This window comes from Macrotis lagotis, chromosome 7 (genome assembly GCF_037893015.1).
Source record: "Macrotis lagotis isolate mMagLag1 chromosome 7, bilby.v1.9.chrom.fasta, whole genome shotgun sequence".
NCBI classification, from domain to species: Eukaryota; Metazoa; Chordata; class Mammalia; order Peramelemorphia; family Peramelidae; genus Macrotis; species Macrotis lagotis.
In genome coordinates this window covers 120,935,962-121,037,064 of record NC_133664.1, presented here as the reverse complement: position 1 = coordinate 121,037,064, position 101,103 = coordinate 120,935,962, and the positions used below count along the sequence as shown (strand labels likewise).

Here is a 101,103-nt window from a genome sequence, read left to right as displayed (position 1 = left end):
GGCTTGCCCGAGGCCACACAGGGAATTATTAGGTGTCTGAGACCGGATTTGAACCCAGGTACTCCTGACTCCAAGGCTGGTGCTTTATCCGCTACGCCACCTAGCTGCCCCGTGCTGTTACTTTTCAAGCATTTCAAAGCATTTCAAAACTTTTAAGATTCTCTATTCCTTCAACTTGAAAATGGAATTTCTTTTTTTTTTAATGGCTGTAAATACATGTGCTTATTAAGGTGAGCCTCCGGCTACCTCTTCTGCTTTGTGTTTCTTTCCTAGCACACCAGTGACTGGCCTTCTATCCTGAGGTCAGTGTTTCTAGCCTTGTCAGGAATCTCATGAGTTTCAGAGGCTGGGATCTCCTGGATCCACAAGCTAGTAGGTGATCTCAGCAACATCTTGGAGGAGGAAAATGATCCCAGCACATCCTCCAGGATGAGCAAAAAGCCATGCCCCAGCCTGCCCGGAGATTTAGCTCTTGAGTCAGTGAAAATTCAAGGTGAACGTGGCTATTCAGCAATCCTACAAAATGGTTCATGTTTTAATACTTTGAGTATCATCCTCCTGGGAGAATATAATAAGAGTAATGGATTATTGTATCTTTCTTTAAATATTTGTCAATATGCTCTTATGAGTCTTCAGCGTTTCAAGTATATCTTTTGTGGTAGAAATAAATAACTGGGGGCGGCTAGGTGGCGCAGTGTATAGAGCACGGGCCTTGGAGTCAGGAGCACCTGAGTTCAAATCCGGCCTCAGACACTTAATAATTACTTAGCTGTGTGGCCTCGGGCAAGCCACTTCACCCCGTTTGCCTTGCAAAAAAAAAACTTAAAAAAAAGAAGTGTCCTAAAGTGGATCTACTTTGTATTGTAGAATTTGAAAATTAGGACTTCAGTGGCCATAAAGTGCAACCCATAAATGAAGGAATCTCCACTATAATGTACCCCCAAAGAGGGGGACCACCCCACCAGCAGCAGTTTTTTAGGCAGTTCTCATTGTCAGGGAGATTTTCCTGACATTTCCTCTCCGCACTTTCCATGCGCGGCTCCCCGGGCCCCATCCAGACTTCTTTTCTCCAGGCTGCAGAGGCTCAGCTCCTTCCAGAGAGGAAGCACGGGGGAGGGGTCTGAAAGTTAATTAGCGGCCTGACCTCGGGCTTGCTGTCTCGGAACTCCAGTTCGCTCAGCCGTAGAGGGAGGACTAGATGCTCCCTCCAGGCCTCCTGGGCAGTAGGGTGTAGGTGAGGCCGGACACCTGGGCGCTGGGGTGGTGCTTCCTCCTAAAGGTCACTTCCCGCTGGGATGGGGGAGGGAAATAGAGTTTAGGAAAGCCGAGGACCACACAGGTGTGGCCTAGGGTCCGAGGCCCCGAGGGAGCGGGGCCACCTGGCCCGGGGCCGGGCAAGTCAAAAAATCTGAATGAGCCCCAAGCTCCGCCCCGAGCGCCTGGGCAGCCAATGGCGCCCGGGGGCGGGGCCGCCGCCGGGCCGCCTCAGCCAATGGCGCCCGGGGGCGGGGCTGCTGCGGGGGGGGGCGGACCCCCGGGCGCGCTGCCGCCCCGCTAGCCCCCGGCAGAGCAGCCGCGGGGAGCTCCATGGAGGACCCCAACGGCGTCGGGCCCGGGGCTGGCAGCCCGCCCGGGAGCGGCGGCAACGGCGGCAACGGCAAGGGCAAGCAGGCGTCGCCCAAGGGCCGGGAAGTGTTCAAGAACCAGCGGAGGGAGTCCGAGGTGGGCGTCCGGGCGGGCGGGGGAGGGGGCGCCCCCAGACCCCTCCTTGGACAGAGGGGAACCACGGCGCAGGCCCGGCCAGACGGGGCGTCTGAAGACCCCCAGGCCCCCCGAGCCCGCATTCTCGTCTCCCAAGGGCCCTGCTGCGGGGCCGCCCCGGCTGGGCCCGGAATTCAGGCCGGGGTCGTGTGAGCTCGGGCAGATGCCCCTCCCGCTGCCCCCTCCTCTAGAGACCCCCCCAGGAAAGCCTTCAGCGGCCGAGGGCCGCGCCAGCCGCACGCCCCAAATACCTGCAGAGGTGACTCGGTGTCCTGGGGGGCCCGGGGAAGTCGGGCTCGCCGCTGCCTCAGCCCCCCAGTCTGGGCTGGGCAGCCTTCTTCCCTCGGGGCTAAGCGGCCCCATCTTGCCCAGGATGGATGGGGTCCTCCTCCATCTGACCCGTTGGGAAAGTCTATGCAACACCTCCTTTGCCTGGGCTCCTCCCGAGCAGGTGGTGAAGCCAGGGATGAGGGATAGCCGCCTCTTTGCGGTCGGGGGAGAAAGAGGACGGACGCGAGGACAGAGAGGGGGTGCCACGGTCCTGCTGGTAGCCACCTCCTAGGAGAGCTTCGGGTTAGAGGCCAGGAAGCCGGGTCCCCCCGGATCTCTAGGAAGAGGCAGTGGCCCCGGGCGCCTTGGACCATCCAGTCCGGTTTCTGCAGGATCCCTGCCTCCTACCTGCAGAGTGCCTGGGGCTGCATCTTCATTTTCTTTTTTCCATTTCTGCTCTCCCTGCTCTGAAACTCATCTCAAAATTCATTTCCTGCCGACAGGCTGTCCTAAGAAATTAGCTCTTCCTTACCTTCTCTGCAAGCTGGAGAAACTGCCTTTCCTTACCACTGTGTCCCCCATCACCAGGGTGACTTCAGCTCTCTCCTTGCTTTTCCCTGGGGGGGGGGGGAGGAAGGCTTCTCTTTGGGTCCTGGAGCCACTCCCTTGGAAGATTGCTCCAGGGAGAAGAAGGTTAACCTAATATCTATCTTTTTGACTGCTGAGTACAATGGAACTAGCAGGCTCTCATTAACCCCCCTCCCCAATTATCAGCACCTCTGTTTGGGTTTGGACCCTACAGAATATGTGCCTTTAAACCAAGTGCCATCTGACCCCCCACTGTGTCCTCCTTAAGGACAGAGACTTTTCTTTTTCATACCCCTACTTAGTGGGTGCTTAATAAGTGATTATGGGATGTAGTTCAGTCTACCTCACTGTATGCAAAGGAATGTAATTTGACCACCTCTCATACCCTTACCCTCAGTGATGTGATGAAACATTGCTTGTGCAGGGATATAATTTGACTATTTCTTTCCTCCCTACCTAATGGAACAATGAACTTGAGAGCTTGAAGGACCTTTGAGGATCTGGTCACAGGGAATAGACACATGGATGGTTTGACATCTTCATGGCTGGAAGGAGCATCTATACTGAGAAGAAAATGTTGGAATGTAGGACTTAGTCACTTTATAAAAATGCTTCTCTTTCTGATCAGCTTCACTACAGGCTCCTTTTAATCAAGGACTGTTAGAACTAGAAGAAAGTATTCAATACAATCTTATCATTTTACAGATCAGGTCACTAAGGCCCAGAGAGGAGAATGACTTGCCCAAGGTCTCACCCTGAGTTTTTGGCAGAATCAAAGCTTTCTGACTCCCCAAGTTTCTTTGGAAACTTTTCTTTTAAACAAAGGTAGATTAGTTCACCTAGGCTGCCTTTGCAAAAGCAAATAGGAGTCCAGGGGATAGAATACTGAACCTGGAGTCAGGAAGCTGAGTTCAAATTCAGCCTCAGACACTACCTCTGTGAGCCTTCGTAAGTCACTCATTTGCCCCAGCTTCCTCAGTTGTAAAATGAGGATAACTATAGTACCTTTTTTTTCAGTTCTGAGGATAAAAAGGTTATTTGTAAAATACAAATAAAACAAATGGGTGGGGGATCAGAAGGTACTGCTGCTTCTGGCAGAGGTTAATAAGACTGAGCTAGTCCCAGTGTTTGAGACATATTGTTTGGTACATCCATTCATTGTTTGTCTGGTTCTTCTGTTTTCTGTCTTCAGAAAAGTGATATCATGACTTAAAAGTGAAATGGAGTTAAGTGAGGGAGGGCTGTGTAAAGTCACCAGCCTTACTCTCTCCTCTGGGGCAAGATCAAGGTCAGGACAATGGGATTTGGGAGACCTTGGCCTTTTTAAATTAAGGTCTTTGACTTAGGCAACACCTATTCTTTGAATAAGACTATAAGAAAAGAGGCAAAAAACAAACAACAACCAAATTCTATCTGGGAGGGTAACCCTTTAGGTTTCTGACCAAAACAGAAACAAATGGTATTCATGTAGTTGGGACTTGATAAAAGCCTTTTTCCCCTCCCTCCCCACTTCAATTATCCTTTTCATGTATTAGGCAAGTTGCAGAGGAGATGCTGATCAGAATTTTTAGAGGGAGTTCCTCATCTCAGAGATCTCTTTATCAATGAAATTGGGAGTTCAGTGATTTTAAAAATTCCTATTTATTTATTTATTTTAGATTTTTCAAGGCAATGGGGTTAAGTGGCTTGCCCAAGGCCACACGGCTAGGTAATTATTAAGTGTCTGAGGTCACATTTGAACCCAGGTACTCCTGACTCCAAGGCCAGTGCTCTATTCGCTGCGCCACCTAGCCGCCCCTAAATTCCTATTTATTTTTCTACAGATCCACTCTTTCTTTTCTAGTTTTGCTTGTAAATTGGAACATGATTTCTCATATTAGCTCTTCTTTCTGCATCTATTTTCCTTTGCCATCAATATCCCTTTTTGTACAACCAGTCTTTCAGACTAGCTGCAGACTTTTTCTCTCAGATTTTGAGGCTACTTAATGAGATTGAGTGAATGTCTGAGCAGGCTCCTTTCTGGTATGGTTCTCTCTGACTTTACTCTGGTCTTGTCCTGCTACGAGGTGGAAGCTAGAGAGATAGGAAAGGGATCAAGGGAGAAGGAACCCAAATAACCTTTGTTACAACTAAGGCTTCTTTATTTTAGGGCTCCGTGGACTGTCCCAACTTGGAGTTTGAGTATGGAGATGCTGATGAACATGGCGCCGAGTTGGCAGGTACAGGTCCAGTGGCTTTGGTGGGGAGGGGAAAGTAAGTTCTAAGGTTCATATTCACCTTCCCCCCACTGGGAAGTCCTCTTTGTCCAGTCCTCTCTGAGCTCAGTAAATGTGATATTTGTCACTGAAAGAAAAACTCTCTTCTCTCCCTTTCCTCTTGATTTGTGAACTGCTCTTTCTCCTACTCTTATTGGTTCTTCCCTCCCTCAAAGGCCACATAGCTAGGTAATTATTAAGTGTCTGAGGTCGGATTTGAACTCAGGTCTATCCACTGTGCCACTTAGCTGCCCCCTTAGCAAGCCTTTTTAAAGCACTTACTTTGTGCAGGCACTGGGGTACAAAGACAAAAAAAAGGATTTTTTTTTCCCTCAAAGAGCTTACATGGGGACAGGGGAAGAAAAGTAAATATAAATGACATTCAAAGTAAGTATCAAATAATTTCTTAGAAAAAGCACTCACAACTAGGGTTGAGAAGATTAGAAAGGGGTACAGAGCTGAGTCTTGAAGGAAGCCTGGGGCATGGCCTTTGGACAGGCACTGACTGCCAAGGGGAAGAGCAGTGGCCTCTATAGGGGAGAGTAGTTCACTTGGCTGGGCTTCTCGTACAGGTCTCTTTTACCTATGTTTAATTTCTTTTTCCCGTTTTCTTTTTTTCTTTCCCCTTCTTTTGTTCCTTCATCTCCTTTGCCCTTTTCCTTTCTTTCCCTCTCTCCCCTTCCTTTCCCTCTCACTCTTTTCTTTCCTCTCTCTTTTCTTCCTCCTTTTTTCCTCCTTTCTTTCTTCTCTCTTTCTCCCTCCTCTCTCTCCTTCCTTCCTGTCTTTCCCTCCTCTTTCCTTTCCTCCTCATTTTCTACCTTCTCTCTTCTTCTTTCCTTCCTTCTCCCTCACCTTCCCTTTCCCTCTCTCACCTTTTCTTCCTCTTCTTCATCTCTGCACCTCCATACTCATATTAATGTCTCTGAAGTTTCTGGGATTGTAGACAGTATCCAGACATCATTTCTCCTGTATTGTCTGTTTCCCTGAAATCCTTTTTACCCCAAATCATATGCTATGATATTTTAAGAAAATAAGCCCTGCAGTGGAATTCCTGCAATATTCAGCCAAAGTGGCCTGGATTGTCAAAGATAGTGGCCTCTGCTTGTACAATCCCACCCCGACATGCCACACCCCCATCCTGGGATATTCCTAAAACTGTAGCTGAGCAAATCCCACTCATCTGTCAGAGCTGGGCTGGTTCTCTCTGTTATTTGTCTCTTAGCTCAGACTGAGTGCATTCCCTTCAGTATTTAAAGACCTCAATGTTCAGTGAGGTACGAATGCCAGTTATTAATAAGCAGCTCCCTTCGTGCTTGGGAAAAATATGAGGCGAAAATTAAATTTTCTGTCACATGGAAGTGATACTTTGAGGCACGTTTATCTCAAAAGAGACATCTTTTTAGAGAAGTTCTTAGGGGAAAAAAGGCAGAGGAAGATGTCTTGAATGACAGGGAGAAAGAGAACAAAGTCAGCTCCCTTCTCCCACCCCCATCCCCACCCCCAGTCCTATCTGAGGGGCTTCCTTTTCATTTCCTTCCTTCATTTCATTTATTTCCTAGGTACTCTTTTGTCTTTGTGACTAGGTAGGTGTTGCCTCTGTCTGACAGCTAGATCCTTTTGGTTACCTTAGTCTGGGCCCTGATTATCTCAAAGTGAATATAAATAGCAATTGTTTCTGTTTTGGTCAGAATTCTTGAAAATCTTCCCCTCTCAGTTTGAGTTTCTTTGTTTTTGACTATATCTAGCACCTGGGTACTGAACTCAGATGACCCTGGAAGAAAAAGTGCGATGGTGACTTTGTACAGCCCTCCCTCATTTAAATCCAATTCACTTGCATGTTGTCACCTTCCTGATGTCATGGTCCTCTTCAAGAAGGAAGGACTGTCAGCAACAATGAGGCAAACTGAACAGAGAAAGAGAGTCCTGAAGACTGGGTTTAAACTTGGTTTCTGCCAGTTATTAGTTGTGTGACCTGAATTTTCTTTCTTTTTTGAGATAGTCAAGGTTAACTGACTTGCCCAGAGTCAACACAGATTGTATAAACTTGAATTTTATTATCTCTAAAAAGAGGGCATTGGATTATTGGATTGAGATGATTTCTAGTCCCTCTAGCTATAAGTCTTCTTAAAGGGGCAAGGTTTGTAACTGAGTGAGAGGGAAAGAAAGAATATGAGTGTCCTTTGCCATTCAGAACTCTCAAACCTGTAGTCCAGTGCCCTGACTGCCAGACTCAAGTTGAATTTCTTTGATTGATGCAGTAAGTAGAATGCTGGCTAGATTTCCTGGCCTTTTCCTCATGAATTCATCTAGGAACCTAGCTGATTAAAAGTTGAGGTGGTCAAGAAACCTGGATCCACAAGTCTTGAGTATTCTGTTTTTGGTATCTCTAAGTCCCTTCCTGATCTCTAGGGTATCTTCCTTCCTGGATTTCATTTGGTGCTGATGATATGGAATTAACTTTGTTGTTGTTCATTGTGTCCAATTCTATATGACCCCATGGGCAAAAGATTTTCTTTTGTCCGATTTTCTTGGCCGAGATATTGGAGTGTTTTGCTATTTTCTTCTCCAATTCATTTATAGATAATATTTTGAGGCAGATAAGGGTTGAGTCCAGGGTCACACAACTAGTAAGTGTTTGAGGCAACATTTGAACTCAGATCTTCCTGGCTCCAAGCCCAGTGCTCTACCATACAACCTAGCTGCCCTAAGAATTACTATTTTTTGGCAAAAGTAATAATTATTATTATTTAGATGCAAATATTAAGTAATTTTTTTTTAGTTTTTGCAAGGCAAATGAGGTTAAGTGGCTTGCCCAAGGCCACACAACTAGGTAATTATTAAGTGACTGAGGCCGGATTTGAACCCAGGTACTCCTGACTCCAGGGCCAGTTTTCTATCCACTTCACCACCTAGCTGCCTCAACATTTAAGTAATTTTTAGAGAAATAATTTAAATCACAATAGTGGCATATAATTGCCTATTTGATCCTAACAATCACTCTGTGAAGTAAATGCTGTTATGACTCCTGTTTTATAAAGATAGCTTAATGGAGCCTTAAATGACTTGCCTAGGGTCACACACCTGTTAGGCAATCCACTGTGCCTCAAAGCAGGGTGGGCCCCCTCCTTGGAGAACTATCTGCCATTACCCAGATAAAGTGCTCAAGGAAGTGGCAATAGTGTGATTTTCTGGATGTCAAAGGTACATGTTGCCTTTTTTCTTTCCCTCTGGCCACTTTGCTGCCTCAGCTAGGTTGACTTACCTGCCTCAGAAGTGGTTGAGAGGGGACCAGAGTTCCCTCACAGAAAAGTCCCCAAAAGGACATCAGTCTCTCCCTGTTAGAACTTCCATGTCTCTGCTCTCTCTCCCTCTCGTGTCTCTTTGTGACTCAGTTTCAACATTTTTCAACATCTATTTTGTTCTCTTTGTTCTTTTTAATTTTTAAAAATATTTTGAAATCCTCTTCTTGCTGGCCAATACTTTTATTTCTTTCTCTAGAGGGGTGTGTGTGTGTGTGTGTGTGTGTTTCTCAGAGAGTACTAAACAGCAACTATGGTCTCAGCTCCGGAATTTTAGAAGGGGATATGGGCTTGAGAATCTGTAGAGATGGGACTGACTTCATTCAAAATGAACAAGACAAGAGACTTAAGCCCTAAGAGAGTGGAATAAGGGGGGAAGCCTTGTGGGAAAAGGATCAGGAGCCAAGAGACCTGGATTCTAATCTTAGTTCTGCCATAGCAAGCTGAGTGATTTTAGGTCATTTTCTTTTCTTCTCTGGCCTCAGTTTCCTCATCTGAAAGGTGAGGGGATTGAGTTCAGTGATCTCCGAGGTCCTTCCCAACTCTAACACTGAAACTTGGCTGTTCTGTTTCCTCTTCTTTCTGTAACCCAAATTGAGTTGCCCTATCTATGGCAGTAGCCAGCTGGATGGAGGAGTGCAGATTTGACTGTCTAATCGCCTGGGGACCTGGGTAGTTATTTTGAACTTTCTCCTCAGAAGGGGAGGAAGCTGGACCTGGGCAGGGCTGGGCACAGAATGTGTTGGAAGTCCTAGCTCTCTTACCACTAAACTATCGGTGACTATCTGTCCCCTATGTGCCTCATCACAGAGCTCTACAGCTACACTGAGAACCCAGAATTCACTATCAACCGGCACTGCTTTGAAGAGGATTTCAGGACACAAGGTGCCCACATGCAGATAGACCCTTTCCTCCTAAAAGCAAGGGAGCAGCAGTTCTTTGACCTCAAGTACCGAACACCTTTCCTTCGATGGTACCCCAGCATAATCTAACAAGTGGCCAGAGATAAAGACAACCCTAGCTTCCTCAATCCCAGGAATTCCCCAATGGTTGAACTGTCCGGGAGAGGATGTGGGCCAGAAATTAGAAATACTTGGGTTGGGTACCTGGGCTGTTATTATTATATATAAAAACTGAAACCTGATTACTCCTGAAGAAATGAGGAAATGGGCTCCCCAGAGTTGGAGAGTCCCCTACCTGGGGGCTCTTAGTCTCCTTCTCTCCCACCTCTTCAGGGTTTGTCTCCTGTATTCAGACAACTGACTGCTGTAAAACTCTTTTAACTACCCAAATTATAAAAATGATTGACACTTCTTTGGCACTAACCACCCTTGGACCATTGATTCCCAGATCCTCTTCATTTCTCGCTAAAAAGAGTAAGGTTTGAGAGTTAGAGGAAGCCCTAGAGAGAAGGTGGGGAGAGGCCCAGTAGCCATTCTGTTAGGATATGCAAGCATAGGCCAATATTGGCTCACAGTGGGCATAAGATCTCCTTTTTCCCCAGTACAAGGCAGAGGCTGGCTGGAGCTGGAGGAAGCCTCACAGAAAACCTATATAATGCATCTCTTGGACCGGTTGGAGATGATTAACAGGGAACAACGGCTGAAAGTAGCCCGAGCTATCCTCTATCTGGCCCAGGGTAAGTGTCTGCAGATATTACATAGTCCCCTGCATACACAAGGACTTCCATTCACCCATTGGTGAGATGTAGCTGTTTACTGGATTTACTGGAGAAATTGGGGTAATGGTGTCTGGGTAGAACTTTCCTGCTGCTATCTCTCTAGGCAATTTAGGATTTACTTAGTTCTTCCATTTACCTGGTAGGGAAAGGAACTGTAGTCTGCCTTCCACTCCAACCAGTCAAAAGTCAAACTCTAATCAAACCCCTATGGGGAAACATGGACAGCATAAGGTTTGGTCCAGTAGGAGACAGGTAAACCCACAAAAGGAAAAACAAGGAAAGTTCAAGTTAATACAATTTGATTGAGCAAAATGTTGACAGGAATCTGAGTCCTTGGATTTGAGTGAAGTTAATCTTGGAAGAAATAACTTTTAAGCCAAGCTTTGGTTACCCATAAAAGTAAACTATGTGGTACTTTTGTGAAGACTTTATAGGAGAATATGAGCATGAGTTGCATTAGATGAGAAGGCATGAATAGGTTGCAATCTGCACTATTAGTTGGGAGTGTTCGTTTCTTATGAGGTCATGAATCCATTTAACTACTTGGAGGGGAGATGAATTTTCCTGGCAGGGAATGCAAGCTAGGAAGGAGCAAGGAACTGAAGGGAGAAAGACTTAGATTGGCTTGGCCAACTCCTTTCTTCTTCCTTCTTCATCCCTCCAGTACATTGGAAATCCCTCAGGGACAAGAGCCAGAAACTAGGGAAGGGATAGTCTCTAGCATTTCTAGTTAATTTTCCATCCTACTCTTCCTTCTTTTAGGCACCTTTGGTGAATGTGACACAGAGGCTGATGTCCTACACTGGTCCCGATATAACAGTTTTCTGCTCTACCAAATGGGAACTTTCACTGCCTTCCTGGAGCTACTGCACATGGAGACTGAGTGAGAGATCTTTGGGAAAGCTGTTCTTGGGCCCAGGCTCCCCTGCTCTGGCTACAGGAGCAGGGCAGTACCCAATGCACACCCTCCTGCTCTCTAAAACATATACCAGCTGATCTCCCTGGATTCCATTCTACCCTTAACCATGGCAGACTTAACCTACAGCAGATCCACGGGGTCTGTGCATAGACTTCAGGGGTGGAGTATGTCCGTAGACTTGGAAGGGGAAAAAAATTACATCTTTTTTTTCACTAACATAAGGTTTTCTTTGTAACTTCTATTTAATTTTTTGTATTTAAAATTATTATTCTGAGGAGATTTCACCATACATTGATACATTGGTATCACCAAAATTCAAGGGAGTCGGTGACACAAAAAAGGTTCAGATCCCCTGATCAAGGACCAATACTGTGCTGGTCACCCTGGGAGACATAAGATGGGTAGAGCCACAATCCATATTCTCTTCTGTTAATGAGATCAAATGAGATGATGTATGTAAAGGACCCTGAAACCTTAAAGTGCAAGAAAAAGAGGAATTATTATTGTGATGATTATTACTTTATCTTTCCTTTCAGCTATGAGTTTCCTTACTCAGAACTAACCTTCTCATCTTCATGTGTGTGTGTGTGTGTATGTGTATGTTTGTGAAAGAGAAAAAAGAGAAGGGAGGGAGGGAGGGAGGGAGGGAGAGAGAGAGAGAGAGAGAGAGAATATGAATCCCAGACATGACCAGTGAATAGACCTCTCTCCTTTCTCCCCGTGGCAGCAACAGCCATGCCTGTAGCACTGCCCTTCGGAAACCAGCCATCTCCCTTGCAGACAGCACAGAACTCAGGTGAACAGGGATTCTGGGTGTCTAGTACTCAGGGCCGCCCCTGCAGTTCCATAGTAGAGCTTGGGAGCTAAATAGAAGAGGGTTGCCTTTTCGGTTCTAGTCTCATTGCAAGTCTATTAAGCTCTTGGTTCATCAGAGAACTCAACAGAAAAGGTGGACATTCTAGGGCCTAGTGGTAACTCAGATGGATGTGATGCACAGAGAGTGAGACCTTAGGCTGGGCAAAAGGAAGAATCAGCACAGTGGCTTCACTCTCCTACTATTTTTCACATTCACTCCCCTTCCTCCCTCCTTCCCTCTGACTGTGGGGTGGAATCATCACTCCTTAATTGAGGGTTCAGCACCCCACCCTTAAGTACCAAAGAAAGTCCCCCAAACTATACCCTTGGGACATGTAGTCTTAGCTCCTTTGTGGTCATCCAGTTGGCATTTCATTCCCCCAAATCACTAGATCAAGAGCCCCAAGGTCACTGTCCTCCATCCTGTCTCCTTTCCACCCCATAGGGTATTGCTCAGTGTCATGTACCTGATGGTGGAAAATATTCGCCTGGAACGGGAGACAGACCCTAGTGGTTGGAGGGCAGCCCGGGAAACCTTCCGAACAGAGCTGAGTGAGGAGGAGTATGACTTTGGGGATTGGGAAGTGGGAGACGGCATTGACCTTGGCTTATGGTGGGGAGAAGCACATAGCTATGCTAAGGTCACAAACCTCTCTGAGGTTAGTGACTCCTCTTGCTGTGGCATACTATTTGTGCATATACCTGGCTGTCTATAGAGAGTATTAAATTTGGTGTTCCAACTTTGGCTCTGTGTCAATACCTGTGCGACCTTGGACTGTCCCCTAACCTTGCTGGGCCTCAATTTCCTTAAAATGAGATGAGTTATACTAGGTGACCTCAGAGGTTCCTTCTAATTTTAAATTTATCTTCCTATAAACCTATTTATTCCTTGATCTTGACCAAGTTGCTTACCCTTTCTGTGCCTTGATTTCCTCAACTGTAAAGTAGTAATAATAACTCTAGTCCCTCCATACCCAATAAGATTAATAATGGGGAAGGTTTACAATCTGTGAAATCTTTGAAACAGTGGAGCACAAAAGAGGTGATTCTGTGAAATTTCATTAAGAATTTTTAAAGGGAAAAGTATGAGCTTTTCATTGTTTTGATTGCTAGCTGTATTCTTTCCTTGGTGAATAACACTCTTGAATCTTAACCATTTCTGCCCTAAATAATTACATCCATGCATTTCACTTAAGTTGTTTTTTGTGGTGTGTGTGTGTGTGTGTGTGTGTGTGTGAGAGAGAGAGAGAGAGAGAGAGAGAGAGAGAGAGAGAGAGAGACTGAGACCGAGACTGACAGACCGCAAAGAGGTAGGGTAGGGTTTCAAGGGTTTCCCCAAAGGCCAGGCTTCTCAATAACCTCTTCTCCCCAGGTTTCCCAGTGCACAGTGAGGAGCCATTTGTTCTTCTGCTTTTCTCCATGATCACTAAATTCTGCAGTGGTCTCGCCCCTCACTTCCCCATGAAGAAAGTCCTGCTTCTGCTCTGGAAGGTAGTCTTGGTGAGTCAGCCAGCCCACCCTATCTCTTCCTGCCTCATCTACAGGAGGGATGGAGCAGTCGGTTCTATCCACTCTCTGACTCCTCGTGCCTTTCCTCTAGGCTCCCTACATTGGATTGGGGGGGTTGAAGGGTGGACCTGAGTCAAAGGAGAGAGCTGACACAGGATAAGCAGAAGCCAAAAGGTTAGAGAGATCTCATAACTTACAGCAGTTTAGAGAATTTAGTCCAAGCTCCTCATTTTTGAAATGAAGAAACTGAGCATCACAGAGGTTTCCCCACAGAAATAGAGCCAGTTAGTGGCAGCCTTGGGGTGATTTCCTGAGTCATTTTCCAGTCCAGGGTTCTTTCTGCTACTCAACAGTTTTTTCTTAGCTATGAAGTAGAGGAAGAGATAGCTTCATGGGTTGTGGTCTGGGGAATCTTTTTCTTGTGGATCACGGGGAGGTGGACAGAGGAACGAAGAAAGGGAAGGTTTGGAAATGAATGTAATGTGATGGTTTTTAAAAATTGGACTGACTCATTATGTGATCTTGAAATAACCACTAAACTTCTATGAACATCCAGTATATTTTTTTAAGGATTAAAAACAACTTTAATTATACACATATGGTCACAATTTTGTCTTAAAAAGCTTGTTGGGAAATGTAAATGTACATTATCTTCATGTTATAATATGTTGTCCAATGTCCAAAGTAAAAAAGGGTATTTTACATATCTGTTCTTATTGGGGAGACTATTAAAAATTTTTTGAATTTTTAAAATTAAATGAATTCTTTTTTAATTAACCAAAATTCATCTTCTTTTCCTTTCATCCTCTCCCCCATTTGAGAAAAGAAAAAAAACTCCTTATAACAAACATGCATAGTTAAGCAAAACAAATTGTTTCATTGACTTAGGAATTCTCCATACAAGTGAAAGCATATGTCCAGTCTCCCTCTAGTGGAAAGAGCAATAGACTTGGAGTCTGGGAAGGTTTAGGTTCAAATCTTGCCTCTGATATTTAATAACTTTATGACTTCAGTTTCCTTATCAGCAAACTAGGGATAATAATAATGGGATAAAATAGGGATAATATTGTCATTCCCAATTTACAGATGATAAAACCAAAGTACTGTGAGATTGTTAGTGTGGAACAGAGGCAAGATTACATACTAAAGTTTTCCTGATTTCAGGATCAGGTCTGGATCCACTATACCATGGATGTAATAGATACGGGAAAGGGATGGAAAAGAATGTAAGGTTCCTGTTCTCACAATCATAAGTCAACATCAATGTATAATACAATATAAATAATATGCTATAGTTAGCATGACAGTGAAAAAAATATTGAGTCACCAAAGACAGCATTTGAATCCCACCTCTGCCACTTTTTAACTGTCTGATCATGGTAAGATCTAATCTCTGAACCTATGTTTTCTCATCTATAAAATGGGGAAGATAATAGCTTGTTCATCAGGTACAACTATTTCTGACCCCATCTGGGGTTTTCTCAGCATAGATACTAGAGTGGTTTGCCATTTCCTCTTCCAGCTTATTTTATAGATGAGGAAACAGGAAAACAGGGTAAAGTGACTTGCCCAGGGTCACACAGCTATTAAGTGTCTGAGGGCCAGATTTGAACTCAAGGAGATGTCTTCCTGACTGCAGACCCAGTGCTCTATCCACTGTGCCACCTCAAGAAATAGCCCCTACTTCAAAAGATTATGTTATTAGAACAGGAATAATGTGCCTTTAGGGCCTACTTCACAGAACTCTTGTGATAATCAAATTAGATAATGTTGAAAAGCAAACCTTAAAGCACTATATAAATGTCAGTTGTTAGTATTATTATTATTAATTCAACTTGACTATTCTCATTTCTAACTCTACCTTACCATATTATTTACCTTCTTGACCTGACTACGTGGTGGGGCAGATTTACCAATGGCTACTCCTATCAGCAAGGGAGACCCAGTCTCCATAATCCCACTGAGAACTCTTCTGACTTGGTTTAGGAGACCTGAATTCTGATCCTTGAAGGGGGAGAACCAGGTTTTTATCAGATTATTTTTTTAGTGACACCCTAGAAATTTCCAATTTGGCCTTTGTGTGTGTCCTTCCCCCTAAGCTATTAGCTCTGAGACAGTAAAAACAGTGGTTTATTATCCCTCTCTCACTTAGCTGGGTGGTCTTGGGCATAGTTTTTCCATGTACAAAATGAGATCATGATTTTTGGATCACATGTTTTACGGGGTTATTTTTAGGATGGGGCAGTGGGGTGGCACAGTGGAGAGAGCCCTGGGCCTGGAATCAAGAAGACTCATCTTTCTGAGTTCAAATTCAGCCTTGGACACTTAATAGCTGTGTCATCTTGGGCAAGTCACTAACAGGGTTATGGTTTATCTCCATTTCTTTATCTATAAAATAACTTGGAAGAGGAAATGTCAAACAACTCCAGTATTTCTGTAAAGAAAACCTCAGATGGGATCATGAAGGACTTGACTGAAAGTGACTAAACAGTAAAAATTGTTAGGATAAAATTAATATATGTAAAATGCTATAGTAAAAATAATTAAAACTAATATTTCTATGATGCTTTTAGTTTTACAAAGCATTTTTCTCACATCAATTTGAAAGAAAGTAGCACAAGTATTTTTAATCCTATTTTATAAATAAGGAAACTGAGGCTCAGGGTATCTCAGCTAGGTGGCTCAAGGAGTTTAAGGGACTTGTCCAAGGCGTAATAATCATATAAATATTAGTTATTAATTTGAATGTAATTAATTACCATGTAAGTTTAGTTGACCTCATTGCCAGTATTTTAATAAAACATTTATAAATATAATTTTTAAAGCTATTATTTTTTTAATTTTATTTAAGTGACCTGCCTAAGGTCACACAGCTAGGCAATTATTAATTGTCAGGTCCTCCTGACTCCAGGGCTGGTGCTCTATCCATTGTGCCACCTAGCTGCAGCTAAAGCTATTATTAATTAGTATTTTAAATCCCAAGTTCCTTAGAACCAAGATTAATACCCTGGTAATAAGCCCCTTTCTCCTCTTTTCTAGTCCTAATGTTTCTAATGTCCTAATGTTTCTCTCTCTCTCTCTCTCTCTAGTTTACCTTGGGTGGTTTTGAGATTCTGCAGGCCTTGAAGATACAGAAGAGAGCAGAATTTGGCCTGCCCCCACTGGCAGAAGACAGCATCCAGGTGGTCCGAAGTATGAGGGCTGCCTCACCCCCCTCCTATACCCTGGACCTGGGGGAGTCACAGATGGCACCACAGTCCTCCAAACAAAGAGGTCGCCGAGGGCGGAAGGTAAGTGACTGCTCTTCTGAGTGATGCTGTCATTGCACAGGTGAACAAAAACCAAAACTGGAAATGCCCCTGAAGTGAGATCCTAGTCTTCAGCAGAGAAGGGGGAGAGGATAGCATGATCATCCCTGCCCTAACCTGGCCTCCTTTATGGAGGTCCCAGGGATTGGGGCCATCTTCTCAGAGGAGGTCTCAGTGTTCTATTCTCCCCCCTCCCCCAGGAATGTCCAACCTTCCTTGGGCACTTGTTGTTTGGCCCTCAGAAGTCCTGAACTTCCTTGGGCCTCAGAGAGGATAGATAGGGCTTTGCAAAGCAAACCAGGAAAGAGAATTTTTTAAGGACCTCTATCCCCAGGTCCTGGAACTTCTGGAGTGGTTCCTCCCATTCTCCTCTGCTTTCCTGGGCCCCCTTTGCTTTGTACATTTATTTCTCCAGGGATCTACCCTAGACCCCAAGGTCAAGGTACATTTGACCAAGAGTGAACAAAGTTCCAACATTTATCATTAAAATAACAGAAGGTCCCAAAGGGGTGTTTGTGTGTGTTGTAGGGCGAATGGATGCTCCAAGACAGTGTTCTTTTGGGGACTCTAGACTGTCCATAGCAGGCACTGTCCTTTATGACTGAAGATGATTCCCTTCTTTATCCCACAGTTGTTCCTCTTCCTTGCTTGGAGGGTTCCCCCCCCCCACATGGTGCAGAAGGGTTTTAGAGAGAGTCACCTGCTCTTTCACATCCTTACAAGTAGGAGTATAGATTGAGTAGCCCAAGGTTAAGGGGATATAAGGATTGTGGAACGCTAAACCAGATTGAAACCAACTCAGCTAGCTGGCTGGAATGGATACTAATTTGAATCTTCAGATTAGGAAGGAACATCTTGTTTCTTCACATGCTTTGTCTCCCTTCCTTGAATCCCTCAAAAAAAAAAAAGCCAGGCAGCGCAGTGCATTGTAGAAGCTAAATCAAAATGACTTTTAGACCCTCCACTGTCATGAGGTGAGCAGAAGGGGGCTCCTGTCTATGCCATTTGTCCCTTTTCTGCTAGTGTGACCAATTGGGAGTTTTCTGTACCAGGACTGAGCCAAGGAGATAGGGAATTGGCCTTCTTGGGGTAAAAAAAAAGGTGGTTTGGAAGAACTGATATGGATCCAGAACTTTTCCCCACCCCCCATCCTGCTTCCTACAGCAGCAGGGGCTTAAGGGAGGGGAATAACTGTGGGATAACGGCTGTTCTTTCTGACATCCATTTATCTCTACCTTGGCCCAGCAGCTCCTCACAAAGCAGGACAGCCTGGACATCTACAATGAACGTGATCTCTTCAAGAATGAGGAGCCTCCCCCGGAGGAGGAGGAAGAGGCAGGAGAAGGGGAGAACACCCTGGATGGGGAGTTTGACTTGCTGGAGCGGGGACCCCTCGTCCCACCTCTACCCTCCCAGACTCCCACCACAGAGCGTGTGACTTTCCCCAAGGGTTTACCATGGGCTCCCAAAGTCAGGTATGTTTGACCAGGGATGGGGAGGGGCGGGAAGGGAATAAACATTTTATATAATGTCTATGGGCCAGTCACTCTGCTACACATTTTACAAATATTATTTTATTTAATTCTTACAACAACTCTTAAATCATAGGGACTATTATTATCTCCATTTTACTATTGAGGAAACTAGAGTAGACAAAAATTAAGTGACTCATCCAGAGTCACACAACTAGGAAGTGTCTGAGGTCAGAAAAGAGCTCAGATCTACCTAACTAGGTCCAATCCTCTATCTTCCCCGCCAGAAATGGGAAAAGTTTCCACAGCAGAATAATAGATGGCATATGCAAGATGTATTTTCTTTGCAGGGAATGTTCTAAGACAAAGTGAACTTGATAGGAGATAGGAATTTTGGGTTCTAAGATTTCTGGGAAACTATTGTCTGCCTCTTTTTCTCTTCTCTCCTCCCACTCTCCCCACATTTCAGGGCCTGAGGATTTAATGTGTCTCATGATTTGCTTTTCTATGTTTCTTACATATAATAAGTCCTGCTTATTGGCTGAATGTATGACTTTTCCAGAAGGACTCCCTTGAACCTCAGAGTTTAAGTATGTTTGGTCAGAAATGGGAAAAATTCCAACAAAGCAAGTTCATTGGGGACCCAGAAATTCTGGGTTCATAGTCTTCTGGGTCACTTAGCTGCCCCTTTTTCTCTTCTTCCTTCTTCTCTTCCCTCCCCCCAGGACCTAGGCATGTAGGCCCCTTGAAGACTTCCTTTTGCAATCTGCTTCCTTTTCCCCCTAATGTACCTGTATATAGTAAGTTAATCAATGCTCTGTGACTGGTTGACTGACTTTTCTATCCTCTCCCTGCCCCTCAGACAGAAGGATATTGAACACTTCTTGGAGATTAGCAGGAACAAATTCATCGGCTTCACCCTGGGGCAGTAAGTGACTTTGTAGTCTAGAGGTGGGAGGGCAGGGGGAGGGGGACAGTGGGATATGTGAGACTGGGATATAAGGAACAGAAGAAATCACAAAGTGCTGCCTTACAGTCATGGACTTCTAGGAAGACAGAATTGGAAGAGCCCTGTCCAATGCTTCTCATTTTACAAGGAGAGAAGCTAAGACCCAGGGTAGTTTGGGTGCCTGTCTGAGGTCAGTCAGCCAGTCAGCAGCAGAGTTAGAATCCAGCGGCAGAGTCTTGAATCCAGGCATTCACATCTCTGATCCTTTGTATTGTCCTGAGAAAAGACTGGACTTGGAGACCTTCTATCCCTTAGCATAAGAGTATAACAGGGAGTTCCTTTCATAGTAATATATTGGGGTGAACTTCTGTCTACTTGATCAGACTCAGGAAACTTTCTCCGACTAGTTTTGAGTCCAGACAAATGCTGCAGCCTCTCTAGAGGGGCCTTCCTGTTCCCTTCTTCAAGCTGCATCGTCCCAGAATCATAATAATTGAAATCCATATAGCCTTTTTAAAAGGAATTTTTATTATTATCTTTTGGTAACATCATCTAGATTCCCCATTGTATCCCTTCCTTTCCTACCCCTAAAGAACCATCACTTATAAAAAAAAAATTTTTTAAAAAGGAAAAAAAAGGTAATAAAACTTCAGCAAAACAGAAATTCCAACATATGGAAAGAACTATGTTGTTATATATAATTTTATAATATATAATCTAATGTTATTTATAACTTTCCATGCTAATGGACCTTCAGATCTGCAAGAGTGAGAGAAGGGGTATGGACATAGCTTCCTAAGACTTGCAAAGTCCATGACAATGCTAGGAGGGTTCCAATGTAATTACCCCATTTTACAGAAGAGAAAAACCAATGCAGTGCAAGAAGCTTAAACTAAGAGCCTACTATGAGTCTGGCATCATGTGAGATCAAAATGAAATTGTCCCTCCTCTCAGGGAACTTGCATTCTTTTGGAAGCTTTAGAAGAGATCTGGGCCTGAAGTCAGAAAGATCTTGTTCAAATCCAACCCCAGATACTTACAACCCAGATCAGTAAAATGAGAATAATAACAGCACCCACCTTGTAGAGACTTTGTGAAGATCAAATGAGAGAACATTTATTATTTAGTACAAGACCTGGCTCAGAGTCAGTGCTAAATAAATATTATGATTACTAGCCCACCATTACACAACTACTAAAATGTCAGAGCTGGGACTTAGACCCCATTCTTCTGATTCCAAATCCACTGCTTCTACCCACTGTGACTCTTCTTATGATCCCTAGTGCTGCCAGATTCCACCTGGTAAAGACAGATTTTCTATCTTGTACCATTGTAATTATCAAAGATGGGTTCTCCTATTGGACTGGGGGTCCTTCTTGCTTCTGAGGTTCCCAGTCAAAGAATATAATGGACCTGACTCATAGGGATCTTTTTCAAATGGGAATGATGATGATGTAGAGATGTTTCCAGCCAGATCCTAAATGTGTCTTCTTCCCATCCCTGAAACATCTCTCAAATTGACCCATCTCTTCAATGGCCTTTATTCTCTTTGATCCACAAGGTGGTCTAGGGGGAGTTGTCTGAGATGGTGAGGGAAGGAAGGAAGGGCATGAGCTCATGGGAAGGGAATTGGGCAGGAATCTGGATTTTTCTTTGTGATTCTGGGTGAGACCTTTAATTTGGATATTTTGGGCATTTTTACCTCTTGTAGGGACACAGATACCTTGGTGGGATTGCCAAGGCCCATCCATGAAAGTGTGAAGACCTTGAAGCAGGTAACCAAGAAGAATCTACCAGGGTGGGGAAGTTCACTTTTTCATCAGGGATGTCCCAAAATTCTCTGAACCACTCGTCCAAGAAGATGAGATCAAGGATCTCTCTGGGATCTACTAACATTGTCCTTTTGAGAACAATCCAATATGATGAAATTTTTCCTTTTTTCCCTCTTTTTTCTCCTTTCCCCTTCCTTAATTTCTTCTCTTTTGCTTCCCTTCTTTCTATCTCTACCTCTTTAAATCAATTCATTTTATTAAATGATAGCACATTGACTTTTTGACTTAAAGTCAGGAAGACCTTGGTTCCCAGATAATTACTATCTGGACAGCCTTGAGCGAGTTACTTATGAAGCATTAGTTTCCTCATCTGTAGAATGGTTTGGATTTGAAGACTTTTGACAGGTCCTTTCCAATTCTAAATCTCTGATTGTATCAATCCATGTAAGATCAGGATGCAGTTAAGCCATTGCTTGTGATCACACATAGATAAAAATCTTGACCCTGTGTCAGTCCTGGTTGTAAATAATGTATTAATAGTGTCCAAACCTTCTACCATGAAAGTAGGCCTCTCAAGCCCATGGCTCTAAGACAAATGGACATGTATTACTTTTCCTGTTTTGACTTAGTAATGTCTAATTGTGTTCTGGAGCACACTCCAGATAGTGGGTATAACTTTGCTCTCCACCATCTTGGCAAACCATTTTTGTCTCCCTCCCCATGTGATAATTTCTCCCTGTCTCTCCAGCACAAGTACATCTCCATCTCTGATGTTCAGATCAAGAATGAGGAGGAACTGGAGAAGTGTCCCATGTCTCTGGTGAGACAAGAAGCCTGGTGGTTGTGGGGAAGACAGACGGAAGACACAGATGGGGTTTTGGAATTCTGTACAGGCCCAATGCTATCAAGGAAGAACAACCAGAATGTGGGGGAAAAGAAGACACCCAGATTTGTCCTCATTCTTCAAAAGCCCTGTTTGCCAAGACCCTGGTGGCACTTTCATTGTCCTCAGGACAGAGAAAAAAACCTAGTCCCAAGTGCCATGTCCAAAGGACCTAGGAGTCCTCCTTCAAGGGAAGGGAAATGTGTAAAATTGGTCACACTGTGGCCTCTCCCTCCCGTCTCCCCTCTATTTCCCATTCCTCATCCTATAAAAGGGAAAGCTTCATACAAAGCAGCAAGGATTTGTTATCAAGAGCAAAAATGTTGGGGTAGTTGCAGACTCTTTGTCTTTGCACTGTCTCATGAACTTAGCTTTGTCTCTTCCTCTCTTTTCTCTTTCACACATTGCCATTTTCTTCTCCATTTCTTCCTTTTCCTTCAGTCAGGTTCTTCTCTTCTGTTCCCCTGCCTCCCCTCCCTTCAGCTCTGACAATGTCAGAGAGCTGGAGGGGGGGGGGGGGGGTTCTGTCCTTGCTGTGTATGTAATGGCCTTGCCTGGGGCTCTTACCTGAGCTCAGTTATATCCAGCTCAGGGCCCATCCCTCTCTGTGTCTAATGAAGGGGCCTTGGCAGACTGACTCTTTGATCCCTGGCTCTAATCCTCCTGGGCTTCAGCATAGGGTTGCTGCATTGTTCTCCCCACCTGGAAAATGGTGAGAAGGATTCTGGGCCACCCCCCAAGGGGATGAGAGGAATAGAGCCAAGCAATTGCTGTTAAGAATCCTAGCAATTCTCTTCATTTTACAGATTTAAAAATGGGGCACAGAGAACTTAAGTAGCCTGCGGTCACCCAGCTGAGATCTGAACACACACATTTCTTATTTCAGTGCTCTTTTGGCTCTAACCCACCCTGGCTCTCCTAAATTAGCTAGAAAGAAGCCCTGGTAACTAGAAGGTGAGAGTCTAGACAGATTGACTAATCTTTCTGCTTCCGGTCACAGGGAGAAGAGGAGGTGCAGGAGACCCCATGTGAAATCCTTTACCAGGCCATGCTGTATAACCTCCCACAGTACATGGTAGGATAAATAATGTCCCCCTCACCCAAGTCCTGGCTTCCTTCCTCTATTCTGGGCTGACTTTTCATTGAGGATCTTCCAGGGTGACACCACTGAGCTCAGAAGACTTATCTGAACAGCTGCCTTATAGACTGGAATCGTTATTCTAGTGCTTTGTCAAGAGGGGAAAGGATAAATCCTTGAGGCCCTTTGGGAGGAAGAGAACCCAGGCAGCTCGGACCCTTTCTACTGTTGTAGATTCCTAGAATCCCAAACTATCTGAACTGCTAGGGACCTTAGGCATCATTTAGTTCAACTTTTTCATTTTACAGGTGAGGAAACAGAGGTTCAAGAAGGCTTTGTCCCAGACCTCATGGCTAGTTGGAGGCTTAGTCGGCACAACCGCGGCTCAGTTTTTCTGAGAAGTCTTTCCAAATTTATCTAATGGAGTGCTTCCACGTGCCCAGAAGCTAGTGGGCCCTCTGAACCCAGGACTCTGTCAGGGTGATCAGCTGCTTAGAATTCAGAGGAAGAAAGAGGATAGTTGGAAACAGGGCTTTGTGGCTATTTTCTTCACCCATCTGATTCTGATATTTTCCCTGTCTCCCTCAAATCTCCTTTCCTCCATCTTGGCAAGAACATCCTTAAAATTCAAGAATATGAATCTTGGAAGCAGCAACATGGCTCAGTGGTGGATCTTGGAAACAGGAAGACCTGAGTTTAAATCATTTCCAAGACATTGCCTTAGCCATGAGACCCTCAGCAAGTCACTGGACCCCTGTCTGCCTCAGTTTCCTCACTTGTAAAACAGGAATAATACTAGAACCTATTCAAAGATTGTTTAGAGGATCAAATGAAATGACATGTATAAAGGGTTCTGTAGATGCTACCTGTTATTATCAATTATCCCAGTTTCAAATATAGTCATTGTCTTAGGCAGGTCTATTCTGTTTGGCACTCTCCCCCCTTCCAGAGATGTTTAGTTCTTCAAAACATCTATAAAGTGCTTAACCAATATATTGTCTGGCAGACAGTAAATACTTCCCAAATTCTCATTCCCTTCTTTCCTTTCCTCTGAAGACAGAAGAGGAATGAAAATATTAACCACTGACGATTCTGTTGCCCTGCCAAGGATTCTCACCTTAATCCTCTAGTCTAGAAACTGATGTTTAGAGAAATCAAATGATTCACCTACATTCACATAGTTACTAAGGGTTAGGACAAAGATTTTTGGACTGAGATACCCTGCCTCCTTGTCCTGTGTGCTCTCTCCCCTCTACCATGAGAATTCCTATGCTATTGAACTGAAAACTGCTCATTGTCTCTGCTTGAGGAGATGGAGAGGCCTTGAGTCTTCCAGCTCTGCATCTCTGGGGGTGGGGAATGGGGAACTTTGTTTTCTCCATTCACAGATTGCTCTGCTGAAGATTCTCTTGGCTGCAGCCCCAACTTCCAAGGCCAAGACAGATTCAATCAACATCCTGGCAGACGTCTTGCCCGAGGAGATGCCGTGAGTGTTCCCCTTGAGATCAGCATTTTTGGGTACAAGCTTTTTTTTTTCCCCAATCTAACAAATATGTGTTAGACCTACTATGTACAAGTAAGAAACAGTGGTTATGAGGGGAATGACCTTGGAGTCGGGAAGCCCTGAGTTCATGACCTGCCTCTGATACACTGGCCTCCTGATCTCTGAGCAAGTCATTTTTACCTCCTTGGGTCTAGGCAATTTACTAAGACTATAACTTATTCATGAGTTTGCTAATCTGCTTAAATGAAGGGAGTTCCTCACATTAACTTTGCTGGGGAAGGAAGGAAAGGAAGGAGGGTAATGTCATCAAAGATCAATAAGATACTGTGACTCCTTTCCAGAAACTAGTTGAAGAGATGAAAGGTACCCAAAATAACAGAATTTCAGAGGTAGAAGGACCTCTGAAATAATTTCCTTTAACCTGTAACTAAAAAAAAGATTTCTACTATTACTTATCTAAGGGGCAACTAGGTGGCACAGTAGGAAGGACCTGAGTTCAAATTTGACCTCAGACATTTACTAGCTGTGTGACCCTGGGCAAGTTATTTAACCTATTTGCTTCAGTTTCCTTTATTGTAAAATGATCTGAAGAAGGAAATGGCAAACCACTCCAGCATGTTTGTCAAGAAAATCCTAAATGGGTCCACTAAGAGACATGGAAAAACTAAACAGCAATATTACTTATGTGACAAGTCATCCAGCCTTTGCTTAAAGATCTCAAGTGAAGGAGAAACCACTCTCCTCACACAGCACATTCTACTTTTAGGAAGCTTTAATTGGCAGGAAGATATATATCTGCCTCCTTACAGCTTCCATCATTTGCCCCTGCTTTTACCAAATGGAATGAGTGTGATTCCTTTATTACATGATAGATGGTTAGGTAGACCCTTGAAGACGGCCTCACTGGTTTCCAAGTCCTCTCTTTTCTAGGCTAAGTAACCCTTATTCCTACAGTTGATCTTCATATGATGTGAACTCAAGGCCCCTCACTATCCAGGTTTCTATCCTCTGGACATTCTAGGTTCTCAGTGTCCCTCCCAAAATATTAGGCCTACGATAGATTGTAAAACGCCTGATGTAGTCTGATGAGGGCAGAGTACAGAGGGACAATCACTTCCTTTCCTTTGCTCTGTCTTTTATTTTTTTTAGATTTTTGCAAATAGGGTTAAGTGGTTTGTCCAAGGCCACACAGCTAGGTAATTATTAAGTGTCTGAGGCCGGATTTGAACCCAGGTACTCCTGACTCCAGGGCCAGTGCTTTATCCACTATGCCACCTAGCTGCCCCTAAATGAGACTTTCTTGAGGTTTTCTTTGTCTCTCTTCATTCCCCCTCACTCCTCCACTAAAATAATTTACTTAGTCATATCCCTTCCCTTTCTCTTTCCCCCCTCCTTTCTATTTCCATTGCCACCCTCCTACTATAGATCCCTATTACCACCTGGACCATTACAACAGCATCTTCCATTCTGTACTCTTCCTCTCCAACCCTTGCTTAATTCAACTGCTAGAAGAATTTTCTTTACGTATAGCTCTTTATGTATAGCTCTTTCATCTTGTGTTCCTCAGATCAAAAAGCTCCCATGGTTCCCTCTGACCTAGGATTCAAGGCTCCCCAGAACCTAGTGCTGCCCAACATTTTCAATTTTATCATATATCATTCCCCACCAAAATTATACATTCCATCTAAACTAGACCACTCTTCCTTCCCCTGGCTCCTTATCTTTGTTCTTAATCCTACTGCTTAGAATCTCCTTCCCCTTCTTTTCCTATTAAATTCCTACTTATCCTTTTAGGATCCTAGTCAGTTTTGCCAGGAAACCTTGCCAACTCCCAGTCCCCTTCTGTGATAATGGACTTGGTCTCCCAGATCTCACCTATTGCTTTGTTCAACATTACAGTGATTTCCCAAGCTATGCCCTCTGCCATTGCTCCCTTCTAAGAAAGGAAAACACATAAGCAAGACTAACAAGAAAACCATATCTGTATAGTACTCCACACTTGGAGTTGATTTCCTTCCTCTAGATAGAGAGGATCGAAGTCTGTTTTATCATCAGCTGATAAACATCTATTAAGATAATTTTAGTTCTGAGATTAAGAGCAGCAAAAATCAAAGTTATCTTTATTTGTATTTTGTCCCCTTGCAAGGCTATATATAAGGTCCATTAGTGCAGGGATGGTTTTGGCTAAATCTTTCCTTACACCATGAATTTTCTTAACATTTTTTGATAGTTGCAGTTCAATATGTATTTTGTTTTATGCTTTTAGAAATAATATTCTGAGAAGAGGTTCATAGGTTTAACCAGAATGCTAAAAGTCTATAGCACAGAAAAAATTAAGAACTACTACCTTAGATACTATCTGGTCCTTTCAAAAAAACCCAACTGGGGTGGCTAGAGCACTGCCCTTGGAGTCAGGAGTACCTGAGTTCAAATCCGGCCTCAGACACTTAATAATTGCCTAGCTGTGTGGCCTTGGGCAAGCCACTTAACCCCATTGCCTTGAAAAATCTAAAAAAAACCAAATGCAACAACTTTTTTCTGTGTGTGTGCATAATAGTCATCAACAGACACAAATATTTCAAAATAAAACAGAAGAGAGGATTGAATAAGAAGTTGGAACTTATGTTACATAAAGTTTTAGGTTTTTTAAAGATGTGTGTGTACATATGTGTAAGAGTTCCTCTTTTAGAACACCATGTACCTAAAGTTTAACAAAGTGGTAAGAAAATTGTTCTAGTTGTATCTCTTTCTGAACTACTTTTGTTTTTTTCTCTGCTTTAAAAAGTTTTATTAATGTTCTTTTTTCTTACTGTCATCACGTCTACTAAACCCTCTTCTCCCCCTCACACAAATTTACATAGTCCTGCAAAACAATTCAACACATTGGCCATAACTGAGAACACATAACTTGTTCGTTTTCTCTCTCTCTCTCTGTTTCTATTTCTATCTTTGTCTCTCTTTGTCCTCTCTCTGGCTCTGTCTGTTGCTCTGGCTCACTTTCTCTCTCTCTCTGTCTCTCTGTCTCTGTCTCTCTGTCTCTCCTCTCTCTCTCTCTCTCTCTGTCTGTCTCTGTCTCTCTGTCTCTGTCTCTGTCTCTCTCTGTCTCTCTCTCTCTCTCTCTCTCTCTCTCTCTCTCTCTCTTCATTTTTGGAAGGGCATACTCCAACTTCTCACTTCTGAAATCAGGATTGGCCATGATTTGGCCAGAGGATTGAGGTCTTTCAGCTCATCTGGCCTTGTGATGCCATCCCTAGTACATGACGTGACTGCTTAGCTGGCTTCTGGTCCCTAATCCCAGGCTTGGGGGTTGGCCTGCCTTCCCAAGATGCTGCCCTTTCCCTTATGCTACCCTGTGCTTGGATAGTACTGAAGTACATATTACATATCCTGACAGGCCCTCTTTCTAGGGATAGGAGATAGATTGAGCAGCTCTGGGTTACATCTACCACTCCTATCATCATCACTACCATCCTCTGTGAAGAGCTCTGTGTCCAGGCTCTGGATCAGCAGACACACAGGAATACCTTCCCTTCAGGCTCCCATATAATTCATCTAGGATTGACAGCCTGGCATGGCCCTGAAGGAAATGTAAAGGCCACTACACCCAAACTGCCTCACCTCTCTCAGAAACTTACCTGGCCTTTTGCTCACAGTCATAGCTGAGTGAATTCAACCAAGTGTCAGCTGGCTTGACCCACCCTACCCAAATATCCTCTTCCCTGATCCAGGTAGATTTAGGGTTAGAAGGGACCTTAGTATATGAAAAAAATGAAGAACCAGATACTTAATGACTGGAAATGAAGGGACTTCAGAAGAGATCCTCATTGCAGATAAGGAAATTGAGGCCCAGGGAGGTTCAATGAGTTGCCAAAAGTCTTATAGTATGAGACAGAACTGAAACCAGAACCCAGGCTTTCGGACCTACAATGCCACATTCCACTGTATCATATTGCTAGAATCCATCCCTGCCCCACTGTTTTCCTTTGTCCCCAAACCCATTTTTTTTTAGGTTTTTTGCAAGGCAAATGGGGTTAAGTGGCTTGCCCAAGGCCACACAGCTAGGTAATTATTAAGTGTCTGAGACCGGATTTGAACCCAGGTACTCCTGACTCCAGGGTCGGTGCTTTATCCACTGCACCACCTAGCCGCGCCCCCAAACCCATTCTTAACACTACCCAGGGGAGAAAGACTAAAACAATGATCTGAGCTACCTTATATCCTCCCAAAGGTAACCTGGGCCCTCAGTACCCAGGTCATTCTCAGGGGAAGAGGCACAGTGAACCCACAGTGAACCTTGTTTGCCATGAGAGCAGGGACTTAGAGTCTTGTTTTACATATATTTGCACATTAAAGGGAAGCTGGACATTCACTCTGGCTCCTTCCTTGGTCCAGGACATGGTGTATCCCACAATTTCCTTAAATAGCCTGGGATGGTGGTGACAGAAGAATGTTTTATTGCCCAGGGATTGAATTGTAACCTTTCACTAGACTTAGGAGTCAGGATACCTGGCTTCAAATCCTGGTTTCAACACTTAGTAGCAACAGATGGATGAGAAATTATAATTATCTTACCTCTGGACCAAAGCCCCCCCCTTAAATGAGAATAACAAAAATCACCTTGCTTATGCCTAAAGGACCCTTATAAGGAAAACCCTTGCAAATCTAAAAGCATTATTTTAATGTGAATTAATATATTTTATTATTCTATAGCATGAGTTGGCTTTTCCTGAGTGTCATGACTTCCTTGATTTAAATTCTTGAGTCCTCAAAACTCACCAGCTGTGTCCCACTGCTGCATGGGGGAGCTGTCCTTCTAATAATCACTTGTGGTTCTATAGTACTTTATAGTTTACAAAGTTCTTTCCACAGTCACCCTGTGAGTTACAGACAGTACAAGTGGTGTTGTCCCCATTTTACAGATAAAAAAACTGAGGTTCACAGAGGTTGTCTGTTGTGCCCAAGATCATACAGTTAGTAATTGACGGAACCAGAACTGGAACCCCAGTTGAGGCTCCAAGTCCAAGATGCTTCCTCCTCTTCCCTTTTCTTCTCTTCCATTCCAGGATCACTGTGCTTCAGAGCATGAAGCTGGGCATCGATGTGAACAGACACAAAGAGATCATCGTGAAGAGCATCTCTGCCGTACTGCTCCTGTTGCTGAAGCACTTTAAACTCAACCACATCTACCAGGTGAGCAGCCGAGAACCTCCAGCCCTACCCTGGAAGAGCCTGTAGCCACTTTAAAAAAAAACAAACAAACAAGGTTGTGTTAAAGAGAAATTAAGGCTTAAAGTTTTGAGCAGGATCAGTTTTTTGGTATGATGAGCCAACATCAATAAATTAGATCCAAGAATCCTTGGTAGTCAAGGATACCAGTTGACAGAGCAACTCTTTTATAGCATTTATCAATGACTATAGAGATGCCTTTCACTCCTGATGTGGTTGGTTCTGCTCATATCATTTCCTCACCAGGTAGACCAACAATCCATGACTAACATTCTCTGTAAATTCTCATGGTTGCCAAACACTACCAGATTAACTCTTCTTCCCCTCCTCCCCCAGGGGAAGCAAAGTCTTACAGATTAGAATTTTCTGGTTGAACTTTAGCCCATAACAATAGGGAGGTTAAAAACTCTTACATATTTTACTAGCAGGGTATATGTAATCAAGTCTGAATTTGATTTACAAACACTGATTCTGATTAGATATAATTCTCAATTATTAATCGTGGAATATTCATTTTTAAATTCTATAATAGGCAACTGATGTTAGAAGTGTATGGGAACTCAAATTCACATGATAAGGGGGCAACCAGAACACAGTGCAGTGATCATAATAAATCGACTATGCTTTATTAAAATAATACAAAGTAAAGTAGGATATCAATTTACAATTTCATAGGCCTCTTCCCCTCAGAGGTCATTTTCATAAAGACATGAGTTGCTTTCCTTCCTTTCCTTTCCCAGGATATGCATTCCTTTCATCAGTCAATTAACAAATCAAAGAACATTTATTAAGTGCTTAGGTACTAAGGATTACAAACAAAAACCAAAAACAATTCATATCTTTTAGGGGAGGAAATAGCAGTACCTAAATCTGTTCATACAAGATTAACAGAGTTAAGAAAGGTAACCTTGGGGTGTCTAGGTGGGCACTGCCACTTAACCTCATTTGCCTTGCAAAAAAAAAAAAGGTAGCCTTAAAGGAAAAGGCAATAGCAACAAAGGAGAGGACTCCTGGAAGGCAGTGTATTTGGGCTAGGCTTAAAAGAAACCAGGAATAATGTGAGGTTAAGAGAAGGAGCATTCCATGCACAGGGAAAACAAGTGACATGTGAGGAGTGGTCCATGGGTCAGTATAGCTGGATTGTAAATATTTGTGGAGGGGGATGTTAAAAACCTGAAGAAACTAGGAGGTAAAGGAGCTGCAGATTCTATAAAAATGTGTCTTTGGGGTCAGTGAGGTAGTGCAATGAATAGAGCACCAGCCCTGGAGGCAGGAGGTCCTGTGTTCAAATCCAGCCTCGGACCCTTACTAATTACCTAGCTGTGTGACCATGGGCAAGTCACTTAACCCCATTGCCTTCCAAAAAAAAAAAGAAAAGGAAAGAAAAAAAATGTGTGTTTGGTCCTAGAAGTAATAGGGAATCATAAAAGTTTCTTCAGCTGGGGCAGGGTTAGTGTGTGAAATGTAGTCAAATCTGTGCTTTAGGAATAACATTTTGAGAAATCCTGGGTTATCTGAGTCTTCAGGTTTTGGCCAGCAGAGTAATAATAATGATCTTGGTGGCTGACATTTATATTGTACTTTCAAGATTTACAAAAGCAATTAACATATATTAGCTTACATTTGAGCTTGATAATAACCTTTGAGGTAGATCTATCTTCACCTAACTGTAGAGCAACCTGAGGCTCAAAGAGAGAATTAATGATTTTTCCAACGTCTTCTGCTGAAGTAAATGTCTGAGGCAGGATTCAAACCTAGATCCTTCTGATTTTGAGTCCAGTTTTCTATTTGCCAGGTTAGTCTGCTTCTCATGATAGCGGAAGGAGGTGGTTGTGACTTTTGAGGGAAAGTAAACAAAGGATGTTTGTGTGTTTATGTATAAGAGGTTTTGAAGTGTAAAGGAATCCCAAAATGAGGTCATGAAAAGTCATACATGACTGAAATGACTGACAATTTTAGTTTCCTTGCTTTGTTACCCTGAATGAATGGGAAAAAAAAGGAAGAAATAAGGATTTGTTAAACTGACTATTTCCCAGATACGGAGCTAAGCACTTTTTACAGATAACTCATCGATCCTTACAACCTCCTTGAAGGGTAGTTTTTAATTTCCATTTTAGAGTTGAAGAAAGTGAGGCAGAGGTCAAGTGACTTGCCCAGTGTCATATAGTTAGGAAGTGTCCAAAGTCACATTGAACTCTGCTCTTCCTGACTCCAGGCCCAGTGCTCTGTCCATTGATCTGCCAGCTGCTTCTCAAACAAACTCTCCTGAGCCTTAGCTTTCTTATCTATGAAATAGGGATAATAATATTTGCAAGACCTACCTCCTGGGGTAGTTAAGAAAAAAGCACCCTCTAGGCAGCCAGGCAGTTAACAAACTATATGGTAAGTGCCTTCTCTTTGGGGTCAGTGAGGTAGTGCAATGAATAGAGCACCAGCCCTGGAGGCAGGAGGTCCTGTGTTCAAATCCAGCCTCAGACCCTTACTAATTACCTAGCTGTGTGACCATGGGCAAGTCACTTAACCCCATTGCCTTCCAAAAAAAAAAAAAGAAAAGGAAAGAAAAAAAAATGTGTGTTTGGTCCTAGAAGTAATAGGGAATCATAAAAGTTTCTTCAGCTGGGGCAGGGTTAGTGTGTGAAATGTAGTCAAATCTGAGGAGACAAAGAAAGGCAAATAAAACCTCTGCTCTCAAGAAGTTCAGAGTCCAGTGGGGTAGAAGATACAATACATAAACAAACTTGAGATCATGGACAGGGCAAATGGAAGCTAATCCACAGGCTTATACGGGAACAGAAGGGGCATTTTGACTGAGATCTAAAGGAAAGTGGGGAAACATTAAATGGAGATGAGGCAGGAGAGCATTGCCAGCATCAGGGACAGAGAAAGCACTTGGGGGGGGGTGGTCTGTGTAAGGAATAGCAAAGGGGCCAGCATTTTTGGATAGAAGAGTATGTGGAGAAATGTAAGGGTAAGAAAGGGAGGAGGAGGGAGGAGCCAGGTTAGGATGGGCCTTAAAAGTCAAATAGGATTTTACGATTGCTCCTGGAGGAGGTAATGATGTTTGTTGAATTGGAGGGAGTTGGGTGGGGTGATATTACTAGAAACCTTATATGTTATATCTATGTGAACTAAAATTATTATATGGTTGGAAGTATGAATGAATTGGTAACTGGACAGGGCGTCTCTTTGTATCTTGACAAATTTAGGGTGGATGGCAGCTCCTTCTTTCTGAACTTAGTGATAAAAGTCTCCATAGAAGAGATATAAGGAGAAACAACTGTTAATAGAATTTTAACTGAGCTAGTCTCCAACATGGGCATAAGAGAGGGTCAGAGGCAGAGTAAAGTAATCAAGAAGCAATTAAGATTGCAAGGAATAGATTGGCAAATCAGGATTTCTCTATCCTTGGAGTTCCACTTTGCTGTAGTGGAAGCAAAAATATATACAGGATGATAAGGAGGGAAGGAAGGGGAAAGTAAAACAATCAATTTTGGGACCTGAGTGATTTTTCCTAGATATATCCACCAGTGTGAAACAATGAAATAACCACAATCACAATAAATTTTAGGAGTTGTAGCCATCCACATAGGACAATACAAGTTCCTTGAATCCTATAGGAATGACCAGGTTGATTATTTACTCTTGGGGGTGCTTATTATTTTGCTTGGGTAAAGACCAGGTTACACTGGTTCACTTCACTTAACACAGGAAAGCACGGGTCAGGAAAAGAAGGCAGACTGGTCAGGATTCAATGGATTTATTTCTCCAGAGTCTGCTTGTGAAAAGGAAGCACTGAGAAATCCAAATTATTAGTATATTCATTATGCATATGTCAATCAATATGAAAATCATAATTTTTTTTCACACAACACAGTTATGTCCTTCCCATATACATAACTCAGCAGAACAGAAGATAAAAGACCTAAACCACTGTGGTCACCACCCTCCCTTTGGTGGTGACTATAAAGAGGGGAGAAATTGATGGTAGCAAGAGTCACAGACACCCATTCTCATCCTAAGCTTAAGTTGCATCTTCTGCCGTCCAAGGCCAGGGAGCTGATGGTCCTGCTGTACTCTGTCTTCATTGGTCCGCATCTAGATGATCAGGTCTGGGTACCACATTTTTGGAAAGAAATTGGCCAGCTGGAGAGCATCCAGAGGATGGTGAGGGAATGGGAGGACATGTCTGACAAGGCTCAAAGGAAGGAATTGGGGTTTAGCCTGGAAGAGAGGGGAGAGGGGACTTGGGGAAGAGGAGAGGGAGAAAGAAACCTGATAAATTTTAAAAGGGCTATCATATGAAAAAAGAATTGGAGGCAGCTAAGTGGCACAGTGGAGAGACTGATCCACCTGAATTCAAATCTACTCTCAGTCATTTACTAGCTGTGTGACCCTTGTCAAGTCACTTAACCCTGATTGCCTCCAAAATAAACACAGGAAAGAATGAATTAAACTTGTTTCTGCTTTAGAATGGAGTGCAAAATTAGGAGGTCTGGGTATAAGCTTCAGAGAATCAGATTTTGGCTTGATATAAGGAAGAAAGAAAAATGAGAAATGTCCAAAAGTGGGAATGGACTACTTCAGGAGATAATGGGTTTCCCTTTGCTGGGAGATTTCAGGCTGAGACTGATGGTCATTTATTAGACATTCATGGGTTAGAATTCATTTTCAGGTATTAATATGGCCCTTGAGGTTCTTCTCTAGAAGTGTCTTTGATTCTCACTCCTGCTCTTTGTCAGGAGGCATGAGTAAGGGGCCTGCCAATGACAACTTTTTAAAAAAAAATTCAGAGAAGGCTTGGAACTTTTAACAATTGGGATTAAATGACTTATAGAAATGTTATGTATTTTGGAGGACAGGTGATTACTAAAGTGTTTTCTAATTTGGGAACCTGAAGTAGAACTGTATTCTAATCTTGACTCTGTCAGTAGCTAACTGTACAACTTTGGACCCCTCCCTCTGGTCTTCAGTTTCCTCATCTGTAGATAAAATTAGTTGGACTTGATGTTTAAGGTCCCTTTCAGCTTTAAAAGTCCACAAAGTCCCATGCTCCCAAGGAATACTACAATATCATTTCCTGTTTGTCTTTTAATCCCCAATATTTATCAGAACAGTTCCTGTTCTATATCAATTGTTTTGTAAATATTTGTTGAGGACAGCTGCACCTCTGTGATTATCTGCCATGGCTACCACTGCCCTCAGCTGATGCTCCTCTTGGGCACTGAGTCGATCTGATTTCTGAAGAATGAAATGAATCCCTGGCACCTTCACTATTCCTGGCTCCCTCCTGAGTTCATGAGCACACATAGCTCATTCTGTCAGGTTAAAGTTGTGCTTTTGGACATCCTGGTTGCTGGTAATTGAGCAGCAACCCCTGCCTAGGGTACCCCCTTTCATTTCTCTTGCACTTATAGGGGCCTGAGTGCACCTGTCTTGGCTAAATCTGGTATAGGGCCATTGTGAGCCCTTTAATGATAGTTAAGATAGCTCTTCCTAAGAGGATACCTTAGCTACTTTTGGATTAATAAAAAAAAAAACCCACACATCACTTCATAATTATCTGGGTTTTAAAAAAAATTTACAAGCATCTCACTGTAAGATATGTCTATCTATTTAAGTCACATTTCACTTTGTATGGAGTCCACTTACTACATAGTTGCTGTGTAGTAGGGATTGAAGAACAATAACCTATTTCACAGATTGGAAAACTAATGCCTAGAGAGGAGAACAATTCCAGAAGTGAGGAAAAAGTTGAGTTGCCTCAGATGTTGCAACCATGAAGGGAAGATTCTGAGTTAGAAGTTCTGGGTTTGAGTATTGTCACTTGCTAGCTGTGTGACCCTGGGCAATCAGTTTATTTTTTTAAACTTTATTTTCCTCATCACTAATGTAGGAATAGTAATATCTGCAGTACTTACTGTTGGGAGGAAAGCACTTTGTGAATTACAGAATGCCAAGGAAATGGGAAATGGAAATTTGGTGCCTTAAATGTCATCAGAAAATAGAAAGGATTCTTGTATTCCCTCATTATTCCTATGCGTGCTTTCTCCCAATCCTTATCCTACCTACCCAGTAGCCAGAGTCATACATAACTCCCTTTGGTTCTTTTGATTTAGTTTGAATATGTGGCTCAACACCTGGTGTTTGCCAATTGTATTCCCCTGATCCTGAAATTCTTCAATCAAAATATCTTATCCTACATTACAGCTAAAAACAGGTAACTGAATGAATGAATGAATGAATGGAAAAAGCATTTAAGTTTATTGTTGTTCTTAATAATTTAGAATGTTTAATTTGTGAGATTAAAAATTGTAGTTAAAAATCATACCATCATAGATTATAAATTCTTAATTTGCAATGTTTTTAATAAATATAATTGATTTTAATAATTAATATTTCTTATTAAGCCTCTTATGTTCATAGCCCTCTACTAAGTGATAGAGATAAAAATAAAATAACAGTTTCTCCTCTAGGAAGCTTCCCTTCTAAAATGGGGAGACAACATATATAGGGTAATGCTGGTTCTTTAGTGTCATGAGGTTTGTTACCTGTGTTATGGACAAGGTAGTGCATAACTCAAGAAAAATTAGGATGAAGGCGGAGCTTATGTTTTGGAAATTGAATGAAATTGTCTCTCTGCCTCTCATTTCCTGGAGACCTGCCTTTTCTCTAGACTCTCAGTTGGGGGGGGCGCTACTGATTCACCTAACTAGCTGTCACCTTTGAAAATTGATCAATAGAAGTTTAGATGTTAATCTTTCCCAGGTACATTTGTGTTTTAATGGATCACATTGAGAGACCAAGAGCCTTCAAAATCTAAAGAAATGAAACTCTAATGATGAATTTTAAGAATCCTAATAGGCACCTAGGAAGCATTTATTTTGGAGGGGAGTGATAAGAATGGCCCTAGAAAAGGAACCAGATGTCAAGAAGGCATAGAACCAGAAGTCAAATTAAAAAGGTAGTGCCTTGATGAATAGGGATGGAAGAAACTGGGTTTATGGATGGATAGTGGGAGTGTTGGGTGAAAAGTAGAGAATAGCATTCCAGTTCTCTTAGCTTTGATTCCAGTAGTGAATGGGTACATACTGTTAGGGATTCTTTCATCCCCAAAGTCAGAAGTTTTTGTAAAAATATAACCCTATGCATCCTCTCCTTTCTGATGTAAAGGAAGACAATATGATCTAATCATAAGATCTTCTTTTGAATACTGACTCCATCAAATACTATTTTGACCTTGAACAAATGGCTTCCTTATTCTAAGCCTTGTTTCCTCATCTAGGAAAAGAGAGAACTGGTTGAAATTATATCCAAGATAGAAATTCTAGAACCTGTGAGTCATTCCAGTGCCCCAGCTAGAGCCCTGAATCCCTGGAGCAAGAGAAGCCTAGGAATTCTTTTTTTGGTCTTCCTCTTACCATTCTCCCCCCCCCCCCCATCTCTGTGACCAAAGCAGGCCCTTCGGGTTAAAAGACAAAAGCAGCTGCTCTTCAAACACTATGATCCAAGTGCTTAGTTATGACCAAAACCTGCTTGCTTCTCCCTTGTGAGTCATGGGAACTGTGAATGAACATCGATGGGTTTTGAGGAGGTGTTTTTTAAAACAAAGAAATTATTTTAGAACAAAAAGAATGGTTGGGCCCTGATTACAAGAAAAATGTATGACTGCTAAGAGACTGTAGAGGAGGAGGAGGACCTAGCTAGATGTCTACCTCTTTTCTGTTCAGAATACCTAAAATTTCACCATTACCACAAAGGCTTTTCATTTTCTAAGAGTCTCCTAGAAAGTACTTTTTTTGCCTTAGGGAAAGAACATTGACCCAAATCAAGATCTAGGTTCAATCAATTACTAGTTCTGTGACTTCAAGCAAGCCATAAAATCATAGAATTCTAGGGCATAAAAGGAGCTTAATAGTTATACACACTGAGTATAATAGCATCAAGAGCAGAAGAGGTCCCTCAAGAGCATCTTATTTTTCAGAGTAAGAAACTAATGCCCAAAGTCACATGATATATTACTGTCATACTTGGATCCCCTGACTTTTGGCATTATGTACTTTCTACTTCAAGAGTGATGGAAGAAGAGACCCTGGAGTCAGGAGGACCTGAATTCAAATCCAACCTAAGACACTTCATAGCCTAGCTGTTGATCTCGGGCTAGACACTTAACCCCATTGCTTTGTAAAAACCAGGAAAAAAAGGAAGATGGAAGAAGGGCACAATTTTCCACCAGAGCAATGATTCTCAAACTTTTTGAACTCTGGACCCCTTTATATTCTTTTTTTTGTTTTGTTTTGGTTTTTTTTTTTAGGCTTTTGCAAGGCAAACGGGGTTAAGTGGCTTGCCCAAGGCCACACAGCTAGGTCATTATTAAGTGTCTGAGACCGGATTTGAACCCAGGTACTCCTGACTCCAAGGCTTGTGCTGTATCCACTGCGCCACCTAGCCGCCCCTCCCTTTACATTCTTAAAAGACTTTTTGTTTAGGGGGGTGGCTAGGTGGCACAGTGGATACAGCACCGGCCCTGGAGTCAGGAGTACCTGGGTTCAAATCCGGTCTCAGACACTTAATAATGACCTAGCTGTGTGGCCTTGGGCAAGCCACTTAGCCCCGTTTGCCTTGCGAAAGCCTAAAAACAAAAAGACTTTTGTTTAGATGGGTTCTACTGTATTAGAAATTAAAACATTTTAGCATTATGAAAACAGTTTTGACTTCTCAGAGTCTCAAAAATTTAAGTGCCCAGACTACATGAGATGAAGATAATACCTACTGAAAAGGGTTATTGGAAGTATTAAATTATATAATGGATGGGAAAGTGATTTTGTTGGCAGTAAAATACTTTATGTAAAGTAGTAATATTAAAGCAGAAATTTTACCCCTAGGAGATTAAACCTTTATCAAAAGTTAGCAACTTGTTGGGGGAAGGACAAGTGTTTAGACAACTTTCTAAATGGGATCAGCTCACTGAGATTAAGGCCCTTTGGAAAAAGGGACATTGATAGGGTCAGTTTGGGGAGAGGGGAGGTGAAGAAAACAGAAATTTGGAATACTGAAAGGAAAAGGCAGTTCTGAGAAAGAAGCTATGAGCAGGGAACCCTGAAGAGTTGTGAATGAGGAGAAATATAGAGAAGATCTGGGCAGGTTGGTCCTAGTTCAGTTTTAAGCTTTAAACCTTTCTTGGTTCAAGGGAGGCTGATAATTGGCACCACCAGTTTAAGTGAATTGAATTGAATTGCCTCTTACATAAGGGTTTTTGCCTCTTCAAGAAAGAGACTAGTATGAGGAACTCAGACTCTAGGACTCCCCTGTTCTAGCCCCTGCTTTTCCAAGACCCCCTGTCCATTTCCAAATGTACTCAATTAAATCAGTGTTTTCAAATATACTTTTGGAAATTTTTGGCCTTTCCCCCATTAGATGTTCTCTGAATTCCTGAAATATTTCTATGTTATTGCCCTATTTTAGGCTAGAGGGGTTGTATTTTTGGAGTGATGATCAAATTAGATAAGATAAAGTGCTTTTTAAGTGTTTTAGGCTATGAAAACCCTAAAGTTCTTTGCTGCTCTTATGATGATGATTATTGAGATATGGGATTGTATTCATCTGGGAAGACTCCTAGAGGAAGTGAGTTTGTCCTATTGATTCTGTTTGTGACCTCACCAACAACTCATTGGTATGAGTTAATTCTCTCTCTCTCTCTCTCTCTCTCTCTCTCTCTCTCCCTCCCCCCTTCTCTCCCCCCTCTCCCTCTCATTTGGAACATATTATTGAGGTGGTTTGTCACTCTACAGGAAGGGGGGAATAGCTGTGTGGGTTTGTGCTGTGACTTTTTTCTTGGTAATTGATTTGATCAGAATTCTTTTTCCTTTTTTCCCAATAATTTTTTTAAAAATATTTGTTTTTTTTAATTTTTGAGTTCAAAAAAGTATGCTTCAATTTGCATACAGACTTTCCTCTTTCTGTGGAGGTAGATAGAAGTTTTTCATCATAAATCCTTTGGAATTGGATTGGATCATTGAATGACTGAAAATGGCTAAATTATACATAGCTGGTCATCATATAAAATAGCTGGTGATGTGTACAATGTTCACTTGGTTTAAATCATTTCACTTTGCATCAGTTCATGTAAGTCTTCCCAGATTTTTCTGAAAGTCTCCTCTCTGTTACTTCTTATTGTGTTGTGACATTTTTAGAACTCTAAAATCTCTAAGGTGAGATGTATGACCTCCCCAATGTAGAAAGGTTTTATCTGTAGTGGATTTTTTGGAAGACCTTAAACAGCATGTCTTTGAGTTCTTAGTAGCATTACAAGGTACCTTTTGTCTTCCTCAAATTTGCCATAACTTCTTGGAGGTTACATGTTAAAGATAGCTCCCTTGGAACCTCAGATTCTGTCTGGAAGTAGACCCTTGACCGCCTTTTAACCCATGCCAAGTCTCCCTTGTTAGAACACATCCAAAGAGACAGACTCATGTTTTTGAATAGGACTTTTGAAATTTTTCTTTAAGATTCACCATTTTTCTGAATATTCCACACCTCCCTACAATTTCTGTTTTGTAGGAAGTAATATTCTCCATTATCCCAGACAGAGAAACATGACTTTTAAGCTTGGAACTTTTCTAATCATGTCATTTCTCCAGGTGTCCCATTTAGGAAAGACATTGATAGGTTAGGGAGAATCCAAGAAGCTAAGCAGGATATTAGAGGGTCTTGAGACCGTGCCATAGGAATATCGGTTGAAGGATCTTGAGATGTTTAACTTGGAAAGAAGACTTGGGAGATATGATTGTTGTTTTTGAGTTGTTTCAGTTGTGTTTGATTCTGTGACCTCATTTGGGGTTTTTCTGGTAAAAATACTGCAGTGGTTTGTCATCTCCTTCTCTAGCTCATTTTACAGATGAGGAAATTGGGGCAAAAAGGATTAAGTGACTTGTCCAATCACATAGTTAAGAAGTTTCTGAGGCTGGATTCGAATTCAGGAAGAGACATGACAACTGCCTTCAGATATTGGAAAGCATCATGCCTCAGAGGGCAAATTGATAGGGCTAATGAAAGGAAGATGCAGAAAGGCAAATTTCTGCTTGTAGAGAAAAACTGCTGTGCATGCGCATGCACACCTTCTGTGTGTGTGTGTGTGTGTGTGTGTGTGTGTGTGTGTTTGATTGAAAAGTGGAATGGGCTGCCTTGGAAAGTCATTAAACATCAGACATTAAAGGTCTGATGATAAAATGAAAGACATTTTAAAGGAGATTTTTGTTCAGGTACAAGTTTCATTAGTTGACCTGATGTCTTTTCCAACTTTGAACTATTTCCTGCTACAAAGGTAATCCATTTTATTTGTGATTGACGCCAGTTGTGGGAAAGTTTCTTTTTATGTGGTATCTAAAATCTTCCTCCCAGTAACTTCTACTCTTTTTTTAATTATATTTTATTTATTTTGAATTTTATAATTTTTCCCCTAATCTTACTGCCTTCCCCCCACCCCTCATGGAAGGCAATTTGCCAGTCTTTACATTGTTTCCATGGTATACATTGATCCAAATTGAATGTGATGAGAGAGAAATCATATCCTTAAGGAAGAAACAAAGTACAGGAGATAGCAAGGTCAGACAATAAGATAAGTTTTTTTTTCTATATTAAAGGTTATAATCCTTGGTCTTTGTTCAAACTCCACAGTTCTTTCTCTGGATATAGATAGCATCTCCATTGCAGACAGCCCCAAATTGTCCCTGATTGTTGCACTGATGGAATGAGCTTGTCCATCAAGGTTGACCATCACCCCTATGTTGCTGTTAGGGTGTACAGTGTTTCTCTGGTTCTGCTCATCTCACTCAGCATCAGTTCATGCAAATCCCTCCAGGCTTCCCTGAAATCCCGTCCCTCCTGGTTTCTAATAGAGCAATAGTGTTCCATCACCTACACATACCATAGTTTGCTAAGCTATGCCCCAACTGAAGGACATTTACTTGATTTCCAATTCTTTGCCACCACAAACAGGGCTGCTAAACTTCTACTCATAGTTCTAGTTCTACTATATTAGATCAAATAACAATAATCTCTCTTCCACAGCACAGATATCTTAAGAGTATCTAAAATGTTTATTATGTCTTTCTTAGGTCTTTAATTCTTCAGGTCCATTATCCCTAGATCATTCTACAGATCCTCTTTTGGCATGATTTTGAGTCCCCTGACCTCCCTGGTCACTCTTCCCTGGCTGTGCTCCAAATTGTTTCTTTCAAGATGTAGGAGAGGGGTGGCTAGGTGGCACAGTGGATAAAGCACCAGCTCTGGAGTCAGGAGTGCCTGGGTTCAAATCCGGCCTCAGACACTTATTAATAATTCCCTAGCTGTGTGGCCTTGGGCAAGCCACTTAACCGCATTGCCTAGCAAAAAAAAAAAAAAGATATAGGAGAACCTAGAACTAGCTGCTGTGTAATAACACATGAGGTACAACCAACCAGGACTGAATACTCCAGGACTCATATTTCCTTTGTTCTAGATGCTATAATATTGCTACCACAAAACCATTCTTTTTTTTTACTTTTTTTTTTTAACATTCATTCTTTTGGCTCATTTGATCTTAGGCTACATCAGCAACCATGTTTATAGTCTGCCTGAGGATGGTGAGATGGCTCACTGTTGCTTTCTATTGAGTTATCGTTGTAGGTTTCCTGGAAAATTATTCCTTTGGGGAAAGCCTGCAGACTTAAGGAATAGCCACCAGGAAAGGATGGGAGGAGGGTATGACTGCAAAAGTACACATTTCACATCTGTGATATCATTTTCTCCATACAAGGTAGATAGAGAGCTTGTCTTGGAAATCAGCAAGACCTGGGTTTCAAGGTCCATCTCTGGCATATACTAATTGTATGACCTTGGGGAAGTCACTTAACCAATCACTTAACAACTAATTCTTTAAGACTCTACATTTCAGGGGCGGCTAGGTGACGCAGTGGATAAAGCACCAGCCCTGGAGTCAGGAGTACCTGGGTTCAAATCCGGTCTCAGACACTTAATAATTACCTAGCTGTGTGGCCTTGGGCAAGCCACTTAACCCCATTTGCCTGGCAAAAAAAAAAGAAAAAAAAACAAGACTACATTTCAGTGAAGTTGCTGTTCTTCATTAATACAAAATGTTTCCTACACTAAGTCTCAGATCCAAACCAAAAAAAAATTAGGATTTAGAGCTGTGAAGGTCCCATCCTTCATTAAGTAATGATGCTGAGGCTCAGAAACAATGGAGGTGGCTTTCCCAAGCTGTCACAGGTGTAGCAAAGTAACAATTTGAATTCAACTTCTCTTGGTTTTGTTTCCTACACCAATTAAATTCAGACTCATCCAAAAAAATAAGTTAAAGAGTTGTGAAGACCCCATACCTTCATTAAGTGAAGTTGGCAAGACTCAGAAAGAATGGAGGTGACCTTCCCAAGCTGTCATAGGTGTAGCCAAGTGAGAATTTGAACCTAGATTCTCTGATTTTTTTAATTCATTCTTCTTGCAGTCAGGTCATTTGATGCCACTGTACACATGAAGAAGCAGAAGCTTGGGGTAGTTGAAGCTGATTCTTGGAGCTCCTCAGATGCAAACATTTAAATCTAAGGACAGGCACATGCTCTGAGTTTTCAGTCTTTAGCTATTTCAGTTTCTGACTCATGCAGGCTGTACTGTGTTCTCCCCCGCTGGCCTTCATCAACTCAATCTTCTACCCGTTTAGGAGACAAATCCTGCTACTTGAACTGCCAGATTGGCCCTGGTTATAAGAAGCCAATTCCTCCTGTATCCTCTTGTCTCCTCTCAAAGCTTTTGCTTCAAAGATGGTACAGAAAGAATCTCTTGGCTTCCTCGGAGTCACACTCAGAAGCTGCTGGCTTTGTAAAGAAATGCTCTTAAGAGATCCAGGAAAGTATTTATCCTCCCTTAGCCTGCCACTCTTAGATAGGTTATCTGGTTGCAGCCTACCTCTCCAGGCTTCCTGCAACTCTCCTTCACAGAGTATATGTTACAGCTAAACCAACTGATGTTCTCCAGACTTAGCATCATCCCCCACCTTCATGTCTTGGTACATACTGTCTCCTATTCCTGGAATGAATTCTATTCTTCCTTCCATCTCTTAGAATCCCATGTTCTATCTCCTATGGAAAGCCTTTCTTGACCATCTTAATTATTTGCTGTTCTTTCCCTCTTGCTTCAAGTTATTGATATACATATATATATATATATATATATATGTTTGTATGTATCTGTTTAGAAGTTGTGTCCTCCCATTAGAATGTAAGCTTGATGGCAAGATCTGTTTTTTGTTGTCATATTCTCAGTGCTTTGAACATAGTAGGTTCTCAATAACTACTTAGTGGATTGGATTATTTGGCTTTGGGAAGTATCACTATGAATCTAACAGCTTAAAATAAAAAACAAAACAAACCTATTATTCTTCAGTAGTTTTTAGTTCTATTCACCAACCAGGAAAGCCTGGTCCTGGAAGTAGTCCTTGGGTCAAATGGCCATGGCTACTGCTGGGCTCTGCCTGTACAATGGGAAGTGTAGAAGGCAATGGGATCCTGGGACCTTTTGACTCTTCTGCTGGTATGCCTCCTTAATGCTGGTCCTCTTCATCTCTTCTAGCATCTCAGTCCTGGATTATCCTTCCTGTGTCATCCATGATTTGCCAGATCTTACTGCTGAAAGCCTGGTAAGGAAAAATAAGCCTTAAAACAGACGTGTTTGGAGAAGGTGGCATTTGTTCTCCATTCCTTCTGTGTCTTAATGATTGCTCAGTTTTGAAGGTAAAGGTACACTGGAAGAAGTTTGTAGAACATGACATTGAGCCAATATTTTTATACAGTGCTTTAAGATTTGTAAAACACTCTACAAATTTAACTTCCTTTGTTCTCTTCAGCCGTTCCATAATGTGGTATAATTATTGTGTTGTGTACTTCAACTCTTCATGACCCCCATTTGGGATTTTCTTAGTAAAGATACAAGTGTGATTTACTATGGGATTTTCTTAGTAAAGACACAAGTGTGATTTACTATTTCCTTTTCCAACACATTTTACAGATGAGGAACTGAAGTCTACAGGGTTAAATGATTTGCTTAGGGACACAATAACTAGTAAATGTCTCAGGTGTATTTGAATTCATGAAGTTGAGTCTTCTATGCCCAGTTCTCCATCCATTGTACCATCTAGGTGCCCTTGGGTATCATTATTATCCACCCCCCTTTTACAGATGAGAAAACCAAGGTTGCATGGTGAAGAGAACCAGATCACACAGCCAGTAAGTTTCTGAAGTCCAAGTCTTTTCTGACTACAAATCTAATTTTGTGCTCACTAAGAGAAAAGCAGTATAAATGGCTAATGATGCAGGGAAACTGATTTTGGTGAATGGTGGGAAGCATTAGAGCTGAATATAACCTTTGATAGAAAGATAAATGAGAAGGGGGAAGGATCAATGAATAAATACTGTACAATAAATAGAAGGCTATTATGGTATAATGGAGAAAGACAATGTGGAATCAAAAGGCTAGTATCATAATGCCCAGTTTATGATCTCATGCCAGTTTACCCTTCTATAAACTGGGAGAGTATAATAACTTTGGTACATTTCCCTCCCTCCTTTTCAGGTCTATGAGAAATAAATACATATGAAAGGCTATATGAAAATATGTAAATATAATATATATAAAGAATAAGAAGGTACTATATAAATATATCAATTACAAGAGTATGGTTTTTATCATCATAATTATTATTAAACTTTTTGATTACTTCCAAAGATCTTAACACTTGTGGGTACTTTTTTTTTTTGCAAGGCAAATGGGGTTAAGTGGCTTGCCCAGGGCCACACAGCTAGGTAATTATTAAGTGTCTGAGGCCAGATTTCAACTCAGGTACTCCTGACTCCAGGGCCAGTGCTCTATCTACTGCACCACCTACCCGCCCCTAGGTGGATACTCTTTAAAAAAATTTTTATAACATTTTTATTTAATGTTTTGAGTTCCAAGTTCTATCTCTCCCTCTCCTTCCCCTCCCTTAGATGGTAAGAAATGATATAGATTATACATGTGCAGTTGTAGTCATTTTGTACAGGAATACTTGAATAAAAGAAAAAATGAAAGTGAAAAACAATATGTTCAGTCTATATTCTGTCAATATCAGTGCATCATCATTAGTCCTTTGAGATTGTGTTGAATCATTGTATTGCTGAGAATAGCTAAGTCATTCACAGTTTGTTGAACGATATTGCTGTTGCTGTGTACAGTGTTCTGGTTCTGTTCATTTCACCATGTATCAGTTCATGTAGATCTTTCCAGGTTTTTCTGAAATCATTCTTCTCATCATTTCTTTTTTTTTAATTTCTTTTATTTATTTTCCCCTAGTTACATATAAAAACAATTTTTAGCATTCATTTTTAAAACTTGGAGTTCCAAATTCTCTCCCTTACTCCCTCTCCAGATTATCATTTCTTGTAGTTCAATAATAACCCATTACAATCATATATATCAACTTATTTATCCATTTCCCAATTGAGAGAAATTCCTTTGATTTATAAGTCTTAGCCACCACAAAAAGAACTGCATAATATTTTTGTACAAATAAGTCCTTTTCCCTTCTTTGTTATGTCTTTGGGATATAGTCTTAGCAGTGGTATTGCTAGACCAAACAATATTACCATTTTATAACCCCTTTTGGGCATAATTCCACATTGTTCTCCAGATTGGTTGGATCAATTTTCCCATATCCCCTCCAACAGTCAACATTTTTCTTTTTTTACCAAATTAGCCACTCTGATAGATGTGAGGTGTTAATTCAGAATTGTTTTAATTTTCATTTCTCTGATCAATAGTGATTTAGAGCATTTTTTCATATGTTATAAATCGATTTGATTTCTTTGTCTGAAAAGTGCATTTTCATATCCTTTGACCATTTAGCAATTTGGGAATGACATGCATTTTATTTTTATTTTTATTTTTTATAAATTTCACTCAGGGTGTCTAGGTGGTGCAGTGTATACAGCACCGGCCCTGGAGTCAGGAGGACCTGAGTTCAAATTCAGCCTCAGACACTTAATAATTACCTAGCTGTGTGGCCTTGGGCAAGTCACTTAACCCCATTGCCTTGCAAAAAAAAGATAGTTATAAATTTCACTCAGTTCTCTATATATATTTAAGAAGTGAGGCCTTTATCCGATATGTTTGTTGCAAAAATATTTTCCCAGGTTTCTGCTTTACTTATAATTTTGGATGCATTGGTCTTATTTTTGCTAAAAATTTTTAATTTTATATAATCAAACTTATTTATTTTATACTTTCTAATGCTCTCTATCTCCTTTATTCCTAAATTCTTCCATTGCACATCTGATATGCTCTCTTAATTTCTCATGGCATCACCATTCAGATATACATCATGTACCTATTTTGACCTTATCTTTTCATATGGTTGCAATGTTGGTCTATATCTGGTTTCTTCCATACTGTTTTCCAATTTTCTCAGCAGTTTTTGTTCTAAAACTTTGGATCTTTGGGTTTATCATATACTAGATTACTGTGGTAATTTGCAATAATGTAATTTGTACCTAATCTATTCCATTGATCTATTTCTTAGAATAGTACCATATTGTTTTGATAATTACTGCTTTATGATATAGTTGGAGATCTGATAGGGTTAGAACTGGTGGGTTCTTCTGCCAATCAACACCATCACCCCTTATGCCTTAGGAGATGGTCTAATGAGCCAAAAGTTTGTCACTTGGTGACTAACCCTTTAGTGACAAATCTCTGCACTTGGAATGAATAAATACCAAAGAGAAGCATGAGTAAGGGTGAATCATGGAGCTGAATTTGGGCCCACATTTTGGCTGAAAAGTAGGATAACTTTTCCTGACTCTTTACTGTTAAGCTGTTATTATATGGTCTTCCTGGAGGGCATGTGTAAGCCTTTTTCCTTTTAATGTTTAGTGTAAATGATGTGTGATCTATAGAAAATATTTTGCCCTAAACCTCCTGAAGAAACATTAACTAAAACTATTGAGGAAGTATCGTAGGAAGTTATTATTCAGACAAATGAACTTGGAGTCCCTAACTTCACTAAAATCCAAAATCATATTTTAGACCTACTTTGCACCTAGATACTAGGAATACAAACATTCTTCCTGGGGTGTGTGGGAACTCAAATTTTAATAGGTAATTCAATTCACTATATTCTGTACTAGGTGTGAGTGGAATCTCCTCCCCAGGAGTACCTTTCATACAGAAAATTCTTTTTTCCTCTCTCTCTCTCTCTTTTCACATTTGTGTGTACATGCATACATACATGTAGCATGTAGACATACATAAACACAGATACATATACAACATGTATAGTACAGAGAGCTATTTAGATTCTTTCTAGAGCTGTGATTTTATTGAGTTGGATACTTCTCAGATCATAATCCATCCATGACTACTTCTTTCCAATTAGAATATAAGCTCCAATATTAGACTTTTGTTTTTTTCTTTGTACCTCCGACAGTGTCTGACTCCTAATAGATCCTCAATAAATACTTGATTGGTTGGTTGATTCTTGTCTCGTCTAGTTCTCCCCATGTCTTCCTACTTCTCTATACATCTTGTAACTGGAAATATGTTGCAGCCCACTTCTGTCTACCATGTGCCAAAAAAAAGAACCTTAATTAGTTCAGAAGAACTTTCTCTTAATGTAAATAAATATAGAACATAGAAATAATAATTTACAACTACCTTGGAACATTGACCAGATTTTGTCATCTCCTCCCTCCCACTCTATTCTGCCATACTAGTGCAATAGCCTATATAGCATCCTATCCCTGAAGTAGGGAAGATTTGTATTCCTGGAATCCAAATGAGCTTTACCATAGAAACAAGGCGGCACATGGCATATGAGGAACATTTAAGTTGACATTATTAAGACAATGCTTTATAATACATTATAGCTTAAATAAGCCTGTGTGAGCTAGCCTGGAACCTAACCACTATTCCTAACATTATTCTTATGGACATATCTCTTATGTGCCAAATGACCAACTTGTTGTTTGTCCTTCATTTGACTTGTGCATGCCTTGGATTTCAGGAAGGCAGAGTTGTGCAAAGTTGTCAGCCTCACTCTCTTTTCCTGAGTCATTGATGTCCAGTGTCAAGACAAAGGCCAAGATGACTTGTGATGGACCACAGCTCAACCAAACTCTAAAGTACTCCCCAGCACCTTCTTCAGCTGCCTTCATGGCTATTGCAATGAATGGTTCTCATCCCATTCCTCCAGAGAAAGTCTTTCCTTGCTGGGGGCAGACATGCCCCCATTCACTGTCAGCTTTGAGGACAATCTCTTACCCTCAACCTAGCTTAGCTAGATGTACTGAGAGTGGGGACCATGGATGTGGCAGCTACTCATGCTACAGCTTCTTGGAGCCACTGGTGAGAGTTGGGTGAATCTGATGTTTACCATAGGTGGATGAGCACCCCAAAACGGCTCAGTCAGTCCTAGCACCAGAAGTCCTAGTCCTCCTAAACATCTTACACACTGACTTACAAATAAGCTTTAGAACATGGACCAATTGGTAAACTGGGGGCAGAATCTAGTTCTTTCAGATCTCCATCGATATAAGTCCCCAAGAGACAAATTTAGAATAAACTGAATCTAGAAGGTGGTTGTACTTTCTATGGCTTTGAGGGAACTGAAGGTTAAAGTGTTGATGCTAGATTGGGTTTTGAGCCCAAGTAAGTGGGATTCCCAAATCCTCCTATGATGCAACAGTGTCACCTGGTGGTCACACTTGGTGACTGCAGCTTTTTATTTCCCATTCTAACCAGGAACTGGACAATAAGAAAAGTCACAAACTTAAAGGTTACCTGCTTATCGGTGACCTTTCAAGCTAGCAAATTATTGGGATATTGTGATGATTCTTAGGTTCTTAATGTAATACTTTTTTAAAATTTGATTGATGATTGCTGCCATCTTGAGACTAGAGAACATCAAAGAGAATGACTTAAAATAACAACAAAATCACAAGAAGGAATGAAGCAAACAATTCATTTATTAAACACCTGCTATTTGCCAGGCAATGAGCTAAGTGCTTTAAAAAAAAACTTAATTTTTCACCTAGAGGGTAGTATTATCATTAGCCCCATCTTTACAGTTGAGGAAAATGAGACAGACCAAGGTGAACTGACTTGCCCGAGATTACATAGTTAGTAGATTTCTGAGGTTAGATTTGAATTTGAGGCTGTATACTCTAGTTAGTTACCCTATCCTGTTACTGTGCCAAGGTCAATAAATGGCATGTTGATTTTAACTAACATATAGGTGTGAATGGTAGAATGTCAGATCTGGAGTTAGGAAGACTTTGAGTTCAAATCCAGCTGTGTGTGTGGCCCTGGGCAAGTTATTTGTTTGCCTTAAGTCCTCATCTACAAAATGAGTTATAGAAGGAAATGGCAAATCATCTGTAGGAAACACCAAATGGATTCACAGAGAAAAATGACTAAACAACAAAAGTTTGAATCAACTTACAATTTATCAGAAACTTGCTTCACTAGAAGTTGATCTACTCTAATTCTCATTTTAAATTTTTTAAATTTTTTTTTAGGTTTTTGCAAGGCAAATGGGATTAAGTGGCTTGCCCAAGGCCACACAGCTAGATAATTATTAAGTGTCTGAGACCAGATTTGAACCCAGGTACTCCTGACTCCAGGGCTGGTGCTTTAGCCACTGCGCCACCTAACCACCCCTCATTTTAAAATTTAATATAGGTCATGGATAGCTCCCATTTTTATCATAGTTTTTCTTTTATTTAAACTCAAGAAGACCCTATTCTTAACCTTAGTGTAATTCAAAGACAGTAGAGGGGGTAACAGAATGGAGGTGGATTCTTTTTGCAGAAAAAGATAAAGTCATAAAATGTGGGAGCTGGAAGGAGTCTTGGAAACCCCCTTCTCCTACCACTAACTAGTATATAATTTTGGTCAGGTTATTTGAATTTTGGGGGCCTGAATTTCTTAATTTTTAAATTAAAGCTTAGACTTGATCATCTTGAAGAATCCTTTCAGATGTACCATCCTGTGGATTTAAGATAAGTTAAATCAACATCAAGGTATATCATCATTTGCTTAACAAACAATACAGGTTATCTGGCACAATGGAAGATTTTACTAAATAATCTGCTTGGATTGTTTGAAATTAATTAAATTTATCATGTGGCATTCATTTCTCTAACATATCAGACATGTAGTTATTTGAGCCCTGCACAGCTAGAAGAACCCCATCTTTAGAGTAGGGAACTTCACTCTGATGAAACTCTTGGGTCACACTCTCTTGACAAGAAGGACCTCGTTATATTTGGGTGACTTCGTTGGTTTGTTGCCTTCACTTAGATGGCCTGAGAACATTAGTATTTGACATTCTCCAAATTGTAGTAATCAACCCCTCTTAGATGTTTCACAAAGCTCAAAAAAGGAACAATCTTATTTACAAGTTAATGGAAACAGACTGAACTTGCTTCCAAATCCATAGAAAATTTCCCCTTGTGCTTAGGCCTCACTCCAGTCATGTTTTACTACTCCTTAGCCATCTTCATACCAGTAGCCTTCTTTTCCCAGCTTTTCTGTTCTGAAACTATAATCAAATGAACTTCATATTTATTCCAGGAAAGGATGTATCAATCTACTCCATATGGTTCCTCTCGACAACTTTCCAACTGCCTAAGTTAAATGACTTATGCAAGATCACCCAGGCAATAAGTGTCAGAGACGAGATTTAAGCCCTGTTTCTCTATCTCCAGAGTTCTTACCCAGGCACTTCCTTATTTTCTTTATTCCAATACTGCTTTCTTAATTCCATCTGCTACACCAAATTGCCTCTCAAGCCTAGAAATCCAAATTGAGAAACAAAATGATTCCTGCCCCAAAGAACTTACATTCTCTTGGAGATAATTTGTCTCCAGAAATCTTTTGTTATAATTTTGTTATAATTATTTGTTATAAGATCTTCTTCAGCCTTCTTCCCTTAACCCGTTAATATAACAAATAAATCAGATTAACTGCTAAATATATCCATTCACATTCATTTAACAAACAAGTTTAACAGATCATTGTGGTGGGTCCTGGGGATTGTACAAAATTTAGATGAAATATAGTTCCTAACTTCACAATCTAATAGGGGAAGAGAAAGAGCATAATTCTGCTACTCAGTATTAAAAGAAAGACATGCTACAATGTTAGAAAATGCTAGAAACCAATTGCTAGCTATGGTCTAAGGAAGTAAGATACTGGTGATAGTAGAGGTAAATGAACAGAAGAGTTGGGCTTTTAAAGAATGTCTAGGAATTCATTAGATAAAGAATGGATAGTAGAGTCGGTATAGATAACAGTATTTGCAAAGACATGGGGGGGAGCACAAATTGTCTCTTGGGGAAAGGAAATAGTCTATTTTTGCTGAACCTTGTAGAGAAGAAGGTAATATTAAAAAAACTGAAAAGGTAGGGTGGTACCAGATAATGGAGAATCTTGAATGCCAAGCAGATCTTTATTTGGCAAGCAGAATGGGACCAGGTAAGGTGGCATAACTAGTCAATACATAGGAACATGAGAGTGGAGATGGGAAGACCTATTAGCAGATAAGTAATATCTAAGTGGGTGGTAAGAGAATGTGTGTTATTCCTGAATCCACATGAGGAAAATATATTTAATGTGTGTCAATTGGGTTCCATATTGCTGAGGCCGAGGATGATGGGGACTAAGAAATGCTACTTGATTTGGTCATTACAAGGTCACTGGTGACTTTGAGAACAGTGTGGAGTGTGGAGACTAAAGCCAGATTGCAGAGGTTTAAAAGCTAGGGGGTCAATTAATAAATATTTATTAAACAACTGCCTTGTCCCAGGCACTATTAATTGCTAGAAATACAAAAAAGAAACAAAAGATAGTTCATACCCTTAAATAGCTTACAATTTAATAAAGGAAACAATTGCAGGCAAATACATATAAAGTATGTTATGTAAAGGATGACTAAGAAATAACAGAAGGAAGAGACTGTAATTAAGAGGAACTGAAGAAGTCTTCCTCTAGAAGGTAGGATTTTGATTGAGACTTTAAGTCAGAAAGGTCAGTAGTTAGAGCAGAGGAAGAGAAGTTTCCCAGCTTTTGCAGAGAGCCAGAGGGAATGTTCTGAGTTGAGAGATGGAGAGTATTGTTCATGGAACAACCAGGAAACCAGTATCACTACATCAAAGCGTATGAATTAGGAATAAGATATTAGAAAACTGGAAAAGTAGGAAGGAGTCAAGTTATGAAGGGCTTCGAATGCCAGACCATTTTGTATTTGATCCTGGAAGCAAGATGGAGCCACTGGAATCTATTTAGTGGGGGTGGTTGGATCTGAGCTTTAGGAAAATGATTTTAGTGAATGAATAGGGGATGGTTTGGGGCTGGGGAAGAATTATGGCAATATGACAGAATGATGATTTTACATAATGAAAAGAATGCTAAATTTTAGTCTGAGGTTAGTGAAAAATAAGAGTGTAATTTTTTTCCCCCTCCAAGTTCATGGACCCCCTTAAGCAGCCCAGGTTTTAAAAAAACAAAATAGTGAGGAAGGTTTAGATAATTATTTCAAGAAGTGGAGGTGGTGGGGCGGTTAGATGGGGTAGCGGATAAAGCACTGGCCTTGGAGTCAGGAGTACCTGGGTTCAAATCTGGTCTCAGACACTTAATAATTACCTAGTTGTGTGGCCTTGGGCAAGCCATTTAACCCTGTTTGCCTTGCAAAAACCTAAAAAAAAAAAGTGGAGGGGAGAGATGAAATAGTAACTGGATAAATTAGAAACCTTCCTAGTATTGGGGATACAAGAAAGAGATTAATGATATATTTGGGAAAGAGAACCACTGATGAACAAGATCCTGGAGGGAGATGGGAAGGAATGGAAATAGGGATTAGTTTTAGAAGTGTGGTCAGAGGAAAGAAGGCCTGTGAATAACACTAGAGTTTTGAGGAACAGAGGAAAGGACACAATATGTTGGGGGGGGGGCATCCAACCTTAGTGAGACTCTGGTCTTGGTAGGAGAGAGAGAGGGGAATAAGAAAACCTGAGATCTTTAGACTTTAGTTTTCCCCTCAAAGACTGGGGAGCTACATGGCACAGTGGATAGAGTGCCAGACTTGAAGTCAGGAAGACTCATCTTTTTTTTTTTTTTAGGGGGTTTTTTTTTTTTAGTTTTTTTGCAAGGCAAATGCCCAAGGCCACACAGCTAGGTAATTATGAAGTATCTGAGGCCAGATTTGAACCCAGGTACTCCTGACTCCAGGGCCGGTGCTCTATCCACTGCGCCACCTAGCCGCCCAAGACTCATCTTCCTGAGTTCAAATCTGGAGATATTTACTAGCTGTGTGACCATGGGGAAGTCATTTAACCCTGTTGACCTCAGTATCCTCATCTGTAAAATGAGTTGGAGAAGGAAATGGCAAATCACTGCAGTATCATTGCCAAGAAAACCCCAAAAAGGGTCACAAAAGTTGGACATGGCTGAAATGACTGAACAAGTTTAAAGTTAGTAATTAACACAACATAGTTTTTTTTTCCCCAACCCATTTGTTTATTTTAACTAAGAAGTCTTAAGAATATATTTACTGAACTGTATACCCTACAACCATTCCAATTGTCTAACCAAAACAAATTCCGCCTTCTTCCCTTAATCAGTTTCTAAGTATTTACTATGCAGCTACTGAGGATATGAAGACCCTCCCCCCCCAAATAGACCTTACCTTCATGGAATTTAATAATTTAAATTACACTTATGAGCAAATACAAAATATACAACAAATACATAGAAGATAATTTTGGAGTGGGTGGTAGGGGGACCAGCAGCTAGTGAACTGGTGGGGGTTAAGGAAAAGCCATTGCTTAAAAAAATGACCCTTTGAAGGATGGGAGCTGAGAGATAGATATAAGAAGGGACTGCATTCCAACTGGGGCTCAGCCTGGGTAAAGATGTGGAAGTGAGTAAAGAAGGTTGAGTATGGGGATTAGCAAGTAGATCAGTTTGGTTAGAAGTTAAAATACATGGAGGGGAAAGAATGGCATAAGCTTAGAGGATTAGGCTGAAACCAGAAGAGTTTTAAATGCTAGATAGGAATTTGTATTTGAGCTTTTTGAGGGGAATATCATGCTTTAGGAATGTCATTTCCATAGCTGTGTGGAGGATGGATTAGAGATGAGGAAGAGTTGAAGCAGAGAAAGCAATTAGGAAACTATCCTAAGTCCAAGTAAGAGGCAGTGAGGGCTTGAACTAGGGCAGTGGCCATGTGAGCAAGAGTGGAATAGTAGACACAGCGCTGGGTCTGGAGTTAGGAAGACCCAAGAAGACCAAGAAGCTTACTAGTTGTGTGACTCTGGACAAGTCACTTAACCTCTGTTGGTCTCAATTCCCTCATCTATCAAATGGGGATAATAAACCCTACTTAATAAGATTGCTATGAGGGTCCGATAACTATAAAGCACCTAGCACATACTAAGCATTATATAAATGTTAGCTGTTGATAATGTGAAAAGGGAAATGACAATATTTAGCAATCAATTGAAAGGAAAGAGAAAGGGAGAGAGTAGAGTCAGAATTCACTCCCAAGTTGGGAACCTGAGTGATTGGAATGACAGCAATAGGGAAATAAGGAAAAGACATAGTGTTTTTTGGGGGGTGAATCTGTTGGATTCTGTTTTGACTGTAGTGAATTTGGAATGCCTCTGGGACATCTAGTTGAAAATGTTTAGTAGTCACTGTTGGTCATCTAGGTCACTCTCCAAGATAATGGTTGTAGACCCAACAATTGGCTTCCATGAGCTTATACTGAGCCCTCCAATATGGTCCTCCTACAGCAGCAGTGACAAGGAGGAGGTTTGGATAGTAGCCTTCCTCATGATGACCCTTGAAAGATAGGAGGCAGTGATTGATGGATTTATTTTCTAGAAGCCAGGGCATATTTACAATAACTTGAAAGTATTCTTTTTTTAAAAAATAATGAACTTTTTAAACCTCTGGAGTCATCAGGATGGTGTCAAACTCAAAAAGGAACAGATTCCCTACCAGCTGCCTATTGACTGAGAAAATCATAAATTACTATAATCTTTGTTTAAAATTTATTTTGTTAAACATTTCACAATTGGATTTTAATTGTAAGTTTTGCTGAGCTTAGAGCCCTCAGGCCACAATTTTGACACCTCTGATTTAGACAGCCTCTAAAACAGTTGGAAACCTCTAAATCTTTGATTCTTAGAATTCATAAAAGAAATTTTCCCTGAAAAGGAGTTTAATGTTTTTTCTGCAAAGCTCTGGAAAGGGAGGCTTCAAAGGACATGTTGTTCTGGGCTGGATCCTGCTCCCAGGACTCCAGTTTGGCCAATGATTGTCAGATTGACATTTCAGAGCTGATATTTCTTTTTTTTTCTTTTTTTTTACAAGGCAAATGGGGTTAAGTGGCTTGCCCAAGGCCACACAGCTAGGTATTTATTAAGTGTCTGAGACTGGATTTGAACCAAGGTACTCCTGACTCCAGGGCCGGTGCTCTATCCACTGCGCCACCTAGCCGCAACCCCCGCCCCCAAGAGCTGATATTTCTATAGGCCATGTGATACACATCGAAAATGTCCCTGCAGAGACTCAATCACCTAAACATATATTATTCATTGGTACTCTGACTCTTCTATCAAAAGAGAGAGACAGACAGAAGGAGAGATAAGGTGATCTGCATAAAAGAGGGGAAATTGATTTTTTTAGACAGTCTGAAAAAGTTCTTGAGAATTAAAGGAGGCATGAGAGAAGACATTAGTCTTTGCCCTGTACCAGAAAAATGCCTCCTGGGACTTTCTATGGCAAGAAAAAAAGACAAAACACACTGGAGTCTCAGCTCTCCAGGAAAAGGCTATTCACAGGCTTACATTATTTAGAGTCCTAGGCAGTTTACTGTGAAGCATGATGAAGAGAGTTGATCTATGATCAATCTCCAGAACAAACATTTTGGGAAGTAAGTATAGAGTACTTTATGTCTGATAAGACCATCATCAGGAGGAGAAAATTTGGGACACCGTTTCTGAGGTCTCCTGAGGCCAAGCTATGAGTAGAGCCAGTCTTTCTTCTCTCAAGCATTCATTGTTAGACTAACTGGAAAAGGATGGAATGAATTATAGATTACAGAACATTAGAACTGGAAAGGGACCTTGTAGGTCATGTCACCTGACCCCTTCATTTTACAAAAGAACTTGAGGTTCAACTAGTGTGTGACAGAACTGAGAGCAGACTCTAAGACTCCTAATTCCTGGTCTGTCAGAGTTCAACTACAGTGGCAAAGAACTGGGTTTAGAATCAAAAGACCTGAGTGTATCTCATTTCTTCCAGTTTCTGAGAGCTATGTGACCTCAGGCAAATTACTTAATGTCTCTGTACCTCATTTTTCTCCTCTGTAAAATAGGAATAATACTTGTCTTATCAACTTCATGGGACAGTGAAGAAAGGACTTTGTAAACCCTAAAGAGGCATAGAAATATAAATTTTATTCTTCATTATTAACAACAAATGTATTAATAAGGAATATTGTTATTTCAATTTTGCATTCTAACCATCTACCATATTGCTTCCACATAAGAGGTGTTTGATACAATTTTTTAAAATATTTTATTTATTTTTCCAACTACATGCTATGGTAGTTTTTACCTAGCACTTTTTTTTTTGGCAAGGTTTTGAGTTTTACATTTTTCTCCCACCCTACCTTCCCTTTCCCCTCTCCCAGTATGAAATCATTCTGATATAGGTTCTACATTTATAACCATTAATACTTATTTGTTAAATTAAGTTTATTATTATTATAGGTGTTGAATTATAAGGGAAGTATGAGTTTTCTCTTTTTTTTAAACTTTATTGATAACTTTTGCTTTTTATTCCAGTCATTTCCAGATATTCCTATACCTCTACTTTCTCTTATAACAACACCACCAAAAAAGTCAATAACAAAATCAACCTATAAGTGATCACAGTAAAGAGAGTATGATTGACTTTATTTTTTTTTAAGGCAAATGGGGTTAAGTGGCTTGCCCAAGGCCACACAGCTAGGTAATTATTAAGTGTCTGAGACCAGATTTGAACCCAGGTACTCCTGACTCCAAGGCCAGTGCTTTATCCACTATGCCACCTAGCCGTCCCTATGATCGATTTTAAACCTTTAATCCCTAGCTCTCTACTGAGAATAGGGAAGTTTCATAATCTCTTTTTTGAAATCAAGATCAGCTAATATGATTAATCTGAGTTTAGTTGCCTTTAAGTGTGGTTTTTATTTCCATTGTTATGGTCATTAGGATTATTTTTCTTCTAGTTCTGCTTTTATAAATATTACCATGTTTCTCTGAATTCCTCATACTCATCATTTTTTTCCAGTCCAATAATATTCCACACCATGATGCTCTTTTTTTTATTTTAGTTTTTGCAAGGCAATGGGTATAAGTGACTTGTCCAAGGTCATGTCTGAGGCCAGATTTGAACTCAGGTACTCCTGACTCCAGGACCAGTGCTCTATACACTGTAATTCTCCTGATTCACAATTTATTCATTCACTCATTTGTGCTCAACTTGTTATATAAATTCCCTAATTTGTTTCCATTAGATTAAGGTTCTGGAGGAAGAATTTTTTTTAATACTTGATATGAACTAGACACTATGCAAAGCACTTGCATTTGATCCTCACCACAACCCTGTGAGGTAGGTGCTAATATATTATCATTTCCATTTTACAATTGAGAAAGTTGAGCCAGAGGTTAAGTGATTTGCCCAGGGTTATACAGCTAGTGAGTTTGAGGTTGGATTAGAACTCAGGTCTTTCTGAATCCAGACTCATGTGCTACTACAAAAAGTATTGCTTTGTAAATTCTGGTGCCTATGATAACTTTGGCTTCCTTAGACTATGTGCCCAATAGTTAGTTCTCTGGGTCAAAGACTTAAATATTCTAGTGACTTTCCTAGGAGGACGCTCCTAATGGCTATAGCATTGATTGAGATCATGAAATGTGTTGAGGGATAATACCTTTGATGACTTGTACTGGCCTTTTAAAAAAGAAACAGGTAAAATGCTTTCTCCTCAGATTAAAAAAAAGTAATACAATTCAATAATAAAAGCAGAAATAGTGCTTCGCTTTTAGGAAGTCCTTACATGGTTGATAATCTCCTTTAACTTCTGTCTAACGTCTGTATAGTCATCGAATGAATTAACATTTATAAAGTACTTTTTTTTTTGGCAAGGAAGTGGAGTTAAGCAACTTGCCCAAGGCCACACAACTAGGCTGGATTTGAACTCAGGTACTCCTGACTCCAGGGCCAGTGCTCTATCCACTGCTCCACCTAGCCACCCCTGCATTTTTATAAAGTACTTCACAAATCTTAAGACAAATGCCCATTATTTCTTCTTATTATTATTATTACAACCTGACTTATATGGGGCAGCTAGTGCCAGACTGGTCTTTGGCAAGGAATGGAAATTCCCATGGAAAGGAATCCAAATCTGCTCTCAGAAGCACAAAGATTGACCCTGGTTCAATTTAAAGCCAGCTTATTAGAGTTGGGAAACTTGTCTCTGAGATTCAGTGTGCCACTCTATGTCTTTTCAGCTTCCTCATCCCTTGGGAAAATTCTAATGCCCACAAATAACTAATCATGTCACAACAGTTATACCCTTATAACTTGGCTTTTTGATACTTGGATGTACATGGTTTCCATGATTATTACTTTCTTTTCCCTTTCTTAAGAAATACTTTTAGAGCATTGTGGTGATAGGGAGTTGTTGGACTTATAGAAAAACTTGGTTCAAATCCCTTTTCACATGTTTACTAGCTATAATACACTCTTGTACCTCGATTTCTTTAGTTGAAATTAGAGGATGTTAAATTCAACAGTTTCTGAGATAACATTTTAACTTTATATCTTTTGAATCTGTAACCCCTAAGTTAACCTTGTCATCAGGTCTGCCAGTGGTTTATGATGTTTTGGGAGTAAGTACTAGATTTGGGGCTGTAGGATTTAAGTTTGAATTTTGGCTTTGCTCCTCATTGGACTAGTCACTTCATCTGTAAAGTGAGAGAGTTGGACCAGTTGGTCTCTAAGGTGCCTTGCCTTCAAGCTTTAAATCCCATAATCCTTTGATATTTACCTATCCTACAAATATCATTAATCAGAGTAAGATAATAGATGGAAAAGCACTTTATAATCTGAAAATTCCTATGTAAATGTAAGGGATCATTCTAAAATCACATAAGCCATATTTTATTCTGTCTGCAAAATGTTACTAAGAGTGGATGGATACCTGTTCCTAATCTGAAATCCATCAGTTATTATTGGTTGGATGCTCACAGACAGACACGAAGCCTAGAAGGGAAAGGAACCATCTGGTGAAAATGGACCATCTGCCATTTTTTCCTCCTCTCTCTCCTGCTTGGGAACGGGGCAGTCTACCAGAGTGTGGGTAGATGAGATGAGGTGATGAAGGGCTCAAGTTTCTTGAATATTAAATCAATCTAACACAGAGGACTCCAGCAGAGGATAGATGGGTGGGGGGGGGAAGTTTCAGAAAGAGACAACTTTTTTAAAAAAAAATAAAGTTGCAAGCATTGCATAAATATAATAGTGTTATATAGGGATGTCATCTTTTCTTTTCTGGTCCTCAAGCAAAAAGTCACAAAAGGAAACTTGCTCAAACATCATTTCAGAAATTTCTCGTACCTCCTTTGTCCTTCTGGCTAATGCCCCTGTAGACATGGAATGCCTGGATCATGGTATTGGATATAAATTATATTCTGTTAGATCTGTAAGACATTGAGCAGAAGAACAGGGAGGGAAGCTGAGAGCTTCTTTCCAGACTGACCATCCTTGCCACTTTTACCATTGCCACTAGATGGCACAGAGGATGGTGCTAGACCTAGAGTCAGAAAGACTCTCTGAGTTCAATCTGGCCTCAGATACTTACTAACTATATGACCTTGGGCAAGTCACTTGCCTCTGTTTGCCTATTTTCTCATCTTTAAAATGAACTGGAGAAGGAAATGGCAAACCATTCCAATATCTCTGCCAAGAAAATTCCAAATGGGGTCATGAAGAATTAGACATGACTGAAAATGACTGAACAACAAAAAATAACAGCAGGAAGAGTTAACTCTGGGGTGGCTATAGTGATGGCATATCCATATGTACTTTGTATTTTTTCTTTTGCTATAGGAAGCTGGAGACAACAATCAATTCTGCTGGAGGAACTTATTTTCCTGTATCAATTTACTCAGGCTGCTTAACAAATTGACCAAGTGGAAGCATTCCAGGACAATGGTGAGCTGGGGTCAAAGGCTGGCAGAGCAGAAGTCTGAAAAGCTCTATTAAAACAATAATGATAATGACCACAATAATAAAGAGCAAAAAAATGAGATAACAATGACAAAAATAAGAACAGGATAATAATAGCTTGATAATGTATTAGTCCTCAGACATAATCTATGAAACCCATTATTAAAAACTCCCAAGATATTAGCCATAACAATGACATCAAACAAAAATGATATGAAATAGGACTTTAATGTTTGTAAAGAGGCCTTTTCTGTATCATTTCATTTACCTGTGAAACAGGTACTATTATTATCCTGAGAAAACTGAGGTTAAGTGCCCAGAGTCAAAGAGCCAGTAAGGATCCCCCCCACCCACAAAAAAAATGGAGTGAGCAAGAAGACCACCAAGGTCCCTTGCAGCTCTAATTATCATTCTTTGATGACACAGCTGTGGTAGAAAGGGTTCTGGTTTTGAACCCAGGGGATCTAAGTTTGAATCTTAGCTCTGCTGCTTCCTACCTGGTGACCTTGTACAGTTTGTTACTTCCCAGTATCCTCCTCTTTAAAATGAGGAATTTGTAAGAGATCTTCTCAAAGGTCTCTTCCAATTCTAAATCTGTGATTCCGTGAACCTACTGTTCAAGTAGGTGTTCAGAGAATTGGCAAGTGCTGACCTTTTCTCAGATAGACTCTTGGTAGGGAAGTTTGCTTTCCAGTTTAAATGACATAATGAATGTTATTACTGGAAGGATATTGTACCACTGTGCTCATGGGGATTTTCCTGAGCTATTAAAAAAAAAAAGCAAAACCTAGAAAGATGGTTGCTATTACTGTCTTCTGGCTATTCCGTTATCGTCAATGACTGCATCATTCTGATCATATTAATCGTGGGTGGGGCTGCTGAAAATTTCAGGAGTAAAAATTTTGGTGTGCTGATAGATTCAAAAAGATTCAATGTATCACAACCTAGAACATCAAATTTAGCACTATGGTGGCTTTTGTTGGATTGTTGCTGAAGGTAATTTAGGTATAAATGTTCAAGAAATGATCCCTCCTTATCACCCCTGAGATATATTCTAACTGAGAATATCAAAAATATCAGAAAAATAGTAATTATTATTCTGTTAATTCAGTGAATATTCATTAGGAATCCACTCTATATAAGGAGGGATGCTAGGATTTAGATCTCCTGGGATCATAAAATCATCTTCAATTTGAAGGAATCTTAAAGGTCATGTATTCTATTCCCCTCATTTTCTAGGTGAGAAAACTGAATTCTTAGAGAGGTTATGCAATTGACCCAAGGTCTTACAGGTCCTCCATAAAAAAAAAAGCTATGGCTTTATAGAAAGAGGACCTATGAGTTATGTCTTTGTGTTATTTATATTTAACACTACTGTTACCACCATTTATAGACAAGAAAATCAATTGTCAGAGATTTAGCCATGATCACATAAGCTAGTAAATGGTAAAACCAATAGAAAATAATATTAGTAATTGTTACTATGATAACTGAAAATTATATAATGCCTTAAGATTTGCAAAGACTTTTGCATAACCTATTGCATTTGATAGAGTAAGTTCCTCATGGGAAGAGACTTTTATTTTTGTCTTTTTTTTCCTAGTTCCTTGCATAGAGTTTGCACATATTATATTGATTCTCTCTCTCTCTCTCTCTCTCTCTCTCTTTCTTCTTTTAGTTTTTGTAAGGCAACGGGGCTTAATGACTTACCTAAGGTCACATGGTTATGTAAGAATTAAGTTTCTGAGGTCAAATTTGAACTCAGGTCTTCTTGACTCCAGGGCTCTATCCACTCTGCCACCTAGCTGTCCCTCATTTTATGGGTGAAATTTTGACATTAAAAGTAGTCGGGTGATTTACCTATGGTCACACAACTGACTTTCTGCATATCAGAGGTGGATAGGATTTGAACCTATCTGGCTCTCTTGTTTCTAAGTCACCTAATCTTTTGAAACTTAAAATCCCAGCAAAAAATAGAGAAACACTAAAGAAAAAAATGGTGTGGGTAAATTTCTATCCTAATGATTAGGATATAATCCACCAGTGCCTGTCTAAATGAATACTCACGAGGTTTAGAAAGAACAGGCTCTTCCTGGACAGCTACCAGTTTCAAGGGGCTGTCTGTGCTGTACCCAAACAGTTGACCATTTATATGGCTCTGACTCTTCATGGTCGTGCTTCAAAAGTGCCTTCTTCTGTTCAACAGTGAACAGTCTGGTGAAATGTGAGCTGGCAGGAAGACTCTTTCTTACTATGAGTACAAAAGGACTTAGCAAAAGATAATTTATGTCCACTAATATAATGAGGTTCTGCCTTCATCTTTGGAAGTTTTTTTTAGAAGTTCCCTCAAAGATATTGCTATAGAGAAAAGAACTCTGGGCTGAGAAGACTTCCAGGTTCAAGTCACAACACTGTCATTAACTTGGTATGTGACAATAAGCAAACCACTTATCCAGACCTCAGTTTTTCCATTTGCAGAATGAGAATCTTCAGCTAGATGATCACTTAGAGCCTTGTAAGATTTAGTCTCTGATGTAACTAAAGGGAGAAGGTGCCAGATGTGTTTGTGAGAGGGGAGAAAACTCTTCCCTTATGGTCTAAACTTCAAAGTGTTTAGTAAAGATTTTAATGACTGCTGAATAAGAAGACATTCCTTTAAACAAAACCCAAACTAAGAAGTGTTGATGAGAGACTATGTCTTTTGGGTAGGGGTAGGTGTGAAGCACTGGTCTGAGCAAAGCAAATGCACCTATGGGCAGCCTCTCCGAAGGGCAAAGCATTTCTCTTGGCTGTCTGTAACACTGGCAGTGTTAATTAGCACCATGCCCTTGATATATATTAGAAACTGAATTACAAAAGGTAATGTCATTCCTCATCTAGGTAAGAAGAAGCCAATGTTGCAATGAGCCAAGAAAAACAGAATAACACTTCAGATGAACTATACACAAATAGATCTGTCTGGTTAAGATATTGTAACTCCTGACCAGTGAAGAGAGGAGAGGAGCTGCCCAGGAAAGTTTTCTCTTGTGATTCTAAAAAGATATTCTGAGATAGACTGCTTATCTAAGTGTGGGCTGGGTCTTCTGAGGTTGAGGAATTGCCAAGAATATGAACACGCATCACAAACTTTCCTCTCTTCTCTTTCCTTTTGCTACTGAGCAGATGTTGGTGGTATTTAAATCTGCCCCCATCCTCAAGCGGGCACTCAAGGTGAAGCAGGCCATGCTACAACTGTATGTGTTGAAGCTATTGAAGATCCAGACCAAGTACTTGGGGCGTCAGTGGAGGAAAAGCAACATGAAAACCATGTCAGCCATCTATCAGAAAGTGAGGCACCGCATGAATGATGACTGGGCTTACGGCAATGGTAAGCATCTGAGCATTGACCTCTAACTTGCTAAAAGTAATTGAAGCTGCTATTTTATCCTGTGCCCTGGAGAGGTGTTATTGCATGCTCTGGATGAGGAGAGAAACCACTATAGGGCAAGTCTCCTTGCAGTGACCTCTAGGAAACTACATGAGTTCTGATGTTTATGGCCTGGGAGGAGAAAGAGCACTGGACTCAAAGCAGGAGGACCTTAATTCTGCTCTCAGTTGACCATCTGACTTTGGGTCAGCCACTTGACTACTCTAGGTCTCTTTTTCTGCATCTATGAAAGAAAAACTGACAACAAAAAATAGGGGGCAGCTAGGTGGCGCAGTAGATAGAGCACCAGCCCTGAAGTCAGGAGGTTGTAGGTTCAAGTACAGCCTTAGACACTTAATAATTATCTAGTTGTGTGACCTTGGGCAAGTCACTTAACCCATTGTCTTGCACAAAACCAAAAAACACAAAAAAAATGAAAAATAGTTCACTCAATTTAACTTTGGGATGTGAATTATACACAGGGTCAAGTCAAGAAGAGGGGGTCATTCAGAAACATACAACTCTAGAGCAGATTTTTGTGATCCAACTGGCCTGGAAACCTATTAAATGAGGACATTGAACTAGATGAATCCTAAGAGTCTTTTTTTAAATCTCTAACATTTCATAAGTCTATTAAATCTAAGTAAGCTACCTTCTCTATTGTGCTACCAACAGAGGGGGAAATTTAAACTCAGGCAAAATCACATATACTGAAATTTTTCAAATGGTAAAACTGGAAATAGAACCCAGATCCTCTTGACTCAAAGCCCGTGCTCTTTCCATTATTCAAGTATTCATAGTTCCCTTAAACTAGGATTCAATCTGTACAGTTTCCTAAGAAAACATCTGTTTCATAAAGTAGAGTTGACCTGTGTAACCTGAAATAAAGAGGGGTCCATTGGCTAGGAATCTTGATTATACAGAAATGTTGGCAGTGTACTGATGTTGACTACACAAATAGGTTTGCCCTAGGTTTATGTAGCTCTAATAAAGGCTTATTAGCAGGATGGCATATGTTAGTTGGCATTTATAACTTTGGATAAATTAAAAAAACAAGGATGCCTATTATTGGTGTGCTCTAGGCATCATTGCACCCCTTCTACCATATCATAAAACATAACTAGCAATTTAAATTCTTGGGATGTTTTTAGTTAGGTGAATAATTTGTTCAGCAATTGGCAAATCCATCAGAAACTTTCGACATTTATTTACTTTGATGCCTTGTTGCCACCTTGCCTTCTCAGCCTCAATCCAAATTCTGCTTCCTCATAATGAATAATCACAACAGCCTCTATTCATATAAGGCCATAGGACTTACAGATGCTTTGCTTACAATTTTTCTCATAGTTTGGAGGTATTATTAGCCCCATTTTACAGATGAAGAAACTGAGATTCAATGGGGTGGAGTGACTTTCCAAATATCACATATACAGCATGTAAGTGTTACAACTGGGGCTCCAGATCCAAGTCTAGTGTTCTTCCTAGTCAATCCTCTGCTTTTCAATGAATCGATAATGAGACATAAAGGACACAAATTAAAAGCGGGAAAAAAATAGCATAGCTTGAGCATTTTTGAAGAGAATCCTTGATAAAATAAAATTAAAGCTTCTAATCTCTGGCCCTGAAGTAAAATTCCAAGTGATGCAGGAGACCAAAAGAGATGAACAGTTTTATTAAGGAGGGTATCCCAAAAGTCTTAAATTTTAAGAGCTTTGTTTACTCCTACTCCCACCTAGGTAATGTTCCTGGGAGTCACCTTTCAAAGCCTCAGTCTCTTCATCTGTAAAAATGGAATAGTCATATTTGTACTACCTATCTCCTGGAGTTGTTTTGAGGGAAAATGATTTTTGAACCTTAGAGTCTTCTATAAGTACATGTGAAACAAAGATTTGTCCCTGTCTTGGAATTGTAGGATTTCCACAGTGGAGTCACCCCCCATTAAGTAGATTTGTCTGAAGTTTTCCCCAAACATCAGCTTTGAATGTGGGTTCTTTTTCTAACCTCTTTTAAAGGTGGCCCAGTCAAACCATATAGGACCCTTAGGAAGTTGGCATTATTCCAAGGCCATTTTGGGAGTTGATCAAGCCAGAGGATGGAGAACAGAGAAATGGGTTAGGGTGAAGTTTCCTAGCAATAAATTCCCAACTCTTGGAAGCTGAAATTCCCCACTTCTACTTCCAAAGACGTTTGTGGATGGCCCCAAACTATGGGAAGCTGACTACCTTCTATATAAATTCAGTAGGGACTCTCCTGTGATGCCCTAGACCAAAACTCCCAGATATGTGTAGACTTCCCCATTGGAAAGTAAGCTCCTTGAGGGCAGACACTATCTCTCTTTTTGTACAGGATACAGTAAGTACTTGATACTTTTTCATTCATTGCAACCAGGTCAGAAAGATGTAACCCCAATGATATATCTGCTTCTTTTATCATTCCTATTCCTCTTTGCAATACAGACATTGATGCCAGACCATGGGACTTCCAAGCAGAGGAGTGTACTTTGAGGGCCAACATTGAGGCCTTTAACAGCCGGCGCTATGACAGACCCCAGGACTCAGAGTTTGCACCTGTGGATAACTGCTTGCAGAGTGTCCTAGGGCAGAAGCTGGAACTCCCTGAGGATTTCTATTATTCATATGAGCTGTGGTTGGAGAGGGAGGTGTTTTCACAGCCCATCTGTTGGGAGGAGTTACTCCAGAGTCACTAACGGGGCTCTCATCTGTCTCCCACACAAGTGTTGAATGTCATGGGGAAAACACTCATCCACCTACACACACACATACACACAGATTCACACACAGATTCACACACAGATTCACACACACACACACACACACACACACACACACATGCACAGAGGATCCTGCCCATTCTGCTCCTCCCACCTTTTAAGGTCTCCTAATTTTAATTCATATCTAAGTTCCAGGTCCAGAATGGGGAAGAGTTTGGTTTTAGGGGCTAGGGGAAAGGAGGGCAGCAGCCTCAGCTCTGGATCCTTCTTTCCCTACTCATCCTCTGGGAAAACTGTCTAAATCCAAGACAGATCTGGTGGATCTGAGCAAGGGGTAAAAGATAGGATCCTGGGACCAAAAGACACTACCCTGGAGTCAAATTTTCAAGATCCAGAACAGCCTTAAGTTCTAATGAGTCTTATGATGGGGGTGGGGAGGGCTCTAGACCAGAAGCACTCTGCTTAAGATCTTGGGCTAGTTTTCTCCTCTTTTCACCTTTTGCCTTTGGTGGCTATGAGAGCATTCCCTAAACTCTCTGGGGCTTTCTGACTCATGGCCCATTCATTTCAGTAAAAGACTCACAGCCATCATTCTCCTAAACTAGATAAGTGTAGGATGAAGGAAGGCAAATATTAGATTCAATCCTGGGTTTCTTAGGTCTTTGTCTGAGGTTTTCCCCAAATGTCAGTTTTCAGTGTGAGTTCTTTTTCTAATCTCTTTCAAAGATGGCTCAAACAGCTGTACCCAGTCAAACCATAAAGGACCCTTAGGAAGTTGGTATTATTCCAAGGCCATTTTGCAGTCAACCAAGCCTGAGGATGGAGGACAGAGGCTCCATGCATGCATGCATGCCACCCCTCTCCTTCCACTGCACGCACTCACACTCATTCTTCTAGAAATCATCTGCTAGAAGCAGAGCAACATTGATACTACAACATTTCTGTAGACTTTTTCCCCTAAAGGGGAAAACATAGGACCATTCCTAGATTAGAGAAAATGAGTCCTTTTCCCCAAGCCCCGCATGTGGGAGTATGGTGTATTGTATATAATGATTATTTTCTTTGTTCCCTAAAAAGTCTGTACTGGATTTCTAAATGATTGCCCTGCCTCCTCTGCAAGAATTTGACACCATTTAAGAAGAGACAACTAGTGCAGAACATCCAGGTTTCTTTCCTCAGAAAAGGTTTTCTAATTCCATGGCTCCTGAATGAACGCCTAAACTCTGCAGAAAATTACCCTTTTTTGCTCACTTCATTTTTCAAAAGACAAGTTAACCACAGGAGAGCATAGTTATTATATGAAAATTGTGTCATTCATGCTTGTATCGATTTATTTTTTAATTGAATGGAATGGCAAAATCATCCTGACTTACCAATGTTTTCCACCTTCCCACTTGATTAATCTTCCTACCTCTTCAAGTTCAGCATCCCGGGGAGATTTAGCAATGTTGCCACCACCACCTAAAACCCTTTATGCTCCTCAGAAATCTAAGGTCTGGCATGTCAGCCTTCTCCGTTCTACAATAAAACCACCAGCTTCTCACAGAAAGAAGGCTCAACAGCCCCTCTCTTCAAGGACCAATTGTCCCCCACCTGGCAAAGATATTCTACAACCTTATTATCTCTTTCTTGTTTGCCTCCCAAAATGTTCCTTCTCTTTTCTCTATGGCTCCAGTAAAGCTTCTTAAAACTCCTGCAGAAGCCGGCTGAATTTATTCACTCCTTCCCTTGTGAGGAATGGCAACTTTGATCCACTCATGGTGTTATTCATGTTACAACATGTTATTGATGCTCAATTCAATCTAATAAAAATTATATTAAGCACTGCCAGAGGCAGTAAGCCAATTATAGAGGTGTCAAAAATGTGGCCTGCCTGGGCCAGCAACCCTCCCCATTGCCAAGATAGTATTCATATGTGGTTGTCCAAGTAGGGATGCAGGCCACTGTGATCTTTTCAATCATCCATTCCCATTTCTATTTGAGTTTGACACCTCAATGGGACCCATTGAAGTGGGGAAGATCCAGGGCTGGTTTGTTCTCTGACATCTAATTCCATTTAAATCCTTGGTATACCCCTCCAAACTTTAAAAAAATATTCAATAATGAGTTCAGCATTCTTGGTTTTCTCTGCAGTTCTATGGATTTTATTTTAGGCATTTGAAAACATTCCAAGAAGGTACCTCTAAGCTTCCTTAGACTAATAAAGGTATGTGAGATACCAAAAATGTTAAGAAACCCTGCTCTCAGACTATAAGTTGCAGAAAAAAATCTTCCAAAGCAGTGATTGTCAACGCCAACAAAATATGTTCAGACCAAAATAAAAAATGGGAGAGCAAGGAATGGTGCTGAGTATTAGAGAAGATTCAACGATGATAATATAGGCCCTGTCCTGAAGGTGGGTATATTTAGTGGGGATGCATATGCATATGCCAATGACCATACACAATGGTATGTAATATTTACATGAGAGGAACCCATAAAAAACTCTATGAGGTCAGAGGCAAGAATGATCCCAGAAAGGAAATAAAGCAAAACCACAATAATTAGATAATCAGGTATTCAGCTTTGGGACAGAATATGAGCGTGTTAGCCATGAAATTTCATGTGACTTAAGGTTTTAGTTGGGTATAAGACAGTGTTGGTGGAGTTATATCCATTTGCTGGACATAGTGTCTGTAAATTAGTCTAGAATCAAACTGGTAGTGATTTGAATGAGATGGCAACTTTCCAGGAAATAGCAGTCATAAATATATTTATTTCATAGGCCTCTAAAGAATTCACATTCTTAAAGAGCATACTAAGGCTTTTTTTGTAATTGTTTCATATTTAATGACATACTAATTTAACATTTTTCTTAATTCTGAGATCAAAATTTATTTTCTGGGGCAGCTAGGTGGCACAGTGGATAAAGCCCTGGAGTCAGGAGTACCTGGGTTCAAATCCGGTCTCAAATACTTAATGATTACCTAGCTGTGTGGCCTTGGGCAAGCCACTTAACCCCATTTTCCTTGCAAAAACCTAAAAAAAAAGGTTTATTTTCTGTGCAGATGGATAAACTGAGACACAGAATTTTTTTTTCTGAATCTTAACGTTCTGCACCTGACTTATTGGAAAGAGGAAAGTAAAGGAATAGGCATTTATTACAGAATCTACTAGGTGGCAGACATTGTGCTGAGACAGCCCTGAGAGGTAGGTGCTGTTATCCCCATTTTACAACTGAGGAAACTGAGGCAAATGAGTTGTCACATGACCAGTCTGAGGCCACATTTGAACTCAGCTCTTCCTGACTCCAGGCTCAACACTCAATCATTAGGATTTATTATTTATTTTCATTAGCATTTATGGGCTTTGGCAATTAATCCCTATATTTTACATTTTATATAGCTGTCATTCATTTCCACAAGTGAATCTTGAAGTAAGTCTAGGTCTCAAAAAATATCCTTTTGAACTTTTCAATGAGGCAAGCTTGATGGCACAATAAGGATAATGGCCCTTCCAGTCATATAGTAACATATGACCAAACTCCTCCTCTGCCTCATTTTCTCATCATTAAAATGGTAATAATAGACTATTTCCCTAGGTTGTTGTGAGGATCAAATAATAAATGTGAAGTGTTTTTGAAAACTTTAAGGCTGCAAATAAATCCTAGCTATTATTCCAATTAGGAATCATTTGTGTATCAGGGAGTATAGACACTCACCCTCTTTGGCAATTAACTGGTTAGCTAATTGGAATATCACTTGAGTGACCCAGATTGTTGAGAATGCTCAGCCCTGAAGGTGTAATCCATGTTTGTGTTGAATGCTGTTGACTTAATATTTTTCAAATGGGGAACACTTTAATACAAATCAATTTGGGTTAATGATTTGATCGTGAAATCCTCCACATGAAAGAATTGAATGGTTTATTTTAGATGTAAGTCAGTAGGGTATAATTGAAGAAAATGCTTTCAGATACTAGGTTAAATATTTACTTATGACAGCCACTTCAGGTGAACAAAAAATGGAATTCTGGAGAGTGTTCAGCAAATATACATAATGTATAACCAGTACTTAGATATCCTTTGTCTACTAAGATGATGCTTTGGACAAATACTCCGAGTTTTTTTTTCCCCCAAATAATGGATTTTATGCTAATCCATCCATACTCATTGAGGGGCCAAAGACACATTTTACAAGACAGTTTGCTAGTGTTAAGGATGTAATCCATGGTCATGGAATAAAGTAAAGTTGACCTGGGGAAGAACTGACACCATGACCTTGACCTTCTGGGGACCCCAACCTATTAAGCTAACCAACTATATAGCTACTCTTTGGCATTAGTACCCAGGACCAGGCAAGAGTACTACCAAAAATTCATTCTGGGATACTAGAAACTACAGTATTATGGGGTTTCCTGGTGGTTTGGGTCAAGAAGAAATTAATTGCCAAGCACTTAGGCACTAGTGTGAGTCTAGCTGAGGCTAATTGGGACAACTGACCATGGACTAATTCAGAACAAAGCAAGATCTTCCAAGGGAATGAATTATAACAAAACTTTCAACCTGAAGTAGATTCAAGGGTAAGAAGATGTATTAAACCTGAATCCCACACAGGAGAATCTAAAGAGTATGAATCAGAAACCAATGACAAGGAGATTCAAAATAAGGATAGGCAACCAAGTGGGAAGCCCAAGAAGCTAAAACTTCCAAAAAGGAAATCACAGTAGAATTTAGGGTATGGACTCTTCAATTGTACTTATCCTATTTTTAATGTGATACTTCATAGCTAAGACCACAACTTCTTTAGATGCAAGCTGTTTGAACATAGATCTCAAACTGGAAGGGACCTGGTCAAGAATAGTCTGTTCTTTTCATTTCTTTTTTTTTTTTAATTTTTAATTTATTTAACACAATGGGATTAAGTGATTTGCCCAAGGTCATACAGCTAGGCAATTATTAAGTGTCTGAGATCAAATTTGAACTCAGGTTCTCCTGACTCCAAGGTTGGTACTCTATTCACTACACCACCTAGTTGCCCCTTTTTCATTCTAATGCAGTAAATATCAATATACAGAATCCACATAAACAAAAGATCATTGGGGAGAATCTTCAATTTTTAAGAATTTAAAAACCAAAGCAATTGAGAACCATTGCTCTATTACCCTCATTTTATAGATGCAAAAACAAACCCAGAAAGGGAAAGAGACTTAGCCAAAGTCACAAAGTAGCAAATATAGACAAGACTATCTCCAAATCCAAAATTATTTCCTTTAAAGCAAGAATTTTTAACCTTTAGTTTTGGATTCAAAAAAACCTTTTTTTTTGATAGTCTGGTTGTTCAATATATAAAAAGGGTTTCAATGAAACTTTAGTTGTCAATTTTTATTTATTTGCAAAACCTAAATACAACAATCCCAAATTAAAAATGCTTACACTAATTACCTTCTTCCCACCAACATCTCTATAATCTGTTGCACCTGGTACCAGTGGACCCTGCAGCTAAGATATGGCCCGTTTTTAAAGTTGTCAGATTCCATTTGATCCTTCCCTGCTACAAAATATCTTTTTCTATTACATTAACAGTCTTTCAAGAATTATTGTAGGACTTTTGTCATAAAGATATTCATGAGTCACCCAGCAGACTCTGTGGCAGCCAGTTCTGTTCCTGGAGATGATTAATAATAATGAATCTTTTTAAATGGTACTTTTCACATCATCTGTATCAAAAAACTCGTTTTGGATTAAATATGTCTAAAGAATGCCATTAATTATCCATATGTAAAATAACCATTGTCAGTCTGAGTCTCCTTCTGGCTCATTTTATTTCAAGCAATGAGATGAAAGTATGTTTGTTAGTTGAGAGCAGTGATGGTGACAGGAAGTGGGGAAAGCTGATTTACAGTTTTCATAACTCCATCACTCACCACCAAGCTATTCACAGGGAATTCACAGCAAAGTAAGGAGTAGATGCTTTACAAGGAAAAAAGTATGGAGCAAAAATACTTAATGGGGAAATTGAAAGCCAGCATAAGTAAGGTGATAATAGCTGTTGTCTGAGTTCAGATCATGAAAGAGTTCATTCCAAGATAACAAAAATAATGTGACTCTGAGGAATCACTGTCCATATTCTGAACACAATAGTATAATTCCAAAGGACAATAATGAAACCTACTTGCTGATAGAGGGTGACAGACTTCAGATGAGACCTATTTTTGAACATAATCAATGCAGGAATTTTGTTTTACTTAATTATGCATATGTATTATGAGGTGAGGGTTTTTTTCCCCTCTCCCAATGGGAGGTTGGAGGGAGGAGGGAGAAAAAAATTATTGTTGAATGAAAAAAAAATTTAGGAGCAGCTAGGTGGTGCAGTGGATAGAGTCAGGAGGACCTGAGTTCAAATCCAGCCTCAGACACTTAATAATTGCCTAGCTGTGTGATCTTAGGCAAGTCACTTAACCCTATTGCCTTAAGTAAAAAAATAAAAATAAAGTAATTTTAAATAGGATAGGACTGCCCTATAGATGTGCAGATGTTGAGAGGCAGAAAGACAGACCCAGAGAGGAGATACTTCAAGTAAATGCTATTGTCCTTGATTTTGATTCCTGGTGACTTTTTTTAATAGATTATCAAAGAGACTGTGAGCATTTACAAATAAAGGAGCAATCATTTTTTTTTTAGATTTTTCAAGGCAATGGGGTTAAGTGGCTTGCCCAAGGCCACATGGCTAGGTAATTATTATTAAGTGTCTGAGGCCAAATTTGAACCCAGGTCCTCCTGACTCTATCCACTGTGCCACCTAGCTGCCCCAGGAGCAATCATTTTAAAAGAAAAAGTGTGGATTATGTTCTGAACTGTAATACTCACACATGGCCTGTGCTCTAGGTCACCTTGTGCCTTCTTTTATGGAAAAAAATAGCCTAAATGGTCAGAAAATACTTATTTTAGGTAAATGGTATGAGGCCAAATAGAATTAAGTCTTTCATCACTGCTAATAATTTTGTAAGGGAAGGAGGAATTAGGGTTCATATTAATTCTATCCAAAGCCCCCTCTAGCAAAAGCTCAATGAACAATAGGCCTGGCCAACTCTACATTTTCTCTAACAAGGTTTTAATTTATCCTTATCAGATTTAAGCTTTTAAGTTTCACCCCATTATTTAAAGCTATGGGGATCTTTTTTTTATTTCAACTCTATCATCTAGAATATTAGCTATCCTTTTTTCTGAGGAATCAACCACAAATTTGGATAGCAAGCTATTTATGATTCCATCTGAATCACTGAAGCTATAATGATTCTTAGCAATCACCACTTTGCTTTCCAAGAGTTCACAAACCATCACTTTAATTATAGGGTAAAGAATTTTGCCAGGAAACAGTCAAGCTCTATGGTCTATAGTTGAAAATCCTCACTTTTTCCTTTAAGAAGAAAAAAAAAACCATTTGCTTATATCCAAAGTAACACTAAAGGTTGAAATGGACTTAGTGACTATAGTTCTCTGTTCCCAAAAGGAATCTCTATTTAACCTTCAAGACAAGTAGTCATCCAGCCTCTTGCTTGAAGATTTCCAATTAGGAAGAACCCACTTACCTTCTCCCAAAGCAGATCATTCCACTTTTGGACAGCTCCAATTGAACTTGTCTCTTTGCAGCTTCCACTCATTATTCTAGGTTCTGCCCTTTGGTATCAAATGGAATATGTCTTGATACCTCTTTCCCATGTTAAACCTTCAAACACTTGAACTCAGCTATCTTGACCCCTCTGAAAATTCTGTTCTCCGGGTAAACATTCCAAGTCCCTTCAACCTGACACAGACTTAATGCCTTTCACTAACCTAGTTGCTCTGTTCTGAACCCTTTCCAGAAGATTGTCAATTTTCTTCTAAACTATCACACCCAAACCTGAATATGATACTCCAGAATGGCATCACCAGGACAGAAATAATACTAATAATACCAACTAGCATTTATAAAACCTTTTTTCAAAGTGTGATATATGTCTCATTTTATCCCCACAACAGCCCTGTGACAGATGATACTATTATTCCCACTTTACAGATGAAGAAAATGAAGCTGAGAGCTATTAAGTGACTTGCCTGGGAACTCACAGCTAACAAATTTCCAAGGTAAGACTTGAACTGAGTGAATGTAGTGAATACAGTGCTGAACCTGAAGTCAGGAAAACCAGAATTCAAATCTGACCTCAGACACTTAGCTGTATGATCCTGGGCAAGTTGTTTAACCCAGTTTGCCTCAGTTTCCTCATCTGTAAAATGAGTCAGAGAAGGAAATAGCAAACCACTCCAGTATCCCTGTCAAGAAAACTCCAAATGGGGGCGGCTAGGTGGTGCAATAGATAGAGCACTGGCCCTGGAGTCAGGAGTCCCTGAGTTCAAATCCGGCTTCAGATGCTTAATAATTACCTAGCTGTGTGGCCTTGGACAAGCCACTTAACCCCATTGCCTTGAAAAAGAAAAACTAAAAAAAAAAAAAAGGAAAAAAAGACAACTCCAAATGGAGACACCAAGAGTCAGACACAACTGAAACAACTAAACAGCACTAATTCCTTCTCCATCACTCTTAACTACTGTATCATCTAGCTGTCTCTAGGTGACTGTTAAAAAACAGAGATTACCACTTTATTCCTGGAGGATGATAAAACATGGATTAGGCACTATGTATTAGGGTAACTTGGTGGCACTGTGGAGAACTTGATAGGAGGCCATACAGTAAGCAGCTGGTTCTGTTTAAAAAAGACAGTACATCTTCTAAGGAGTCCTGAGTGATGGAGGTTTGTGAACAATTTGCATGGAGTCAGAACTCTAAGAAGTCCTCTGGCTATTAGCTAAAAGAATCTAAGAGATTTATAATGCTGCCAGCAGACAAGATAGCTGACTCTGCTTCCAGAGCCACCTTTCCTTTCCTGTCAGCTAAAAATATTCTTCAATGTACAAGCAGCCAATTCTACAGGGCTCTGGTCCAATTATTGCTACAGAACAATAGTCTCTGCCAAACTATTGCTGCTGGAGTCCCACCCCCACTACCAAACCACTTGGAGGTTTACCAGTGGTTTGGCCATTGTTTTGACAGAGAATAAGTCTTTGGGTTGGGAGAGGAAACAATATTCTTAAATTCCTACCTAGGAAGCTTGTTATGATTAGGGATAATCATTAAAGATTCAGGGAAGAACTCCCCAGGGAAAAGTCTCTTGATCCAAGGAGACTAGGAAGTCAAAGTTCACTAGGATACAAAATCCAAAGGGAAAGCACTGCTGTGGGCAGAACAATGAGGGTCAGATTTGTTCTTTGGGGACTCTAGAAGGTAGAAGATACAAGAGGGCAAATTTCAGCCTGATAAAGACAGATGTAAGAGTTGGAGCTCTTTAAAAGTAGAATGCTAATGTGTTCTCTGCATTTCTCTCTCCACTCTCCATCCTTCACTGGAAATCAAATTATCCACGATAACCTCTTGATTTATGTGTTATATATGTATATAAATAGATATACATGCGTACATGTGTGTCTGTGTATGTATATTATATATATGTAATGATCATATATATATATATAATAGCCCTCCCTAGCTTCTAAAAGAATGTGTATTCTATGTCCAAAGAGTAATCAAACTTTTACAAATCCTTTGATCCAGTTACCCAATCTGTATTCCAAAGAGTTTATAAAATTAATTATACACAATTAATTATAACTGCTCTTTTTGTGGTACCAGAGTATTAGAAATTGAGTGAATGCTCATTAGCCATTGAGGGAAATGGTTGAACAAGCTGTAGTATATGAATGTAATAGAATTACTATTGTGTTATAAGAAATGATGAGTAGGCAGATTTCAGAAAAACCTGAAAAGATTTACATGAACTGATGCAGAATCAGGAGAACATTGTACATAGCAACAGCAACATTGTGCTATGATTAGCTGTAATAGATTTAGCTCTTCTCAGCAATACATTGATCCAAAACAATTCTAAAAGATTAATGATGGAAAATGTTATCCACCTCCAGGGAAAGAACTATGGAGTCTGAATGAAGCTCAAAGCTATTTTCACTTTTCTGTTTTTTGTTTTTGTGGTTTTTCTTTTTTGTTTCTTTCACACCATGTCTAATGTGGAAATATCTATAACATGATTATACATTATACACATAACCTTTATCAGATTGCTTGCCTTCTTGGGGAGGGGAGAAGAGAGAGGGAGAGAGAAAACTTTGGAACTCAAAATCTCATTAGAAATGAATGTTGGGGCGGCAAGGTGGCTCAGTGAAAAAGATAAAGCACCGGCCCTGGAGTCAGGAGTACCTGGGTTCAAATCCGGTCTCAGACATTTAATAATGACCTAGCTGTATGGCCTTGGGCAAGCCACTTAACCCCATTTGCCTTGCAAAAAAACCCTAAAAAAATGAATGTTAAAATTATATATGTAATTGGAAAAATAAAATACTATTAATCAAAAAAATGGTCTTTGAGGTTAGAAAATGTGTCAAACTTTTTTTGCCTCTCTTTGAATTGCCACCATTTAACATAATGACTAGAACTTTTTATGTTTCTTGTTATGATTATGATACTGATGATTTTTACCTTTTCTCTCTGGTACCTAACTAGTGTGATGCACTTTGTAAGTACATAGATTCTTATGGTGGTAGTGGTAGTGACAGATGTTGTAGAAGAGAATTGAGTGGGGCATAGTAAATGATTTCTGAAGTCACTTGCATTCTAAATTTGTGATTTTGTGAACAAAGTGATTTCTTAAATAGAGCAAATGAAGCAAGGCTGTTTTCTACACTGGCAGATGAGACATTTTGAAGTTATACATTTTCAAAGTTATTAGTACAGGTATGTCCTAATAGTGAGGTCTTGTGAACGTGAGGGTTATATCCTAATTGCTTATGTGTTCTTTCATATAATAATCAAGGACTATCCAATGAACCCAATCCCTATAAGACTCTGAAGAGGGCATCAGTATTTTGACTGATGCAGTTCTCCATATGGAAAAATCTAGGGAGACTGCTCCCAGGAGAGCCATGAAAACATGTAATGGAAGTACATTAGAAAGACTTTGGAGTATGCATCAACTTTCTGTACCTGATTCTGGTTTGCTAACCTCTGATTGACTAAAGTTGAAGGACCAGAACTGGGGTTATCTTCCAAAGGACTAAATTAACTTCAGTCTTTTCTCTCTGTCAGACTTCTGCTGTTGGTTTGACTCCTTCATTGATGGCATCTGGTGAGAAATAATCCTGCAAAAGGAGTTTAGGACTTTTCCCTATGAGGTCTCTGAGAGGTGAGGCCAGAGAGTACTTGCTATATTTTTCCCTATTAAGTCCTGTTAAGAATCCTTGGTCTTTTGTTGTTGTTGTTTGCAAGGCAATGGGGTTAAGTGGCTTGCCCAAGGCCACATGGCTAGGTAATTATTAAGTGTCTGAGGCTGGATTTGAACTCAGGTACTCCTGACTCCAGGGCAGATGCTCTTATTCACTGTGCCACCTAGCCGGCCCAATCCTTGGTCTTTTAAACAAAAATTTGCAAGAGGGTAGATTCTAAAGGGTCTCATCAAGTGCTCCCTCTGACACTACTAAAAACCTGTCTGTTCCTAAACAGTCTAATTCAAACTGTAATCAGAGATTAGGTTCTGCAGATGTTTATTTTCACTTTTGCAGTAAGAAGTAAAATTTAAATCCTTCCAAGTAGTAACAGATGCACAAGAAAATAACCTGCCCATCTGTTTGTCTTGATCTGATCTCAAAAATGCACAGAAAATCCAATTGTGATGTACCATAACCATGAATTTAGTTTCTGAGGAAAGCTAGCTGGACAGTGCCACTCCATGCATAATCTTGTAAAAATACTTATTGTTTGATGAAAACACTATAAACTTAGCTGAGGTCTAACCATTCTCTTGAAAACAGAAGAAATAGCAAATAGAATGTTTTAGAAAATAGAAGTGGGTAAATATTACTAGTCTTTGCTATGAAAACTGTGAAAAATTACTATATGCATGATTTATATCAAATTGCTTACTTTCTCAAGGAGGGGTGAGGAGAGAGAGAGAGAAGGAGAAAGAATTTGGAACTCGAGATTTTTAAGAAATATTAAAAAATTTGTTTTGCAAGGAAGATAATTCATAACTTGGGGGTTTTTAAAGTGAATATTGATAATATGGATCTATATTTAGCATGGTTATCTATATATGTATATATAGTCTATAGTGGATTGCTTTCTGTCAAGGAGGAAAAGGAAGAAGGGAGAAAAAAGTAAAACTCAAAACTGTAAAAAAAAAAGTGATTATTGAAGATTGCCATTGCATGTAGTTGGAAAAATAAATATTTTTTAAAAAATAAATAAATAAGGGGGCGGCTAGGTGGCGCAGTGGATAAAGCACTGAACCTGGAGTCAGGAGGAGTACCTGAGTTCAAATCTGATCTCAGACACTTAATAATTACCTAGCTGTGTGGCCTTGGGCAAGCTACTTAACCCCATTTGCCTTGCAAAAACCTAATAAATAAATAAATAAATAAATAAATAAATAAATAAATAAATAAATAAATAAATAAATAAATAAAGATGAATATTGAAACTTTGTTTTTGCAAGTAACTGGAAGAAAATAAAATTTTAAAAATTTGACTTACAAGGAATTTAAAAAAACTAAATGAAATAAAACACTATTAAAATATACCTTGATTCAAAAAAAAATTATTGCTATCTTTTGTTTTTATATTACCTTTATTTCCCAAAATATCCCCTCCTCCTCCACTTTTCAGAGAACCATCTCTTATTAAAAAAAAAAGAAAAAAGGAAAAAATTCAGCAAACCTTAGCAGCTCATCCTAAGGATTTATGGGATATATCTTTGCTCTTGACTTGAAGCCCCTGATAGCTATGTTCCCCCTATTTGTTAAGGGTTAGTGACTAGCATCCTAGTTCCATTTAGCCCCTTAACTTTTCATTTCAAAGATATTTCAACAACAAACATACAAGTATTTCTCCCAATTTCTCCAGGCTATATATCCCCCCTAACCCCTGGGTCTCTAGGGAGTAGGTTCAAAAATTAGCTCATTTCCTTCATAGCATTGATCCTATCAAGTCCAGTTCAAAGGCAGAATTTTTGTCAAATGAACCTTTATTTCTGCTTTCACTGACATGAGTCCAGAAATTCACTCTCTTAGATTACTCCCTGCTCCTCTAAGCACTAATGATGGGCTGGTAACCATATCCAGGCTGAATTCTGACTCCTCGATTCCAGTACCCTAGTCTCCCAATCAAGTTGGAGACTCTACTCTCTGCAGAAAAAAAAAAAGAATCCACTCCCTAGAACAGAAAAAAAATGAATGAAAAGGCCAAGGATACAGACCCATTTCAGGTGAAGAAGGCCTCAAAGTCTTTCCCCTTAAAAGGTCTCTTGTTGGACACCATTACACTGTCAGAATGCTACTTAAGAGGAGGAGGCCCAGGGACAGACAGAATTGATTCTTTTTGAAGATATCAACAAATCTAGTTACACAGCTAATTTTTTCTTTATAAAAAGGTTCCTCACAACTATTTGGTGTAAAATAAAACCAGTTACAGGATATCTGCTTATGCCCTGCAGTCTCTCCAGGCATTTGTCATTTTCCTAGAAAACATCTCCATGGAGAGATGCCATCTAAATAAACCATTGAGGTCTGGGCAAATGCCAGGTCCCCATTACATTACTTTCTAGGTTTTTCTGAAATCACTTTTTTCATAATTTCTTATGGTACAATTACATTTGATAAAATTTACATATCATAATTTACATACCAAATTTATATAATAGCCATTCTCCACTTTAATTTCTATTTGTTTGACACTATAAAAAGAGCTAATATATTTTTGTGCATATGGAACCTTTTCCTTTAATTTATTGGGGGAACAGTCCTAGTATAGATAATATTGAGTCAAAGGTTATATGCAGAGTTTATCAAATTTGGGGACATGGTTCCAAATTGCTTTCTGTATACATGTTTCCATTACCTACTGTTGTTCACAGTGACTGGAAATGGAATGTTTCCTGGTCACTATTCCCTTCTATAAGTTTTCTCCCTTTATTAAGCTTCTGGAAGGTGGAGGCTGTCTTGATTTTGCATCTGTATCCTTAGCATTTAGTATAGTGTTTATCACATGTTAAGCATTTAATAAATGCTTTTCATTCACCAACTTGTTCATAATTAACATTCCACTGAATTCATAGGTTTGTTTAGCTGTTCCATCAATCCAGTTATTACTATAAAAAAGGGTTGCTAGAAATATTCTAGTTTATATGGACTATTTCTTTTGCTCCCTGATATTCTTTGAATATATATCTGGCAGTGGGATCTCTGGTCAAAGGATGTAGTTTTGAATGATTTTCTTTGCATGATTCAAAATTTCTAGGATGGTTGAGTAAATTGACAGTTCTAGTAACAATGCTTGAGTACATTTGCTTCTTCTCACCCCTTCCAAACAAGCTACTTGTAATTTTAGTAATCTTTGTCAATTTGCTGGCTATGACGTGAAACCTTATAGTTGTTTTAATATACATCTATTTATAATTAATGATTTGAAATATTCTTTTTTTTTAGGTTTTTGCAAGGCAAATGGGGTTAAGTGGCTTGCCCAAGGCCACACAGCTAGGTAATTATTAAGTGTCTGAGACCGCATTTGAACCCAGGTACTCCTGACTCCAGGGCCAGTACTTTATCCACTGCGCCACCTAGCCGCCCCTGAAATATTCTTAAATATGATAAATAATAAATTTTTTTCTTAGGGGACTGTTCATATCCTTTAATCATTTTCTTTTTGGAGAATGATTTTCCATTAGGAAATGATCTTATATAATTTTAGTTGTTGCCTACTTATCTTGGATAACAGAACTTAATCAAAAATATTTGATATATTTTCCTCTAATCAACTACTTCCCTTCTTATCTTTTTATATTATTTTTATTCATACAGAAGCTTTTCAATTTTTTTATTTATGGCTATGAGGTTAAGTGGCTTGCCCAAGGCCACACAGCTAGGTAATTTTTAAGTGTCTGAGGCACATTTGAACTCAGGTACTACTGACTCCAGGGACAGTGCTCTCTCCACTGTGCCACCTAGCTGTCCCTAAGCTTTTCAATTTTAAGTAAGCAAAATTATAAAAAAAAATTTAATTGTCTCTCTTGCTTAGTTAAGTACATCCCCTTCACTTTTATGGAGATGATAATTGAATTCATGAGAGCTGATGAAATCATCAATAGCATAGGACTGAGAAAGAAGAGAAGAGGACCCAGGACAAACTTTTGAGGGACACTCAGATTTAGCATATCTTACATGAATGAAGATGCAGAAAAAGAGACAAAGATAGGTAGTTAGGAGGACAATGAGAACAGTGCAGCATCAAAACTGATAATCAGTAACTTTGGAGAGAATGGCTTCAGTCAAATGATGAGATCAGAAGCTATAATACAAAAATTTAAGAAGAGGATAAAAGGAAAGGAAGTGATGTCTCTAATTGCATAAAGTTTTCTCAAGGAGTTTTTCCATGAAAGGGAGATATGGGATGATAGTTACCAGAGATGACTTAGATAAGGTGAGGATTTTTGTAGATTTTTGTAGGAATTCCTAGAACATTGGTGAAAGAAGAGGCCAGATTGAAAACAATGAGATGCCTAAAGGACATCCAATGTCAATAAGACAAGATTAAACAAAATTAAAGGCTGAAAAAAAAGAAGACTTTTAAGATATATCAAATGCAAATTCCTTGGGAAACAAGTCAAGAAAATATAAACCCAAGAATAAACATATTATTTGCAAACCATTATTTAAAAAAATATAAAAAAGTGAATTTCAAGATTTCAAGATATCAGATTTCAGATTTGAAAAAATTATAAATGAAAAATTTCCTCTTAGAACCAAAGGATAAAACAAAATAGAAAGAATCCATTGATTACCTCCAGAAAGAAATCACAAAAATGAAAATTCCCAGGAATGTCAAAGGAAAAGGAAAAAACAAGAAGTAACCAAAAAGGAGTTTAGTAACAAGGAAATACTATCAGAATCATGGAAGACTTAGCAATTGCCATTATAAAGAAGAGGAAAGATTAGAATAGAATACTCCAAAAGGCAAACAATAAAAGCTGACAACCAAAGATAATCTGTCTGGCAAAACTAAGTATAATCCTAAAAGGTAAAAAATATGAATCTTTAATAGAACAAAAGATTTCCAGGCATTCCTAAAGAGAATGTCAGTTCTGACTTTGAAATGGAATGGTAGGATACAAGAAAAACCTAGAGAAACATGTAATCAAAAGGAAATATGTGGGACTGAATTGTTTATCATTGTTAATGTGGAGAAACACATGTCAGGCAAACTTCTTTTATGACTTCATGATTCAGAGGAGTGGGAGTAAAGAAAAGAAAAACTTCAAGTGGACAGGTTGAAACAAAATACCAATTAACAGTAACTGCAAACTTTGGGATGAACTCAGTCATAAAATAGTAGAGTATAGCAAAATGAATTAGGAAATAAAATTCTACAATTTGCTGTTTTCAAGATTAGGTGAGGGTTCACATAGAATAAACACAAAGAGTTGGAGGAAAATCAATTATGGTTAAGAGAGAGGCAGCAATCAAAATTTCAGATAAACCTATAATAAATATAGACATGATAAAAAAGATAAAGCAGGAAAATTACATTATACTAAAAGACACTAGATAATAAATCATTATCAATAACTTATCAGGAAAGTTGATCAAATTAGAGTGAGAAATAGTAAAATCATAAGAGTAGAGGACTTTAATGTACTCCTTTCAGATACAGACTAATTTTGCTAAAAGATAAGTAAGAAATAAGTTAAGAACTGGAATAGAATTTTAGAAAAATTAAAAATTATAGAGTTCTAGTGATTGCTGAATGGCAACAAAAAGGTACATATACATGCATCATATATATACATATATGTATATACTCAGCTGTATATGACACCATCATGTATTGAAGCATAAAGACCACCAAAATTGTAGGAAAGTGGAAATATTAAATGTATCATTTACTGATCACAATGCAATAAAAATTATATTTAAGAAAAGGTTCATAAAGAAGAATTTAAACTTATGACGATGATAATAATAGCTAACTCTTATAGCTTATAAGTGTTAGCTTAAAGTTAACACATAGATTTATAAGCTAACACTTATAATACATGTGTCAAGTATTAGTATTAAAGCATTTTATAATTATTATGTCATTTGATCCTTTCAACCACCTTGGGAGGTAGGTGCTGTTTTTAATTCCTATTTTTTATAACTTTTATTTTATTTTATTATATTATTGTACCTTTTATTTTATTATTTTATTCCTATTTTACTCATCAAGCTGTCAATGAAATACTTTAAAGAACTAGATAATTTATTATATTATTGTACCTTTTATTTTATTATATTATTTTATTCCTATTTTGTTCATCAAGCTGTCAATGAAATATACTTTATAGAACTAGATAATAATGAAATTCAAATGAAGGAATGAAAGATCAAGAATCTCAAAAGTAATGATAAAAAAGTAGGAAAAAAGAAAAATCTAACTACAGCTCTCAAATTATATTACGATGTAGTATTTTTTAAATTTTGTATTACTGAGAGAGAATGATTGAGCAGTAGAAGTAGTTAAATATACAAAATATAGAAGCAAACAAACAATAGTATGTTAGATAAATCCAAAGACCCCAATTACTAGGGAAAGAACTAATCATTTGGCAAAAAAATTTAAGGGAAAACTGGCAGCAGTCTGAGAAAAATTTGATTTAGACTAATGTCTTTAGACTAATAGTCTTTAGACTATGATAAATTTATAATGGATACATGATCTGGATATGGATCACATTATAAACAAATTAGAGGCTCAAGAAAGAAAGTATCTTTGTTATCTATGGAAAGGGAAAGAGTTTATGACCAAACAATGAGAAGATGATACAAGATAAAATATCAATTTTGATTCTATAAATTAAAAGTTTTTTATTACTTTTTTTTTTAGGTTTTTGCAGGGCAATGGGGTTAAGTGGCTTTCCCAAGGCCACACAGCTAGGTAAATATTAAGTGTCTGAGACCAGATGTGAACCCAGGTAATTTAAAAAAAAATTAGAAGAGAAATAGGTAGCTGGAAAAAAAATTTTGCAATGAATTTCCCAAATAAAGACCTCATTTTCATGATAGGAAATTGATTCAAAACTGTAAAATTGAGAGCCATTCCTCATCAACTAAAGTAAAAGGACATGAAAAGACATTTTTCAAAGAGAGAAATCTAAGCTATCAACAACTATGTGGGGGGGGGAGTTTCAAATCACTAGTAAGAAAAATGCAAATTAAAGCAACCTGAAGTTCCATCTCATACCCAGCAAACTTCCAAAGATGATAAAAGAAAATGGAAAATATTGAAGAAGGCATAGGAAAACATGTACACTAAATGAACTGTTGGTGAGTTGGTCCAGTTATTCTGGAAAGTCATTTAAAAGTATGCCCCCAAAGTTACTTATCTGTGATCCAGCTATGCTACTACTAGGCTTATGAAAGGAAGAGGAAAAAAAGATTTAAAAAAGCAAAAATATTCATTCTTTTGGCATTCAGAAATTTGAAACTAAGGGAGTGTCCAATTGAGAAATTGTTAAAGAAATTCTAGCATATTAATGCAAATGGATATTGTGTCTTACTGATTGAGGAAATGAATGATTTCTGAGGAAACCTGGAAGATGTCTATAAACTGATGCACAGCAAAGTGAGCAAAGTCAGAACAATTTATACAATAATAATATTATAGAGGAAAAACAATTTTGAAAAATTTTAGAACTCTAAGGCAGATAATGAAAGTGAAAAGGCCACTCACCTTTCAGTGAGGTGATCATCTTAAAATATACTAAGAGAACATAGGTTCTGTAACATGACCAATGTGGTAATGTGTTTTATAGGAATGTACATCTATGTTTTAAGGACTTTATTTTGGAGAGATTTCAAAAAATTTGCTCAATGTTGAGATTTCGGGGGAGGAAGAATAAAAGAAAAATATAAGGATGACTCTTTAGGAGGTGGAGAGGGAGATACAGATGCACAGTGTCTGACACACAGTGGACACTTAATAAATGTTTATTGATTATTACTGATTGATATAAAAACAGATCGCCAAAAATGTTATTTTAAAAAAAAATGTTATGTCAGTGGCACAACTGACCTCCACTCCCAGATTTCTCAAAGATTAATCAGATATTTGTGTTTTAAAGATTTAAACAGTCCCATGATTGAACTCCTTATCCAAAGGTGGGAGGTAAGACCAAAACTGGGTAACTTCTTTAATCCTTTAAATAAATCCTTTAAATCGAATTTTTCTACATAAGATTTGGAAACAGGAGGAAAGAAGCATTTATTAATGGTTAGTATGCTTGGCGCTTTACAAATATCATTTGATTCTCAAGGAATCATTTAACAGCTGAGGAAACCAAGGCAGACTGGGGTTGGGGGGATTTATTGAAAGTCACACAGCCCAACCATTATCTTATTATATAATTTTGTTATCTCTTATACTTCATGTTTCTTCCTTAAGGATATGATTTCTCTCTTATCACATTCAACTTAGTGTATAGCATGGAAACAATGTAAAGACTAACAGACTGCCTTCTGTAGGAGGTGGGGGGAGGGAAGCAAGATTAGAGGGAAAATTGTAAAACTCAAAATAAATAAAATCTTTATTAAAAAAAGAACCTTAAAAAAGAGATATATGAAAGTCACACAGTCCAAGCGTTATTTTAATTCGCAATTTTGTTATCTCTTATACTTTATGTTTCTTCCTTTAGGATATGATTTCTCTCATCACGTTCAATTTAGATCAATGTAAACCATGGAAACAATGTAAAGACTGACAGACTGCCTTCTGGGGGTGGGGGTGGGGGTGGGGGAGGGAAGCGAGATTAGCGGGGGAAATTGTAAAATTCAAAATAAATAAAATCTTTATTTTAAAAAAGAACCTTTAAAGAGAGAGACAGAGGAAAGTCACAGAGTCAGATTTAACTCACTCCACAGCCGAAGAACTGCCTCCACTGTTCCATTTTGATGCCTCCTCCAAAGGGGAGGATAAGGATTAAAGAAGACAGGAAGAGGGGCGGCGGTAGTGGATAGAGCACCGGCCCTGGAGTCAGGAGTACCTGAGTTCAAATCCGACCTCAGACACTTAATAATTACCTGGCTGTGTGGCCTTGAGCAAGCCACTTAACCCCATTGCCTTGAAAAAAAAACTTAAGAAAAAAAATACAGGAAAAAAGAAGAAAGGTCGGGTCAGTATGGGAGGCTTTCGGAAAGATGTGCCAAGGTGATTTGGGCAAGTCAGTAGACTCTGCCCGCAGGGAGCTTCCACTCGCCTAGGGGAAGGGATTTCATGAATTTCATGAATTTTCAGACGGGGATCTGGGAGGGCTGACCTAAGGACTAGAGGTGAGGATCCCTTCGAGAGGGAGGGGGTACCCACCTGGCCGCTGTTCGCAGGTACAACAGGTAGACCCCCTGCGTCCTCCCTCGGCATCCCCGCGAACATGAAGCGGGTTGAGAGAGTAGCTGGCGAGGACAAGGGCACGGGGGACAGGGACCCGGAGAAGGAGCGCCCCACTGGGGGGGGGGGGCTCGGCCTTCTCTGCAGCCCGCCTCCCCCGCTCCCCTCCCCTCCCCCACCCCCTTTGCCCCTAGTAACAGAATAAACGCTGCGCGGGCTCCGCCCAGCGAGAGAAAGGGGACAGAATGGCCATTTGTTTGTGTGTGTGCCCGCGTGACTTTGGCAGAAGCTGCAGGGACAGTGGGCAGGCGAGGATGGTGAGTCTCCTCTCCCTTGCGAGCACCTAGCCAGGAGGAGATGCATTCTCAGGAGCAGAGTGGTTTCAATGGCAACGCTGGACATTCCTCCTCCCTCAAGGCGGCGGCTTGGACCCGTGCAGTGGCTGGTGAAGCCTGTGGGGACTTGGGGTATTTTTGCACTTTTCACCTGCTGTCCTCATTTATCACCACCCCCCTGCGTCCCAGGACTGAAGCGACTTAATTCTCTTTCTTTCTGTCCTCTCGTTTGCCAGAAGGTGGTGATAACCCACTTTAGAAGAGCCAGAAAGGGATGTTGGTTCTAGATTCCTATGGAAGGCACCCAGTCCTTCAGGGGTATCTTGTTTGGGTGGTGGAGCTTGTAGAGAGGACGGCAGGGCTTGGCTTACCTTCCTAACCACTCAGTGTTTTGTTTTGTTCTCTACCTAGGTGATGAGGAAACAGATTCAGGAAGGCAGTGATGTATAAAACCTTGGTCTGTAACCACATTTTACCATCTCTGTATTTCAGAATTATGAACTGACCCTGTGACCACCAATTCAACAGAAAACAAGACTTTGTTATGGTAATAAATTTAACTAATTAAAATTTAGACAGGCAAACGAACTGGATAGAGCCCTGGATTTGGAAAGTGAAGGTTAGGTTCAAATTCCACCTTCAGCATTTTTTTTTAGCTGTAAGACCCCTAAGCAAGCTGCTTTTCCTCCCATGTGATATGGGAATGGATTCTAATACTCAGAATACTAGGTAAACCATGAAGTTCTGTCTTTCGGTTTTGTATTTTTCATGCTCTTAGTTAAATTCTGAGGCTCTAGTAAACTTGGTTTATTGTGATTCTGAATCTAGAGCAGTAGTTTCCTTTAAAATTAACCACTTTCCTAATCCTGTTGCCCACAGTCACCATTCTTTCCTTCTGGTTTTTGTTTGCTTGTTTATTTGCATTCAGTATTATGACAAAATGAGATCAGATAAAATTAGATTAGGATTGAAGTGTTCACAGTTAGTATCCACAGAGGTTTTATTCAGGATCCTACAGGATGAGGGCAACAATAAGGCCTTGCCCTAGTCAGTCAACAAATCAACAGACATTTATTAAACTCCTCCTACGGCACTTTGCACAGTACTGCTTGAGAGCAAAGGACCAACAAGGACCTGTGAGTAACAGGAGCTCTGTCCCCTGACAACCCAACTGACCAGTTTCAGTTGGGCAAAGTAGTTCCTCCCTTCTTTCCTCCCTCCCTCCCCTCCTCCCTTCCTTCCTCTCCCTCTGTCCACAGATAGTATCATACTTTACCTGTGGTTGCTCTGCTCAAAGGACTGTAAATTTTTATCACTGAAACTAACAAGCTATCTTGGAGTTTATTGGCTAGATTCCTTTCTTAAAGACCATGCCTTAAATCCAAATCACTCTATTGTTTATTGATTAGCCAACAATAGGTTCCAGCCCAAGTCTCATGTGCTCATGGTTTGAGCCCCAAAGGTTCAGAGTTGATATTTGTCCTTATTCTGGAAAGACCATGACGTCAGAAAGGTGATGCCATGACATGCAAGTGAATTGGATTTGAGTGAGGGGTTGCTGTGCTAAGGTCCTCAGCCTCACTTTTCTTCACGGAAGTCATAGCAATTGTTTCTGTTTTGGTCAGAAATTCTGAGGGCTTTCCCCTACCAGATTGATTTTTTTTTTTAACTAAGTAAAAAAGGCCATGCTTGGCTTCATTTTTTTACCTAGTTTTAATCACTGAGTGGGTATTGCCTCAGTCAAACTAAGATCTGGGAAAGCCAATTTCTCCCACTGCAATATGGCTATTTCCAAATCATCCTGATCTATAGTTTGCCTACTGGACCCAGAGGACTCCAGAGCACAGAAAGAGGTTGATGACTTACTGCCTCACTTAAATCCAATTTATGTGCATCACTTTCCTGATGTCATGATTCTTCTCTTATTCCAGAAGGACAAACAATCACATATATGCCAGTAAACAAAAGCAAAATCAGTCCCTGTTCTCACAAAGCTTACATCTAATGGAGGAGACAGTATGTAAATAATCAAGAACATACAAGATCTTTGCAGCAGAATGAAAGTTCATCTGAGAAGGGAAGGCACTAGCTTCTGGGGATACTGAGAAAGCCCTCCAACAGAAGGTAGAGTTGGAGTTGATTCTTGAGGAAAGAGAAAGTAGAAAGTAGAGGTGAAGGGTCAGAGCATTCTAGGCATAGGAGACAGCCTGTACAAAGTCAAAAGAATGTTTTGTTCAAGAAGTTGCAATAAACAAGGTTTTGGAATTGAATGTTGAAACTTTTTTTGCATGTAACCATGTAAAAATAAAAGATAAAAAAAGAAACTGCAATTAGGCTATCAAACTTTGAAGATCTTTGTGCAAGGTACAGGGTGTGGCAAAAGTTTTTGATTGTTTTATTTTATGCTATCAAAGCTTTAAACTGCACTAATATTTTTGGGACACCCTGTATATGAGCTAACAGATGAGTGGGAAATAATATAAAAATTGGAGACAAAGTAGAACATAACCTTAGGGAACAGAACTAGAACCAATGGCTAGAAGTCAGAGGAAAATATTCAACATTAAGTAACACTTTGTAACCACCAGGGCTGTCCAACAAAGAAATGGGCTGCTGCATAAGGTATTAAGCTCTTTATCACTAGAGATCTGCAGGAGGAAGCTATATAATTGTTTATCCTGGATGTTATAAACAAAGTTTCACATTTTTAGGAATTAAGACCTCTGAGATTCCTTGAAAAGTAGAGAGTCCCTTAAAGGATGTCAGCTGAGAGCATAACCACCAGTGTCAGGCAATTAAAGTAGGTGTGGGATGGGTAGGTCACACTGGAAGGAAACAGTTTCTTGCAGCTTGCAGCTATTCAAGCTGCTTATACTAGTTTCATAGATCAGTCATTTATATATAAACATTGTCTGGAAGATCTCTTCTTTGATCATCTAGTCCATCCCCTCATTTTATAACCGAAAGCCTATAAAATGAAGTTCAAGGTCACATAGCTATTATGTTTTCTATGCTGTTTTAAGAATAGTATGGAAATTTTGCATTGGCAATAGTTGTAGAGACTACATACTAGCTTTTAGATAAATGGCTTTCTCCTTCAACTGACTTGAACAAAAAAATTTGTGAGGAAAATCAGAAGAATTTTTTCCTGCTCTGATCAAGATATAAATCACTCACAAGTTTCTGATATCAACAAAATCAGTCTCTGTCCCTGTCCCTACATTCATATACTGTAATTTGTTTGGTTATAGCCCAACCATTGGACATGCACTTTTGTTTGTATTTTTTTATAATTTCAAATGGTTTGGCTGCCTTATTTTTTTGGACATGCCTTGCTGGCATTTACCATTCATCATATCCCAACTTGCTGCCTTGAACACTCCCCTCTAGCAGAAGTGATAACTTCACTGAACATGATCACCCTGTTTTACAAATTTAGCCAATAAATGAGAAAGTAAATAATGGGATGGATAGGGTACAACCTAGTGCAAATAATGATTCTTTTAGTCCTGAAGCTATATTAGGGCTAACTACAGAAGTGTCATAGGATCATAGGATTCAGACATGGTTTAGAAGGAATTTCAGATCTCTTGAGAAGTTAATGCTAGGCTGCTTTAAGAAAAGTGGGAAATTTGCACTGGTAACAGCTATGGAGAATTAATTGGAGGCAATTGGTTTTCTCCTTCAGCTGCTCCATATACATGTGTGTGCACACATATACACATACACACACACACATGTGTGTGTGTGTGCATTATCTTTTCCTAGACTCATATGTAAAATCAGGGAGTTGGACAGATGATCTCTAACATCCCATATAAGCCATGTCTGAATTCTGCGATCTTATTACACTTCTATATGTGTCTGTATCCTGTCTCCACAACCTGGGCACAAGTTTCGTCAGGGCAGTGGCTGGTATCTCCAGTATCTTACATCCTCATTAACTGAGCTCAGCACCCTACATTCTTTTTTTTTTTTGAAGCATTCAGGATTAAGGGTCATACCGTAAGTGTCTGAAGGTGGATTTGAACTTAGGTCCTCCTGACTCCAGGGTTAATATTCTATTTAGTTTATCACCTACATGCTTCTGGATGAGGTTCAATACATGTCTTCACAGAACTTTCAATGCAGGAATCTCAAGTGTGCTTGGCCATCGTTCATCGCTGTACTCCCTTTATGTGATGAATGATAATTGTCCTTTGCTTTTTTGGCTCTGAGGAAACAGAATCAGAGTGATTTAAACCCTTATTTCTTGAACTACTCACTATATACAATTTAGGATGTCACTATGGTTTCAGATTCAATCTATATTCAATCTGCATTTTGTTCATGGGAGCCAAAGGACCTCAGAGAAGTGGATGGGGCCCAGACTTTTGAATCATCTTTCTCCCTTAAAGTAACTGTCTTAAAGATGTTTTAAAGAAAAAGCATCTGTGTTTGTAAAAAACAGGAAGATTGTGCTGAACTTTAAAATCAGTGTCCTGGATGGGCTTCTGTTTTTGAGTAAATCTCAGCTAAGATGGTAGTGTGTGCTTATATCAGCTGCCTTTTTCTTTCCTTCAGAGCTTTTTTGTATTTAAAACTCAATTTCAGACTTTGTGTATGAAGTCCGAAAAGTGGAAAGTTGGAAAAATAACCAGAATTTTCAAAATAAGATTGCCCATTGGGGGCAGCTAGGTGGTGCAGTGGATAAAGCACAGGCCCTGGAGTCAGGAGTACCTGGGTTCAAGTCTGGTCTCAGACACTTAATAATTATCTAGCTGTGTGGCCTTGGGCAAGCCACTTAACCCCGTTTGCCTTGCAAAAATCCTAAAAAAAAAAAATAAAAGATTGCCCATTGCTGAGCTTTCCTGTTCCTCTCCTTATATTCTAATTTTCCCCAGAAGGACTGCACAAAGTCAGCACTGTTATGTAGTCTCTAATTTCTTGAAAATTTCTTTAAAAAAATTTATTTTCACAAAGAAGGGTAGCCCTTAGGTTGTATTATGAGGGAGCACAAGTTATTCAATGATCATTTTCACCTTTTTTTAGCCACTCCCTTTTAAATATTATCTATAATAACATTTACTTCTAACTTTATACAATTGACATACAATCTAACTTTACTTTATCAGTTTATACAACTTTACTTTATACACTGCTTTTATTTAGCTTCGTGTGTTTCTAAAACAAAGTACAATGAATTAACTACTTTTTATTAACTTTTATCTTACTTTTTGAACTCAGGTCCTCCTGACTCTAGGGCTAGTGCTCTATCCACTGCACCACCTTAGCTGCCCCTATCTTACTTTTAAAAAAGAAATTACAAGTATTTATTTTCTCTCACCTATACCTCTAATTATTTTTTTATTTTTCCCCAATTACAAGTAAAATATTTTTTTAATATTTTTAAAAAGTTTTGAATTCCAATTTCTTTTCCTTCCTCTGTTCCTTTCTTCCCTCCCTGAGTTGGTAAGCAATCTGATATAGGTTATACCTGTGTAATCATGTAAAATGCTTAATTTTTTAAAAAGAAAAAACACAATCCTTATAACAAATATACAATCAAACAAAGCAAATCTCCATATTGTCATATCCAAAAACATGTCGTTCTGCATCTTGAGTCAACATCACTCCTCTGTCAGGACATGAGTAGCATGTTTCATTATGGGTCCTCTGAAATTATAGTTTATTAGTGCATTGATCAGAGTTCTCCTGTCTATCAAAGTTGTTTTAACAGTGTTGTTTTTGTATAGTTCTCCTGGTTCTGCTCACTGCATCAGTTCATAAAAGTCTTCCTGGGTTCCACTGACCACATCCCTTTATGCAATGCAAAAGTTTTCTATGACATTTACATTCCAAAATTTATTTGTCCATCTCCCAATAGAAAGGTTCACTATGAATTATAAGATCTTTGCTAATGTGAAACTTACTTATTTTATGTAAATCTGTCTCATGAGTGATCCTATTAATGTATCAAATGAGATAGAGGCAAAGCATTTTGCAAATCATAAACTGCTATATAATGTTTGCTTTTATATATTTAATAAGCATTCAGTTTAACAAGTACTTATTAAAATATCTTTTTGTCAGGAAATTGAAATGCAAAAACTTTTTTAAGAACAAAAAATTCTGAACAAAAGGAAGTCACATAACACAGTCAATAAGCTTTTATTAAGCATTTCTTAGGTGCTAAGTAAGTATTGTGCTAAACTAAGAAAAATAGAGTCCTTCTTCTCAAGGTCTCCTAAAGGAGACAAGCATAAAAATAGCTACAAGAGCAGTTTAATCATTTCAGTTGTGTCTAACTCTTCATGACCTCATTTTGAGGTTTTCTTGGCAAAGATAGTAGAGTATGTTGCCATTTCCTTCTCCAGCTCATTTTATAGATGAGGAAACTGAGATAAACAAGGTTAAGTAACTTTCCCAGAATCACACAGCTAGGAAGTGTCAGAAGCCAGATTTGAACTCATGAAGATGAGTTTTCCTGATTCTAAACTCTCCGCTCTAATCCTTATTTAGAGTTTATGATGTACAAAGTGCTGTGCTAAGTTCTGAGGTACAGGGGGGAAAAATAAGCTAGTTACTGCTCTCCAAAAGCTCCCATTCTAATGGGGGGGAAGACTACACATATGAAAGGTTTCAGCTGCGAGTTAGATGGAAAGATCCTGTGGTTTTTAGGGTGTAACATCAAAACAGAAGGTAATGCCTCTTTTATGTGAGTTCCACTGATAAAATCATAATCAGTTTCTGATATTGAGCCATTTGACAGTGCCAAGAACTTTGTGACAAAAACTTTATTTTCTAGGTCTTTAGTAACTGTGGCTGTGGCATGTGCTAAAATAGTTGCCAGATTGGCTCCATAGAATAAAGACTTTGCCATTCCCTGCCAGTCCCAAGTTCCTGGGTTCAGAGTTCTAGGCTGTCTCCATTGGTGCTAACAGGGAGAAGGTGATCAAAATGGTGGCTGTAGTGATTAGACTTAAGATACTACTGCCCTCTCCCTTTGGGTTCCCTGCTGCTTTGGTTAGGTTAAGTTTCCTGCCTATTGAGAGGAAATTACATGACTATAGAGGCGGCTAGGTGGTTGAGTGGATATCGTACTGTTCTGGAGTCAAGGAAGATCTGAGTTCAAACTTGACCTTAGACAACAGCAGTGTGATCCTGGGTAAACCATTTAACTTCTGTTTGTCATAATCTTTTGCAGAAGGAAATAGAAAACAATTCTCGTATCTTTGCCAAAAAAACTTGGCTAATATTGACATGATAATCCATGGGGTCACAAAAGAGTCATTTACAACTGAATGCCTGAAAAAATGACCATTATATCGAAAATTAAATGCTAAATATGCCCAAAGTAGTTTTATTGGGGGGGGGCACTAGCACCTGAGGAGATCAAGATGGGCTACCTGATGGGCTGAGCTCTGGAGGAAGTCAGGTAGATTACAGTATATTTCAGCCATGAGGGACAGACAACCCATGCAAAGGCATGAAATTGGGAGATTGAATGTCCTCGATAAGGAATAATATATAGAACAGTTTGGCATTTGACTGAAATGTGGAGTTTTTGAAAGAAAGTAATGTGCTGGAAACTTGGATAAAGAGAGCCCTTTGAAGGGTTTTAAAAACCAAATAAAAGTTTGTATTTTATTGTGGTAGCAAGAGTAAGCCCCTGAAGTTTTTTGAGCAGGACAGTGACATGATCAAACTTATGTGGAAGAATATAGTGCTAAACTCTCAGACAGATAGTTGATGATTAGACAGATAGATATAGATATAGATATAAAATATGATAGTGTCCTTGTCTGAAATCATTGGTCTCCTGTTAATCAAAGACCAAATCAGACTTCATTGAATAAAAGAAGTAATCACTTTCAGTGGCTGGGTTTTAATTACCTGAAATTAAAATAATTGAAATAAAGCTTGTTTATGATGTTTAGACTAAGAGTGGAAATGTCTTTTTTGTTTAACTAAGAAATTAGATTTTGTTCATTTTTTTTCTAGGTTTTTGCAAGGCAAATGGGGTTAAGTGGCTTGTCCAAGGCCACACAGCTAGGTAATTATTAAGTGCCTGAGAACAGATTTGAACTCAGGTACTCCTGACTCCAGGGCCAGTGCTTTATCCACTGTGTCACCTAGCCACCCCTGATTTTGTTCATTTTTGACAGGATTTGAGTAATTGATTTCTGGAAGATATTTCCCCCAAGGGTACTTGGTAAATCTAAAATGATGAATTTGAATTCCTTGTTCCTATTTTACTTGATGTGGAGATTTGTAAGTTTCACAATGACTTTTTTTTAAAGAAATAAATTTCTTTTGTTGCAACCATTTCTCTCCTGGTTATTCTCCCTCTTTCCTCCCCCCCCCCCCATCCTTACTTGTTTCCTGGTTAAATCTGATGTTCTTTGCCAATTTATATGCATTTGCATGCACACACTTGCTGTACATATGTTCAAGTCTCCTGTGTCTGACTGAGGTTCATCTGATATCAACTTTCTACATTTGTGAATTCTTCTTTATATAACCCAATAATGAAAAATAGTGAGTTCTACTTCCTGCTTCCTCTTTTCTATGTGACCCTGGGCAAGTCACTTAACTCTGTTAACCTTAGTTTTCTTGTCTATAAAATGAGCTGAAGAAGGAAAGGACACATCACTTCAGAATCTTTTCCAGGAAACCCCAAATGGGCTCATGAAGATTTGGTCACAACTGAAAAAGGACACAGAATGCCTATGTATGTAGATATATACATATAAATTATTTAAAGCCAGCAATCAAAAGGTATTAAGTACCTACTTTGGGTTAGAGCTAAAAATCTTATAAAGATATTCTTTCTCATTAATAAATTTTTCAGATGATGCAACTGAGGCACACAATCTGGGAATTTGATTTAGACTATGTATATTTATTAAAGTATCAATGGAGTTTTTTCCCTCCACTTTTTGGGGGAAGGGTGGGAATAAGAGAGATAACAATAGGGATGCTAAAAAATAAAAAAAGAACAGAAGAATGGCCAGAAAAAAATCACAGATAAGCCAGGTCAGTACTAAAAGTTAAATGTAGAATTTATTATATACTTAAAATGAAAATCAATTCCTATAGAGATTCAAAATTGTGTGTCTCATTCTCTTCTATTTTACAGTTGGAAAAATATGTGGAAATGCCCATTTGACCTAGTCTGTTTAATCCAATTTTTTAAAACTCAAATTCAATTACCAAAAGTAATTTTCCTAAAGTGTAGGTCTGATCATGTTACCCTCTCCATTCAATAAACTTCAATGGATCCCTATTAACTCCAAGAATAAATTTAAAATCCTCTGTTTTCCTTTTAAATCCCTTCACAATCTAGCTCCCTCCTACCTTTCCAGTCTTCTCACAATTTATTCCTCTCTGTGTAGGTTACCATCCAGCTACACTATGACCTCATTTCTGATCATCCTCTATGCCTTTTCTATGACTCTCCCCATATCTAGAATGCACTTTCTGTCTCCTCAATTTTCTAAAACTTAGCTCAGCCTTTCTCTCCTCATCTCCACCATCTCAGCTCAAATCCCTACCTTGGGCTTCCCCAACACTGGACTGCTATAGCAGGCCTTCTGACATTGCCTTCAAAAAATATATATATATATATACTTTGTATTGTGTTTGTCGATGGTTGTTTATTTGTCTTCCCTCATTAGAATGTGAGCTTCTCAAGGACAGACTTTGTTTTTTGTTTCTCCAGAAGGCATAGTGCTTGGCCCATAAACACTTAATTAAGTGCTTGACAATTTACTCATTTAATTTTTTTTTAAAGGAAACTGAGGTTCAGAAAAGTTTAGTGATTTGCCCATGCAACTGTTAAATAATTTAACCAGTCAGAATTCAAGCCACATTTAGACTTCTAAGCCCAGTGTCTTCTTTGCTACAATATATCTCTAAAATAACAGAGCTGAAGATGGAAATAGGACTTGCTTTATTCAGTTTTCCTCCTTTTTCTTAATTCACTTTCCTCAACCTATCCACACCCATGCCACAAGTTTCTTCCTCAATCAAATTTCCCTTTCCCCCCATTTTCAATACAAATATTAACTGTGATGCCAATGCTATCCCCCAGATTATAATTGTTCCCCCATGTTCATTTTTTTTCTTTAAAAGCCAGGTAAAGGCAAAAAAGGAAAAGGCCGGGCAAAGGGCCAGGCTGGAAAGAAGGCAAAGAAAACTGAAGTGGACATCCTTCATCCAGCTACCATGCAGAACCTGTACTACATCGCCCACCATGTAGCTGACTGCCTACATTTACGTGGCTTCCGTTGGCCTGGTGCTGGCAAGAAAAAGAAAGAAAAGAAGGCATAATGATGGGTGAAAGGTTGGATGGCTGTATAACATATCTTCTTAACCATAAATTGTAACTATAAACAAAAGTGTGTAGAAAGAGATACAACTAAAACAGTCAAAGAAGCAGATTAGACCTTAACCTGAAAACACTTTGAATTGAAGAATGAATAGAGCTCTTAGAGTTAAAGGAATTGAATTATGACTTTAACACTTGTGCCCAAGTGAAGCATTTTTTAAAAATGTTTTTTAAGGGACTCAGACAAAAAAAATATCCTGAATAATTCTCAAAATTAGGTAGTGGATTTTAGATTACTTGTTTACTTATAATCATCCTTTGTTACTAGTCAGAATTAAACTTTGCTTGGTGAATCTAGTTCTCTCTTGCACTCATTTTCTGCTGATAATAGTAAATGTGACCCTCCCCACCCATGATGAAAGAGGGGAGGTAATTGTCCCTAGGAAGATGAGGCATGCTGTGCCATAGTGATGCTCATTTCTGCCTGCCCACCACCGCTATTTTGAGGGGAAAATAATCAAGAAAACTATTTTGTCTTTATAATGTGACCCTCCCTTCCCCCTTACTGTTTTCCTGATTTGAAATAAACACAACTGCCTGCAGAGACTCCTCTGAGGCTTTAATAGCATCAGCAAAATGTGCTTTGTGTTAGCCAGAGCATATAAAAGGATAAAAGAATTGTAAGGCACTTGTCAGTCATTGGAGTGAATAAAGAAAAGAGCCAGAAGGGGAAAGTGGAAGGAACTCTGAATTTGGTTCTGGAAGACCTGGCTTTGAATCCTGACTGCCTCTTACCACCTAGGAGATTTGCAAAAGCCTCTTCACCTCTGTCTGTTTCCTCACTTCTATAATGTAAAGATTGGTTTAGATCAGAGGTGTCAAACTCAAAAAAAATGTAGCCTAGACTAAATTAAAATGTAATTGGGAAATGTTTACAAAATAAAATACAAATATAGATGAAGTTAATTTGTGATTTTCTAAGTTATGGGACTGTTTCTACTTGAATTTGACACCACTGGACCAGATGATCTCTCTTATCCTGTATCTAGCTTGTTTTGTACATATTAGTTTATTTTTGTCTTTTCCTTTAGATTGTGAGCTCTTTGGAAGCAGGGACTTTTGTCTGTCTTTTTGTATTTGCAGTGCATAGTATAGTGCCTAGCAACATAGTAGGCACTTAATAAAAGCTTACTGACTGACCAATCCTATTCATTCCTTATTTACTCTTCCCAACTCTGTCTCATCCTGCGTCTGCCTGCTCATTCATTCTGTAAACACTTCCAAAATGTTGTCTATAACTGGACACTGAGAGAATCTATAAATGCAACTGAATAATCAGTAAGTGCCTACTATGCCAGAGATATGGGGGGGATAAAAATATACAAACATCAAAAAGTCCCTGTCCTCAAGGAGCTTGCATTCTCCTGACAGGTTACACCATATACCCAAATGTGTCAATATGAACTACATACACAGTAATTCTGAGTGAGAGATCTAACAACTGGGAATGTGGCACCTTGGTTGTGCTTGGTTGGGAACTAGCAGAGTCTAATATGTAGAGGTGAGGAGGAAATGTATTCTAGACATGGGAGACCAACTGCAAAAGTAAGAAGTAAAAAGATAAAGATACAAAAATAAATAAAACTTGATCCCTGCCATATAAGGAATTTTTACAAATAATTGAGAGCTCACATCAGGGGAAAATCAGGAAATGTTTCATGGAGCAACTGACAGTTGACCTGGATATTAAAGAATAGGTAATATTTCCACAGTCAGATGGAGGAGGTGATGCTGTCCCAGGTGTGGGGAATGTTATAAGAAAAGACAGGAAATGACAGGAAACATTTGGGAGATATTGAGCAGTCTAGTTTGACTGGAATAAAGATTTTGTGAGGAAAACCAAGAAATAAAGCTGGAAATAGAGTGTGGAACTGGATTGTAATAAGATCACAGTTTGAAAGCTAGAATAAATCTTAGAGATCATCTATCCCAATCCTATCTGTTTTATCTTGAGAAAACTCAGACCCACAGAGTAGTCAAAATTCTACAAGTACCTGTAGCTAGGTGGTGAAAGTGGCTCTGGAGTCAGGTGAACTTGAGTTCAAATCCAACCCCCTGACACTAGCCCTGTCAGCACATTACTTAACCCTGATTGCCTAAAAAAATATTCATACAAGTGATTAGGGGCTGCATCAGGATTTGAGCTCAGAAAGTCTTACTCCAAAGCAATGTCCTTTCCACTACCTTACCTCTGTGTTAGACTTCAGGGGCCAGAAAAATGAATTTAAACCTTAATAGAATGACAGTGGGGAGACTTTGAAGGTTAATTAGTGTGAGAGGGATAGAAATCTGTATTTGGAAGATAATTTTTGTTGTGAGCTGTTATGTGTATTTTTCTTACCTCTTCCAGGCTTTCCCTACAGATTTCAATGTTAATCTTGGTTGCCACTGGGGAGGTGAAGTCTTAGGCTTTCATTGAAGGTTCAACACTGTGGGTAGACATTAGAATAAGTAATGAGGTGGAGCTGTAAAAGTTAACTGAATCTTTTTCACTTAAGGAAAATGAGATACTATAGAAAGGAAAGGGAATGTGAAGACAGTTTTTCAGCTACTTCTGAAACAGATCTGTTTCCTTCAATCTCTCTCTCTCCAGAATGGCTTTTCCCCTCTTCTTAAGCAAGAGTTCTTCTAGGATTGCAACTAGAAAAAAAGTAAGTTCTATTAGGAAACAGGATGGTAAATTTTGCCACTGGTGGACAGCACACCAGTTCATAAAAGGGTGGAAACTCATAAGAAAGTGAATTTGTTTTTATTTTAAGATGCCAGCTGCCACTACAGTTCCATATCACCTATGCCATTTTCTGTTCAACTTTTGGCATAATTGCCACTGGAAATCTTGGTTGAAGATAGTTTGATATTTCTTTTTCCTAATCAGAAAGACTTTGTAATGGGCTGAAGGCTTTTTTTTGTTGTTTTTTCTCTTTTCTCTCTGCAGTTTTTAAAGACAGGTAACATGTTTCCACTTGGTGGGAGTGCTGCTTAGATACAAGTAGTTATCATTTGTGAGATTACCAACTCTGGGTAATAATAATTTAACTCCCCTGCCAGGTACTGAAATACCTTTTGCAAGATGTAG

The 101,103-nt window shown here is 39.4% G+C and overlaps 2 protein-coding genes and 1 long non-coding RNA gene across 9 annotated transcripts; 2 read left to right on the top strand and 1 right to left on the bottom strand.

Annotated features, from left to right (window-relative positions):
- The first annotated feature begins 1,504 nt into the window (after nucleotides 1-1,504).
- Nucleotides 1,505-68,676, top strand: STRIP2 (striatin interacting protein 2). Of its 4 annotated transcripts, none has more exons than XM_074193710.1 (21): nucleotides 1,505-1,722; nucleotides 4,769-4,838; nucleotides 8,984-9,058; nucleotides 9,678-9,812; nucleotides 10,617-10,737; nucleotides 11,501-11,569; nucleotides 12,074-12,180; nucleotides 13,001-13,128; nucleotides 16,227-16,427; nucleotides 17,694-17,920; nucleotides 18,780-18,845; nucleotides 20,578-20,641; nucleotides 21,387-21,458; nucleotides 22,522-22,596; nucleotides 23,988-24,085; nucleotides 29,167-29,293; nucleotides 35,446-35,546; nucleotides 43,949-44,015; nucleotides 60,572-60,676; nucleotides 63,854-64,058; nucleotides 66,554-68,676. In XM_074193710.1, exons 1-21 carry the CDS (start codon nucleotides 1,588-1,590, stop codon nucleotides 66,802-66,804), a joined length of 2,499 nt encoding a protein of 832 aa, XP_074049811.1. In that variant the 5' UTR covers nucleotides 1,505-1,587; the 3' UTR covers nucleotides 66,805-68,676. The 4 variants fall into 4 exon arrangements, with proteins under 4 accessions (XP_074049811.1, XP_074049810.1, XP_074049812.1 ...); XM_074193709.1 differs by having other exon boundaries at nucleotides 17,691-17,920; XM_074193712.1 differs by lacking the exon at nucleotides 1,505-1,722 and adding an exon at nucleotides 3,126-3,203 and having other exon boundaries at nucleotides 17,691-17,920.
- Nucleotides 47,700-87,478, bottom strand: LOC141492952 (uncharacterized). Its single transcript, XR_012470089.1, has 3 exons — nucleotides 87,300-87,478; nucleotides 51,124-51,199; nucleotides 47,700-47,965 (listed from the first exon to the last, which is right to left on the bottom strand). It is a non-coding gene; the product is annotated as an uncharacterized LOC141492952 (long non-coding RNA).
- A 54-nt stretch (nucleotides 87,479-87,532) lies between these two features.
- SMKR1 (small lysine rich protein 1) lies at nucleotides 87,533-98,324 on the top strand. Of its 4 annotated transcripts, XR_012470088.1 has the most exons (4): nucleotides 87,533-87,787; nucleotides 88,148-88,202; nucleotides 89,587-89,779; nucleotides 97,772-97,853. XR_012470088.1 is itself a non-coding variant. In XM_074193715.1 (3 exons), exons 2-3 carry the CDS (start codon nucleotides 88,200-88,202, stop codon nucleotides 97,967-97,969), a joined length of 201 nt encoding a protein of 66 aa, XP_074049816.1. In that variant the 5' UTR covers nucleotides 87,539-87,637; nucleotides 88,148-88,199; the 3' UTR covers nucleotides 97,970-98,324. The 4 variants fall into 4 exon arrangements, 3 of the variants coding, with proteins under 3 accessions (XP_074049816.1, XP_074049815.1, XP_074049814.1); XM_074193715.1 differs by lacking the exon at nucleotides 89,587-89,779 and having other exon boundaries at nucleotides 87,539-87,637; nucleotides 97,772-98,324; XM_074193714.1 differs by lacking the exon at nucleotides 89,587-89,779 and having other exon boundaries at nucleotides 87,574-87,765; nucleotides 97,772-98,324.
- Nucleotides 98,325-101,103: the final 2,779 nt, after the last annotated feature.

Bases quoted from the DNA above. Each gene is read 5' to 3' on its own strand.
- STRIP2 (XM_074193709.1), top strand. From the start codon at position 1,588: ATGGAGGACCCCAACGGCGTCGGGCCCGGGGCTGGCAGCCCGCCCGGG. The intron at 20,642-21,386 runs GTAACCAAGAAG...CTGTCTCTCCAG, and splicing joins GTGTGAAGACCTTGAAGCAG to CACAAGTACATCTCCATCTC. The intron at 60,677-63,853 runs GTGAGCTGGGGT...GCTACTGAGCAG, and splicing joins GGAAGCATTCCAGGACAATG to ATGTTGGTGGTATTTAAATC.